Source organism: Budorcas taxicolor, chromosome 2 (genome assembly GCF_023091745.1).
Source record: "Budorcas taxicolor isolate Tak-1 chromosome 2, Takin1.1, whole genome shotgun sequence".
NCBI classification, from domain to species: Eukaryota; Metazoa; Chordata; class Mammalia; order Artiodactyla; family Bovidae; genus Budorcas; species Budorcas taxicolor.
Genome location: NC_068911.1, coordinates 15,790,039 through 15,927,522, shown reverse-complemented (window position 1 = coordinate 15,927,522; position 137,484 = coordinate 15,790,039). Strand labels below are relative to the sequence as shown.

Sequence of the window (137,484 nt, the reverse complement as noted above, 5' to 3'; positions counted from 1 at the left end):
GGTGATGCCCTGATGGAAGGGGCACTTTTGCTAAGAGGACATAGTTAGAGGGAGAAAACCTGCAGACCCGAGGGCACAGATTGGCGAGGGTTGGGGGGGAGTTGCTTCTAGAGAGAGTGTGACTTGGGGTCGCGGCTCTGCAGACCCCTGGGGTATACACATGGAGAGCTCGGACTCTGAGGCCGGCTGGGGATCTTAGCAATGAAGATCCCCAGCACACTCGCGGGAGGAGTGTCAAAGCTTCAGGGGGCGGGGCGTAAACGGGGGCTCCAGCTTCGGGAGGGCAGGACTGGGGAACACGCTTTGTAGACCCCAGGGTGTAGCCAGAAGGAAGACAGAGCCCCGCAGCTCCGGCGCGCAGCTGGGCGGCACAGCTGGCGATGCGCGGGTAGACTTATCTGGGGGAGGAGTGGCCCATCGGGTCCCGTCCCTGGCCCCGGGGCAGCGCTCACCATCTCCGGACCTTCTCGATGGTCGCCATCACCTTCTTGATGTCATCCTTGGCCCGGCTCCGGGTCTCGGCCCGCACGGTCCGGCCGGCCATGCTGGCGGGGCTGGGGCCCAGGCCGAGCCCGCGGCTGGGCCGCCTCCCGTCCGGCGGGCTCAGGCTCGGCGCCAGGCCGGGGCGCCGCTCTCTCGGCCCGTCGTCCCTCCGGGAGTTGGTCGCGCCCTCCCTCGCTCCCCCAACGCCTCCGCGAGTCCCCGCCCCGCTTCCTGCCGCCGCGCCCCGCCCCGGCCAGTCCCCGGAGCGGCCGGGCGGCGCGGGCGGCCAGAGCCCAGGCCTGGAAGTCGGCCGGCCCCGCCCCAACCGGGCCCGCCCCCTCGGGGCACCCGGACGCGCAGCGCCCCCTGCCCGCCGCCGAGAGGCAGGTTGGGGGCAGCTGGGCGACTGGACGCGCGCGGCGGGGCTGTGGCCTTGCGTTCAAGCCACGTGGGCGCCAGGGGGCGCGAGAGGGTCAATGTCCCGTGTGAGACCGCTGCGCGTGGGGACGTCCCTGGGACGCTGTGGATGTGGGTGTGTGTCTCTCTCGCCAGGCTATCAGGTTCTACACTGTTCTACTACCCCTTCATCCATTCATTCAACAGTCTGAGTGCCAATTACGTGCCTGACACTGCATATAACTGATTCTTCACCCACCAAAACGGCTAAAATGAAAACGACGAAACCTACCAAGTGAAGACGAGGAAGTAGAGCAACTAGATCCCTCATATTTCTGGAGGAGTGTAAATTGGTAGAGATACTACTTCGAAAAGCTGGCGGTTATTCAGCGAAACTATGATCCAACAGTTCCACTCCTAGGTCGTTAACAGCCGACAGAAATGCGTGGGTATGAGCACCAAGGGGCCTGTCCTGGAATGTTCATCTCTGTAATAGCCTCAGACTGGAAACAACCCATCGACAGGGGAGCGGAAAGTGAACTGTAGCCTGTTTACACCATGGAGGACCCAGCAAGAAGGCTGAGGTCCTGCTACCCCCAACAACGGAGACAAGTCTCATGAAAGGAGTAGGATACAGAAGTACACATTGTATGATTTCATTTACATGAAGTTCAGAACCGACAACATCAATTAATGGTGTGAGAAATCAGGAGGGCGGTCACCCACGGGACTGGGAGGGGCTAAGAGGAGGGTTCTGGGAACGGGTCAGGCTCTGTTTCTTAATCTGGTGCTGATTCCCAGGGCACGTTTACTCTTGGAAAATTCGTTGAGCTGTACGCTTATGATGGTGTGCACTTTTCCCTACTTGAATGAAAAGTTTGCTTAAAATGGAGTATGTCTTGGCTGATTTTGTTTGAAGCTGTGTTTATCAGCAGACATGCTAAATTTGTGTGGCTATGTGTGTGTATTTCAAAGGTGTGGCTACTGTGTCTGTGTGTTTTCCAGTGACTATGTTCAGAGGGATTAAGGTATAGGAAGGTGGTTATGTCAACATTTCTGGAGCCAAACTACTGGGGTAAAATTCTACCTCTGCTTGTCCAGTGACCTTGGACAAGTCACATCTCTATTTCCTCAACTACAACATGGGAATGAGTTAATACGTGTATAACTCTTAGAACAATGGCTTGCACACAGTAAATACCCAATAACAGTCTCTGTTAATAAGTACGATGGCCTCACCTGCTGTGCCCTCTGCCAGTTCATCCCTTTCTTCCTTTATTCTGGCAATTGTCTCTTCATGGCAATATATTCCCACACTCACAGGTCTCCTTCCCAATTTCTTCATTCACAAACCCTACATGCTGTTGTCTATGATCGCCCCATCAGACTGTGAGCTCCTTAGGGGCCCAGAGACCAAGAATGGATCATCATTTCTGGGTGACAGAGCCCAGGACAGAATGCGTTCTTGGGAACCACGTGTGGGGATAAGTAAATGCATAAAGACCCTAGAGCATTTTTCTGCATCAGGTTAGTGGGTTGACCTTTGGGTATGACTCCCTGTACCTGTCTTTTTAAGCTTGTTTCTGTTTGAGAACTCTTCAGGAGATGCGGGTGTGTCAGAAGTTCTCTTACTGGGTCTGGTCAGGTGCGATGAGTGGTCCCCTAGTAGGTGTGACTGTGAAAGCAAGGGCAGAAGGCATCTGAAACAGGCCAGGAGTGTATATACTGGCAGGTGTGGTCTAAGCCTGAGGGCCCCTACCTTGGCCTCTCAAGCACCCGCCTTTCCCCTCCCCCAGACAAGAGGAAGGGCCAGCACATTCCTGTCCTGCCAGCTGCGCCCTCTCCTACCCCCTCACTCCCCTCCCCCATCCAACAAGCTTTCTCCGAAAAGCAGCCCGGGCCGCAGATCGGAGCCTGAGCCTTCTCCTCCCATCGGACCTCAGGACTGCCTCCAAGGCCCGGGCACCCCAAGCCTGAGGTCCCGAGTCCACTCTTCAGACAACCTGCTGCCCTCCTCAGGTCCCCTTCGCGACTAGGCCGAGTAAGCAGAGAGGTGAGCTAAGGGCCAAGGAATCCGGCCTGGGACGGCGGGGGTGGGGTGGGGGGTGTGTGTGGAGGGGGTAGATTGTTGGGGTCTGAGCCCTGATTGGCTAGGCCCGGGCCACGCCCCTACCCTTTTCCCCCTTCTCCCCCCTTCGTAAGGGGGGCGTGGAGGCAACCAGGATCAGCCAGGGGCCAGCATGAGCCGGAGGGAGGGCAGTCTGGGTAAGGGGCTGAAGGGTCGGATGCCGAGCGCCCGCGGGGAGCAGGGGCAGAAGGGCTGGAAGCTGGGGTCCGGGTCACCGCCACCCCTAAGTCGGGGAAGGGAGCGGCCTGAGCGGGGGAGAACAGGGCAGCGGTGTCAGGTAACGAGCGGGTGAGTTGTGGGTGAGCTGTGGGAAGGGGCAAGGGCCAGAGTTTAGAGCAGGCTTGGGGCTGTGCCTTCAGAGACTTGGGCTCAGGAGATAAATCACCGGTTCGAGTACACGCTGGGGGAGGACTGGGGTCGTGGCTGGAGCAGGACGCCGGGATCCTGAGTATCGGAAAAGAATCAGAACTGGGAGCCAGAGGGGTAAAGTTAGGGGAGGAAGTCTTTAGGCAACAGGGGTAGGTGAATGACAACAAGAGGCGAAAGTTGAGGCTGTTAAGGATAGGGACCCGCGGGGCAAACTCTGGCTGGGGGCGGGGCGGAAGTTGCCGGGCCAGGACTACATCCCCCAGTATGCCCTGTGCATGCGCGCTAAGCATCTCGGGAAATGTAGTCTTCCTTCCGGAGCGCCAACCTCTAACTTGTGATGGTTAAGGCGGGTTACTGATTCACTGATGGGGCCCAGTGCCCCGCCCACGGTCTTGCACTGTAGGGCCGTCTGGGAAGGAATGGGACGTCAGTCTCCTAATCTGTAAAATGGGCTTAAAGGCTTGTTTCAATTTGAAGTTCTGTGCTTTGATGATGCTGAATTCCACCAACAATCACTGAGGTACAGAGACATGTGAGCCCTGTCCTCCAAGGGCTCCCAGGCTGAGGCAGATTCTCCTAGATAAAGGAGCCAGCAAAAGAACCACCTTGGAAGTATGAACTAATGGCCCTTAGTAGAAAGAAGAAGTTAATTTAAAGGAGTGTATCTGGAGGCTACACTAATGAAGCTGTATGTGAGTTTGGCTTTAATAGGATTTCAACAATGGTTTGGGGACAGGGAATGCATTTCAGGTGGAACAACCATTTGGCAAATGTCTGGTGCCCTATTCTCCCTCAGTTAGAATGGGACAGAGCCTGTCTGGCTTAAAAATTGGAGAATTCAGAGTGGAGCCTCTGGGTTCAGGAAGAGTGAGCCTGGAAGAAGTAGTCAAGAAGCAAGGGGTTGGGGTGCTCTCATTCCTCCCCTGCTTTTCCCACCAGAGGACCCCCAGGCTGACTCCTCAGCCTCACCCCTTCCCCACTTGGAGGCCAAGATCCAACAGACACACAGCCTTGCCCGCCTCCTCACCAAATATGCTGAGCAGCTTCTCCAGGAATATGTGAGTGGGATTGGGGGTGTGGGTACCAGGGGCCTGGGAAATGGGAAAGTATAGATTAAGGGGTCTTTGACCATTCATTTTCTCAACCTCTCTTCACAACTGCAGAAATTGGGGCTCCCAAGAGGGGTCAGTAACTGACCATTGGTCATCATCCAGCAAATTGGAGGAGGACTTTCTCTGTGCCTCAAATGCCCCTCCTTAGAGGGTCCCTCCTTGGTGCTTTAAGACAGAGGCAACCTGAGAGAGTGAAGGGGAGTTTGGCCTGGGAGTCAGAAAACCTAGGTTCTAGGCTCTGTGTGTTCTTGTCATATCACCTCTGTAAGCCTGGATCTCCCCAGGTGTCAAAGGAGGCAGTTGAATAAGAGGAACTATGAACTCCTATCTGTGTCATGCAGACGGGCCATTTCAATCTAGAGCAGAGGGATGCCATCCCAAGAGGGCACTTTTACAGAGGAGGGGGGTTTGCCAACACCTTTGATTGACCGGAGAACCTTGACCAAGGAAACAAGGTGGTTCCCCAGATTACTCTGGTATAGTGGAGGGAGCCTGTAGTTTTGAATCATACAGACTACAAGCCTGCCGATTGGTGACCTTGGGCAGTGATGATAACATTAGAAATAATAACAATAATTATGACAGCAATAGTAGGGTAATAAAACTAGGTTTGTAGTCCTACCAACCTTGGTTCAGCTTCCAGTTTCTGCCCCTTCCTAGATCTGGGACAGGTCAGCCTGAGTATCCTCATTTATGAAATTATCACCATTGTCAATACATCCACTATTGGGAAGATTAGGAATAGTGTGTTTAAAGCAGGAGACACAGTGCCTGAACCAGAAGCAACATGTTAGCAAAGGATAAATAGTATTGTTATAGCATCTTTACAAATTACAGATCACCTTTATCTTTTCATTTGTTCATTCTCGTGACAGTTACTCATGGAGTCCCTGGCTATGTGTTAAGCAGGTAGAGAGGTGGGGGAAGATGGGGAAGGGAGTCAAACGGCCTTGGCCCCTGCACTATCTTCTGTGATTCTCAAGAGGTCCCTGGTAGGAAGGAAGGACACAGAACTGTCCCTCGTCTTATAGAAGAGACCATTGAGGCTTAGAGAAGGAAAGGGTTTTGCACCCAACTGCACAGCTAGCGAGTGGTGGAGAACAGGATTTGAACCTGGGTCTGTAAGACAGCATTAATAAAAGAGATAACATTTTGTGTGTGTGCCCTTCCAATGAGTCAGGACCTGCCTTAAGCCTCTTAGCACGCATAAAACTACCTTAAGAAATGGATACGTTTATAATCTCTATGGAGTAGATGAGAAAACAGAGGCCCCTGTGTAAAGTCCACGGTGGTTTTTGTTCTTTTCTATTCTCTCAAACACAGCCGTCCTGTTGGCAGTGTGTCACTTGTGAGAATGGGGACACTGAGGCCCCAGGAGAGCGGTGGAGGGCTGAGTTCGCAGCCGAGGAGCCGCCCTGACTGCCTCGTCTCCGCAGGTGCAGCACCAGGGAGACCCCTTCGGGCTGCCCGGCTTCTCGCCCCCGCGGCTGCCGGTGGCCGATCTGAGCGACCCGGCCCCGGGCCACGCTGGCCTGCCAGTGCCCGAGCGACTGCGGCTGGACGCCGCGGCGCTGGCCGCGCTGCCGCCGCTGCTGGACGTCGTGCGCCGCCTCCAGGGCGAGCTGAACCCGCTCGCGCTGCGCCTGCTGGGGCGTTTGGAGGACGCGGCGCGCCAGGTCCGGGCTCTGGGCGCCGCGGTGGAGGCCGTGCTGGCCGCGCTGGGGGCCGAGAGTCGCGCGCCCCGGCCTGAACCCGCGGCCGCCACAGTCGCCGCAGCCACTGCCTCCGCAGGCGTCTTCCCGGCCAAAGTGCTGGGGTTCCGTGTGTGCGGCCTCTACCTCGAGTGGGTGAGCCGCACTGAGGCCGACCTGGGCCAGCTGGCGCCCGGGGGCCCGGCCTGAGCGCCCGGCGCGCGGCCCAACTCTCGGTGCCCTCCCGGCCGTCTCCGTCTGTCCCCATCTCTGTCAGCGTCTCTCTGACCTCCGACTGCTTCTGTCTCTGTTTTCTTTGGACGCTTCTCCATCTCTTTTTCTCTCTGGGTCCTTCTTGTCTCCCTCTACGACTTCCCGTATCTGTCATGTCCTTGCTCCCCCGAGTTTCTCCACCGCTTGCATCTGCCTCTCTGAGCATCTCTGTCTTCCCGTGTCCTGTTTCCTCTTGGCCCGCTGTCACCTGTGCATATCTCCACCTCATCTCAAGGAAGGGACACCTGTCACTCTGTTTGCCTCTGTCCTTCTCTCTGTCGTGTCCTGGCCAGGAACACGCCTGTTGGCCCTGTGGTGGAAGGGCTACTCCAGACAGATTTCAGCCACCTTCGCCCGGGGTCACTCCACCTGCTGCTCTCCCGTCCCCCATCCCACCCCTTGTGGCCCTGCCGCCTCTCCCTTTGATGCCCTCCACCCCTTCCCCTCCCTCTGCCCTAATCCACACCTTCCCTTCTCCTCAAGTCAGGTTTATGGAGACAAAAAAAAAAAAAAAAAATCTCACCCCTTTGAAGAGTTTTATTTACGAGAATAAATTAATTTTTTGTAAATAAAATGTTTAAAAATAAAAAGAATATTGAATTTACTAGTATATACAGTCATTGAAAATGGGGAGACACACTTAAGGAGAATAAGATCCTTGGGGTATGGCCTGGTGCCCCCAGCCATCCGCAAAAGCCACACTATAAATAGGAGCTTCAGGAGAGCCCAGGGCTGGGATGCCATCTGTCATCCGGAAGTGGATGTGTCCTGAGCAAGAAACAGATGTGACTCAGGTCCTTAGCTTTTCAAGAGTCAGACATCCATTGAATAGGAAGTGAAGCACCGTAAGATGGGAAGTTGGAGCAGTGGCCACAATCAGAGAGGTAGTCTAGAGCAGGAAGGGAACTCCAGAAAAAAGAGAGGCCTCCTTGCTCAGAAAGTCCATATCTGCATGCAGGAAGTGAGGTCGATAGAGACAAGAAGGCTGTCCCTGGACCTCCTCTAAATGACAGGAAGGGGACCAACTGTACTCCCCCTGTAGAGTGGGAAGTGAAAGTGAAAAGTGTTTGTCACTCAGATACGTCCCCCTCTTTGTGACCCCATGGACTGTAAGTAAAGCCTCTTCAAAGAGGTATTTCTTTCCACCCAGGAAGTGAGCCACCAGTACCACTGGAATGGGAATTCATGAGATGCTTGCTGTCCATGGAGTCCCACCCAGATCTGGAAGGGAGGCCACAGGATCTGGGCAGGAAGGCCCAGGCATAAGGACTAGAGGCCTGGTCCCCAGGAAATGTTCCCAGATACGTGGTACACAAGCCCTGCTAGACAACATGTGTCTCCTTTCTAGCCAAGAAGCAAGGCAGAAAAGAATCGCTGGTGAGAAAAAAAACAAAACAAAACAGGAAAGAATCAGCTGTGAAAGGGAAAGGGTTGCATCCTCTAAGAGGAAGTCCCACCTCCTCTATTGAGAGTATTTATCCTTGAGCTCACCCAAGAAAGTCACAGCTCGGTCTGTCCAAAAGCCATAGTCCCGGATTATTACATATCCTCGACACTTCTTCTGGAAGGCCGTGTCCCCTAAGGGGACAGTACCGAGGGGGGGGGTTGCTGGGGGGGTGGGCAGGCCCAGGGCAGTCATGATGCCAGCCAAGTTGCCCGCTAGGCCTTTGGCCTTGAGTCTTGCTTCCCAAAGCTGATCCTCCACGATGGAATTGCCAGGGCTCAGGTCACTCTGGTCAGTGATCGCAAGCAGGAGGTGCTGGCTGAAGGACCAGAAGGCCTCCTGGATGAGGCTCAGACGTACTACATCTTCCAGGCCATGCCAGATCGCAAAGGGCATGGCGGTTGGAGGCAGGGTTCTCAGCGAGAGTTCGGGCATTGAGAAGTCAGGATCACTAAAGGGACTGCCTTGGTGTTGGAGCTGCACAAGAGACAGAGACAGATGAGAGTGAGGGGATCCAAACGCTGCCCTAGGGTGCCCCTGAATTCACATCTGCCTTCCATGAGACTGGCCTCTTCCTAGGGGGAGTCGCCATTCCCTGCCTCGGGGAGTTGATGAAAGGTTCTAGCACAGAGCCCCAGTTCTCTTAGGCTTCAACTCAGCATCTTCCATATACAACTTGTGCGACTTTGAATCACAGCTTCAGTAATTCCCACATGGTGCTGTAATGGTGAAGATGATAAAATGTAATAGACATAAAGCACTTAGCACTTGGCATACGATTAGGGCATTAATATCATTCACTAATGACGTCTTTATATTAATATCATGAACACTATGATGATGATACTTATCACCATATTTGCAAGGTAAATATATTATTGACAATGTGGTTAAAGCCGTATTTCCTTTTTATTCACATTCTTGAGGGGTTAATATTTGTTCACTTTTAAATAATCATTCATATTCAATCAATATTGAATTGAACTCTAAGATTACTGAGTATTAACTCAATAAATAAAATAAAATCCATTAATTTAATTTATTAATCATTATTAATGTTATTATTTATTACTTATTTAATTTATTAATTTAATTTTTATTTAATTTATTTAAAATTAAATTTATTAAATTTCTCACCTCCACAAACCTAGACCCACAGAATTTTGGTGCACACTGATAAAGTCTGTACTTGATAGATCACCTAGTCCTACACCCCCATTTTACAAATGGGGAAACTCAGGGTCCTCAAAGCTACCCAGAGGATGGTGGCAGATATGAGACTAGAAATTAGAGGCAGGGACTTCCCTGGTGGTTCAGTGGTTAAGAATCTGCCTGCCAAAGCAGGGGATGTGGGTTCGATCCCTGCTCCAGAAAGATCCCCCATGCCGTGGGGCCACTAAGCCTGGGGACCGCAACTCCTGAGCCCTCACTCCTAGAGCACATGCTTCGTGACAGTAGAAGCCACCGCAGTGAGAAGCCCAAGACCACAAAGCAGAGGAGGCCCCGCTCCCGAAATTACAGAAAGCCTGTGACAGCCACGAGGACCCAGCACAGCCCCAGAGAAGGAAACTAGATTTTACAGAAGGAAACAAGAAACTAGGTTCGGTAACTTCACGTGGGCCGAGAATATAGTACAGTGGAAGAGTCACAAGCTCCAGGGCCTCCAGGGCCAGGTGGGTCCCGTCACCTGGAGAAGAAGCAGATGGGGTGGGGCTGCGGCACCGCGACTGGAGGCCAGCAGGACCCCTGTGCCTGTTTTGGACAGGTTTTCAGGTTCAACATTTGAACAAGCATCGCATGGCCTAAACAAAACATCTGTGGGTCAGACCCAGCCAGCAGGCTGCTGCTTTGAACTTCCAGACAGTTTTGGGACCTCAGGTAAATTATTCCCCCTCTAGACCTCAGATTTCTGGCCTTCCCCTCGTGGTCCAGTGGTTAAGACTCTGCCCTGCAATGCAGGGGGTGTGGGTTCAATCCCTGGTTGAAGAGCTAAGATGTCACCTGCCTCGCAACCAAGAAGCCCAAAGGATAAAACAGAAGCAGTATGGTAACAAACTCAGTAAGAACTTTAAAAACGGCCCACATCCAAAATCAAAAAGAGGGCTTCCCTGGTGGCTCTGTGGATAAGAATCCTCCTGCCAATGCAGGAGACACGGGTTCCTGATCCAGGAAGATGCCACGTCCTAGATCAACTAAGCCCGTGCGCCACAACTACTGAGCCTGTGCTCTAGAGCCAAGGAGTCGCAACTACTGAGCCCACATGCCCCAAGTACTGAAGCCTTGTAAGCCCGAGAGCCTGTGCTCAGCAAGGAGGGAAGCCGCTGCAATGAGAAGCCTGCACACCACAACTAGAGAGGAGCTGCCACTCGGGAAAACTAGAGAAGTGCTCAGTGCTGAGTCACTTGAGGTGTGTCCGACTCTCTGCGACCCATGGACCGTGGCCCGCCAGGCTCCTCTGTCCATGGGATTCTCCAGGCAAGAATACTGGAGTGGGTTGCCATTTCCTTCTCCAGTGATAAACTGTGAAGTGAGCCAAGTGAGCGAAGTGAGTGAAGTGAGTGAAGTCGCTCAGTCGTGTCCGACTCTTTGAGATCCCATGGACTGTAGCCTAACAGCCTCCTCGTCCCTGGGATTTTCTAGGCAAGAGTACTGCAATAGATTGCCATTTCCTTCCCCGAAACTAGAGAAGAGCCGAAACTAAATAGCAAAGATCCAGCACAGCCAAAAACAAATACCATAATAAAAATAGAAAAAAGTTTTGAAAAAATCTAAAAAAGCCACCTCAGTTCTCTCATCTGTAAAAATGGGTCATAATTTTGCCTCCTAGAGCTATCTGAGGAGCCAGTAAGATAATGAGGCTGAATCTCCCAGCATGGCATCGGCTCACGAAAGCAAGTGCAGAGGTGGTCATGCACAGACTCATGAGCCTGTAAAGCACTTCCCCTAGGTGCTTCCTTTGAATCTTCTGACAGTCCTGAGAGGTCAGCCAAGACACATCAGCATCCCATTTGGCAGATGAGGAAGCTAAGACAGGGAAAGAAGGAATGACCTGCCCAAGGTCACCCAGCCATGAGTGACCTCATTCCTGTGGGCGTGTCTCTGGCTGGCAGAGCCCCTGGAGCCCAGGAGCCATGGAGGAGCCTTCTTCCAGCCTTGTTCTGCCTCCCTTCCCCAGGGCTGGGCCAGGAGGGTGAGAGCCGCCTCCCCTCGCCCCCTGCTCACGGCCCGTCACTCACGTAAGTCTGCAGCAGGGTGGAAGTCTGCGTCTGCATGTGGAGCGCCAGGTTATAGGCTTGATTGACAGACTCAGCTGTGGACATGGGGGCTCCCAAAGGGAGAGGGGGCAGCAGCAGGGCCAGCAGGCAGAATAGGGCTGGCAGGAAGAAATCAGAGGTCAGCACCAAGTCCCTGACCTCCCCTGCCGATTCGCTCATTCATCATAACAGCCCCTCATATGCATTCAGCCCTTGTGGCTTACAACGGTCTTGTGTGTGCCACTCAGGGCAGAATACCCTGTTAGCAGATTCTTTCTAGCTCAGTGTATTCCCCTGGGACTTCTCTGATGGTCGAGTGGCTAAAGACTCTGAGCTCCCAAGCAGGAGGCCCCGAGTTCAATCCCTGGTCAGGGAACTAAACGCACACTACAACTGAGAATTTGCATGCCGCCACGACTAAGAACCAGCATAGCCAAAGAAGACAATTTTTTTTTTCTTTTAAAATGCAATTTTATATAAATAAATATTTAAAAGAAAGAAAATATTCGCCTGATCTCCAGACTCATGTATTCAATTTCCCACTTGATGTTTTCCCTTGGAGATTAATGAGCATCTCAAGTCAAAATATCCACTGCTGAGCTCTAGCTGCCCTGTTCCCCTCCTTCCCTGGTATTTCCATCTGAGAAAAGTGCATGTCCATTCTTCCAGGTACTCACATCAAAGTCACGGGGTCCTCTTGGACGCCTCATTCTCTCTCTCCCACTACGTTCACCCCACACTAAATCCTGTTGGCTCTGTCCTTAAAAGGTGGCCACGAGGTCTGTGAGTTTTTGTATTTGTTTGTGTTCACACCGTGAAGCTTGCAGGATCTCAGCTCCCCAACCAGGGATTGAACCTGGGCAGTGAAAGCCCGGAATCCTAACCACCAGACCACCAGGAACTCCCTGGGTCTGTGTTTCTGCATCCAGGCACTCGTGACAAGTGTACCTAGACTCTGTGAAAGCTCGCTGATCTGTATACTTAGGACTTGTGCACATCTCCCTGTACCTATCTGATATTTTCAATACAAAATTTTAAAATGTGGATTTCCCTGCTGGGTCAGCGATAAAGGATATACCTGCCAACGCCCGAGACACATGTTTGATCCCTGGTCTGGGAAGATCCCACACACCATGGAGCGACCTTTAAGCCCTTGCACAACTACTGAGCCTGTGCCCTAGACTCCGGGAGCCACAACTACTGAAGGCTGTGTGCCTAGAGCCTGCAACAGGAGAAACTACTGCAATGAGAAGTCCACGCACCTCAGCTCGAGAGTATCCGCCACTCACGGCAACTAGAGAAAGCTTGAGCACAGCAGCGAAGACCCAGCACAGCCATAAATAAGTAAAAGATGCATCTAGAAGCTATGTCTCTCCCCGCTGCTGTCTCTGCTTCCACCCTGGTCTCCCTCTGCCACCTGGAAGCTCTTCAAGTCCAGCTAGATCCCTCCTTTGTCCAAACCTTCCCATGGCTCCCACCTAACACAGTGACTATTAAAGTCCTCACTGTGGGCTACAAGGCCTGGCCCGTCTTTTCCACAGCATCCGCTACTCAGACTTTGCCGTTGCAGGGCCCTGCCAGGACCACCTTCCAATCCCACCCAGGGCTTCTCCTTCTGATTCTTCAGGGCTCAACTCAAAAAGGTCTCTGGGGATGTCCCTGGCGGTCCCAGGCCTAAGACTCTGAACTGCCAATGCAGGGCGCTCAGGTTCAATCCCTGGTCAGGGAACTAGATCCCACCTGCCCCAACTAAAACCTGGTGTAGCCAAATTTAAAAAGAAGACAAAAAAGTAAGGTCACGAGCAGTGATGGAGATGAGAAGCAGACCAGGATGGCTTCGTTAGCTTCCCTGTCTACATTCCTGAACTCCCAGAAGTTCAGAACTTAAGGGAAGGCCTGAGGGGAATCCCTGTTCATTCATTCATTCAACAAACTTGGATCACTGTATGCAAATTCTATCACGTCTGTGTGGGTGCTCAGTCCAGTGCGACTCTTTGTGACCCCATGGACTGTAGCCCACCAGGCTCCTCTGTCCATGGAATTTTCCAGGCAAGAATATTGGAGTGGGTTGCCATTTCCTCCACCAGGGGTTCTTCCCAACCCGGGGATCGAACCCATGTCTCATGTCTTCTACATTGACAGGCAGATTCTTTACTACTAGCACTACCTGGGAAATCACACTGGCATGATAATTTACTTATGATCACATGGACTGTCTGTCTGCAGAAATAAATCTCATTTTTTGTCTGTTTCTTTACTGCTGTGTCCCCAGTGCTTGGGTTTCCCTGACAGCTCAGTGGTAAAGAATCTGCCTCAGCCAATGTGGGTAATGTGGGTCTGATACCCGAATGGAGAAGTTCACCCGGAGACTGAAATGGCAGCCCACTCCAGTAGTCTTGCTGGGAAATACCAGGGACACAGGGCCCTGGAAGGCTACAGTCCATGGGGTCCCCAAAGAGTTGGACACGACTTAGCAACTAAACAGCAACAATGACCCCAGTTCTTAGTCTCCTGTGAGTGTGTGCTTAGTCACTTCAGTTGTGTCTAACTCTTGGCTACCCCGTGGACTGTAGCCCAGCAGGAGCCTCTGTTCATGAGATTCTCCAGGCAAGAAAACTGGAGTGGGTTGCCATGCCCTCCTCTAGGGGATCTTTCCAACTCACAGATCAAACCCAGGTCTCTTGTTTCCTGCATTGCAGGCAGGTTTCTTATCACTAGTGCCACCTGTGAAGCCCACCTAGGCTACTACCTAGCACCTAATAGGCACTCCAGAGGTATGTCTTGAATGAATGAATAATGAATGAAGTCTTCAGTGTGTAAGGCTTTGGAGGTTCCCAGCAGATGCAAGAGCAGCCAGGTACCTGAGTCAGATGGGCCAGAGGGCACAGGCAGTACTCCCTCCCTCCTGGTCTCAGGACCCTGGCTCCCTGTCTCCCTCACTCACCCATCAGATGATAATCCATGGTCTCTCCTGGATCCTTCCTCTCTGCAGTCTCTCAGTGGTTCTACAACACCTGTCTTCTTGCCCCTCAGGTGGCTATATACTTGGGTCTGAGCCCTCGGGCCACCCATGAGGGAGGGAAAGTCATACGTTGGGGGTTGTGGGGGGAGGTGCAGAAGCCCCTGAGGCAGGGGACAACTAAAGACGGGGGCATTGAGGTAACACCCTAGTCCCCTACAGCCCCCCAAATCTGACTTTAACTCGGGTTGCTGGGAGAAAGGGAGCCAGGCAGGGAGGGGATTATCCTGGGGACAAAGGGGCCGCCCTGCTCCCTGCCGTTCTGCACGTCCTAGGATCCAGTTTCCCTCAAGGAGGCGGCCCCCTGCTCCGCCCCATCGGGACCCAGGCATTGGGCCCTGGTTCTGGAGGAGTTTGGAAAAGGGACAGGGGGGTGGTGTGTAAGCAACATCACCCACACCCTTAGACCTGGAAGCATGTGATCCTGTGCAGGGCCCTGTGGGGCTCCTTGTCTCAAGGCCTTTGTGTCCTTCATTTCTTTTCTTTTTTTTTTTTTTTGAGGAGTTTATTTTAAATATAAATGAATTTATTTATTTTGTCTATGCTGGATCTTTGTGGCTGCGCGCACTTTTTCTCTAGTTGCAGCGAGTGGGGCTACTCTTCGTTGCAGGGCACAGGCTTCTCACTTTGGTGGCTTCTCTTGTTCCTCTAGAACACGGGCTCTAGGGTGAGGGCTCAGTAGTTGTGGCTCACAGACTTAGTTGCTCTGAGGCATGTGGGATCTTCCGGGATGAAGAAGTGAACCTGTGTCTCCCACATTGGCAGGTGGATTCTTTACCACTGAGCCACGAGGGAAGCACCCACCCACCATCCATTTCTTTGATATTGCACGTGGCAGCCTTCATTCAGCCTCCATGATCTTCCCTGAAATCCAATGGGCAGCTGTTCATTAACGAAGGGAGGGATTGCAAAACCAGGCAGAAATAAAATCAAGAGCAGCCTTGGGACAAGATGCCCATGCCTGAACATGAGATACATACATCTTTGAAGCATTTTGCAGGTACTGAAACCCCTTCTGGCGGGACAGGCTGTGGTATGCTGCCCTCAAACATGTAGACCCCAGACCCGTTGGACCTGAAGGTTGAATACATTAATTTCTACCTGACACCACCAAACATCAGGAAAATGTTCACGAGCCGATCCGATCCCATCTTCTTTTACTATAAAACTTCTCAGTATTTTCCTGAGGGGGGACATGGTTTTGAGAGCATAAGCTTGCTGTATCCCCCTTTGCCTGGCAAAGCAATAAAGCTCTCCTTTTCGACTTCAGCCCCATCTCTGTCCCTGAAGTTTGATCTGACACCAGTGTCCAGAGAAGCTGAGCTTTTGGCATCACCATGTACATGTCTTGGGTTTCCCTGGTGGCTCAGACGGTAAAGAATCTGCCTGTAATTAGGAGACTCAGGTTGGATCCCTGGGTGGGGAAGATCCCCTGGAGAAGAGAATGGCTACCCACTGCAGTATTCTTGCCTGGACATTCCAAGGACAGAGGAGCCTGATGGGTGACAGTCCCTGGGATCTCAGAGTCAGGCATGACCGAGTGACTAACACTATACTGTACTATATGCACAGGTGGGCACGTGGACCCACACCAGATACGTGTATTCACTTTCATACGTTTTTACACTCAAGGATGTATTGACTCTAGCCATGTGCTTGTCTCTGTTCCAGATAGAGTGGGGTAGGGCAGGGAAGAAGTCAGACACAAATCCCTGCCCTTGTGGAGCTGACACCCCAGTGGACATGCCCCCAACTGTGTTACACCACACACCCTGCCAGGAAGCGTCAAACACAGGAGTGCACATGCATCCGTGCTTATGAACACACAGTCATATCCAGAGCCCCCACCATAAGGCAGGAGCTACATCTGTTCATTCATTCACCCATGTAGACCCTGAGTCAGCAGCTGTCGATGGAGCCCCTCCTGTGAGTTGGCACTGGGGTGAATAATAAGGGCCACACAGTCCAGTGGTCCCCCACAACCAACATGTGAGCTCATACAAAAAAAATTTCCTAAAGCTACAAGGTGCTGAGAGGAAGCCAAAACAGGTTGATGTCATTAACTGTGATGGTAGAGGAGATTTAGATAAGGAGACTGAGGCCCAGAGAGGGGCAGGTACTTACCTGGAGTCACACAGCAAGGCCAGGACAGATTGTAGGCTCCTGCCCTCCCAGTTTGGGACTGACTCTAGGGTGTGCCCAATCTGAGCTGTGAGCTGAAGGAGGGAAGAGGTTGAGGGAAGAGATAAGTTCTGAGGTGGGAGATCCTAAATTGGGTCTCTAAGCCTGGGGCCTGTCAAGTCTGCCAGGGAGGGCCTGTGTTGGGCAGGCTGTGATGTCAGAGGATTAGACTAGGCCCATTGAGTGGGTGCACTGAGGCGTGGGCCAGGCCAGGTAGTGGAGGAGGAGGAGGAAGAAGAGGAGGGCAGGAGGGGAGGAGGGAGCCAGACACGCGATCTCGTGCTATTCACATGTGGGCAGGGTACCTTGGGCCGAGCCTCACCCCAGAGGGCAGGCTCACCCTGAGCCCACCCCACCATCTCCTCCTCCTCCTGGGAACTTCACTTGCTCTCTGGACCCTTCACAGGCCCTTCACAACAGAAGCAATCCACCCCTATCCCAGGCCCAGTTCCGTTTTTGCAAGGCATTTGTCTTGGCAGATGTCAGAAGGTCTGCCGCCTCATCCTGCCCCGCCTCCTAGCCCACACATCTCCATCTCTGTTTCAGTCTCACCGGAAACTGATGCCTGGGAAATCCTAGCAATTGAAGAGTCAGCAGTCCCTGAGTGGGGAAGATCCCCTGGAGCTGAGATTTTGGCAACAGTGTTCCCAAGAGATCAGTTCTGTCTGTCCACCAGGATGCTCAATCATGACCCTATGTCATCCAGCAGGTTCCATCATGAGGCCCATTCAAAACAAATAAACAGGAATTCAAGCCAGAGCCTCTGACTCCAATGTTAAGCCCTATTCAAGCAAATCTTCACTCCTACCTCTCCAGGCAAAGAGAAAAGCCAGTGCAAAGGCCCTGAGGTTGGGAATATCCTTGGCAGGTTTCAGGGACAAACCAAGCTGCTAGACAGAGCAAAGAGATGGGTTGTTGGTGACATATGACAGGATAGGAAAGATCAAGGGTCGCCTTGCCCCCTCCCACCACCCCCTTACCTTTCCTTGACTGCCCACTGCCCTCAGGACAAAACCCCAACTCTGTAGTCTGGCTTTTAAGGCCTCAGTCCCATAGTCACTGTGCAGCCTTGAACGTTATTTCTTGGTTTCCCTACCTTCTGCATCACCCATGTGTCCTTTGCATGCCTGCTCAGCACTACCCTCTCTTGTGACTCTCCCTGCAGAGAGAGTGAGCCTGCTCCTCCTTTACTTGACAATCCTTCTCATACTTTAACCTTCAACTTGGGTTTCACCTCTCAGGGAAGCTTTCTCTGTCTCCTCTGCCCCTCAGGGCTCCCAGAGCCCCCACCCTCCCCTCATCCACTTCCTTCTCACCATGCCCTGTCGTTCTCCATCTCTTGGTCTCTCTCTCCCCCTGACAGGAGGCAGGGTGTTCTCCATAGCCCCAGCAGCGGGCCACCCAAAGAGGAGACACCTGCATGAGCAATGGGTGAACGAAGGCAGGAACATACTGGTTCCAACTGGGGGGCTCTGGAGTGTGGTCTGCACCTGATCTCCAGGAATGCCTGTGTCAGTGCCTTGTCTTGACAGAGTGATGGGTCAACCGAGCAGTGAGAGCATGGGGGCCCAAGGCAGGGACCGTCAGAGGGAGCAGCACCGTCTACTCCATTCACTGCATCTCTGCAGCACTGCTGCGGCGGCGGGATGGGCTGAACCAGGCCCAGTAGCATCCTGCCTTCCTGGAAGGCACAGTCCTTTGGCTCAGCCATCTTCATCATCATCATCTCTAATACTTTTTTTTTCTTTTCCAGCTGTGCCACATGGCTTGTGGAATCTTCATTCTCTGACCAGGGATTGAACCCAGGTCCTTGGCAGTGAAAGCACGGAGTCCTCATTACTGGACCACCAGGGAAGTCCCATCACTAACATTGAGCACTGACTGATGGCCTGTTCTAAGCTCTTTCCATATAATAACATATCCTTTACAAAACCCCATGGAGTGGCTAGCACTGTTTCCCCATTTCACAAATGAGGAAAATTGAGGCACAGCAAGGTTACGTGATTAGTTCTGGGTCACACAGCTAGGATTAGAATTGGGCTCCAAAGTCAGAGCTCTTTACCATTATCAGTGTCTCTAGCCTCCGGGCCTGACGCTTTCCAACCTGTGAGACTTTCCACAGTCCTTGTCCCCTGAGTTCTCTTCAGGAAACTGACCGGGGACTACATTTCACAGATGAGGTGCAGAGGAAGGAAAGGAATCCCATTTTTTAGCCTCTATTATGTCACTAGTCACTTGATACAAAGATATTATCTCATTTAATCCTTGTAATGACCCTGGGAAGCAGGTCTTATAGCTATTATTCCCACTTTTACAGATGACATTCAATGACTTGTCACGATCACACAGAATAAATTGTAGAGGCCTTGGGCTCAGGACAGGCTCTGATGTCTGGGCTGGTCCCTGTCATCCCACAGTTCCTTTGGTGTCCCCTTCAGAGGACATGTGGTTGGACACCACAGTGAGAATGGGAGGCACAGAGTCAGCACCGCTCTGTGTCTAGGTTCTAGCCCAGTCCCAGTCTGGTGCCTGGCACCGCGTGGAATCCAGCTAACTGTCACCTCTGCTTCTGGAGCAGCCGTGGGCTTGATGAAGAGGGCCAGAGGAAGGGGAAGAGCACAGATGGGAAACTGGGGTGTTGACTTCCAAATGAGAAGTGGAAGTTTCCTGGTCGTCTAGTAGTTCGGAATCTGGGCTTTGGTTACTATGGCCCAGGTTCAATCCCTGCTTGGGGAACTGAGATCCCATAAGTCATGAGACTCAGACCAAAAAAAAAAAAAAGAAACAACCCACTTTGCATTATCCCCAGTGACCTCCTTGGAGAATCTGTGCTCACAGTCTCCCAACTTAGCTCCTGTGAGTCTACAGACTCTAATTCCTAGATTGAGGAGGGACCTTTCTACCAGGGGACACAGCCAGAATCCCATTAAATTTTGAGGTACATCTGCCACCTGGTCACTTGCATCCCCTCCTGCCAATAGACCAGCAGGCAACAAAAGGACATGCCATACTGTTGCAGGAAGGGGGACTCCTTCCAGGACACAAGAGTTGTCCAAGGAGACACACGAGCTGATAAAGTGATAGACTGTATTGGGAAGGGGCGCCCAGGCAGAGAGCAGAAGTTAAAGAGAACCCAGAAGAACGGAACTGCCATGTGGCTCCCAATCTTGGGTTTTATGGGGATGGGATGCGTTTCCAGATTTTCTTTGGCCAATCACTCTGATTCAGCATCCTTCCTGGTGGTGCTCGCATGGCGCAGCCAAGATGGATGCCAGTAAGGATTCTGGGAGGTGGCAGAATGCATGGCATCTCCTTCTGACCTTTCCTGAACTCTTCCAGTGGGTGAGGCTTGTTAGTTCCATCTTCTTTTCTAGGACTTCCCATTGTAAAATAACTCACTCAAAAGGTCACTATGGTGTCTGGCTAAGGTAGGCGATTTCAGTCAGTGTGCTTCCCCTAACAGTGTGGATGGACAAAGGGTAACAGACTATGGTCAGAACAGAAAGTAGGACCAGAGCTATGTAATGAGAGACAGAGGGAATATGCTTACCATTCAGGTGATCCCTTGGAATATCTCCAGCTACCCATGCTGAGGTGTATTTTTTTTTTCACAATTGTATTTATTTATTATTATTTGTTATTTGGGGCTGTGCTAGGTCTTCACTGCTGTGTGTGGGCTTTCTCTGGTTTCAGAGAGCGGGGGCTGTTTTCCTGTTGAGGCCTGTGGGCTTCTCACCGCAGTGGCTTCTCTTCTTGCAGAGCACAGGCTCTAGGTGTGCAGGCTTCAGTGGTGGCTGCACGTGGACTCCGTAGCTGTGGCTCTTGGACTAAGGTGCTCCGAGGCGTGTAGGATCTTCCTGGACCAGGAACCGAACTGGTGTCCCCTGCATTGCCAGGTAGATTCTTAACCACTAGACCACCAAGGAAGCCCCTATGCTGTTTTATTTGTAAGCGGGCACGTACCATTGTCACGGGCTCATAAAGCATGCTAACTAGGGACTCAGACCCTTCAAGAGGGAGGGCCAGGCTCAATCCCCCAGACAAAGTGTAGAGACCAGCAGAAACACTAGCTGAAGCCAGGAGCAGAAGGGAAGGGCTGGGCTAGAATGAGTGGATGTAGAGGAGAGAGCTGAGAGATATCAGTTGTGTGTCCAGAACTAATCCTCCTTTCCTAAGTTTATCCAGAAATTATGATCAAGCAGAATCCTGCGGAAGTTGTACTGGGATGAAGAGAACTTATTAGGGGAAGCAAGTAGATCTGAATAGTGCCAAAGCGGACTGTAGGACATTGTTGGTGCCCCACCCAGATGCTTTTGCCAACAGCACACCCATCCCCCGTGTCCCCCTCCTCTGGAGAACTGCCCAGCACCTCTCCTCCTGGAAGAATTTGGCGAGTGATGAAATTAACTTCGTGATACACTTTTGGCTCCAGAACTTTCTCTAGATCAAATGTGGTCAGTTGAGACCACATTCTTGCTCAGCTTTTTATCACCGACATATCTTGATAACCTTATTCTTCTGAGAACATTTTCCCAGTCGCTTGATCCAGAATTTCCATGATGGGCTATACCAAACTCAAAAGCTTCTGCACAGCAGAAGGACCAATTAACAAAATGAAAAGACAGCATATGGAAAGGAAGGAAAAGTTTGAAAACCATATATCAACGGGAATTAATATCTAAAAATTTGAAGAACTTAGTATAGACAAGAAAAAATAAAATAAAGAGGAGGGGACATCCCTGGTGGTGCAGTGGAAGAGAATCCACCTGCCAGTGCAGGGACTTGGGTTCATCTCTAGTCCAGGAAGATTCCACATGCCGAGGAGCAACTACGATCTCACAGCCATAAATAAATATTCACCATTTAAAAAATACAATAAGAATCTTCTCATACAGGTGAGAAAATGGTGTTTCGAAGAGGTGATGTTACACAATGCCCGAAAGCTAGAGATGATGCTGAAAGCTCAACTTCTTTGTACACCAGTGCGGAATAAAATCTCAGAGACAGAGTTTTGGGTAAAATAGGAATGGAGTGCTGTATTGCTTTGCCAGGCAAAGGGGGATACAGTGGGTTCATGCCCTCAAAAACATCTGTCCCCCATTTGGGGAAGATAGTGAAAAGTTTTATAGCAATTATTCAGAGAGGGCATGATCAACTTGTAACATTCTTTTTTTCTTTTATTTTTTATGATATTGTATTAGCCATACATAAATAGAGTGAGCACTCTTCTGATGGGTTGGTGGTGAGGTAAGTAGGGGTTCATGGTCTCAAATCAGGTCTAACTGGTCAGGTGTCTACATGCTTGTGGGCAGGATGCCATTGTTAACCATCAAATTCTCCCACCTGGAGGGGGTTTTGGTATCTGCAAAAGAGCTCAAAGATATTGTGTGCATCCCTTGATGGGGAATCAGGCTCTTACCCCGAGGCTACTCTTAATTTTCTTGGCTTCTCCCTGGTTTTGCATCCCTGCATTCCCTGATGAACAACTGCTTGAAGCTGCCCATTAGAACTTAGGGAAGGCCATGGAGCCTGAATGAACCTTGTTTCCTATCATTAAAGAATTGGAGGAGGGGACTTCCCTCATGGTCCAGTGGCTGGGACCCCCCAAGCAGGGGGCACCGGTTTGATCACTTGTCAGGGAATAGATCCCACATGCTTCAACCCAGTGCAGCCAAATTAATAAATATTTAAAAAAAAAAAAAAAAAAAAGGGAGGACACGAAGACCTTGTGTCCAGGAGCCCCACAGGGCCCTGCACCGAGGTAAGGCCACATCTCCACACTGAGTCTCATTCTAGATTTCAGTGGAAAAAGAATCCCCTGGGTTACTCTTACAAATATAGATTCCAGATTCCCACTCACACATTCCATAGGTCCTAAGGAGCCACGAGTGGTAATGAACCCGCCTCCCAGTGTAGCAGACTAAAGAGATGTGGATTTGATCCCTGGGTCGGGAAGATCCCCTGGAGGAAGGCACAGCAACCCAGCCCAGTATACTTGCCTGGAGAATCCCATGGACAGTCAAGGAGAATTGGCGCCCCCTAGCAACAGTAATCGGTAGTGGACCCCGAAGGACCCAGATGAGAGGCCGGGTCGGAGGGGTGCGGCTCCAGATGGGGTAGACTGCCTGGCACAGTTTTCTTCTCACAGGAGCTAACTCCTTCCGGCATGACGGACACCTGGGATCCCAAAACAGCTGGGCTGGAAGGGCCCTCGAGAAACGAACTACCAACACGTGCCCTGTGTCAGGCCCTGAAGGTGGGCTTTTTCCTGAACATTGTCATAACACTCTGCTTCGAGGTAGGTATCGTTATCCCCATTTTTCAGAGGAGAATAATCGAGGTTTGGTGACTTCCCAAGGAGGGGTGAGGATTCTGTATGACTCCAGGCCCTTTTCCCTGGAGCTCTCCAGACTTGGGAGCTACCGATTCTCTGAGGTTTGGGGGAACAAGAGTCAGGTGTGAGGTGCCGGAGCTTTCCAAGGGACAACAGCGTGACAGTACCTGGGCAAGAACCACGCCTCCTTTGTCGCCAGAACTGATTACTGTTGCTTTCCTTTAAGAGCCTTCCCCTGAAAGATGAAGTCGTCGCCACATGGGGAGGTGCGTATTACAGATTCCTGGATCTCTCCGATGTCTTTTCTCCCTCATCCGCATTGAGCGCCACTGGCGACAGAAATTCTTCCCCTCCACTAGCGAGTGAAGGCACGAGACTACATTTCCCGGCAGGTCGTCAGAAGCGGGTGGCGAGGAGAGAAGGAAAGACACTCTCCCTTTCCCTCTGCTCTCATTTTGGACTGTTGGTGGAGATGCACATTTCAGCAGCGCATGTTCTTTCTCTGTTGAGCTAAGGAAGGGACTACGTCCCCCAGCAGGCACTGGCGCAGAGGATGTGCTAGGCCGCCATCTTATTGTAGTCCTTTCTCCTGTTTCCACAAGCAGTAACCTTAGCGAATGAACTACAAATCCCGGGTCACTGTCTCCCCTTTCCTCCAGCGGCCATCTTTGCTGGTAGACCCCGCCCCTTTCCCCTTCCATTGTCTGGTCAAAGAAAAGAGAAGGGAGCCGGAAAGACTGCAACTCCCGTCAAGCTTTGCCCCAACAGGAGGGGAATTTCCATATTACTGGCGGGCGAGGTGCCAAGGTGGTATAGTGAGGCGACCACGAGAAGCTAGGTTGCCTGCCATTTTTATGGTAGTCTCCTTAGCCTCTTGACCCTGCCATTCTTAACGAACTCTACAAGGCTCAGTTCAGTTCAGTTCAGTTCAGTCGCTTAGTCGTGTCCGACTCTTTGCGACCCCATGAATCGCAGCACACCAGGCCTCCCTGTCCATCACCAACTCCAGGAGTTCACCCATACCCACATCCATCAAGTCCGAGATGCCATCCAGCCATCTCATCCTCTGTAGTCCCCTTCTCCTCCTGGTCCCAATCCCTCCCAGCATCAGAGTCTTTTCCAGTGTGTCAACTCTTCACATGAGGTGGCCAAAGTACTGGAGTTTCAGCTTTAGCATCATTCCTTCCAAAGAAATCCCAGGGCTGATCTCCTTCAGAATGGACTGGTTGGATCTCCTTGCAGTCCAAGGGACTCTCAACAGTCTTCCCCAACACCACAGTTCAAAAGCATCAATTCTTTGGCGCTCAGCTTTCTTCACAGTCCAACTCTCACATCCATACCTGACCACTGGAAAAACCATAGCCTTGACTAGACGGACCTTTGTTGGCAAAGTAATGTCTCTGCTTTTGAATATGCTATCTAGCTTGGTCATAACTTTTCTTTCAAGGAATAAACGTCTTTTAATTACATGGCTCAGTCACCATCTGCAGTGATTTTGGAGCCCAAAAAAATAAAGTCTGACACTGTTTCCACTGCTTCCCGTCTATTTCCCATGAAGTGATGGGACCGGATGCCATGATCTTCGTTTTCTGAATGTTGAGCTTTAAGCCGACTTTTTCACTCTCCACTTTCGCTTTCATCAAGAGGCCTGTTAGTTCCTCTTCACTTTCTGCCATGAGTGGTGTCATCTGCCTATCTGAGGTTATTGATATTTCTCCCGGCAATCTTGATTCCAGCTTGTGCTTCTTCCAGCCCAGCGTTTCTCATGATGTATTCTGCATAGAAGTTAAATAAGCAGGGTGACAATATACAGCCTTGACGTATTCCTTTTCCTATTTGGAACCAGTCTGTTGTTCCATGTCCAGTTCTAACTGTTGCTTTCTGACCTGCATATAGGTTTCTCTAGAAGGCTAGGAAACTACTATTCCCATCGCACCTCATAAGATGGACTGCTAGCCAGGTGTCCGCCCGTCTTCCGCCATCCTGTTTGTAGTCATCGTTCCCACGCCTCTACGCTCTGAAACCCGGAGCCTTGGGGCAACCGGACTATAAATCCCGGCATCCTCCACTCCCGGTTTGGCACGTCCTCCGCCATCTTGTTTGTAGTTCCCACTGACCCCAGCATCCCTTTGATTCCAAGGTAAACCCAGCGTCCGCAGGAGTTCTACTTCCGCCGTGCCCTGCGCTTGTTAGTCCTGAAAAGTGGAGGTGGTGGGCTAAGACGGGGGCATGGTGTCGGGTTCCTGTGGGAGAAGGCGGGACTAAAGAGAAGGAGGAGGAGAGGAGGCGGAGGGAGGGGCGGGGAGGGGAGGAGGAGGGTGGGGAGGGGAGAGGCAGTAGGGGAGGGGAGGGGGAAGAGAGGAGGGAGGAGGAAGGAGCTCAGGAGGGATGAGAGAGGCGGATAGGGCTCCGGGCCCAAGCAGCGCGCGGCCGGGGACCAGGGGAGCTGAGGCACGCCTTTTGCCCCCTCACCCGTTTCCTGTCCCCTTCCATCCTTTCCGTCCACCCTCCAGCTTGAGGAGGGGATTTATTCAAATTTTATTTAAATCTGTTATCTCCAGAAGGTCGCGCGCTGAGGGGAGGGGGAGAGGGCGGGGGCGCGCGCAGGGTCGGGGGCGAGGCCCAGCAGCTTCCTATATCCCCCTCTGCTCGCCCGGTGTAGTAGCGCAGGGGGCCGCAGACCAGGGGCGAGCGCAGGGGAGGGGGGCAGGTTACAGTGACCCCCCCCTTCCCCGGGACCCGGCTGTGGGCGGGGCTTGAACCCCGGAAACGGTGGGAGGGGTCCCAGGCCTGGCCCTGGACCCCTGGGCATTGGGCGTCGGGAAGGGGCCAGTTAAAGGGCCGGGGGCGCTGGGGAGAGGCGGGGCAGGGTGGGGGGGAGGGGAGCTGGGACTAGGACCCCCGGACTGAGTGGGGCCCGAGAGCTGTGCACTCTGCGCCCGAGGAGCCCCCGTTGGCCTGGGGGAACTGAGGGACTGAGTTCCCCAGAGCAGGACCTCCCCCTGGAAGGGCCGCGCCGCAGCCCGTGGGAGGGCCTCGCCCCCGGCGCCCCCCATCTCCAGTCGCCGCCGTCCCGGCCTCCGCCGGAGAGAGGGGCCGAGCACCTTCAGGGGGCCGTGGACCCCGTCGTTCTAAGCGTTTCCAGCCCCGCGCCGCCCGGCCCCGTCGCCGCCGATGGCCGCCGACGCGCCGGGAGCTGCCAAGAAGGGAGAGATGGCTCCCAGGACACGTGTGAGGTTCATGTGGCTCCTTCTCACCCACAGACCTGGGCAGTTCCCAGTCCAATTCATCCTCAGCCCGGCCTCTCGCTACCTTGCCCGCCCCCAGCCTCACCCTCGGTTTGCTCCAAATTTCTCATCTGCAGCCCTCTTTCCTGTTAGCCCTTAACCCTGGGCAACTGGCTTTCCTTCCCCTTGCGGATCCCCATCCCCGCCTGGAGTTGCAGCCCTCCAAGGCGCCTCACCTGGAGCGCTAGAGGGTTCCTTTCCCCCCGTGGATTGGTCTGGAAAGGGGAAAGCTGGGTAAGACTCTGGATATGAAGAGTTTCCAGGCCTGCTGAATCTGTGTGGTATCTTAGAGGATCTGGTTTGCCTAGGAAGAGGAGCCCAAGGGATTCCAGACTTTTAGGGATGGAAAGCAGCTTGGGAAGCTGAGAGCTGGGGTGGGGTGGTGGTGGGGAGCGGTGCACATGAACCCATCTTGAGTTCTATGGAGATGTCAGGCTGGTTTCTAGAATCCCAGGGAATCTGGGAGATTGCCCAGGTTGACCTGAGAGACCCATAAGGAAGCTGTGTTGGAGCAGAGGGAGCTCTGTGGGGAACAGAGTTGAAATTTGGGGCCACGGAGGGGTTCTGAAGCAGCGTCTGAAGGAAGGTCTGTGAGTGCTGGGAAGTTAGGCAGCCCACTGGATCTTTAGGGGTTAGATTGGCTGAGCAGGTTCCCATTGAATCTGAGGAGGGAATCTAGGCTTTTTAGGGGAAGAGGAGTTGGGTGTTAGTAGCTTCTGAGGGAAAAGAGAGGTCTGGAGTTGGCAATCAGGAATCTGTGGGGATCTGGGAGGTAAATTTGGAGTGTTTTATTTCAGCTTGGGGAGAGCTGGGGATGGAGCACATTTGGAGAACAGGGGAAGAGTTGGGACCTGTCTCAGTTGTTCCACAGACAAGGAGCCCTGGTTTTCCCGGGAGCTTTGCTGTGGGGATGTCGTGGAGAGGCCGTTTTCCCTCTCTGTTTCCCTTGGTCCTCCCTGGGTCAGGCGTGGGAGAATGGAAGAAGTGTTAGAGTAGGAGTGAGGTCAGGAAGCTAGTTCTCAGGGCTCCCGGAGGAGCCAGGTGAGCTGCTTCAGAAAGAGGGTGGCCTTGCCTAGAGGGACGGGGGTTCCCCTGACCCCCCGCGGGAAGGGCACCTCCTTGTTCCTTGTCTCCCTGGGTAGGAAGCCAAGCTCTGACTGCCTAGGAGTGGGGGTAAAGCTGCCAGGAGTCTCGCCGGCCAGGGTCCCCGTGGGCCCCCCTGAGCTTGCCACCCTCCACCCACAGCCCTCGGCGTCGCTGACGCCCCCAATGTCGTCGAGCAGCCGGGCGCCAGGGGGCCGGAGCGCGCCGATGCCGAACCTGCTGCTGCTGCCGGGCCTCTCTTTGAACTGAGTGCGGGGACTGCCACTTCTGCCGAGACATGAAGAAATTCGGGGGGGCCCAGGCACACGAAGCAGTCGTGTCTGCTTCAGCAGTGCACTGCTGTGAGTTCTGCCCCTGCTGCAGGGGTGCACCCTTTCCCAGCTGACCTCAGCACCTATCTGGGGGGCTGGGGGTGACTCCTTCTAGGGTCATGTAAAGTTGCCATAGATTCACTCGTTCGTTCACTGGCTGGTTCACATATCTGCCAGGCCCATTTCTGTCCTCAGCTTCAAGCTGGGGCCAATGTTAGGGTCCACAGAAGAATTCCTCCCACACCCTACTTCAGGCCTTTCCCAACTTTCAGAGGCAGAGACCCACAGAAAGCTCGGGCCCCCTTGGACACCCTCCCTAGAGCCAAGAATGGGTCCTTGCCTTCTTCGGCCTCCTTTTCACCTGTGAGAGTGGTCTTGGATTTGAAGCTAGTCTTACCCACTGTGTGGCCTTGAGCAAATCACTGTGACCCTCAAGGTACCTCCTCCATGAAATGTTTCCTTTGTTGAGTTGTAAAGGTCAAACAGCATGGATAAGAAGGTACCTGCTGCCAGGTGTAGCACACAGTAGGTATCCAAGAACCATGGGGTTGTGCTTGCCTTCCTCATCCTTAGTGCTCCCCAGGGCTCCCGAGAGTGGGCCTTTCCCAGTAGCCGAGGGCCCAGCTCGCAGTGCCCTCCCGGCCGTCTCCGTCTGTCCCCATCTCTGTCAGCGTCTCTCTGACCTCCGACTGCTTCTGTCTCTGTTTTCTTTGGACGCTTCTCCATCTCTTTTTCTCTCTGGGTCCTTCTTGTCTCCCTCTACGACTTCCCGTATCTGTCATGTCCTTGCTCCCCCGAGTTTCTCCACTGCTTGCGTCTGCCTCTCTGAGCATCTCTGTCTTCCCGTGTCCTGTTTCCTCTTGGCCCGCTGTCACCTGTGCATATCTCCACCTCATCTCAAGGAAGGGACACCTGTCACTCTGTTTGCCTCTGTCCTTCTCTCTGTCGTGTCCTGGCCAGGAACACGCCTGTTGGCCCTGTGGTGGAAGGGCTACTCCAGACAGATTTCAGCCACCTTCGCCCAGGGTCACTCCACCTGCTGCTCTCCCGTCCCCCATCCCACCCCTTGTGGCCCTGCCGCCTCTCCCTTTGATGCCCTCCACCCCTTCCCCTCCCTCTGCCCTAATCCACACCTTCCCTTCTCCTCAAGTCAGGTTTATGGAGACAAAAAAAAAAAAAAAAATCTCACCCCTTTGAAGAGTTTTATTTACGAGAATAAATCAATTTTTTGTAAATAAAATGTTTAACAAGAACATTGAATTTACCAGTATATACAGTCGTTGACAATAGGGAAACACATTTAAGGAGAATAAGATCCTTGGGGTATGGCCTGGTGCCCCCAGCCATCCGCAAAAGCCACACTATAAATAGGAGCTTTCAGGAGAGCCCAGGCCCGGGATGCCATCTGTCATCCCGAAGTGGATGTGACCTGAGCAAGAAACAGATGTGACTCAGGTCCTTAGCTTTTCAAGAGTCAGACATCCATTGAATAGGAAGTGAAGCACCGTAAGATGGGAAGTTGGAGCAGTGGCCACAATCAGAGAGGTAGTCTAGAGCAGGAAGTGAACTCCAGAAAAAAGGGAGGCCTCGTTGCTCAGAAAGTCCATATCTGCATGCAGGAAGTGAGGTCGACAGAGACAAGAAGGCTGTCCCTTGACCTCCTCTAAGTTGCAGGAAGGGGACCAACTGTACTCCCCCTGTAGACTGGGAAGTGAAAGTGAAAAGTGTTCCTCACTCAGTCGCATCCCACTCTTTGTGACCTCATGGACTGTAAGTGAAACCTCTTCAAAGAGGTATTTCTTTCCACCCAGGAAGTGAGCCACCAGTACCACTGGAATGGGAATTCATGAGATGCTGTCCATGGAGTCCCACCCAGATCTGGAAGGGAGGCCACAGGATCTGGGCAGGAAGGCCCAGGCATAAGGACTAGACGCCTGGTCCCAGGAAATGTTCCCAGATACATGGTACACAAGCCCTGCTAGACAACAAGGCAGAAAAGACTCCCTGGTGAGAGAAAACAAAACAAAACAGGAAAGAATCAGCTGTGAAAGGGAAAGGGTTGCAGCTCTAACAGGAAGTTCCACCTCCTCTATTGACAGTATTTGTCCTTGAGCTCACCCAAGAAAGTCACAGCTCGGTCTGTCCGAAAGCCGAAGTCCCGGATTATTACATACCCTCGACACCTCTTCTGGAAAGCTGTGTCCCCTAAGGGGACATTACTGAGGTGGGTGTTTGCTGGGGGTGTGGTCACGCCCAGGGCAGTCATGATGTCAGCCAAGTTGCCCGCTAGGCTTTCGGCCTTGAGTCGTGCTTCCCAAAGCTGATCCTCCACGATGAAATTGCCATGGTTGAGGTCATCCTGGTCAAGCATCGCAAGCCAGAAGTGCTGGCTGAAGGACCAGAAGGCCTCCTGGATGAGGCTCAGACGTACTTCATCTTCCAGGCCATGCCAGGTCTCGAAGAACATTTCGGTTTCAGGCAGGGTACTGAGCGAGAGTTCAGGGAGTGAGAAGTCGGGATCACTAAAGGGAGTGCCTTGGTGCTGGAGCTGCACGAGAGACAGAGACAGATGAGAGTGAGGGGACCCAAACGCTGCCCTAGGGTGCCCCTGAATTCACATCTGCCTTCCATGAGACTGGCCTCTTCCTAGGGGGAGTCGCCATTCCCTGCCTCGGGGAGTTGATGAAAGGTTCTAGCACAGAGCCCCAGTTCTCTTAGGCTTCAACTCAGCCTCCTCCACATACAGCTTGTGCGACTTTGAATCACAGCTTCAGTAATTCCCACATGGCGCTGTAATGGTGAAGATGATAAGATGCAATAGACATGAGGCACTTAGCACTTGGCATACGATTAGGGCGTTAATATCATTCACTAATGATATCTTTATATTAATATGAACACTATGATGATGTTACTTATTACCATATTTGCAAGGTAAATATATTATTGACAATGTGGTTAAAGCTGTATTTCCTTTGTATTCACATTCTTGAGGGGTTAATATTTGTTCACTTGTAAATAATTATTAATATTGAATTGAACTATAAGGTTATTGAGTTAATGCTTTCTCCATTAAATTTCTCACCTCCACAAACCTAGACCCACAGAATTTTGGTGCTCACTGATAAAGTCTGTACTTGATAGATCACCTAGTCCTACACCCCCATTTTACAAATGGGGAAACTCAGGGTCCTCAAAGCTACCCAGAGGATGGTGGCAGATATGAGACTAGAAATTAGAGGCAGGGACTTCCCTGGTGGTTCAGTGGTTAAGAATCTGCCTGCCAAAGCAGGGGATGTGGGTTCGATCCCTGCTCCAGAAAGATCCCCCATGCCGTGGAGCCACTAAGCCTGGGGACCGCAACTCCTGAGCCCTCACTCCTACAGCACGTGATTCGTGACAGTAGAAGCCACCGCAGTGAGAAGCCCAAGACCACAAAGCAGAGGAGGCCCCGCTCCCGAAATTACAGAAAGCCTGTGACAGCCACGAGGACCCAGCACAGCCCCAGAGAAGGAAACTAGATTTTACAGAAGGAAACAAGAAACTAGGTTCGGTAACTTCACGTAGGCCTAGAATATAGTACATTGGAAGAGTCACAAGCTCCAGGGCCAGGAGGGTCCCGTCACCCGGAGAAGAAGCAGATGGGGTGGGGCTGCGGCATAGCGACTGGAGGCCAACAGGACCCCTGTGCCTGTTTTGGACAGGTTTTCAGGTTCAACATTTGAACAAGCATCGCATGGCCTAAACAAAACATCTGTGGGTCAGACCTAGCTAGCAGGCTGCTGCTTTGAACTTCCAGACAGTTTTGGGACCTCAGGTAAATTATTCCCCATCTAGAGCTCAGATTCCTGGCCTTTCCCTCGTGGTCCAGTGGTTAAGGCTCTGCCCTGCAATGCCGGGGGTGTGGGTTCAATCCCCGGTTGAAGAGCTAAGATGTCACCTGCCTCGCAGCCATGAAACCCAAAGGATAAAACAGAAGCAGTATGGTAACAAACTCAGTAAGGACTTTAAAAATGGCCCACATCCAAAATCAAAAAGAGGGCTTCCCTGGTGGCTCTGTGGATAAGAATCCTGCCAATGCAGGAGACACGGGTTCCTGATCCAGGAAGATGCCACGTCCTAGATCAACTAAGCCCGTGCGCCGCAACTACTGAGCCTGTGCCCTAGAGCCAGGGAGTCGCAACTGCTGAGCCCACACGCCCCAAGTACTGAAGCCTTGCGAGCCCGAGAGCCTGCGCTCAGCAAGGAGGGAAGCTGCCACAGTGAGAACCTGCACACCACAACTAGAGAGGAGCTGCCACTCGGGAAAACTAGAGAAGTGCTCAGTGCTGAGTCACTTGAGGTGTGTCCGACTCTCTGCGACCCCATGGACCATGGCCCACCAGGCTCCTCTGTCCATGGGATTCTCCAGGCAAGAATACTGGACTGGGTTGCCATGTCCTTCTCTGAAACTAAAGAAACTAAATAACAAAGCTGAAACTAAATTTAGCTGAAACTAAATAGCAAAGATCCAGCACAGCCAAAAACAAATACCATAATAAAAATAGAAAAAAGTTTTGAAAAAATCTATAAAAGCCCCCTCAGTTCTCTCATTTGTAAAAATGGGTCATAATTTTGCCTCCTAGAGCTATCTGAGGAGCCAGTAAGATAATGAGGCTGAATCTCTCAGCATGGCATCGGCTCACGAAAGCAAGGGCAGAGGTGGTCATGGGCAGACTCATGAGCCTGTACAGCACTTTCCCTAGGTGCTTCCTTTGAATCTTCTGACAGTCCTGAGAGGTCAGCCAAGGCATGATCAGCATCCCGTTTGGCAGATGAGGAAGCTAAGACAGGGAGAGAAGGAATGACCTGCCCAAGGTCACCCAGCCATGAGTGACCTCATTCCTGTGGGCGTGTCTCTGGCTGGCAGAGCCCCTGGAGCCCAGGAGCCATGGAGGAGCCTTCTTCCAGCCTTGTTCTGCCTCCCTTCCCCAGGGCTGGGCCAGGAGGGTGACAGCCACCTCCCCTCGCCCCCTGCTCACGGCCCGTCACTCACGTAAGTCTGCAGCAGGGTGGAAGTCTGCGTCTGCATGTGGAGCGCCAGGTTATAGGCTTGATTGACAGACTCAGCTGTGGACATGGGGGCTCCCAAAGGGAGAGGGGGCAGCAGCAGGGCCAGCAGGCAGAATAGGGCTGGCAGGAAGAAATCAGAGGTCAGCACCAAGTCCCTGACCTCCCCTGGTGATTCACGCATTCATCATAACAGCCCCTCATATGCATTCAGCCCTTGTGGCTTACAACGGTCTTGTATGTGCCACTCAGGGCAGAATACCCTGTTAGCAGATTCTTTCTAGCTCAGTGTATTCCCCTGGGACTTCTCCGATGGTCTAGTGGCTAAAGACTCTGAGCTCCCAAGCAGGAGGCCCCGAGTTCAATCCCTGGTCAGGGAACTAACACACACCACAACTGAGAATTTGCATGCCGCCACGGCTAAGAACCAGCACAGCCAAAGAAGACAAATTTTTATTTTTTCTTTTAAAATGCAATTTTATATAAATAAGTATTAAAAAGAAAAAAATATTCCCCCGACCTCCAGACCCACATACTCAACTTCCCACTTGACGTTTTCCCTTGGATGTTAATAAGCATCTAGCTGCCCTGTTCCCCTTCTTCCCTAGTCTTCCCCATCTGAGAAAAGTACATGTCCATTCTTCCAGGTGCTCACGTCAACGTCACGGGGTCCTCTTGGACGCCTCATTGTCTCTTTCCCCCTACGTTCACCCCACACTAAATCCTGTTGGCTCTGTCCTTAAAAGGTGGCCACGAGGTCTGTGGGTTTTTGTATTTGTTTGTGTTCACACCGTGAAGCTTGCAGGATCTCAGCTCCCTGACCAGGGATTGAACCTGGGCAGTGAAAGCCCAGAATCCTAACCACCAGACCACGAGGAACTCCCTGGGTCTGTGTTTTTGCATCCAAGCACTTGTGGCAAGTGTACCTAGACTCTGTGAGAGCTCACTGAGCTGTATACTTAGGACTTGTGCACATCTCCCTGTACCTATCTGATATTTTCAATACAAAGTTTGAAAACATGTGGATCTCTCAGCTGGCTCAGCAGTAAAGAATCCACCTGCCAACGCAGGACAGACATGTTGGACCCCTGGTCTGGAAAGATCCCACACACCATGGAACAACCTTTAAGCCCTTGCACAATTAGCGAGCCTGTGCCCTAGAGTCAAGGAGCCACAGGTACTGAAGGCTGTGTGCCTAGAGCCTGCAACAGGAGAAACTACTGCAATGAGAAGTCCACGCACCTCAGCTCGAGAGTATCCGCCACTCACGGCAACTAGAGAAAGCTTGAGCACAGCAGCGAAGACCCAGCACAGCCATAAATAAGTAAAAGATGCATCTAGAAGCTATGTCTCTCCCCGCTGCTGTCTCTGCTTCCACCCTGGTCTCCCTCTGCCACCTGGAAGCTCTTCAAGTCCAGCTAGATCCCTCCTTTGTCCAAACCTTCCCATGGCTCCCACCTAACACAGTGACTATTAAAGTCCTCACTGTGGGCTACAAGGCCTGGCCCGTCTTTTCCACAGCATCCGCTACTCAGACTTTGCCGTTGCAGGGCCCTGCCAGGACCACCTTCCAAACCCACCCAGGGCTTCTCCTTCTGATTCTTCAGGGCTCAACTCAAAAAGGTCTCTGGGGACGTCCCTGGCGGTCCCAGGCCTAAGACTCTGCAACTGCCAATGCAGGGCGCTCAGGTTCAATCCCTGGTCAGGGAACTAGATCCCACCTGCCCCAACTAAAACCTGGTGTAGCCAAATTTAAAAAAAAAAAAAAAAGCAAAGACAACTTAAAGTCACCAGCAGTGATGGAGATGAGAGGCAGACCAGGATGGCTTCCTTAGCTTCTCTGTCTACATTCCTGAACTCCCAGAAGTTCAGAACTTAAGGGAAGGCCTGAGGGGAAGCCCTGTTCATTCATTCATTCATTCAACAAACTTGGATCACTGTATGCAAATTCTATCACGTCTGTGTGGGTGCTCAGTCCAGCGCGACTCTTTGTGACCCCATGGACTGTAGCCCACCAGGCTCCTCTGTCCATGGAATTTTCCAGGCAAGAATATTGGAGTGGGTTGCCATTTCCTCCTCCAGGGGTTCTTCCCGACCCAGGGATCGAACCCATGTCTCCTGTCTTCTACTTTGACAGGCAGATTCTTTACTACTAGCACTACCTGGAAGTCACACTGGCATAATTTACTTATGATCACATGGACTGTCTGTCTGCTGAAAGAAGTCTCATTTTTTGGTCTGTTTCTTTACTGCTGTGTCCCCAGTGCTCGCGTTTCCCTGACAGCTCAGTGGTAAAGAATCTGCCTCTGCCAATGCGGGAAATGTGGGTCTGACCCCTGAATGGGGAAGTTCACCCGGAGACGGAAATGGCAGCCCACTCCAGTAGTCTTGTCTGGGAAATACCACGGACAGAGGGCCCTCCAGGGCTACAGTCCATGGCGTCCCCAAAAGAGTTGGACACGACTTAGCAACTAAACAGCAACAATGACCCCAGTACTTAGGCTCCGGTGAGTGTGTGCTTAGTCACTTCAGTTGTGTCCAACTATTGGCTACCCCATGGACTGTAGGCCAGCAGGAGCCTCTGTTCATGAGATTCTCCAGGCAAGAATACTGGAGTGGGTTGCCATGCCCTCCTCCAGGGGATCTTTCCAACTCACAGATCAAACCCAGGTCTCTTGTTTTCTGCATTGCAGGCAGGTTTCTTATCACTAGTGCCACCTGCGAAGCCCCCTTAGACTACTGCTGCTGCTGCTGCTGCTGTTAAGCCGCGTCAGTCCTGTCCGACTCTGTGCGACTCCTTAGACGGCAACCCAACAGGCTCCTCTGTCCCTGGGATTCTCCTACCTAACACCTAATAGGCACTCCAGAAGTATGTCTTGAATGAATGAACGAAGTCTTCTGTGTGTAAGGCTTTGGAGGTTCCCAGCAGATGCAAGAGCAGCCAGGTACCTGAGTCAGATGGGCCAGAGGGCACAGGCAGTACTCCCTCCCTCCTGGTCTCAGGACCCTGGCGCCCTGTCTCCCTCACTCATCCAGCAGATGATAACCCATGGTCTCTCCTGGATCCTTCCTCTCTGCAGTCTCTCGGTGGTTCTGAGACACCTGTCCTTTTGCCCCTCAGGTGTCTTTATACTTGGGTCTGAGCCCTCGGGCCACCCATGAGGGAGGGAAAGTCATACGTTGGGGGTTGTGGGGGGAGATGCAGAAGCCCCTGAGGCAGGGGACAACTAGGGAAGGGGGCATTGAGGTGACACCCTAGTCCCCTACAGCCCCCCAAATCTGACTTTAACTCGGGTTGCTGGGAGAAAGGGAGCCAGGCAGGGAGGGGATTATCCTGGGGACAAAGAGGCCACCCTGCTCCCTGGCAATCTGCACGTCCTGGGATCCAGTTTCCCTCGAGGAGGCGGCCCCTGCTCTGCCCCATCGGGACCCAGGCATTGGGCCCTGGCTCAGGAGAAGTTTGGAAAAGGGACAGGGGCGTGGTGTGTAAGCAAAATCACCCACACCCTTACCCGGGAGCATGTGATCCTGTGCAGGGCCCTGTGGGGCTCCTTGTCTCAAGGCCTTTGTGTCCTTCATTTCTTTCTTTCTTTTTTTTTTTTTGAGGAGTTTATTTTAAATATAAATGTATTTATTTATTTTGTCTATGCTGGATCTTCGTGCTTGCATGCGCTTTTTCTCTAGTTGCAGCGAGTGGGGCTACTCTTCGTTGCAGGGCACAGGCTTCTCACTTTGGTGGCTTCTCTTGTTCCTCTAGAACACGGGCTCTAGGGTGAGGGCTCAGTAGTTGTGGCTCACAGACTTAGTTGCTCTGAGGCATGTGGGATCTTCCGGGATGAAGAAGTGAACCTGTGTCTCCCACATTGGCAGGTGGATTCTTTACCACTGAGCCACGAGGGAAGCACCCACCCACCATCCTTTTCTTTGATATTGCAGGTGGCAGCCTTCATTCAGCCTCCGTGATCTTCCTGAACTTGATATGGGCAGCTGTTCATTAGCTGTTAATTAAGGAAGGGAGGGATTTCAAAACCAGGGAGAAATAAAATCAAGAGCAGCCTTGGGGCAAGGTGCTCATGCCTGAACATGAGATACATACAACAATATCTTTGAAGCATTTGCAGGTACTGAAACCCCTTCTGGCGGGACAAGCCAGTGGTATGCTGCCCTCAAACATGTAGACCCCAGACCAGTTGGACCTGAAGGTTGAATACGTTAATTTCTACCTGACACCACCAAACATCAGGAAAATGTTCACGAGCTGATCGCATCTTTTACTAGAACACTTCTCAGTATGTTTCCGAGGGGGTACATGGTTTTGAGAGCATAAGCTTGCTGTATCCCCCTTTGCCTGGCAAAGCAATAAAGCTCTCCTTTTCGACTTCAGCCCCATCTTTGTCCCTGAGGTTTGATCCAACACCAGTGTCCAGAAAAGCTGAGCTTTTGGCATCACCATGTACCTGTCTTGGGCTTCCCTGGTGGCTCAGACGGTAAAGAATCTGCCTGTAATTAGGAGACTCAGGTTGGATCCCTGGGTGGGGAAGATCCCCTGGAGAAGAGAATGGCTACCCACTGCAGTATTCTTGCCTGGACATTCCAAGGACAGAGGAGCCTGATGGGTGACAGTCCCTGGGATCTCAGAGTCAGGCATGACCGAGTGACTAACACTATACTGTACTATATGCACAGGTGGGCACGTGGACCCACACCAGATACGTGTATTCACTTTCATACGTTTTTACACTCAAGGATGTATTGACTCTAGCCATGTGCTTGTCTCTGTTCCAGATAGAGTGGGGTAGGGCAGGGAAGAAGTCAGACACAAATCCCTGCCCTTGTGGAGCTGACACCCCAGTGGACATGCCCCCAACTGTGTTACACCACACACCCTGCCAGGAAGCGTCAAACACAGGAGTGCACATGCATCCGTGCTTATGAACACACAGTCATATCCAGAGCCCCCACCATAAGGCAGGAGCTACATCTGTTCATTCGTTCACCCATGTAGACCCTGAGTCAGCAGCTGTCGATGGAGCCCCTCCTGCGAGTTGGCACTGGGGTGAATAATAAGGGCCACACAGTCCAGTGGTCCCCCACAACCAACATGTGAGCTCATACAAAAAAAATTTCCTAAAGCTACAAGGTGCTGAGAGGAAGCCAAAACAGGTTGATGTCATTAACTGAGGGTAGAGGAGATTTAGATAAGGAGACTGAGGCCCAGAGAGGGGCAGCTACTTACCTGGAGTCACACAGCAAGGCCAGGACAGATCGTAGGCTCCTGGCACCCCCCCGCCACCTTGTTTGGGACTGACTCTAGGGTGTGCCCAATCTGAGCTGTGAGCTGAAGGAGGGAAGAGGTTGAGGGAAGAGATAAGTTCTGAGGTGGGAGATCCTCCTAAATTGGGTCTCTAAGCCTGGGGCCTGTCAAGTCTGCCAGGGAGGGCCTGTGTTGGGCAGGCTGTGATGTCAGAGGATTAGACTAGGCCCATTGAGTGGGTGCACTGAGGCGTGGGCCAGGCCAGGTAGTGGAGGAGGAGGAGGAGGAAGAAGAGGAGGGCAGGAGGGGAGGAGGGAGCCAGGCACGCGATCTTGTGCTATTCACATGTGGGCAGGGTACCTTGGGCCGAGCCTCACCCCAGAGGGCAGGCCCACCCTGAGCCCACCCCACCATCTCCTCCTCCTCCTGGGAACTTCACTTGCTCTCTGGACCCTTCAGGGGCCCCTCACAACGGAAGCAATCCACTCCTATCCCAGGCCCAGTTCCGTTTTTCCAACGCATTTGTCTTGGCAGATGTCAGAAGGTCTGCCGGTTCATCCTGCCCCACCTCCTAGCCCACACATCTCCATCTCTGTTTCAGTCTCACCGGAAACTGATGCCTGGGAAATCCTAGCAATTGAAGAGTCAGCAGTCCCTGAGTGGGGAAGATCCCCTGCAGGAGGGCATGGCAACCCGTCCCGGTATTCTTGCTAGGAGAACTCCATGGACGGTGGAGCCTGCTCGGCTAAAGTCCATGGGGTAGCAAAGAGTCTGACATGACTGAGCGACTAGCACTGACTTTTCTTTCCGACTTGGGTAAAAATCTTCCCTTTGTCCATCACTAGCTTAGGCAAGTTACCTAAACCTCTCTGAGCCTGAGTTTGTTTCCTCATCTGAAGACCAGAAAAATTGTCTTGGTGTCTTAGGGTCTCACTGACTTCACCCACCATGTGGCTCTGCTATGTGACCTCTGCTATGAGAACCCCTCTGGAGCCGCTAGGAGTTGCTGCAGTGGTTCTTAATGCCTCCAGTTCAGCTCAGTCACTCAGTTGTGTCTGACTCTTTGTGACCCTATGGACTGCAGCACACCAGGCTTCCCTGTCCATCACCACCTCCCAGAGCTTGCTCAAATTCATGTCCATTGAGTTGGTGATGCCATCCAACCATCTCATCCTCTATCGTCCCCTTCTCCTCCTGCCTTCAATCTTTCTCAGCATAAGGGTCGTTTCCACTGAGTCAGCTCTTCCCATAAATTGGCCAAAGTATTGGAGTTTCAGCTTCAGCATCAGTCCTTCCAATGAATATGCAGGACTGATATCCTTTAGGTTTGACTGGTTTGAGCTCCTTGCCTCCACCATAATGCCTCCAACCAATGGCAAAAGCCTCAGTGTCCCACTATCTGGCTTTGAGCCCAATCCCAACCAGCCACACTAATGCTAATGCCAAGCAGGGCCCTGTGGGACTCCAGGGTGCAGGGGCCTTTTTGTCCACCATTCCTTGTAGGCAGGCCTCTGACCTCCATGACCTTCTCTAAGTTCCAAAGGGCAGAGTAAGTAAGTGAAAGTCGCTCAGTCGTGTCCGACTCTTTTTGACCCCATGGAGTATACACAGTCCATGGAATTCTCCAGGCCAGAATACTGGAGTGGGTAACCTTTCCCTTCTCCAGGGAATCTTCACAACCCAGGGGTTGAAACCAGATATCCCACATAGCAGGAGGATTCTTTACCAGCTGAGCCACCAGGGAAGCCCACGAACACTAGATTGGATATCCTATCCTTTCTCCAGGGGATCTTCCCGACCTGGGATTGGAACAGGGTCTCCTGCATTGCAGGCGGATTCTTTACCAACTGAGCTATGAGGGAAGCCCGAAGGGCAGAACAGCTGTTAATCAAAGCAGAAGCAGCAGGTGAGGCAGAGGCTTATTAAGATGAGAGACAGACCTTCTAGGACCCTGCACACACCCTCATCTTGTCCCCATCCTGGGGAAACTGCAGGAGAACAGATACAAGACTGTTACTGCCTTGATCCTTATCACAGACTCCTGCCTGACTGTGTACCTTTTCCCTACTCACCAGGGAGGGGGTGGGACACAGTTCTTGGGCACTAGCCTACTGTGCCTGGCAGAGTTATAAAGCCGTGCTTTCTTTCTCCTCCATCACTCTGTCTCCATATTTCTGTTTGGCATGGGTGCACAGAAAGCCGAGATTTTGGCAACAGTGTTCCCAAGAGATCTGTTCTGTCTGTCCACCAGGATGCTCAGTCATGATCCTATCATCCAGCAGGTTCCATCATGAGGCCCATTCAGAACAAATAAACAAGAATTCAAGCCAGAGCCTCTGACTCCAATATTAGCCCTTTTTGAGCAAATCTTCACTCCTACCTCTCCAGGCAAAGAGAAAAGCCAATGCAAAGGCATCCTTCCTGGTGGTGCTCGCATGGCTCAGCCAAGATGGATGCCAGTAAGAAGGATTCTGGGAGGTGGTAGAATGCGTGGCATCTCCTTCTGACCTTTCCTGAACTCTTCCAGTTGGTGGTGGCTTGTTAGTTCCATCTTCCATTCTAGGACTTCTTATTGTAAAATAACTCACGCAGATGGTTACTATGGTGTCTGGCTAGGGTAGGCGATTTCGATCAGTGTGCTTCCCCTAACAATATGGATGGACAGAGGGTAACAGACTATGATCAGAACAGAAAGTAGGACCAGAGCTATGTAATGGGGTACAGGGGGAATATGCTTACCATTCAGGTGATCCCTTGGAATATCTCCAGCTACCCATGCTGAGTTGTATTTTTTTTCACAATTGTATTTATTTATTATTATTTGTTATTTGGGGCTGTGCTAGGTCTTCACTGCTGTGTGCGGGCTTTCTCTAGTTTCAGAGAGCGGGGGCTGTTTTCCTGTTGAGGCCTGTGGGCTTCTCACCGCGGTGGCTTCTCTTGTTGCAGAGCACAGGCTCTGGGTGTGCAGGCTTCAGTGGTGGCTGCACGTGGACTCCGTAGCTGTGGCTCTTGGACTCAGGTGTCCGAGACGTGTGGGATCTTCCTGGACCAGGGATCGAACTGATGTCCCCTGCATTGCCAGGTAGATTCTTAATGCTAGACCATGAGGGAAGCCACCATGCTATGTTTTCTTTGTAAGTGAGCAAGTACCATTGTCACGGGCTCATAAAGCATGCTAACTAGGGACTCAGACCCTTCAGGAGGGAGGGCCAGGCTCAATCCCCCAGACAAAGTGTAGAGACCAGCAGAAACACTAGCTGAAGCCAGGAGCAGAAGGGAAGGGCTGGGCTAGAATGAGTGGATGTAGAGGAGAGAGCTGAGAGATATCAGTTGTGTGTCCAGAACTAATCCTCCTTTCCTAAATTTACCCAGAAATTATGATCAAGCAGAATCCTGCGGAAGTTGTACTGGGATGAAGAGAACTTATTAGGGGAAGCAAGTAGATCTGAACAGTGCCAAAGGGGACTGTAGGACATTGTTGGTGCCCCGCCCAGATGCTTTTGCCAACGACACACCCATCCCCCATGTCTATCTTCTCTGGAGAACTGCCCAGCACCTCTCGTCCTGGAAGAATTTGGCCAGTGGTGAAATTAAGTTGTGATACACTTTTGGCTCCAGAACTTTCTCTAGATCAAATGTGGTCAGTTGAGACCACATTCTTGCTCAGCTTTTTATCAGCGACATACCTTGATAACCTTATTCTTCTGAGAACATTTCCCAGTCGCTTGATCCAGAATTTCCATGACGGACTACTACTACTACTACTACTACTACTACTAAGTCACTTCAGTCGTGTCCAACTCTGTGCGACCCCATAGACAGCAGCCCACCAGGCTCCCCCGTCCCTGGGATTCTGCAGGCAAGAACACTGGAGTGGGTTGCCATTTCCTTCTCCAATGGATGAAAGTAAAAAGTGAAAGTGAAGTCGCTCAGTCGTGTCCAACTGTTAGCGATCCCATGCACTGCAGCCTACCAGGCTCCTCCTTCCATGGGATTTTCCAGGCAAGAGTACTGGAGTGGGGTGCCATTGCCTTTTCCAATGATGGACTACACCAAACTCAAAAGCTTCTGCACAGCAGAAGGACCAATTACCAAAATGAAAAGACAGCCTATGGAAAGGAAGGAAAAGTTTGAAACCATATATCAACGGGGATTAATATCTAAAAAGTTAAAGAACTTAGTGTAGACAAGAAAAAATAAAATAAAGAGGAGGAGACATCCCTGGTGGTGCAGTGGATAAGAATCTGCCTGCAAGTGCCGGGGACTTGGGTTCATCTCTAGTCCAGGAAGATTCCACATGCCGAGGAGCAACTATGATCTCACAGCCATAAATAAATATTCACCATTTAAAAAATATGATAAGAATCATCTCATACAGGGGCGAAAATAGGGTTTCAAAGAGGTGATGTTACACAATGCCCCAAGGCTACAGATGATGCCGAAAGCTCAACTTCTTTGTACACTAGTGCCGAATAAAATCTCAGAGACAGAGTTTTGGGTAAAATAGGAATGGAGTGCTGTATTGCTTTGCCAGGCAAAGGGGGATACAGTGGGTTCATGCCCTCAAAAACATCTGTCCCCCATTTGGGGAAGATAGTGAAAAGTTTTATAGCAATTATTCAGAGAGGGCATGATCAACTCGTAACATTCTTCTTCTTTTTTTCTTTTATTTATTTATTTTTCTTTTATTTTTTATGCTATTGTATTAGCCATAGATAAATAGAGTGAACACTCTTCTGATGGGTTGGTGGTGAGGTAAGTAGGGGTTCATGGTCTCAAATCAGGTCTAACTGGTCAGGTGTCTACATGCTTGTGGGCAGGATGCCATTGTTAACCATCAAATTCTCCCACCTGGAGGGGGTTTTGGTATCTGCAAAAGAGCTCAAAGATATTGTGTGCATCCCTTGATGGGGAATCACGTTCTTACCCCAAGGCTACTCTTAATTTTCTTGGCTTCTCCCTGGTTTTGCATCTCTGCCCTTCCCTGATGAACAACTGCTTGAAGCTGCCCATTAGAACTCAGGGAAGGCCATGGAGCCTGAATGAACCTTGTTTCCTATCATTAAAGAATTGGAGGCGGGGACTTCCCTCATGGTCCAGTGGCTGGGACCACATGGTCCCAAGCAGAGGCCCCAGATTTGATCCTTTGTCAGGGAGTAGATCCCACATGCTTCAACCCAGTGCAGCCAAATTAATAAATATTAAAAAAAAAAAAAAAAGAGAGGGGAGGACACAAAGACCGTGTGTCCAGGAGCCCCACAGGGCCCTGCACCGAGGTAAGGCCACATTTCCACACTGAGTCTCATCCTAGATTTCAGTGGAAAAAAGAATCCCCTGGGTTACTCTTACAAATATAGATTCCTGATTCCCACTCACACATTCCATAGGTCCTAAGGAGCCACGAGTGGTAATGAACCCGCCTCCCGATGTAGCAGACTAAAGAGATGTGGATTTGATCCCTGGGTTGGGAAGATGCCCTGGAGGAAGGCACAGCAACCCAGCCCAGTATACTTGCCTGGAGAATCCCATGGACAGAGGAGTCCAGTAGGTTGCAGTCCATAGGGTCAAAAAGAGCTGGACACGATTGAAGCGACTTACAAACATGCCCCAACCACTAATGCCGAGGAAGCTGAAGTTTACTGTTCTATAAACACCCACAAGATTTTCTAGGCCTAAAACCAAGAGTAAAAAAAAACAAAAAGAGATGTGAAAATGACCTTTTCATCATGGGGTATTGGAATGCAAAATAGGAAGTCAAAGGATATCTGGAGTAACAGGCAAGTTTGGCCTTGGAGTACAAAATGAAGCAGGGGAAAAGCTAATAGACTTTTGTCATGAGAACACACTGGTCAGAGCAAACACACTCTTCCAACAACACAAGGGGCAACTCTACACGTGGACATCACCAGATGGTCAATACTGAAATCAGATCGAGTGTATTCTTCTCAGCCAAAAATGGAGAAGTTGTGTACAGTCAGTAAAAACAAGTCCTGGAGCTGACTGTGGCTCAGATCATTGGCTCCTTATTGCAAAATTCAGGCTTAAATTAACGAAACTAGGGGAAACCCCTAGGCCATTCAGCTGTGACCTAAATCAAATCCTTCATGATTATACGATGAAAGTGAAAGTCGCTCAACGGGTTCAACTCTTTGTGACCCCATAGACTATACAATCCATGGAATAATACTGGAATGGGCAGCTTTTTCCCTTCTCCAGGGATTTCTCAACCCAGGGATTCAACCCAGGTCTCCCGCATTATGGGCAGATACTTTACCAACTGAGCTATCAGGGATAATACAGTGGAGGTGATGAATAGATTCAAGGAATTAAGATCTGGTAGACAGATTGCCTGAAGAACTATGACAGAGGTTTGTAACATTGTACAAGAGGCAGTGACCAAAACCATCCCAAAGAAAAAGAAATGCAAGAAGGCACAATGCTTGTGTGAGGAGGCTTTACAAATAGCTGAGGAAAGAAGAGAGGTGAAAAGCATGGGAGAAGAGAAGGAAAGATATACCCAACTGAGTGCAGACTTCCAGAGAACAGTAAGAAGAGATAAGAAGGCATTCTCAAATGAACAATGTAAAGAAATCAGAGAACAATAGAATGGGAAAGACCACAGAGATCTCTTCAAGAAAACTGGAGCCATCAGGGGAACATTTCATGCAAAGATGGGCACCAGAAAGGACAGAAACTGTAAGGACCTAACAGAAGCAGAAGAGATTAAGACCAGGTGGCCAGAATACACAAGCGAACTACAAAAAGGGTCTTAATGAACTGGGTAACCACGATGGTGTGGTCACTAACCTAGAGCCAGACATCCTGGAGCCTGAAGTCAAGTGGGCCTTAGGAAGCATGCCTATGAACAAAGCTAGGGGAGGCGACTGAATTCTAGCTGGAGCTATTTAAAATCCTAAAAGATGATGCTGTTAATGTGCTGTACTCAATATGTCAGCAAATTTGGAAAACTCATCAGTGCTCCCAGGACTGGAAAGAGTCAGTTTTCATTCCCATCCCAAAGAAGGGCAATGCCAAGGAATTTTCAGATTATCACACAATTGCACTCATTTCATGTGCTAGCAAACTCATGCTCAAAATCCTTCAAGCTAGGCTTGGCGGTATGTGAACTGAGAACTTCCGATGTATAAGCTGGGTTTAGAAAAGGCAGAGGAACCAGAGATCAAATTGCCAACATTAGCTGGATCATAGAGAAAGCAAGGGAATTCCAGAAAAAAACATCTATTTTGGCTTCATTGATTACTGGAAAGCCTTTGACTGTGTGGATCACAGCAAACCATGGAAAATTCTTAGAGGTGGGAATACCAGACCAACTTACCTGTTTCCTGAGCAAACTGTATGAGGCTCAATTAGGAACAACCAAGTGGTTCAAAATTGGGAAAGGAACACAACAAGGCTAGATACTGTTACTCTGTTTATTTAACTTTAGCAGAGTACATCATGCAAAATGCAGGCTGGATGACCCACAAACTGGAATCAATATTGCCAGGAGAACTATCACAAACCTCAAATAAGCAGATAATAGCACCCTACTGGCAGAAAATGAAGAGGAACTAAAGAGACTCTTCAGAGAAGGCAAAGGCACCCAACTCCAGTACTCTTGCCTGGAAAATCCCATGGACAGAGGAGCCTGTAAGGCCGCAGTCCATGGGGTCGCTGAGGATTTGACACGACTGAAGTGACTTAGCAGCAGCAGCAGCAAAGAGCATCTACATGAGGGTGAGAGGAGAGCGAAAAAGCTGGCTTAAAACTCAACATTCAAAACACTAAGATCACGGCATGCGGTCCCATCACTTGATGGCAAGTAGAAAGGGGAAAAGTGGGAGCAGTGACAGATTTTATCTTCTTGGGGTCCAAAATCCCTGCGGATGTTGACTGCAGCCATGAAATTAAAAGATGCTTGTTCCTTGGAAGGAAAACTATGACAAAACTAGACAGCATATTAAAAAGCAAAGACATCGCTTTGCTGACGAAAGTCCCTACAGTCAAAGCTATGGTTTTTCCAGTAGTCCTGTATACATGTAAGAGCTGGACTGACCCTTGCTTCACCAAATCAAGTGGAATTCAGGTCATTCTAATGGAAGAGAGAGCTTTAGGCAGCTGAGATCTAAGCCCTGAGGGCTTCCTAATATCTGTGTATGACCAGTAAAGAGTTTAGGGGGCTGCCCTGGGCTTCCCAGATGGCGCTAGTGGTAAAGAATCCACTTGCCAGTGCAGGAAATATAAGAGATGTGGATTCCATCCTTGGGAGGGGAAGATCCCCTGGAGGAGGGCATGGCCCCCTACTCCAGTATTCTTGACTGGAAAATCCTATAGGCAGAGGACCCTGGTGGGCTAAAGTCCATAGGGTGGCAAAGGGTCTGACAGGACTGGAGTGACTTAGCACCCAGGCACTCTGGGCCTGGGGTGGGGTGAAGCTAAGTACATTCCAGCAAGGGAATGAAGGCAGGAGGCCTAGTAGCAGCACTGGAAGAATTACATGAGGATTCAGAGTTTTCCATGGAGCTCTAGAAGAAGAATATTTGGAAGAATTTGGAAGAATACAGTATTGTGCAGGAGATCACGGTCTTATAGAGCCTAGATTTTTGGAAGACTAAATCTCAAATGCTCATCTCTAAATGGACAAAGGCCTGAGGCTCCCAGCTCACTCTGGATTAGGTCAGAATTTTGCATCATAGCTGCCTAGCATGGGGCTTCCCTGGTGGCTCAGACAGTAAAGACTCGGCCTGCGATTTGGGAGACCTGGGTTCGATCCCTAGGTTGGGAAGATGCCCCAGAGGAGGAAACAGCAACCCACTCCAGTATTCTTGACTGGAGAATCCCCACCGGCTGAGGATCCTGGTGGCTACAGTCAGGGGGTCTCAAAGAGTTGGACAAGACTGAGCAACTAAGCACAGCACAGCACAGCTGCCTAGCATAGGGTTGGACACATAAGAGGTGCTTAATATCCATTTATTTAATGTAGCAGTGATGGTCCTCAATGAAAGTTACAGAAGATTTTTAAGATCATTTCTTGATAAGTGTGTGGGGTTTCTTTGCAAAGGTAGTCCAGTCATTTGTCTGGTTCAATATTCAAAAGCGTCAAAAATGGAACTTCCTTGGTGGTCAAGTGGTTAAGAACCTGTCTGCCGATGCAGGGGACATGGGTTCAATCCCTGCCCTGGGAAGATCCCACATGCTGAGGGGCAACTGAGCCTGTGTGCCACAACTGCTGAAGCCCATGAGCCCTAGAACCTGTGCTCCACAACAACTTTTGCAATGTTCAAAACCCCTGCTGCAGGAACACACTTAGAGCATCCATCCCAGCTCCCAGTGAGAAGGGGGCATGCGTGTGTGCTGAGTTGCTTTAGTCCATGCTAAGTTGTTTCAGTAGAGGCCGTCTCTGTGACCCTACGGACTGCAGGCCACCGGGCTCCTCTGTCCATGGGGTTCTCCAGGCAAAAATACTGGAGTGGATTGCCCTGCCCTTCTCCAGGGAATTTTCCCTGGAGAAAATGGAACCTGGGCGCCCTCCATCTCCTGCATTGGCAGGTGGGTTCTTTAACACTAGTGCCATCTGGAAAGCCCCATTAGAAGGGCACAGCTCTAAAAAGAAATGTGATTGTATCTATGTGATAAATTTGGAGAGGTCTGGGGAGAAGCTTATACTGGCAACACCCACTGACAGTAGAAACTCAGCTACTGTTGACATTAGACCCTCCAGGGACATTGGACAATGAGCTCTACTGAAGCGTTCTGTGACCATTTGAAGCCACACCCACGTTGGAACTTTTATTAACCAGACCCTGGCAACTTCTGTGGAGCCTTGTTTTCAGTGATTACTAATTGCAAGGGTGACTGTCAACCTCTTACAGAGGCATTTTCTGGTCACTTGCCCACCATATCTCAGTGTAAATTAATCTCCTCTCTGCTTTATTATTATTTTATTTATTTGTCTGCTTTGGATCTTAGTTGTGGGTCACAGTTGTGTGTCCGCAAGCTCTTTCATTGCAATGCATGGGCTTCTCTCTAGCTAAAGCACATGGGCTTGGGAATGAAGTGCAAACGTACTTGCCCTGTGGCATGTGGGATCTTAGTTCACCAATCAAACCACTTCACCTGCATTGGAAGGCCGATTCTTAACCAATGGACCACCAGGGAAGGCCCTCCTCTCTGCTTTCTGTGTAGTGTCCCATGTGACCAACAAAAGAGCTCCCTCATTGCATATCTTATAGTGGGCGCTTGCCCAGATAATCCTCTATGTGACCGCTGTCCCTTCCACTAGGAGCCACAGAAAGCTGTGTTTGTGATTACAGCTGTTTACAGGCATTGCCAGGGAGTGCTAGTGGTCAAGAATCTGACTACCAGTGCAGAGGATGTAAGAGGTGTGGATTTGATCCTGGGTCGGGGAGATCCCCTGGAGGAGGACCTGGCAACCCATTCTCCATTTTTGCCTGGAGAATCCCATGGACAGAGGAGCCTGGTGGGCTACCAGGCAGAGGGTTGCAAAGAGTCGGACATGACTGAAGTGACTTAGCATGCACTCAAAGGTATTCTAGTTCTTTTTCTTCCAGGCAGAAAGTGGAAAGAGTTCCTGTCTCTGCCCACTTTGAAATTAGGGAAGGCTATGGAGTTGTCAATACTATGTGAGTACAACTGTCCTGTGTCAATTCTAGGCAGAAGCTATAGAAGCCAGGCCATGATTCACCAAGTCCTTCTCCCTCTATCCATCGGTGATTGGATGGTGATTATGGACGCTCCTATCCAGATGGAGCCTCTTCCCTTGGCCTTAATCCCTGGGTACTAGATGGGCAGACCTCTCCCCACTGACCAACACTAGGCACACAGCATGAGCCCGAAACAGCCCTTAGTTGCTGTAAGCCACCCACACTTGGGTGTTCTTTGTTACTGCAGCATAACTTCACCTGCTCTGACTGATAAAGAAGCTATGAACTTCTACACAAATGCAGGAGAGATCGGGATCTTCCAGAAGAGTACCCACTGCTGAAAAGGAACCTCAAGATCAATGGGCTGCGCCCACTCCTGAATTCAGTGAGCTCAGTCCAAGGTTGTGGATAGTTCTGAGAACCGGCAGGAGCCCTCTATCCCTTTCCAGCAGCTCCCCACTGGAGAGTGAATGGTGCTCCTGTTTCTGAATGTGGTCTGCAGCCCCAGCCCCTCATATAGGAACCACTATCACCTTTCCGTTGGTTCTCAGACAAAATGTGTAAATAAGGTGGACAGAAGACAGAAATTTTTTGTGCAGATGAAAAGAGACATGTGGATGCTCTAAACCTAGAGTTCACTTATGGCTGAGAAGTTCTGACTGTTGTTTTTATATTTTATCGTCCATGTGGATGGATTATAGTATTTGCAACTCATATTTTAAGTAGGCCTGCTCAGTCGTTTCAGTCGTGTCCAACTCTGCAACGGTATGGACTGTAGCCTGCCACGCTCCTCAGTCCATTGGATTCTCTAGGCAGCAATACTGGAGTGGGTTGTCATGCCCTCCTTCAGCAGATCTTCCCCAACTAGGGGTTGAACTCGTGTCTCCTGCATTACAGGCAGAATCTTTACCGCTGAGCCACTGGGGAAAGCTGTTTTAAGTATATACAAATAATATCTGCTCATGGTAAAACTGTCAAACTGCAGAGCACGTTACAAAGTGAAAAGCAAAAGTTCTCCTCGATCTCTGTATGCAGTCACACTCAGCCGTCTCTCTATCCAGCCAGCGAGGGGTGCAGGTATACCATCCGGCCCTGAGGTGCTCTATAGAGTGTGAGAAATGGCTTTGACCTTCGGTAGGCTTATGTTCGGGTCTCAGTTAATGAAGTGGGGCCAGTAGTGCTTCTGCTAGGACTGAAGCAAGCTGGATGGAGACTGTGTGGATCTAGGAGTACTTGTCTTATCCCAAAGGGGCAGCCACAGTTCTGCACCAGCTGTTTCTTGTTCAAGGAAACAAAGATTGCAGACTCCGTGTTGCTGGATTCCAAGCGAAAGAAATGAGTGGTTGCTGTGCCAAACTTAACACACAGAGGACGGACATGATCAACTGGCAGATGCTATCGTTCTGAAGGTGGGCTCTGAGGCCTTGAGAATCCTAGCACTTTAAAAAAAATTATGATACTAATTATTTTTCTTTATAATTCTATAATGCTTTCTAAACTTTATCCATTTATTTATGTATTACTTGTTTTTGGCTGTGCTGGGTTTCTATTGCTGCGTGCAGGCTTTCTCCACTTTTGGCGCTGGGTACTCTTTGTGGGGTGTGCAGGCTTCTCGCTGGGGTAGCTGGTGTAGGCAGGGATCACGGGCTCTAGGTCCTGGGCTCGGTAGTGTGGCGCTCGGGCTTTGTTTCTCGGCATTATGTGGGATCTTCCCAGACCAGGGTTCAAACCCGGGTCTCTTACATTAGCAGGCGAATTCTTTACCGCTAGACAGACCCCCCGCCCCGGAGAAGCTCTGAATCCTAGCTTTATCACTCAGTCATTCCCAGGTTCCTTATCTATAAAATGAGATGGTAAACAGGATTCTTAGGAGGATCAAATGAGATGCTGAAAGCACATAAGAGACAGACTCTTCATAAAGCTTATATCTCGGGGAAGAGTCAAATGACTCATCTGGGAATGATACACATGAAGGCTTCTTTGGGACACAAACCTGAAAGATGAAATTAACTGGGTGCAGTGGTGAGAAGGGTGGAAGGGAAGAACCTAATCGGTAGAGGGACTGGCTCCATAAAAATCCCTGGGGAATCATGCAAGCCAAACTAAAGCAGTGAGGAGGAAGGGGAAACAATCTTCAGGGAGTCAAGGATTTCCTAAATACACTGTGAGCTAGAAGGAGCCTGAGGCCAGTCCCTGCAAATTTAGGACTTCACATCACAGCAGCCAGCCTGCGTTCAATTCCCTGCCAGAAAAACCACACTCCCCAAATCTTCCACAGGGCCCTCGAACCACAGGGGTGGAAAGTGAATAGGTTTGCAGGCAGAGGAGGAAGATTAAGAAGGCAGGTAAGAAGGTACAGTGGTAGGAAGCAGCCCCGTTTGCCTTGGCAGCTGAGGTGTCTAGAGCGGAGGGGGAGCGGGGCGCGCCGAGGGAATGGAGGTGCCTCCAAGTCTGTTTGGGCTATTGGCAGCGCCCACAACTTCAGGTTGAGGAATCCGGTCAGGTTGTTGAACCTCATCAAAGGAGAATGCGCGCCCCCTAGCAACAGTAATCGGTAGTGGACCCCGAAGGACCCAGATGAGGGGCGGGGGCGGAGGGGTGCGGCTCCAGATGGGGTAGACTGCCTGGCACAGTTTTCTTCTCACAGGAGCTAACTCCTTCCGGCATGACGGACACCTGGGATCCCAAAACAGCTGGGCTGGAAGGGCCCTCGAGAAACGAACTACCAACACGTGCCCTGTGTCAGGCCCTGAAGGTGGGCTTTTTCGTGAACATTGTCATAACACTGCTTCGAGGTAGGTATCGCTATCCCCATTTTTCCAGAGGAGCAAAATCGAGGTTTGGTGACTTCCCAAGGAGGGGTGGGGATTCTGTATGACTCCAGACCCTTTTCCCTGGAGCTCACCTGACTTGGAAGCTACCGATTCTCTGAGGTTTGGGGGAACAAGCGTCAGGTGTGAGGCGCCGGAGCTTTCCAAGGGACAACAGCGTGACAGTACTTTCGGCAAGAACCACGCCTCCCTTGTCGCCACAACATTGATTACTGTTGCTTTCCTTTAAGAGTCTTCCCCTGAAAGATGAAGTCGTCGCCACACGGGGAGGCGGATGTTACAGATTCCTAAATCCCTCAGAGATCTTTTCTCCCTCATCCGCATTGATCCCCACTGGTGACAGAAATTCTTCCCCTCCACTAGCGAGTGAAGGCAGGAGACTGCATTTCCTAGCAGGTCGTCAGAAGCGGGTGGCGAGGAGAGAAGGAAACAGACTCTCCGTTTCCGTCCGCTCTCAATTTGGACTGTCGGTGTAGATGCACATTTCAGCAGCGCATGTCCTTTCTCTGTTGAGCTAAGGAAGGGACTACGTCCCCCAGCAGGCACTGGCGCAGAGGATGTGCTAGGCTGCCATCTTTATTGTAGTCCTTTTCCCTGTTTCCACATGGAGTAGTCTTAGTGCATGAACTATAAGTCCCAGGTCACCGTCTCCCCTTTCCTCCAGCGGCCATCTTTGCTGGTAGACCTCGCCCCTTTCCCCTTCCATTGTCTGGTCGAAGATAATAAAAGGGAGCCAGGAAGACTGCAACTCCCGGCAAGCTTTGCCCCAACAGGAGGGGAATTTCGATATTACAGGCGGGCGAGGTGCCAAGGTGGTAGAGTGAGGCGACCGCGAGAGGCTAGGTTGCCTGCCATTTTCATGGTAGTCTCTTTATCGTCGTGGTCCTGCCAGTCTTAAGGAACTCTAGAAGGTTAGGAAACTACTATTCCCATCGCACCTCATAACGTGGACTACTAATCAGGTGTCCGCCCCTCTTCCGCCATCTTGCTTGTAGTCCTCGTTCCTTTTCACCTTTCCATTGTTCCTGAAGAGTAGAAATGGCAGCGGGAAGGCAGCAGATGGACTGCGACTCCCGTCAGGTACCACACACGCGGAGGGTTGTGGACAGGAGGGCGTGTGAGTGCCTGGTAAGGAGGTTGAGCCGGGGCAGAAGGCCATCTTGTTTGTAGTCATCGTTCCCACTCCTCTACGCTCTGCAACCCGGATCTTTGGCGCAACCGGACTACAACTCCCAGCATCCTCCACTCCCTGTTTGGCACGTCCTCCGCCATCTTGTTTGTAGTTCCCGCTGACCTCAGCATCCTATTGTTCCCTAGGTAGCACCAGCGTCCGCAGGACTACTTCCACCGTCGTGCCCTGCGCACGTTAGTCCTGTAAAGTAGCGGTGGTGGGGGAAGGAGGGGGCAGGGGGCGGGGTTCCTCTGGGAGAAGGAGGGAGTAAAGAGGAGAGAGGAGGAGGAGGGAAGGAGGAGGGAAGGGAGGGGAGGGGAGGGGAGGGGGAAGAGAGGAGGAAGGAGGAAGGAGCTCAGGAGGGATGAGAGAGGCGGCCAGGGCCCCGGGCCGAAGCAGCGCGGGGCCGGGGGACCAAGGGGGCTGAGGCACGCCTATTGCCCCCTCCCCCTTTTCCTGTCCCCTTCCATCCTTTCCTTCCACCCTCCGGCTTGAGCAAGGGGGTTTATTCAAATTTTATTTAAATCTCTATCTCCTAAGGGTCGCGCGCTGGGGGGAGGGGGAGAGGGCGGGGGCGCGCGCAGGCTGGGGGGGCGGGGCCCAGCAGCTTCCTACATCCCCCTCTGCTCGCCCGGTAGCAGTAGCGCAGGGGGCCGCAGACCAGGGGCAGGCCCAGGGGAGGGGGGCAGGTTACAGGGACCCCCCCCTCCCCGGGAACGGGCGGTGGGCGGGGCTTGCACCCCGGAAACGGTGGGGGTCCCAGGCCTGGCCCTGGACCCCTGGGCATTGGGCATCGGGAAGGGGCCAGTTAAAGGGCCGGGGGCGCTGGGGAGAGGCGGGGCGGTGTGGGGGGAGGGGAGCTGGGACTCGGACCCCCGGACTGAGTGGGGCCCGGGCAGAAGCTGTGCACTCTGCGCCCGAGGAGCCCCCGTTGGCCTGGGGGGACTGAGGGACTGAGCCCCCCAGAGCAGGACCTCCCCCTGGAAGGGCCGCGCCGCAGCCCGTGGGAGGGCCTCGCCCCCGGCGCCCCCCATCTCCACTCGCCGCTGTCCCGGCCTCCACCGGAGGGAGGGGCCGAGCGCCCTCGGGGGGCCGTGGACCCCGGCGTTCTGAGCGTTCCGCGCCCCGCGCCGCCCGGCCCCCCCGCCGCCGATGGCCGCCGACCCGCCGGGAGCTGCCGAGAAGGGAGAGATGGCTCCCGGGACACGTGTGAGGTGGGTTCATGCAGCTCCTCCTCACCCCCAGACCTGGGCAGCTCCCAGTCCCATTCATCCTCAGCCCGGCCTCTCTCTCTACCTTGCCCGCCCCCAGCCTCACCCTCGGTTTGCTCCAAACTCCTCATTTCCAGCCCTCCTTCCTGTTAGCCCTCAACCCTTCGGAACTGGCCTTCCTTCCTAGACCTTGCTTCCCCTTGCAGACCCCCATCCCCGCCTGCAGTTGCAGCCCTCCAAGGCCCCTCCCCTGGAGCGCTGGAGGGCTCCTTTCCCCCCATGGAGGGGTCTGGAAAGGGGAAAGCTGGGGTAAGACTCTGGATATGAAGAGAGCCTCCAGGCCTGCTGAATCTGTGTGGGATCTTGGAGGATCTGGTTTGCCTGGGAAGAGAAGCCCAAGGGATTCCAGACAATTAGTGATGGAAAGCAGCTTGGGAAGCTGGGAGGCGGGGGGCGGTGCACATGAGCCCATCTTGAGTCCTATGGAGATGTCAGGCTGGATTCTAGAATCCCAGGGAATCTGGGAAATTGCCCAGGTTGACCTGAGAGACCCATAAGGAAGCTGTGTTGGAGCAGAGGGAGCTCTGTGGGGAACAGAGTTGAAATTTGGGGCCGCGGAGGGGTTCTGAAGCAGCGTCTGAAGGAAGGTCTGTGAGCGCTGGGAAGTTGGGCAGCCCGGTGGATCTTTAGGGGTTAGATTGGCTGAGTAGGTTCCCATTGAATCTGAGGAAATCTAGGCTTTAGGGGAAGAGGAGTTGGGTGTTAGTAGCTTCTGAGAGAAAAGAGAGAGTTGGCAGTCAGGAATCTGTGGGGATCTGGGAGGTAAATTTGGAGTGTTTCAGCTTGGGGAGAGCCGGGGATGGAGCACATTTGGAGAACAGGGGAAGAGTTGGGACCTGTCTCAGTTGTTCCACAGACAAGGAGCCCTGGTTTTCCCGGGAGCTTCGCTGTGGGGATGTCGGTGGAAAGGCCCTTGTCCCTCTCGGTGTCCCTTGGTCCTCCCTGGGTCACGCGGGGGAGTATGGAAGAAGTGTTAGAGTAGGAGTGAGGTCAGGAAGCTAGTTCTGGAAGAGGGTGGCCTTGCCTAGAGGGAGGGGGGTTCCCCTGGCCCCTCACAAGAGGGGCACCTCCTTGTTCCTTGTCTCCCTGGGTAGGAAGCCAAGCTCTGTCTGCCTAGGAGTGGGGGAAAGCTGCCAGGAGTCTCTCCGGCAAGGGTCCCCGTGGGCCCCCCTGAGCTTGCCACCCTCCACCCACAGCCCTCGGCGTTGCTGACGCCCCCAATGTCGTCGAGCAGCCGGGGGCCGGGGGCCGGAGCGCGCCGACGCCGAACCCGCTGCCGCCGCTGCCGGGCCTGTGTGCGAACTGAGTGCGGGGACTGCCACTTCTGCCGAGACATGAAGAAATTCGGGGGGCCCGGGCGAATGAAGCAGTCGTGCCTGCTGCGGCAGTGCACTGCCGTGAGTTCTGCCCCTGCTGCAGGGGGGCACCCTTCCCCAGCTGACCTCAGCACCTATCTGGGGGGCTGGGGGTGACTCCTTCGAGGGTCATGTAAAGTTGCCATAGATTCGCTCGTTCGTTCACTGGCTGGTTCACATATCGGCCAGGCCCATTTCTGTCCTCAGCTTCAAGCTGGGGCCAATGTTAGGGTCCACAGAAAAATCCCTCCCACACCCTACTTCAGGCCTTTCCCAACTTTCAGAGGCAGAGACCCACAGAAAGCTCGGGCCCCCTTGGACACCCTCCTCAGAGCCAGGAATGGGTCTTTGCCTTCTTCAGCCTCCTTTTCACCTGTGAGAGTGGTCTTGGTTTTGAAGCTAGTCTTACCCACTGTGTGACCTTGAGCAAATCACTGTGACCCTCAAGGTACCTCCTCTGTGAAATGTTTCCTTTGTTGAGTTGTAAAGGTCAAACAGCATGGATAAGAAGGTACCTGCTGCCAGGCGCAGCACACAGTAGGTATCCAAGTACCATGGGGTTGTGCCCGCCTTCCTCATCCTTAGTGCTCCCAGGGCTCCCGAGAGTGGGCCTTTCCCAGTAGCCTTGGGACCAGCTGCATCCTGTGCTCCCCTTGTGACCCCACCTCCCTTTTTCCCTGCAGTCACCCTTTTCTGGTTCGTCTCTTTGCCCCACAGCCCCTCCCTGTTTTTCCTTTGTCCCCTGACCCTTGCCTCACTTTTCTTCCCTACCTGCTTCTTCCTGAGCCTGCCTCACAAGCTTCTTGATATGACTCAGTATTACCCCTGATTTTTTTCCTAAAGTCATATTGTCTGATAGCTGCTCTGTCTTCCCTAAGATCAGTCAGCTGCCCTTAGTGTTCCCAGGGGTCTTGCCAAAACCAGGTTCATTGTGGCCTCCAGGGCAACCTCCGTACAGCTAACTGAGCAAACTCAGACTCACTCCAATCTGTCGCCATGTTCCCTCCAGCTCTCTCTCAGTATTACTGTCACCTTGGCCTATAGTCTTATAGGGCCTATAGTCCCTCCTTTTCCAAAGCCAGCTATGTCAGGTCACCCAGGACCTGGATCCAGATGCAGCCATCAACAGTGTCAACTGTGTATCAACTACCTTTTCTGCATTGTCTCACTTTTATGACAGTCCTGCGAGGAAAAACTTCCTAGCCCCATTTGACAGATGGAGAAACTGAGACATAAGGGGGTTAAATCAGTTCAAGGTCATGCTGCCAAAAAGGAACAAATTCAGGATATGACCCAGCTTGCCCCCCTGGGTTCTAAACCTTATCTCACAGCTTACTAGGGTCCCCAGAAAGAATAGTCTTTCTCCTGTGGTTTGCTTTTGGGATCCCTGACACCCCCTTTCCCCCAACAGCCCGTGCTCCCACACACAGCTGTATGCCTCTTGTGTGGGGAGGCTGGGAAGGAGGACACAGTGGAGGGAGAGGAAGAGAAATTTGGTTTGAGCCTCATGGAGTGTACAATCTGCAACGAGATCGTCCACCCTGGCTGCCTGAAGGTGATGGTCCTGGTGACCCTGGAGGCCGGGGTGGGGCTCAGACTTGGGGAGTAAGGAGCTGGGGTAGGATGCCTCTTGAGTTTTTTGACACCTGACATCCACTCCCTGCCTTTGTCTACAGATGGGGAAGGCTGAGGGTGTCATCAATGCAGAGATCCCCAACTGCTGGGAGTGCCCTCGCTGCACCCAGGAAGGCCGGACCAGCAAGGTAGAGGCTGGGGCTTGGGAGGGTGCCAGGCTCTGGGTAGGCGGGAGATCGGGGGTTGGTGCAGAACCTCACCCCCAGCTTCCATCTCCCCAGGATTCAGGTGAGGGACCAGGCCGCCGCAGGGCTGACAACGGCGAGGAGGGTGCCAGCCTGGGGAGTGGATGGAAGCTGACGGAGGAGCCGCCGCTTCCACCACCTCCACCCAGGCGCAAAGGTCCCTTACCTGCTGGGCCCCCCTCAGAGGATGTGCCTGGGCCCCCCAAAAGAAAGGAGAGGGAGGCAGGGAATGAGCCCCCTACCCCAAGGAAAAAGGTGAGCCAGGGAGCATGCTCACTCGATTCAGTCTAAGGGATTTGGGGAGCTGTAGTCCTGTTGCTTTTGGGGGGAACCTGGGACATTCAGCTTCATGGGTTACCCCCAGGGGTTGTTGGGAGATGTAGTTTGGAATTTCAGGTGGGAGGATGGTGCATGTTCAGTGTGGAGGAGAGGTACAGGTGAGAAGCTACTGGCGCTGGACAAGGAAGCTTTGGGTGCTTTAAGGAGGAGGGAGAGAGCATGCTCAAATTAGCTGCTGCAGAGGAGGAAGGAGGGGCTGGAAAGGGCCTGAGGGGGAAGAAAGAGGAGATGAGAGCATGCTCAGTGAGCCAAGACACTGGTTACCCGATGAGCATGCTCAGAGTTCTCCCTGAGGTGGGGGCTTCTGGGATTTGTAGTCTTAAGAGGTGAGCATAGATCTTAGTTTTGTGGACAACCAGGGGTTAATGGCGTTTCTCCCTTGCCCCCTGTCTCCTTCTTGCCCTGGTAGGTGAAAGGAGGCCGAGAGAGGCACCTGAAGAAGGTGGGTGGAGACGCCTGCCTCCTCCGAGGATCGGACCCAGGCGGCCCCGGCCTTCTGCCCCCCAGGGTTCTGAATCCGAGCCAGGCTTTCTCGTCCTGCCACCCTGGGCTCCCTCCCGAGAACTGGGAGGTGTGCCGGGGACCTCCTCCCTCCCCTTCCCACTTTCCTTTGCCCCACCCTCTATCCTGGAGACAGAAATCTGTCCTGCCTACCTTATCCTACCCCAGCCCGCTTGGCCACGATGGGCAGGCAATTGGGCCCCTGGGAAGAGTAGAGGGGAAGAGTGGGTTGGGGCCAGGCCACAAGAGCCGTGGACTTGCCAAGAACCCTTGGGGTATCGTTTGACCCATTTGCCTCATCTTTCCAAACCTTTAAGGGGTAAGAACTGAGTTCAAATCCCTGTTCAACCATTGACTTGCTGATTGGTCTTGGCAACTTATCAGCTGCTCTGGGCTTCAGTTTCCTCATCCGTGAAATAGAAATGATACCACTTCCCTTATCCAGTCTATGCCACAAAGCTGTTTAATGACATTAAATGAGTTTTGTAAACTGCAAAGGGACTAGATTTGAGGGAAGTAAGGCCCAGAGAGGTTTGAAGACTTGTCCAAGGTCACATAGCAATGCTAGCATTCAGCTGTCACTTTGCACTGACACATCAAATGCCAGGGTCTGCTTGACTGTGCTCAAATTCTTCCTCTGCCATTTGTCAGTTTGTCACCTTGGGCAGGTTCCATAATCTCTCAGAGCCTACGTTTCCTCATATCTGGAAAGAGTGGCCCCAGTTGCCACTGCATCCCAGCGCTGTGAGGATGTCATGAGTCAGCGAGGGTGGGAGGCTCCGCCCGGGCCCAGATGATCATTGGTACTCCCGTCTCACTGCAGAGACGCTCGAAGTTGTTTGCTCCAGCTTTCTGTGTTGTAGATGATGAGAAAGGGGCTTGCCAAGGTCACAGAGAGAATTGATAGCCTGGTCAATATGCAAAACTAGATCTGTAACTGTTCTCCACACCTCACTACTTTTGGAAACTCATAAGCTATAGAGACACATAAGTCTTTGAATTCTTTGCATCAGCACCTTCCTGTGACAGATAAGGAAAGTGAGAAGTCCAGAGAGGAGCATGCCTTGACTGAGGCCCCACAGGGCAGGAACTCAGGACTGTCCCTCCAGCTATTCATACCCCCGTGACTCCTCAGGGGTCGGCGGGTGGAAAGGCAGGTGCCAGGCCCTAGAACAGCCTCCGTCTCTCCCTGCAGAAACCAAAGCCGCCTTTGACCTCTGCTGAGGGCCCGGCGGTGCCTTCCCCGTCACCCCAGCGGGAGAAGCTCGAGCGCTTCAAGCGGATGTGCCAGCTGCTGGAGCGGGTGCCCGACACGTCCTCGTCCTCCTCGGACTCCGACTCGGACTCCGACTCATCAGGCACATCGCTGAGTGAGGATGAGGCTCCTGGCGAGGCCCGGAATGGGCGACGGCCAGCCCGGGGCAGCTCGGGCGAGAAGGAGAACCGTGGGGGGCGGCGGGCTGTGCGCCCTGGCAGTGGGGGGCCCCTCCTCAGCTGGCCCCTGGGCCCCGCGCCCCCGCCCCGGCCCCCGCAGCTGGAGCGGCACGTGGTGCGGCCCCCGCCTCGAAGCCCCGAGCCCGACACGCTGCCTTTGGCTGCTGGATCCGACCACCCCCTGCCCCGCGCCGCCTGGCTTCGTGTCTTCCAGCACCTCGGGCCCCGAGAGCTATGCATTTGCATGCGAGTGTGCCGGACTTGGAGCCGCTGGTGAGTGGCCTGGACAGGCCTGGGTTCCATCGCCCCACTCGCTCCTCACTCGCTGGGTGACCTGCAACAGGTCCCTGAGCCTCTCTGGGCCTGGCGCTTGTGCTGATGGTGCTTCTGTAGGATGTACATGCTGTAGCCAGTGCTTCTGTATTGACTGCACAGGCTGCTTTTGATTTATTTGCTCACTGAACCCTCACAACACCTCTGTGAGGTGGGTATTGTTATCCTCATTTTCAGAAGTTGAGGTCAAGGTCATGAGGAGAGGAAACAGTAGAACCAGGAATTTGAACCTAGTCCTTCTGGCTCTAGAACCTTTCTCCTTAAAATTGTTACTTACGAGTGTTTAATATGTGCCAAGTATAGTGCTGACTGCTGTACCTGCATCCTCTCACTTGCTTTTCACCTCTCGCTGCTGCTGCTGCTAAGTCGCTTCAGTCGTGTCCGACTCTGCGACCCCATAGATGGCAGCCCACCAGGCTCCCCCATCCTTGGGATTCTCCAGGCAAGCACACTGAGGACAGTCTTATTATTGCTCCCACTAACACATAAGAAGGGGCCTCCCAGGTGCCTTAGCAGTAAAGAATCTGCCTGCCAGTGCAGGAGCCTCAGGAGACTCAAGTTTGATCCCTGGATGGGGAAGATCCCCTGGAAGAGGGCATGGCAACCCATTCCAGTATTCTTGCCTGGAGAATCCCATGGACGGAGGAGCCTGGTGGGCTGCAGTCCGTGGGGTCGCAGAGAGTGGGACACGACTGAAGCAACTTAGCACACATGCATGCACACCTAAGGAAGCCCTTTATGGGGCTTCCTCACTTCCCACTGCAGAGGCCATGAGTTCAATCCCTGGTGAGGGAACTAACATTCTGCAAGCCATGTGGCGCAACCAAAAAAGCAGAAAGCCCTTTGCTGAGCGGCCCCTGCTCCCCAAGTGGCAGCCATATTTGGGCCTCCTGATTATGCTTGGAACTTCTTTGTGGCCTGGAGCCACCACCAGCACCCTCCACTTACCCTCCTCCCATCTCCCCACTGCTTCCTGAGTCTTGTTTCTATAGGAATGTGGGTCAGCCTCTCCAACCCTTGGTCTTACTCTTCGGTCCTGTCCCTTTCAACCCCCACCCCCACCTCTCCACCAAACTCCTCCAACACTCCCCCCACACCCCAAAAGAGCACATAGAGGCTTTCTGCATGTTGACAAGCCTTCATTCGTTTTCACGTTCCCATGTAAGTATTTGGGGCAAATACCGTATCTGTTTTATCTTCATGTTCTCAGCACAGGACAAAAGGTAATGTGTTAGTCGCTCAGTCGTGTCCGACTGTTTGCCAACGCCATGGAGTATAGCCTGCCAGGCTCCTGTCCATAGAATTCTCCAGGCAAGAAAATTGGAGTGGGTTGCCATTTCTTTCTCCAGGGGATCTTCCCACTGAACTTTGTCTCGGATTGCAGGCAGATTCTTTCCCATCTGAGCTACCAGGGAAGCCCAAAGGGTAATGGATTGCAGGCAGATTCTTTCCCATCTGAGCTACCAGGGAAGCCCAAAGGGTAATGTAGGTGCTCAAAACACAGTTTATTAAGTGAGTAAATCCAGGTTTTTTCCCCAGACCCTTCCTGTGGCCCGGGCATCCTGTTGGGATGTGTACACATTAGTTGATACGTTCCTCATACCAACAGCCCTGTGAAGGGAGAGCGTGAGGGACACTCGAAGTCACAGTGCAGTCAGTGGCTGACCTTAAACCCCAGTCCTTTTCCTTAGGATTCTGGTGTACTTGTTCACACTTGCTGGTCTGTGGAGGCTACAGAGCTACAAGGAGGGGAAGGCAGGCTCTGGAGATAAATTACCCATAGTTGAATCTTTTTTTTTTTTTTTTTTTTAAATGCTTTTTTTTGGTTTGTTTGTTTGGCTTCGCCAGATTTTAGTTGTGAGCTCTTAGCTGGCGCATGTGGGATCTAGTTCTCTGACCAGGGTTTGAACCTGGACCCCCAGGAACAGTCCTCCCTAGTTGAATCTTTCACTGCTGAGCTGTATGCTGTCAGGCTAGTTCCTTCTCTGTGCATCAGTTTGTGCATCAGTTTCTTCATCTGTTAAAATGGGAACCAAGGCATTTACTTCATGAGTGTTTTTGTGAGCTGATACAATAAAGAATTGAGGACAGTACCTCGGAAATAGAAACTTCTTAGTGCCTTAACAGCAATCATTGTCACTGGTTCAGCTACAAATATCTGCTGAAAGCACAGACTTTTAAAATTCTGGGAACTCAGATCTGTGCCCTTGAGTTTTCAGTCAACCTGCAACATAATAGAAACAAGTAGTTACAGCAGTTGCTGGGATCACCTCCTCCGCCTCTAGTAGTCTTTGGGGAACCGTTTGCCAAGGCCTCTTGGTCAGGGCCAGCCCTGTGCTTGGTACATGGGACCCAGAACTGATGAAGACCCAATTTCTGTCTCAAGGGGAGACTCGTGACTGCAGGTGGACGAAGCAGAGAAGCTGACTGGATGGTGGTTTTCTGCTTGGGCTTAGGAGTCTAGTCCCCATGGGTTTCTCACCTGTGACTGCTGTACTTCTTGGATAAGTGGCCATGGGTGGATTGGTATACCTATCAGGGCCTCAGTTTTCTTATCTGTAGTCTGGGTTCATGTCAATACCTAGTAGGGATGAAATGAGGTGCTTCTTGGAAAATGCTTAGCACCATCACTAAAGGGTGCTAAATGCTCAACAAAGGGGTGGTTTTGGATGAGCAGAATGAGGGTAGGGCTGAACAAGGGCCTGAGAGGGCACAGTGGAACTAGTCTAGAGGCTCTGTCAACCTGGGCACAGAGGCAGGGCCTGTGGGGATGAAGAGGAGGGGCAGGAGTTGAGAACTTCTTAGGAAGCAGGATGACTTGGATTTGGTGACTAAAGGGATGTGGAGGCAAGTAGGGTGACATGCAGCTGGGTTTCTGGTCCATGAGCCTGGATGGGCAGCAAGATCATGGCACAAGCTTGGGAATACTTAGCAGGGGCAGGTTCCTGGGTCAAGCTAAGTGCTCACATTTGCCAGGTTTGGTCTGAAAGGCCTTTGGGCCCATCAGGCACTAACAGGAGAACACCTGGAGGCACAGGTCTGTTGCTTAAAAGAAAGATCCAAGTTGGGGAGTTTTTAACCTATAGATAGCAGCTTCAAGGAAGAGGCCAGAAATCAGTGTCCGCACTTGCGAGTTAGAGAAAGAACAGCCAGAGACTTGCAGGGGATTGGGAGCAGAGTGTGTCCCGAAGGAGAGATTGAGGAGGGAACAGGGGTGGGTGTTGGCGAGAGGTCACGGAAGATCAAGGACCAGAAGTGTCAGCTGGATTTTGCTCCAAAGAGGCCTGGCTGTCTTCTGCTGTGTTGTGGTGGAGGGGAGGGCACTGGAGCCAGGTTGCCTGGAATTGAGGTTGGACTTGATCTGTTTGTTCTCTGCCATGTCCCTAGTTTCTAGGATACCCGGCATACAGGAGGTACTGAAAAAACACTTGTTGAGTGAATGAAAGTGAGGAAATCGAGTTGGAGTGTGAAAAAGAGGCAGCGAAGGTGGAGCTGGATAGAAATTTGTAGGTGGGAGAGCGGGAAGTTGCAGGCTTTCCCGTCGGATGGCTTCCATCTTCTCTTGGAAATGGGAGGCACAGTGATCTGCCCAGGTCAGGGGAGGGAGGTGGGGTCATGGGGGGAGGCAAGGCCTGGGGGAGTTCCGGAGTCCCAGGGAAGAGGGTGGAGACTTCGCTGGAAATGAGCAAGGAAGGCACTATACTGCCTGGTCAAGGCAGCTGGACTTGGGACTAAACACTGATGAATGGATGGAAGGAGCTCAGTGCCAGCAAGGAGCCCAGAGAGCTGATAAGGAAGACGTGGCTTTGGGTTGGACCCTGGGAAGCTGTGAAGTCCTTACAGGTAGCAGTTTTGGCTGGTCTAGCTCTGTGGCCCCCGAGGGCCTCTGCAAGAGGGAGGTTTTGGACTCAACTTTGGAGGTGGGTTGAGTTGGTCAGGGGTGTCTGGAGTCAAGGGGAAAGGGAGTGGGGTAGGGCATTTGGCCATCAGGCTCAGCGTCCCGTGGGTGATGGATGCCTTGGCCTTGGACTTCTTCCAACCTCTTACCTAAGTGTCATTCTCTAGTCTAGGGAGAGGGCTTCCCAGGTGACTCAGTGGTAAAGAATGTTCCTACCAGTGCAGGAGATGTGGGTTCGATTCCCTAGATCAGGAATATCCCCAGGAGAAGGAAATGGCAGCCTGCTCCAATATTCTTCCCTGGAAAATTCGATGGACAGAAGAACCTGGTTCATAGGGTCGCAAAGAGTCAGACACGACTTAGTGACTGAACATGCAAACACTAGTCCAGGAAGAACCTGTCTATGGCCCCCTGTTACCCTCACAACAAACTTCCGTGGTCCTGTTGGACATTTGGACAAGAACAGTGACCGCGCTAGACACTTCCTCTGTATAGTCTCTCCCCCTTTTTTTTTAAACATCTTTCGTTTAATTGTTTTAAATCACTATTAAAATGAAACGAGTTAATTTACTCTCCCTTCATTTTTGCAGCAAACCTGTGAAATCAGTGCTGCTTTTACACCATTTTATGGTTTGGAAAATGGAGGCCCAGAGAGAGCAAGGGACTTGCCTAAGGTCACTCCAAGCACAGAGGCGGCAGAGCTGGGGCTTCGATCCCTACCGCTCACACTCCGCGCCTCGGAGCTCTGTGCCCATGTTCATCCACCCTGGCCTTCCAGCCTTCCTGGCCAAGGCACCCCTACCCTGGGCTGGCCCTCCTCCGTAGCCTCACCCCTGACTCTCCTCCATGTTGGAGCTCTCGATCCAGACCAGCTTGCTCTACCAGCTGGCTCTGCTACCATGTAATCGAAGTGGGACCTTGAAATCAGTCTCCTAACTTCCCTGGACCTCATTTTCCTGACCTCTAAAAAGGAGATGGTGATTATAGTATTCACCTCCTAGGGCTGTTGAGAGGTTAAATGTGTAATGCGTAGAACGTAGTAAACCCTTGGTGAACATGGGTTTTCATGGGTGAACATGAGGTATTCAGGTATTCGTGCTGGAGTCATCGTCTTCGTCATCCTCATTGTTACGGGGAGATGATGAATTGCCTTTTGTTTCTACTGCCTAAGATTCTCAGAGCTCTCCTGGTTTTTTGTTTTTTTTTTTTTTCTGTGTACTTGGCCAGGACACTGGTTCTTCCTTATCTGAACTCAGATCTCCTTCCTCCTCCCTCAATAGAATTAACCCCTGCTGTGCAGCACGCAGGATCTTAGTTCCCTGACCAGGTTTCAAACCTGTGCTCCCTGCCGTGGAAGCGCAGAGTCCTAACCACTGGACCGCCAGGGAAGCCCCAACTGTTGTCTTCCTTCAAGTCTCAGGTCTGGCATTGTCTCCCCAGGAACGTCCCCGACCCAGTTTCTCACCCGCTCTTATCATGTCCCTTGTCCCAGTTACTGTAAGACTCAGCTGCCTCCCCCGTTTCCTCACTGTTCAGCGTCTCGACACTTAGTATCAGTAGGGGGCCCTCGGTGACTATTGGCTGCCACTCTGAGATTTAAACCCAGTGTTCTGGTCATCCAAGGGCAAAGGGACAAATTAGCTGCAGCCAAGAAAAATCAGGAGAGACTTCCTGGAAGAGGAAGCACTGGAGCTGAGCCCTGAGGGATCCGGGTTGGTTGGCATTTCCATCAAAGACAAACGTGCCAAAATGGGTTGGCACCAGATAGCAGGTGTCTGTTGGTAAGCAGGTGGTTTGGCCTGGCTCTTGTGGAGTGCAGTATACAGATAGCTGGTGGCCTGTGTGTGCCCTCGAGGGGAAGGGTTCCCAACTAGCCACATAAAATCCAGGAGGGCTTCAAGTTGGTGGTGACAGTTGAGCTGGAACTCATGACTGGGTCAGAATGAGCAGAGAGAAATTTTGGATGGAATGGGATTTCACTGAGTGGAAGCAGAAAAGGGACAGAACCTAGGGGCAGAAGCTGGATTGAAGGTGGGTAGTTGTTTTTTTTTTTTCCTTTTCCTGTTTAGAATCAGAGAGATTTGCAAGTGTTTATTGTTTGAGTGGGTGGAACCAGGAGAGGGGGAGGCTAGAATGCCAGAAGAGGAAGGGAAATGGTAGGAAGTGGCAGGTGGGACAGAGGGTGGAGTTTTTTGGATCAAAGCCTTGGTGTATGTGTTTCCAGCTTTCCCTAAAATGTCACCCAAGGGTTCTGGAGTTTGCCTGAGACTTGCAAGTGGCACAAAAACTTGGCTTGATCTTTCTATTATTAATAGTTTTGAAAAGAAAGTTCCTCCATTGGGTGCTGTTATATCTTTCGGATGTGTGCACGCTCAGTTGTGTCCACTCTTTGGAACCCTATGGACTGTAGTCCACCAGACTTCTCTGTCCATGGAATTTTCCTGGCAAGAATCTTGGAGTGGGTTGCTGTTTCCTCCTCCAGGGCATCTTCCTGACCCAGGGATCAAACCTGCGTCTCATACATCTGCATTGGCCAGCGGATTCTTTAACACTTGACAACCTTTCTAATACTTATCTCCCTTTTAACAAAAATAGTCTTTAGATGGCAGCCAAAAGCCATAGCAACACCTAGCTAGAATTTAATAATCCTGGTCTGTTTTTATGGTGTTTATGTCTAAGTATAACATATGTATGTGAAACAATACTGGTTTTCAGTGCAAATGCTGGTTTTAAGAATTGATTTAAAGATGAATTTACGTTCTGCAGATAAGTGGATACTGAATGACTGGAGTTTGGGCATTTCTGCCCCAGCCCAGGGCTTCCTGAAGGGAAAGCCTCCAGAAGCGGGGCTGGGAGAGAGATAAGAGACAGCTTCCTGGTTCCCCTCCCCACCCCTGCTGCTTCTGAAACAGTTCATCTCGCCTAGTGGGAACTTTCTGACATGGCTTTGAACTACTGTACTGAAAGAAACTTTTCAAACCGCATCTCGAGAACTCTAGTGTAAGGTGTTGGCCAAAAAAAATTTGTTTGATTTTTCCATAACAGCTTATTGGGGGGGGGGGGCAACCTGAATGAACTTTTTGGCCAACCCAGTACTACAGTGTATTAGTAGATGACTTTGGCAGAGATGGGGAAGGGTTCCTTGGTAACATCTGTTTGGGAAGTGCTTCTCCAGTTTTCTGCATGCTGGTCTCATCAAGGCTGTCAGAGTTGCTGGAGGCCAACCCATTTCACTTTATGCAGGCCTCATTCATCTTTGTAGTTTCAACAAGTGGGACCTACTGGGCCTTCCATAAACACTGACCGAATCACTGGGAAGCCATGAATGGAGTGTGTGGTAGGGGTGCTCTGTGGGAGCTTTGGGTGGTTCACATTCAGCTTGGGACCATCCATTTGTGCAACAGATGTACAGCAGGTAAACTACGCACCTGGCCCGGTGCTGGGCCCTGGGGGTGCTGAGGGGAAGAAGCCAGGGCTGCCCTTGTGAAGTCTCCATTCTGGCTGGAGGCTCATAGTAATCACAGACTAGTAAGTCCAGCCCTGGGCAGCTGGTCTTCAGGATGAGCAGATGTGGATCACGGGCGGAAATTAGTAGAGGTTGAGAAGTACCCACAGCCACCATAACTGGTGAGAAGCCCAAGGCAGAGGATGGGGGCTGCTGCTGGATCTCTTTGGGTCTCCATCAAATACAGTGTGTAGAGTGTGTTTGTCTTTGGCACAATGCTTTGGAAGCTTTAGGCCCCCTGACTATAGATTTTTTTCTGTTTTTGGTTGGGCTGGATCTTCACTGCAGGGTGAGGCCTTGCAGTGAGCTCTAGATGGTCAGGCTCTAGAGCACACAGCCTCAGTAGTTGCAGCACTCAGCTTATCCGGGTACTCCGTGCAGGCTCTCTAGTGCAGTACATGGGCTTAGTTGCCCCACGGCATGTGGGATCTTAGTGCCCCAACCAAGGATCAAACCCATGTCCCCTGCATTGGAAGGCAGATTCTTAATCACTGGACCAGGAAAGTCCCTGTAAGGTCCACTAACTGTAATAACCCCATTTGATCTTATAACCATCTCGTGGGCAAGGCCCACCTGTTGACTATCACTTTCTGTGTTATAAACAAGACCTGAGGCCCAGAGAGAGGGATAGGCTTGCCAAAGATCTCACATCCAATTAGTGATGGAGTTGAACCCCACACCCAGTGTTCTTGGCCTGGGTCCTGGGGCTTCCTTCCCACCCCTGCTGTTTGGTATGGACCAGGAGAGAACTGGGGTGAACCAGGGTGGGGATTGTGGTTTCCCTGAGACTGAGCTGAGGATTGAGGTCTCTGTCTCCCCCTTGTGGCCAACAGGTGCTACGACAAGCGTCTGTGGCCTCGAATGGACCTGAGCCGGAGGAAGTCACTGACCCCGCCCATGCTTAGTGGTGTGGTTCGCCGCCAGCCTCGAGCCCTGGACCTCAGCTGGACAGGTGTCTCCAAGAAGCAGCTGATGTGGCTTCTGAACCGACTGCAAGGTAGTGCCGGGTGGTGAGGTGGGGTGGGGTGAGGGAAGGGAACAGACCTGGGACAGCCCTTCTAGCACCTGTTTCCGGGGACCTCCCCCTTCCCCCAGGCCTGCAGGAGCTGGTGCTCTCTGGCTGCTCCTGGCTCTCTGTCTCTGCCCTGGGCTCAGCCCCACTGCCGGCCCTGCGGCTGCTGGACCTCCGCTGGATCGAGGATGTTAAAGACTCCCAGCTCCGCGAGCTGCTGCTGCCTCCGCCAGACACCAAACCAGGTGTGGCCTTTCTTGGCTCCTTTGTAGGAGGGGTTGGACAGGCTGGGGGATGAGGCCTCCACGGTCTCTTCCAACTCCTGCTGGGTGTTAAAGGATTTGAAGAACAGATAGAGCTTGAGGTTGAGGAGACAGGCCCTGCTTGGCCCATGTTCATTCATTCACTTTCCTGCTGTGTGCTGGGCCCTGTGATCAGAGCTGAGGGGATGGGATAAGGAAGATGTAGCCCCTGACTTCCAGAGGGGAAGATAATTAGGGGATGAAATGCAGTGTGGGACAGGAGGATGACACAGAATTCTAGGAGAAGCCAGGAGATTGTGAGCGAAATCTCTGGGTATGGTGGGCCCTATCGGGGGAGACTTCTTCCAGGGGAGCAGAGGGACCGCTGTGGAAGAATGCAGGCCTGGGGTGGCTGGTCAGTTCCATTTGTCAAGAGGAGCCAGACAAAGGATCTTCTCTGAAATATCCTGGTTTTTAAATGATGGCACGTAATTCAGCTTCTTTTTAAAATTCATGTGTGGGCCCAGCAAAGATATGATTGAGCAGTAGAATTGGCCCCTAGATCCTCTTGCCCTGAAGTGAAATGATGAGGACTTTTCTGGGGGAGCAGAGCAGAAACGAGGGAGCCAGCTGACTTGCACGGTTGTGTGGAGGTGGTGGTTACATTTCCTGAGTCAGACCCCAGCCACCTCTTCACCCAGCTCAGTCCCTGGCCCCTGCCACCAGGTAAAGTCAGCTTCATGGCACATGGCCTCTGGGCCCGGCCCTGGGTAGGGCCCTGGAGACCTCAAACTGAGTGAGCCCCATTCCCCAGTCATGCAGAAATAGAAGGGCGTGACATGGTAACGGCTGTGGTCGGTGCAGGGGTGGGAAGGTGGGAAAGGAGGGCGATGAGAAAAGCCCTTCTTAAGGAGGTGCTATTTGAATTGAGTCCTGAAAGAGACAGGGTTTTCGCAGGGAGTGTGAAGGAATAAGCAGTTTTGTGAAGCCTGGGAACCATGTTGGCAAAGAGGGGATGCTGGGAACTGGGGCTGGTCTGGTAAGCACCAACCTGGTCACTTTAGGGGTCCTATTGAGGTGTGAGGTAGGAGTGCTGAGGCCTGGAGCTCTTCGTCTAGTTCTAGCCAGGAGCTGGGATACTCAGCATTTTCTCTGGTCCCCACCAGTGTGTTTTCCATGATGAAGCCAGGGGAACCACCCAGAAGATCAGGTCTGTCCATGTCACCCCATGCTCTCCACTCTTTGTTGTTGTTCCCTGGTGCTCTTTGGATGCAGATCAGTACTTTACCGTGGTCGATAAGGCCACTGACCTATGCTATCCTTACATTTCAGCCATCTCAGCCTCCCTGCCAAGTTTCCTTCAGCCCCAGGGCCTTTGCCCACTCCTCTTTGCCTAGAATGCTCTATCCTTCGCCTGATACCCAGTCGCTTTCTAGGCCTCAGCGTCAATGTCACTTCCTCCTAGAAGCCCTCCAAGGTCTCCTCCTCCATTGAGATGAGAGTCCCTCTTCCAGAGAGCAGTCCCCTTCTAGCATATTATTGTACAGTGGTGAAATGATTTGGTTAAAATCTGTCTCCTACAAGGTTCTGAAGCTCCATGAGGTCAAAGACTGTCAGCTCAGTGCAGCACCTTGCTTTGGCAGCTCTCTTTCATGGCTCCCTTCTTGCCAACCCATCCCCCTCACAGCAGTCTTGGAAGGGGAAGGAACTAGGATTTCTGGGTGAGGCCCAGAGGGCTTGAGTGACAGCTGCAAGTCACACAGGCCAGGCCAAATCTGAGCACCCACCCATGGCCCTCTCTTCCTGGAGCTGGACTGAGTGTTGGAAACAGTGCGTTCCGTGAGGTGAGAACGCGCCGGTTGCCTGGCAGACCAACTCCATCTTCTCCTGCTTGAATTGACTTCATTCTAAGCCACTTTATCAGGAGCTCGCAAAGGTGAGCCATCCAGGCCCCCCTAAGCCTAATATGCTCCTTGAGACTCTACCCACTTTTTTTTTCCCCTTGGCTACACTGGGTCTCTGTTGGCTTCACTCGGGCTTTCTCTAGTTGCACCAAGTGGGAGCTACTCTTTATTGCAATGCACAGGCTTCTCATTGTGGTGGCTTCTCTTGTTGCAGAGCAGGGGCTCTAGGGCACATGGGCTTCAGTGGTTTTGGTGCTTGGGCTCAGTAGTGGCTCACGGGCTCAGTTGCTCCTTGGCATGTGGGATCTTTCTGCACCGGGGATCGAATCCATGTCCCCTGTATTGGCAGGCGGATTCTTAACCGCTGGAACACCATGGAAGTCCTGTCCGCCCACCTCTATCCCCTTGGCTTCCTGTCCTCGTGTGGCATCCCTGGATTAACACTGCAAGTTTTCCTACTTCCTTGCTTTTGCCCCTGCTGTTCTCTGCCTGGCTACCCTTCCCTTCCCCATTCCTTCTCATTCAAATAAATCCCTGAAGGCCCACCTCAGTGAAATCCTCGAGCCCACTGGCCTTGCCCCAGCCACACGAGACCTCTCTTTCCTCTGCTTTCCTCTGTTGGCCTTTAGCTGTGGCCTGAGGTTGAGGGCTTCAGCAGGTATATCCCCTCTCCAGGCTCTCAGCTCCTCAGAGAGAAAAGGAGAGAATTCAGAGCTTGCCAAGTAGGTGCCCAGAGGTGGCCTGGCAGGTTACAGAAGTGGTGAGCTTGGTGCAGGATGTTAGGGAGTACACCTTGCCACCCAGCTTCAGCATCGTTGTTGGGTGAATGGGGTAGCCCAGTGATGCTAGATCTTACAATTTTTCAGGGAAAAGCTCCATATCAAAATTTCTTTATAAAAATGGCCTTTTATGTAGCATCCCTGGTGGCTCAGATGGTAAAGAATCTGCCCGCAATGTGGGAGACCCGAGTTTGATCTCTGAGTCAGGAGAAGGGAATGGCTACTTACTCCAGTATTCTTGCCTGGACAATTCCATGGACAGAGCAGCCTGGTAGGGGTCAGACAGGAGTGAGCGACTAACACACACCTCTTATGTAGCATCAGTCATTAAGAAAAATGTGAACACTTTGCAGATCCATGAAACACTCATGCAGGCTAGTTCCCTGACTTGGTATCGTATGATCTAGTTTATTTATTTCTGGGTGAGGCTGGGGCCTGGAAAGCCAATAGCATTGTGGTTAAGAGTTAGGACTTCTGAGTCACAAGGCCTGGTGTCTTGGCTCTGTTCATCCATAGTCATGTTATCTTGAGGATGTAAGGCTTGGGGATGTAAGCCTGAGTGTTCTCATCTGTAAACAGGAATGATGATCAGAAAACTTGTCTCCCAAGGCTTTGGTTCTTAAAGTGTGGTCTCGGGACCAGCAGCTCAGCGTTGCTGGAGAACTTGGTTTTTCCTTTGTCTGGATTTTTTTTAACCATGCCATGTGGCATGCAGGATCTTAGTTTCCCAACCAGAGATTGAATCTATGCCTCATGCAGTAGAAGCACAGAGTCTTAACCTGGACCTCCAGGGAAGTCCTAGGAGAACTTGTTAGGCTGCCTGGGGGTGGGGCCAGCAATTGGTTTCAACCAGCAGCCCAGGGAGATACAGAAGTCAGTCTCTGTCTGTCTCTCTCTCTCTCGGTTTTTCTTTTTCTCTCTCCTCTAATTGGAGGGCCACTGGGCTAGGGGCAGGCTGCCACTTAGCTGCTACCTGGCCTACAGTGCATGCTCAAGCATAGTTACAAAAATGGAAATCCAGGATCATGGTAGACACAATATAAAGGAAAGCTTTGGGGGCAGAGATGAAGGGTGGGAGCTCTTCTACCCCAGAGATGGAGGAAGGGGAGTTCTCTGAGCTCAGACGGGAAAGCCAGGGACCCTAGCCAGGCAGGGGCTAAATACAGGTGGCCTTGGGCAGGGTCCCCTGTGGAGTTTGGCTCAAGTGTTTCTGAAGAGGGAGAGGAATTTGGAGCTGAGACAGGGGTGAGACCTTGTAGGAACTCAAATGTTCTCCCAAGTAGATTAGACTTCTCTGAGGTGCCCTTGGAGAGTTTTGAGAGAAGAGGGATGTGGTCTCATATATTTGAGAACTGCTCTTTTTTACAATTAATTTTTATCTGAGTATAGTTGCTCTACAGTGTGGTAGTGTGGTGTTAGTTTCTGCTGTATGGCAAAGTAAATCAGCTATATGTATACAAATACACATCCCCTCTTTTGGGGATTTCCTTCCCATTTAGGCTGCAAGAAAGCACTAAGTAGGGAAGCTTCCATGAGCTGTACAGTAGGTTCCCGTTGTTTACATATTTGATACATAGTGTCAGCAGTGTATCTGTGTCAAGCCCCAGCTCCGGGTGTCACCCCGCCCCCCTTTCTTCCTTGTGAGAATTGCTCTTTTGATAAGTGAGGAGGTGGGACAGGAGGCCGTCCTGTTGGGGATGTCATTTGTTGGATGAGTGACTATATATTGACAAGCATCTATATCCCAGGTCCTGTGCATAGATCAAGACACAAAAATTCCTGCCTTGCTGGAAGTGGCATTCTGGTGCAAGGGTCCCCAACCCCCAGTGTCACTCCCCATGGCTCCCCGTCGCTCTCATTACCACCTGAAGCGTCCCCCCCTCCCTCAGCCCTGTCCATGGAAAAATTGTCTTCCATGAAACCAGTCCCTGGTGCGAAAAAAGGTTGAGGACTGCTGTTCTAGTGGGAGAGAGAAAAATACGTCAGTGAGAAAAAGAGGAGAAAGTGCAGGGAAGGCTTTGGAGCACGTGGAATGTTATAGTTCCGAATGGCATAATCGTGGAAGGCCTCCCCGAGGAGGCAGTGTGAGCAGTGGACAGATGAAATGATGGCAGCTTGTGTGGGTTTGGGGGAGAAGAGCAAGCCACGAGCCACTCAGAAAATGCAAATCAAGGTTCCTTTAGAGTGGGAGCAGGTCGGGGGTGGTGAGGGAGGAGGGTGCAGATGTAGCCGGTGCGGGGATGGGAACGGCCCACAGTGGTGACCTCTTCTCTGCCTACCACAGGGCAAACGGAGAGCCGAGGACGGCTGCAGGGGGTAGCAGAGCTGCGCCTGGCCGGCCTAGAGCTGACGGACGCCTCCTTGCGGCTCCTGCTGCGCCACGCACCCCAGCTGAGCGCCCTGGACCTGAGCCACTGCGCCCACGTTGGGGATCCCAGTGTCCACCTTCTCACGGCCCCCACCTCCCCGCTCCGAGAGACCCTGGTACACCTCAATCTCGCCGGTAAGCGCCGTCCCTTATCTCTCCATCCTTCCAGCCTCCTGGGCCCTGTGATCCGGGTGGACCCCTTGCTCACCTTCTGGTCTCAGCTGCCGTCGCCCCACCCTCAGGTTGTCACCGCCTCACGGACCACTGCCTCCCGCTGTTCCGCCGCTGCCCGCGCCTCCGCCGACTCGACCTGCGCTCCTGCCGCCAGCTCTCCCCAGAAGCTTGTGCCCGGCTGGCAGCCGCCGGGCCCCCTGGCCCCTTCCGCTGTCCAGAAGAGAAGCTGCTTCTCAAGGACAGCTAGTTGGGTGCCCCCCACCCTCCCCCAGGACTCATCAGGAGCCTGGACCTCAGGCCTTCATTTCACCCCTGCCAGGAGGCCAGGTCACCCACCTCATGACTTGGTATTCCTGAGTTTTACGACTTGGGGTTCCTGCCCAGGGACTCGAGCCAGCCTCCCCCACTCTCTACCCCCTGCACTGATATCTCTGGGGGTCTCTTCTTCCCATCCCCTCCCCCTTCCACCTGCTTCATCGTCCATCCCCTGGGGGAAGCGGGTCAGAGGTACTGGGGGCCGCTGAGCCAAAGGGCTGGTGGGAGGGGGGTTGAGGTGCAGTTTGAGGGGGGGCGAATGGGGAGAGTATCTGCACACAGGATGCTGGGAGCAGGGGGCTGGGGGAGGTGGAGGATGGGCTGGGGGGTGGGGGGCGGGCAGAGAGCAGACCATCAGGTGTTCAGGGAACAAAGACCAGATACTTGGAGTTGGGGGGGGTAGGGTGGGGGGGCCAAAAAGGGAAACCAGAGGAGCAATTGGGGATCCAGGTGTCAGAGATGAGGGGATTTGGGGAACCAGGGGAAAGCAACAGGGCTGAGTGAGGGGCGGGGGGCAAGAGCAGGTGCAGGGGGGCAGTAGTAGCCTCTCGGGCCACCCCTCTCCTTCCTCCTCCCCGGATTTCAGTTCCTTCTCCCCAGCCCTGACTCCTTGAACGTCACTGACAATGGCAGCTATCTTGAGGAGTGGGGCCCGCGGGCCTACCCGCTGTTCAGCGCGCCCTGGGGAGTGGTGAGGGGTACCCCCGCCCCCTACCTGCCTCCCCGCACTATACTTGAACATTCATCTGTACTGAAGTGTTACTTGAACCGGGGGAACCTCGGACCTGGGGGAGCCAGAGCTTAAGGGGACGGGACCAGCTTGGACTGAGACTGGACTGGTGGACCACCCAGTTCGGACTGGACCACCCCAGGCTCTCTTGCTTTACTGTATTGAGCAGCTCCACCCCTCCTGACCCTGAGGTGGGGGTGGGGGGTGGTGGGCCAGCCCAGTGATGGGGAAGATGGGACTCCTCCAGCTTGGCTCTTCCCACTCTTTCATCGTCATGGAACCTTGTATCCCATTTGCCCAGGGAACTGCCACTCCTGGTTGCCATGGAATTAGCAGCCAATGGACACCTCCCAAAGCCAGTGCTAAGGCTGGAAATGGCCCCTCTTAGTTGCCATGGGAACTTAGTAGACTCTTGGCCCTCCCCTGCCCCTTCCTCTGCGGGGGCGGGACTTTGGGAGCCAGGGGCCGGGACTTTGGGAGCCAGGGGCCGGGGCAGGGGCCAGGTCCCGCCCCTCAGCCTGGGTCTCCCTGGGGAGCCAGACTGGACCATATTGGGGAGGGGGGAATATCCACATACCTCAGGTAACAGGGAGGTGCACGGGTGGGGGGGGAGGGACTGGGTGGACCAAAGGCCGGAGGGGAGGGGGTCCTGGGGATTCGCAGAAGGCTTGAGGATGGGGCCGCTTGGGGGAGGGGGAGGAGGCAGCCCAGCGAGGGATAAGCGGGGGACCCAGCCGGGCTGGGCCCCTGGGCCCCGGATCTGTACAATATGGTTTGCTATAAAACTCAAAATCTTCCAGCCGGGGCCGCCGAGTTCGCGTGTGGTTGTCTGCGGCGTTAGGGATGCCGGGGGTGGGAGTTAGGGGGGGATGACCCGAGTATTCTTTGAGGGTCTGGGAGGATGGGGCTCTTTGGATGGGTCTGGGGCACCTAAGGTCTAAGTGGGCCTCCAGAAATTGAGGCTGCAGGGCCTCCTGCAGTCTTTAGGGTGAGATGGGGTCACTTCCCCCGAGTTCACTGTTCAGGTGAGGGTTAGGGGTCTGGACTGTGCAGGTGTACCTGGAGTGGTCCAGGATCCGGAACTCCCAGTCATGGGCTCGGCGTTCATCACAGTGGGTCTGAGGCACCCAGAGGACATCCCAGGTGGACTGGGGTCTCGGGGTCCCTTGGGATCTCTGTCCACGGTCCCCCGGCTCCACCCCATCATGTGGCCGCCTCAGCTCCGCCTCCGCCCCAGTTCCTGTTTCGGCCTCGGCTTCAGCCCCTAGGGCTCCCCGCAGTCGCCTGCTCTTCCTGCTCCGCCCGGGCCACGTCTTCCTGGGAGCTCGCCGCCCGCATCCCCGCTCGTCCCGTCGGGGCATGGGGCCTTCCCCAGACCTGGGCCCGCCCTGCTGGGGCCTCAGAAGCGACTCGGCTCCGCCTTGACGGACCAGCCCGCTTGGTGCCGCGGCCCCAGGATGAAGGGCGGCGAGGGGGACCCGGGCGAACAGGCCCCGCTGAACCCGGAGGCCGAGAGCCCCGCGGGCTCGGCCACATACCGGGAGTTCGTGCATCGCGGCTACCTGGACCTCATGGGGGCCAGTCAGCATTCGCTGCGGGCGCTCAGCTGGCGCCGCCTCTACCTCAGCCGGGCCAAGCTCAAAGCCTCCAGCCGCACGTCTGCCCTGCTCTCGGGCTTCGCCATGGTGAGGGGAGGGAAGGGACGCACAGGGTGGGGGTGAAGCCCATGGGGGGGAACGGGTCGCAGGCAAGGTGAACAGGTACCTAAGGGAGACAGGGTGGTGGAGTGGGAAAGACCGGTCTTTCAAAAGGAAAAGTGGGGGGAGCAAACAAGGTCCCAAGGGACTACGAAAGTGTGTCTCTCTCTCTCTCTCTCTTAATGGGTGTGGGGGTGGCTCTATAAACTGGGCCCGAGGAGGATAAGCAAATCCTAAACGCGTCACTGGGGACACACATCACAGGGCACACATATGCAAGGACAGAGCGCAGAGCTCCAGAAGGGGCAGGACACGCAGAAGTGGTTTCTGGGTCCCCACCACAGGCTCAACAGCAAATCCGAGCTGCTTGGGGCTGAAGGATCACTTCAAGGATGCAGGGGTGAGAATAAACTGGATGGAGTGGTCACCCAACAGGAGGGAGGCCAGGCCCTAGCGGACATGAAGAGTGCTTAGTGGTGGCCTGGGAAAGCTCTCAGAAGATACCTGTGAGGGAGTCTCGGGAGAAAGCTGCCTAGGAAGCACGATTCTGGAGATGATAAACTCCAAGTGTGGGCAGATACTAATCAGCTAACGGTCCAGCAGAGGCCTCACAGGAAGCAGGCTGAGGGAGGTCCCAGGGTGAGAAGACATCAGCAGACACAGGTCCTGGCTCCTTCCTGCCTGTGGCCAGCTGTGTGACCCTGGACAGGCCTCCGGGCGCCCCCCCATCGCTGGCCAGTGGGAAATTGTGAGATCATGGAAGGGCTCGCCCTCTGAGGCTGGCCAGGGAGCCACCCCAAGCAAGATGAGCTGATTCTTGTCATCAAATCCTGGATCCAGGCACGTCAGAGCAAGACTCGCATCAGAATGGCTGAGACTCCCTGTTGATGGAAACCGAGGCCCAGAGCGGGGCGGTGGCCCAGCAGCTGAAGGGTACAGGAGGAACTGAGACCCAGGGTCACTGGACTGCTCGTCCAGGATATTCCACCATCATGACAGGAAAAAGGAGAAAATGGGCTAGAGAGGGGTCCTCATGGAAATGGGGATATCAAGATGGGGATAAAAAGGGGCCATAGCCCTGGGTGGTTTGAGTTAGTCCCTGCCCCTCTCTGTGTCACAGCCTCTGTATTTGGATGACTGGCAGGAACATTTCTATCCCTGAGGGTCATCCTTAGATCTATGGTTTTCTATGTGAGAGTCCTGGATCCACAGGGCAGCTCACCCTGCCCGATGTGGGGTCATCTTGGAACAGGGAATGCTCCCCTTCACCTGTACAGACTGCAGAGAAAGGAGAGCAGCCCTGGGGACCCAGCTGAGGGAGTTGCCCCACCCCCAACCCTCCATGGTCCAGCGTGTTCCCAAGGAGACAATCCCGCCTGCTGCTGAACTTGCAGGTTGCTGAGGTGACAGCTTAAGGGCCAGGACCTTCTCTGCAGGATCAAGAGGCCAGATGAGTAGGTTCTGGGGGCCAGACTGGCCCCAGTCCTGTCAGGGATGAGCAAGTTTGAATCAGGCTCCAGGAGAAACCAAGACCAGGCCTGGCCCAGATTGCTGTCTGTAGAAAACTGCTAACATCCGCTATGGCCCAATTTCCCAAAATACTCAGCCTTGCCTTCCTACTGCTACCCTCCCGGCTCTGTACTTTCCTCCTTACCCCAGCCCAGAGCAATCTAATGGATCCTGCGAGAACCAGGCATGGGGAAAGAACCTGATCCTGGAATTCAGGTGACCTGGGTTAGAATAACATTATATAAATTGTATTGAACCGTCACCAAGTACCAGGTACTATGCTTAAGGCTTTAATGTGTATCATCTTCCTGTCATCCTACAAAGTATGAGAAAACAGGATCAGAAATATTAAGACACCTGCCTACGGTTCCACAGCAAGTAAGTGGCAGGATTTGAATTTAGTCAGTTTAGCTCTAGAATCCAAATTTATACAACCCTAGAACAAGATCATCAACTCAAATATGTGCAAAGACCACACAGGTGATATGGATGTCAAGTTGGCTGGGCGGGGACTGTGGCTTTCAAGAGACCGTCATCTTCTGTGCAGAGGGAGCAGCCATGACTCGACTCTGACTGATAGTTGCCATGCAGGAATATGGGCCTGGTGTAATCAGATCTTCCAAATTTCCAGGAGGATCTAGAAATAGGGATATTTACATGAAATCTCTTGAGTTTTAGAAGTTGGCAACAATTCTTAAAAAAAATAAAATGCACTGTCTGAGCCAAGCAAAACATGTTTGCAAGCTGGCTTGGGTTGTGGTGTGCCAGTTTGCAAACTCTGGCCTTGGACTTCAGTGTTAACTCTACTAATAACAGCAAACATCTACTTGAGCATACTGTGTACCTCACACTATTCTTTTCACTTGATATGTCTCTAAATGTATCATTAAATTTTCACAACAACCCTATAAGGCAGGTAGGTGCTGTTATCCGTCCCTATTTTCCAGATGCGGAAAGAGAGGCACAGAGAGAACTAAGCCACTTTATTTGCTCAAGATTACACAGTTTGTACAACTGAAAATGAACCCAGGCAGCCCCGCTCCAGAATCTGTGCTTTTTTTAACCCCTCTTTTTTTTTAAGTGAAAATGATGTGCATCTTTTAAAAAATTATCTTAAACTGATTTATTTGGCTGCATTGGGTCTTAGTTACAGCACATTGGACATATTGCTGCCCACAGACTCTCCACTTGCAGCTCGTGGGCTTAGTTGCTCGGAGGCATGTAGGAGCTTAGTTCTCCCTCCAGGGATTGAACCCATGTCCCCTGCATTGCAAGGCAGATTCTTAACCACTGGACCATCAGGAAAGTCCTGGGCCCCTGTGTTATAAAAGATAAGATGGTCAGAAACATGCCATCTAACCCTCTAATTTTCCCCCAGGAGGGGAAACCAAGGCCTAGAAGAGGACAGAGCCTTGCCAAGGTTGTCCATTTATTCACTTAAAGCATGGGGGCCTTCTTTCTACCAAGCACTGTTCTAGGTCTTAGGGATACATCAGTGATGTACAGGCAAAGAAACCCTCTACTGTTGAGGTCATGGACACTCAACCCATCCCCTCTTGTCCCCGCAGGTGGCCATGGTTGAGGTGCAGCTGGAGAGCAACCACGAATACCCGCCGGGCCTGCTGGTGGCCTTCAGTGCCTGCACCACCGTGCTGGTGGCTGTGCACCTCTTTGCACTCATGGTCTCCACCTGTCTGCTGCCTCACATTGAAGCCGTTAGCAACATCCACAACCTCAACTCTGTCCACCAGTCTCCACACCAGCGACTCCACCGCTACGTGGAGCTGGCCTGGGGCTTCTCCACTGCCTTGGGCACCTTCCTTTTTCTGGCTGAAGTTGTCCTGGTTGGCTGGGTCAAGTTTGTGCCCATCGGGGCCCCCTTGGGCACATCAGGCTCAATGGGACCTGCCTCCCAGCTGCCTGAGACTCTGCCGCCAGTGGCCACCTCCCTTAGTCCAGCTTCCAAGCCATCCTCCGCTTCTGTAGCCCCGTCACAGGCTGAGGCCCCTGAGGCCTGCCCCCCACGGCAAGCATGTGGCAGTGGTGCGGCGCATGGACCAGGCTGGCAAGCCGCCATGGCCTCCACGGCAATCATGGTACCTGTAGGGCTAGTGTTTGTGGCCTTCGCCCTGCATTTCTACCGCTCCTTGGTGGCTCACAAGACCGACCGCCACAAGCAAGAGCTAGAGGAGCTGAGTCGCCTGCAGGGGGAGCTTCAGGCTGTGTGAGGCTGGTGTTAGCCCAAGGCTGAGAGCACTGCCTGCCCCAGGGGTCAGTCAGAGACCCCGGATCTACCAATCCCATTCTGCGGCCCTGCGTGGAGCCACTTCCTGTGGCCACTCTCAGGTAGAAAACAGATTCCTGCCCTCAGGGTCCTTTGGGCTGGACCTTGGGGCAGCTCCCACGTTCCCAGGGATTCTCCCTGTTTAGTCTGCCCCATGGGTTTTGGAAGCTCTACTCTACACCCAGGGGGCTGGGAGGAGAATGAGAGTTAAGTGGAAGGTCCTCGGTCCAAGCTCCTGCAGCAGGTAGAGGGGAGGCGGGGAGACTCTGGTCAGACCTTAGGTGCTCTTAGCCACTTGCCCCCATACAGAATGAGAACGTCAGAAGGATACACACCCATCCAGTTGCCCCAGAAGGCAGCCAATCCTTATTTTACTTTTGTAGAACCTGTTTTATGGTTGGCTTTTTTTTTTTTTTGAAGCTTTCCCCCATCCTCAGATTTTGATTTCCACGCTCTCGCTTTGGCATTTGGGTAGAGAGGGATTTAGGTGTTTCTCCCCCAAGCATAGGTCCAGCCTTTCCAAGGGAGAGCTTCCCTATTTGGAGGAGGTTCAAATGCCTGCCCCACTGCCCTAGACACACATTCATGCTTCTATAACTGATTCCTACTCTCCTGGTCCAGGGCTGGGGGTGCCGCGTGGCCAGCCTGACTCCCTAGCAAGGATTGGGGTGATAAGGGAGAAGGTCCATTCCATAGCCCTTAGAATACAGAACTATTCTGACACTGAATTTTTGATGCACCTAGTTTTGTATAATAAATTGTGTTTTACACATGTCGCTGTGGCTGTGAATGGAGCAAAGAGGAGGCCTCCTCGGGAACAGGGACTTGTTCTTAAGAGCCAAGTGGAGGCAAGTATCCCTGAGGGCAGGATAGGGGTGGAGCAGAGAAGGTTCCAGGCTTGACTCCCTTCTAGTGCTGACAGGGCCCAGTAGTTTCTGAATGCGGAGACTGAGTTAGGCTAAAGGGTTTTGCAATCTTGTTACTGAGTCCAGGGTCTCTGTCTCTTCCATTGAGCATGGGAGTGAAAAAGCTGTTTTAAAAGTTCACATTCAAAAAACTAAGAGCATGGCATCCAGCCCCATCATTTCATGGCAAACAGAAGGAGGAAAAGTGGAAACAGTGATAGATTTTTATTTCTTTGGGCTCCAAAATCACTGCAGACAGTGACTGCAGCCACGAAATTAAAAGAAACTTGCTCTTTAGAAGGAAAGCTATGACAAACCTAGACAGCATATTAAAAAGTAGAGTCATCATTTTTTCAACAGAGGTCCGTATAGTCAAAGCTATGGTTTTTCCTGTTGCCATGTATGGATGCAAGAGTTGAAGGCTAAGTGCTGAAGAACTGAAGCCTTCGAATTGTGGTGCTGAAGATTCCTGAGAATCCCTTGGACTGCAAGTAGATCAAATCAGTCAAGCCTAAGGAAATCAACCCTGAATATTTATTTATTGGAAGGACTGATGCTGAAGCTGAAGCTCCAGTTCTTGGCCACCTGATGTGAAGGGCAGTAGAAAAGACCCTGATGCTGGGAAAGATTGAAGGCAAGAGAAGGGGCAGCAGAGTATGAGATGGTTAGATAGCATCACCAACTCAATGGATATGAATTTGAGCAAACTCCAGGAGATAGTGAAGGAGAGGGAAGCATGGCATGCTGGAGTCCATGGGGTTGCACAGTTGGACAAGACTTAGCAACTGAACAACATTAAGTTTCTTTTAGTGTAAGTTTCTTTCTTGAGTAACTACTACATACTAGGGGCTTCTCATAGGTCATCTTATTTAGCTTATTTAACTGATTTAACAATCACCTCAAGAGACAAGTCTTTATGACTACTATTTCAGAGATAAGGAAGCCTCAACCTAAGAAGGTTGAGGATCTTTCCGAAAGCCACACACCCAGTCAGGGAAAACTTGAACCACCTTTACTATCACAAGGGGAACCTTTCGCTTGAGAAAAGGAGTATCTTTCAACTAGGACCAGAAAAAGAATCTGATTTCATTACCCCTGTTTCCATTGTAAATTTATTTCTTCAGCCTCATTTTCCTTAAATTTGTTAAGGGTCCTAAGCCTCTCCCAGAAGGGTTCTTTTGGTGTTGATATTATGGACAAATCGCTTTTCCTGTTCCTTAAAAGTGTGAATTTACATGAACCAGGCCTCAGGGGCCTTTCCTGCAATGTTTTAATGCCTACAATAGTTCTGCATAACAGTAATTAACATCTATTTTCAGAGGAAGAATCTAAAGCTTTTTGAAGTTAGTGACTTGCCCAAGGTCATACATCAAAAAGTCTGGAACTTAGGGCATCCCCTCAGCTCTGACAGTGCCTGCGAGTGCCATTACCCTGAGACCAAGATACCTGCGTCTAAGCCTAAGAAAAAGGGTGCTGAGTATCAGGGCGACCTCAGCCCAAGTCTCAGGTTTAAGCCTGGGCTGGTGCTGCCCTCGAGCGGCGGGACTGCGTAAGGGAGGCGGGGCAGAGGGTAGCACAAAACGGCACAAAACGGTTACTGAAAACGGCGGGCACTGGGACCATGATAATCTGGGAAATCGACCAGCCCACCCTAGTTCACGTACGACCTAATTTATCGTTTTTTACAGGACCGGGTCAAGATCCTTTAGGACCCACCCTTATCGCATAACTTTGATACAGATTAAGATTTAATCACTAATGGCGGGTCAGTACAGGCAAAGTGGGGCACGCTCTGCCGGCCTCAGTGTCCCCCATCTGTCAAATGGGCATCTTAAAAAACTGCCCAAAGAGGATAATGGGAGGAAAACGTTCCTTGCATTACGTGAGGCGCCAAACAGCCTGAGTCACCGTTGTTGGTGGTATTTTTCCATCTCCTGGGCGCCCCTCCCAGCCCGCTAGGGTTTCCGAGGGTCCTACAGGAAGCGCCCCGAAGACGCCGGGCTCCGCACGCTGACCACGCCCTCTGTGCGCGGCGCCTTGGCTCCACCCACTAAATAATTCGCAGATTCGCTAGGCCGGCTCCTCCTCCGAATTTCTCGGGCCCCTCCATACTCGGCTGAAAATTCTCATCGGACTCCGTAACCATTTCCCCCAGGTCGGAACTGAGCAGTCCTCTGAGTTGTGCTAGTAAGAAAGATCCAGGAAAAGTGGCCGACTCTGCCAACAGGGCTTGGCTAACCAGGCATTATTTTCTTGACTCCACCAAGCCTGGTGAAGGGAGGCAACAGCTGAGGCCAAGACTCGTGGCGAATCTGCAGCCTTTCAGACCTTTGATCGCTTAAGGAAGGGGCAGGAAAGAGGAGAAAAGGAGCCCGCATCTCGTCTACCGATTCGCCCCGCCCGCCTGACGAATCTGCGCCTGTTCAACGCGCCACTCAAATCTCCCCAGCTCTGGCTGGCCGCCTCCCCTTCGCTCCGCCCCCTTTTCCTCTGGGATTAGTCGCTGCTTTCAACGCCGCCGATTCGTCAAGGGTCCCAGGCCAGAGCAGCTGGATAGTCGCGGTGAAGTCCATTCTCCGGGGGATGCGGCCAAACTCCAGGCTCAATGGGCCGCAACTCTTGAGCTTCATAGGCCGCCGGCCGAGGCGAAGCCGCTATCCTCGGCCCCGTGGGTCTCCCGGAGTCGCCCGTGGCGAAAGTGCGAATATAGAAGCTGTGCCCGCTGGGCCTCGCGCAGGTGGCGGTGGTGTTTGGTGCGCGCGCCGGGGAGGTGGTGGTGGGGGGGCGCCGCCGCCGCCACCGCTGCGGGGCCGGGTCTCGCGCTGTCGCCGCCGCCACCGCCGCCGCCTCGCGCCGCTGAGGTGCCGCGCGGGGTGGGGGGAGGGGGAGCCGCTCGCCGCGAGCGGGTGAGTGGGGCCGCGCCGCGCGTGCGCGGAGATGGGGGGGCAGAACGCGCCGGGGCGGGAGGAGAGGGCAGCGGCGCGCGTTTCCCCCACCCCCCGCCCGGATTCAGGGCCGAAGCCGGGTCTCGGGCTCGGTCTCGCGGTGTTTCCAACGCCCCGAAGAGGTGCCACTTCTTGGCCAGAGGATCGGGGCGCGGGGACGGGAGCGGTGTGTGGGAGCGGGAGCCGGGCTTGGCCTGGGCCGCTGGCCGGTGAGGAGGCGGGAGGGGGCGGGGCCTGCCAGGGGGCGGGGGAGGGGTCTTGCGCCGAGGCCAAGTGGGGCGCGCGCTAGGGAGAACGGGAAGGTAAGGGGGCGCGAGATGGGCCTGGGGGCCAGAGGGGAGAGTTGGGAGGTGGAGAGAGGATGGGGTGTTATGGTGAAAGAAGGTACTTGGGAGAAAATCTGGGGGAGCCTCGGGTCATGGTGAATGAGGTATGGAAACTGAGGTGATGAGAGTTACCTGGAGTCGGGGCTAGTCAGTGAGGGGCAGCAAGGGAGTTGGGCCTAAGTCGTGAACCCCTTTGCTTATCCCTCTTTCCTCGCAGTGTAAATGAGCAAAGATGGATCAGGAAGGTGGGGGAGATGGGCAGAAGGCCCCGAGCTTCCAGTGGCGGAACTACAAGCTCATCGTGGATCCTGCCTTGGACCCTGCCCTACGCAGGCCTTCTCAAAAAGTGTACAGATACGATGGAATCCACTTTAGTGTCAACGTGAGTGTCCCAGGCCTTCCCCAGATCTAGGGAACTCAAACCCCATCTCCTCTGTTACCTCTGCTCATAACCTAGAACCTGCCTTCTTTAAAGTGGGCAACCAGAACCCAGCTCTTCTGCTCGTGGATCTCCAGAGGGGCTCTAGAGATCAACACTGTGGTTTCACCTTGAGCTGTCTCTCTGTTCCTGATTATTTTCCTAGGACTCAAAGTATATACCAGTGGAGGACCTCCAAGACCCCCGTTGCCACGTCAGGTCCAAAAACAGAGACTTTTCCCTCCCAGTCCCTAAGTTTAAGGTACGTTTCTGCTAGTCTCCTGGTGTGGTGGCCCTTGGAGGGTGTGGAGGCTCCATCCTGGTAGTCTAGTCTTAATGTAGCATAGGGAAAGGGGGTTTTCCTAGTGAAAGAGTCTAAAACAGATCTAATAATCTCTGAGGCTGAGACCGAGTTGTTGTGCACAGGAGGTGTGTTTATTTTCTAGAAAGGTATATGTTAGGTGTTTCAAAAAGGGTGTTAACTTTTTGAAGGGTGAAGACAGGTCCATCTGCTACACCTATCACTGTGTACTTCTAGACTGTGCATAGCAAAATAGTACCCTGTGTGCTACCCCAATTTCTCAGTTAAGGGGAGTGACAGTGCCAGGGACTCCATCCCTGGAGTCCTCTGTTCCTCTCTCTTACTCTGTGATTTTTCCTCAGAGGATTCCCATGTCTCTGTCCAGGCAGGATACTCATCAGTCCTTGGAAGACTGGGTCTAGAAAACTGGTGGTTCTTAATCTCCTGTGTGAACTCTATTCTTCCTTTTTAATAAGTCACTTGTGGGGTTCCCGCTTCCCTCTTTCACATTGTATACTTTTCCTGGACAATGTCTTTCCCATCCACAACTTTGACTATTACTGAAGTGTTGATGGCGTCCAGATCTCTTGAAACTCCAGACTTATTTGCCTGGTGGAGGGACAGCTCCATCTGGAGGCCCCACAGAAATCTCAAGCTCAGGAGATGTAAAACAATTATCTTCACCCCCTTTGTCCTGCTTTTCTTTCCATTTTCCTTTTGCTGATGAATGGCAACACCACATACTCAGCTACACAAGCTAGAAACCTGGGTGTCATCCTATGATTCTTCTGTCCTTAATCTGTCACCAAGTTGTGCTGACTCTTTTTCTAAACACATCTCTCTTTTTTTTTTTACATTAATTTTTCTGTTTCTGTTGCCATTCTTTTAATACAGAGTCTTATGTTCATTTTCCCTGGTTTCCCTGTCTCTGTTCTCTTCTCCATTTATTGCTGTCATTTATCTCTTTGGTTTTACTGTCATCTTATTTTATTTTTGTTGGCAAGTTCACATTTTGTGTGCATTGGCATGTGTGATTACTAGTCTGGCCAGCCTCATCTCCTGCCTCGATAGTGCATACCTGTGCTCTCTCGTACTGTGTGCTTTGCGGTTTCTAGGCAACGCCAAGTCATTTTATAGTCGTGTGCCCTACAGGTCCTGTCATTATGATGAACTCCTGTTTATCCGAAAAGTCCAGTATGAATGAAACCACCTTTATGAATTTTTTCCTGCCTCCTCTCTGAGTGAAGGTTTCGTTCTCTGGGCTCCCAAACACCCTGTCTGCACCTTTGTTGACACTTGTTGTGTCGTGTTCTGATTGTGCGTGTCTATTTGCCCTGTCTGCTTTTCTGCATAGAACTCTCTCTTTTCTCCATCTTTGTATTCCTAGTGCCCTGTCCTTGGGAATCACTTAGTGAAAGCTGAGCTAGTGAATTATTTTCATATAACTGGTTCCTTCTATGAATGTTTAGTTCTCACTTTGTACATTTCTTTTTCTGGTTCTTGCCATCATTCTGTGCAGAGAATTCAGGGAAGTGAGGGGTCAGGACAGATGTATCCTTTGTTGGGACCCCCTTCCCCATCTCCTTGTCTCTTGATTTCCCCATTGTCTCCCTCTCAGCCTCATGGATCTTGCTAAAGTTTCCCAATGGGGCAAGGCATGGTGATCAGTAGTGAGACTCTAGACTTAACTCCTGTCCCCTCCACAGCTGGATGAGTTCTATATCGGACAGATCCCACTGAAAGAAGTCACATTTGCAAGGCTGAATGACAACGTGCGGGAGACCTTCCTGAAGGACATGTGCCGAAAGTATGGTGAGGTGGAAGAGGTGGAGATCCTTCTCCACCCCCGTACTCGCAAGCACCTGGGCCTGGCCCGTGTGCTCTTCACCAGCACTCGGGGAGCCAAGGAAACAGTCAAAAACCTCCACCTTACCTCCGTCATGGGCAACATCATCCATGCCCAGCTTGACATCAAAGGTGAGGGCTCCCTCGCCTGCTGCCCAGGATTGGGCTCAGATGGAGATGGTACGCGCAAAATCTTCTTGGGGCCCGGCAAGTAGTCAGGTCCATGATTTCTCCTCTGAAACTCTTGGGCCACGTGTTTCTCACGTCAGAATTTTTTAGAGAGATTATGGTACAGATACGGGCTTTTGCGTGTTGTCTCTGGCAGGGCTGGGGCAGCACCCTCTGGTTTAGTGTATGTCTGTATTTTGTGAGAAACGATCTGAAGAGTCACACTGCTGCTGCTGCTGCTAAGTCGCTTCAGTCGTGTCCGACTCTGTGTGACCCCATGGAGTGGGTTGCCATTTCCTTCTCCAATGCATGAAAGTGAAAAGTGAAAGTAAAGTCACTGAGTCGTGTCCGACTCTTAGCGACCCCATAGACTGCATGCAGCCCACCAGGCTCCTCTGTCCATGGGATTTTCCAGGCAAGAGTACTGGAGTGGGGTGCCATTAAAAACGATGGTAAATAGCCTCAGGTCAGGTTTTGGCACCAAGTTCTAAAAAACACTGGCTTTTGAAATTTTAGATGGAGAATTAGGGACATATATAGGTGAGTGATGGGCTTCCTTGGTACCTTAGATGGTAAAGAATCTGCTTGCAGTGTGGGAGATGGGGTTTTGATCCCTGGATTGGGAAGGTCCCCTGAAGAAGGGAATGGCAGCCCACTCCAGCATTCTGCCTGGGGAATTCCATGGGCAAAGGAGCCTGGTGGACTATAATCCATAGGGTCTCAAAGAGTCAGACACACCTGAGGGACAAAGTAGCAGCAGCTGAGGTGAATGAAGCAGTCTGGACTTCTGTGCTAAGTAGCAGTAGGGAGGGGTGGGGACTGTGGCAACTGTCTAGTGGCATCTGAAGGTGCTAGCTATTAGCTGACACTAGCCAATTTGTACATGAGGATGAAGACTAGCAGATTTTTTTAAGCCCCAAAGCTAGTTTTTTTGTGTGAAATCTCGTGGGTTTTGTTTTTGTTTAAGATACTTATTTATTTGCCTGTACCCGGGTCTTAGTTGCAGCATGCAAGATCTTTAGTTGTGGCATGCAAACTCTTAGTTGCAGCGTGTAGGATCTAATTCCCTGACCAGGGATCAAACCTGGGCCCCCTGCCTTGCGACTGCATAGTCTTAGCCACTGGACCACTGGAGAAGTCCCAAACCAGTGGGTTTCTCCCTCACCCTTCCCAATACTTTAAGTGATTGTATAGGGCAAATAAATCACAATGGTGGGCTGAGTTCAACATTCAGGCTGCCATCGTACTGTAGTTAACAGGATGAGGAGGATGGTGGGGTTCAGCTTGAGATGACTGGGTTTGAATTCAGGTTTCATCACTCTGCAGGTCAGTTTTCTTTAAGCCTGTACAATAGAGTTATGGATGCTTTTCTCTGCTGGTGATTGTTGAACGTAGTAACAGACGTTAGAAGTATTTCTGTAAACTATTAAGGGTCACTTGATATGTTGTTTGTAGTAGTCACCGAGTAGAGACTACATAGCAGAACTTAAAGCCCCTAGGCTCCAGGAAATCTTAGCAAATTAAGGCCTGAGAAAAAAGTGGGAATACAAAATCTGAAAGGAGTTATTTCCTCCATCTGACTCTGTCGGTTCCCATTCTCTTCCCTCTAGGTCAACAACGAATGAAATACTATGAACTGATCGTCAACGGCTCCTACACCCCTCAGACGGTGCCCACTGGGGGCAAGGCCCTGAGTGAGAAGTTCCAAGGTTCTGGTGCAGCCACGGAGACGGTGAGAAGCTCGTAGTTGGCGATGCCCTCACCCCATGGGTGTGGTACTTAGACGCCAGGGGCAGCCTTTGGGCAGTTCCAGACTTCACTGTTAAAGTATAGGAAGAGCCAGAAAAAGGACGCCTCACTGCTTTCCAAAAGCAGGGGATCGGGGTTCTTGGTTTGGTGAAGGTCATGTTGTCAAATGGTGCTTGACCTCTTCTCGTTTCCCCCCTGCCGCACTCTCTCCCCCCAGACCGACTCCCGCCGCCGCTCCTCGTCAGACACAGCTGCCTTCCCGGCGGGCTCAGCTGTGGTGGGCACTCCCGGCAATGGCACCCCCTGCTCCCAAGACACAAGCTTCTCCAGCAGCCGACAGGACACCCCGTCTTCCTTCGGCCAGTTCACCCCTCAGTCCTCCCAAGGAACCCCCTACACGTCTCGGGGCAGCACCCCCTACTCTCAGGACTCTGCCTACTCCAGCAGGTGCAGCGGAAAGCCCCTCTGAGACCCCCAGAGGCGGGGAGCTGCCTGGGAAGAAGAAACCCAAAGTCTCAAAGAGGGAGTTGGGAATAATTGGTCTTATCGGTTCCTTGCGGATTCAGCCAACACACCCCTGTCCTCAGGGAATTTACTCTGTGGCTAGGAACCTAACAGCCATTAGATCTCCCTCTGGGGGCAGTGTAGAAGGGCTTTGGGTGCTGATGCCCGGGGCAGTGGGGTTTGGTCATACAAAGCTGCACTCCGCTAACCGCTGCACGTTTCCTCCAGCACCACTTCAACCTCCTTCAAGCCCCGGCGGTCAGAGAACAGCTACCAAGATTCCTTCTCCCGCCGCCATTTCTCCGCCTCTTCGGCCCCCACGACCACCTCTGCCGCCATCTGCGCCACCACTGCAGCCACCGCTGCCGCCGCCGCCTCTTCCTCCTCGTTGTCTTCATCCTCTTCGTCGTCATCTTCTTCCTCCTCCTCTCACTTTCGAGGTTCCGACTCAAACTACCCAACGTATTACGAAAGCTGGAATCGCTACCAACGCCATGCTTCCTACCCGCCCCGCCGGGCAACTCGGGATGAGCCTCCCGGGGCCTCTTTTGCCGAAAATACTGCTGAGCGCTTCACGCCATCCTACACCTCCTACTTGCCCCCCGAGCCCAACCGGCCTGCTGACCAGGACTACCGGCCTCCTGCATCTGAAGCTCCGCCCCCAGAGCCTCCAGAACCTGGTGGAGGAGGGGGCGGCGGGGGGCCCAGCCCTGAGAGAGAAGAAGCTCGAACCTCCCCTCGCCCAGCCTCACCGGCCCGTTCCGGTTCCCCAGCCCCAGAGACCACCAACGAGAGTGTGCCCTTCGCTCAGCACAGCAGCCTGGATTCCCGCATTGAGATGTTGTTGAAGGAGCAGCGTTCCAAGTTTTCCTTCCTGGCCTCTGACACCGAAGAAGAGGAAGAGAACAGCAGCATGGGCCCAGGGGCTCGGGACACAGGGAGCGAGGCCCCTTCTGGGTCTGGTCACGGGCCCTGCACACCCCCTCCAGCCCCGGCGAGTTTTGAGGATGTGGCACCTACAGGGAGTGGGGAAACAGGCGCTACCCGGGAGTCGCCCAAGGCCAACGGACAGAACCAGGTGAGTTTGGGGTCTGCCCACGGAAGTGCCTGGGATCTGGGAGAGCAGGCTTGGGCCTAGGGGAAGAAGGAAGAGAACTGGGCAAGAGAACAGAGATTTGGGGAAAAGTCCATGGAACCGGCGATAGCCTCCTGTGACCATCCTTTGTGCCCCACAGGCTTCTCCATGCTCTTCTGGAGAGGACATGGAAATCTCCGATGACGACAGGGGCGGCTCACCCCCTCCGGCCCCGACACCCCCCCAGCAACCTCCGCCCCCTCCACCGCCACCTCCCCCGCCCCCTCCTTACCTGGCTTCCCTTCCCCTTGGTTATCCTCCCCACCAGCCTGCCTACCTCCTCCCGCCGCGACCCGACGGGCCGCCTCCTCCCGAGTACCCTCCTCCTCCTCCGCCACCCCCCCACATCTATGACTTTGTGAACTCCTTAGAGCTCATGGATCGACTTGGGGCTCAGTGGGGAGGAATGCCCATGTCCTTCCAGATGCAGACCCAGATGTTAACTCGGCTCCACCAGCTGCGGCAAGGCAAAGGATTGACCGCGACCTCAGCTGGTCCCCCCGGTGGGGCCTTTGGGGAGGCCTTTCTCCCATTCCCGCCCCACCAAGAGGCAGCCTATGGCCTACCATACGCTCTGTATGCTCAAGGGCAAGAAGGTCGAGGGGCATACTCCCGGGAGGCCTACCACCTGCCTTTGCCCATGGCAGCGGAGCCCCTGCCCTCCTCAGTCTCAGGAGAAGAGGCCCGGCTGCCCCCCCGGGAGGAAGCAGAGCTGGCTGAGGGCAAGGCCCTACCATCGGCAGGCACCGTGGGCCGTGTACTGGCCACTCTGGTCCAGGAGATGAAGAGCATCATGCAGCGAGACCTCAACCGCAAGATGGTGGAGAACGTGGCCTTTGGAGCCTTTGACCAGTGGTGGGAGAGCAAGGAAGAGAAGGCCAAGGTGAGGGCCAGTGCCTGGGACTGGAGAGACCAGGGCTCCATTGGTGGAAATAGACCTCTGGCTTCTTCAGGCTTACACAGCTCAGGAAAGAGAGGTGGTCAGGGTGAGTGGAGAGACGAGGCGCTCAATGGTCCATACAGCTGAGCACAGAGGGGTTGGAGGGTACCCAGAACAGTAGAAAAGGGAGGCGTCTGAAGAGTCAGAAGAGCTTTGTCCTGGTTCCACTGCTGCCTTGCGGCAGACGAAGCCCGTAAATCTCTCTGGGCTTCGCTCTGCAGTGTCTCCATTTGTAGAGTGGGAGTAATAGCAGCGGCTTTGTGAGGTTGATAGACGGAATGAGCGGACTTTTGAGAAGATGCCTGTACAGGGGCTGGTGGAGGGAGGTGTGGCGTAGATGTGTGTCAAATGGAGAAGTGAGTGGATGCCTTTCTGTATTCCTGGGGCCTGGGAGTAGTTCTCAGGCAGGAGGCAGGAGGGAGCACCTGGGTTCTGGGGCTCAGTCCCCCTACTGCCTGCAGCCATTCCAGAATGCAGCTAAACAGCAAGCCAAGGAGGAGGATAAAGAGAAGACAAAGCTCAAAGAGCCAGGCCTGCTGTCCCTCGTAGACTGGGCCAAGAGTGGCGGTACCACTGGCATCGAAGCCTTCGCCTTTGGATCAGGACTGCGAGGGGCCCTGCGGCTGCCTTCTTTCAAGGTACCCAGAATTGTGATCTTGCCTGATTGGGTGGGGATAGAGTTGAAAGTGGGGTTCCCTTCCTTAGAATAAGGGTGGTTGGGAACCGTGAGTGTTTGGGTTTTCTCTTTTCATTTTGTAGGTAAAGCGAAAAGAGCCTTCGGAAATTTCAGAGGCCAGTGAGGAAAAGAGGCCCCGGCCTTCTACTCCAGCTGAGGAAGATGAAGATGGTGAGTAGGTCAGGTGGAGGAGAAAGGGGAAAACAGTCTGCTTAGATTCTGATGGCCTTCCCTGGGGGCTCAGATGGTAAAGAATCTGCCTACACTGTGGGAGACCTGGGTTTGATCCCTGGATCGGGAAGATTCCCTGAAGAAGGGAATGGCTACCCAGTCCAGCATTCTTGCCTGAAGAATTCTATGGACAGAGGAGCCTGGCAGGCTGTAGATTCTAATAGGAAAGCAAGAAGAAGGGGTGAAGGAGTGAAGGTGTCTTGAGGGCAAAAATCCAAGTGAAGATTTGAAACAAAGTTATAATAAAGTAGCTCTTTGAGATATGAAGTTAGACAGGTTATCCACCCAAAGTTACCATCTAATGCTTAAGCATGCTTGCACCCTTCTTACCAGTCTGTCTAAGTCTGAGCTATATAACTTGAAGGCTTCCGTGGCTGGGAATCTTCCTTACTGAATCTGATCTGCTTTCCTGGAAACTTGTTGACTTTAGTACAACTTTCTTGGGCCAGGTATTAAAAGAAGTCACCTCCCTCTTTCACCCAGCCCAGAAAAGGATGAAAGATAAAATGGGTCCAGTGTGTTTAAAACTGTGTAAAGTGTGAAGGAACTCTGCAGTTTGTGTGTTTCTCTGCTGAGCCTCAGCTTCTTGTCTATGAAACAAGGTCTGTGTTATGGGTCTGTGAGAAAGGCCAGTGGTGGTGTGTGAAGAGCTCCTTTGACCAGATGGGGCTGTTACTGCTGGTGGTAAATTGCGCCACCTACCCCTCTTCTGGACCTAGATGCTGAGCGAGAGAAGGAGGTTGGAGAGCCAGGCCGTCCGGGGACCAAGCCCCCGAAACGAGATGAAGAGCGAAGCAAGACCCAGGGCAAGCACCGCAAGTCCTTTGCTCTGGACAGCGAGGGGGAGGAGGCATCCCAGGAGTCCTCCTCAGAGAAGGTGAGGAGCCTGCGTTCTGAGTTCCTGCCGCCATAGCCAGCTTCTCTCTGCACTGGAGCCCCGGTGGCCACGCTTCCTAGAGGACCAGTTGTTCTTCTCCTGTTAATTCCCAACTGTCCCTTTCCCTAAGGATGAGGAGGATGAAGAGGAAGATGAAGAAGATGAAGAGCGTGAGGAAGCCATGGATGCTGCCAAGAAGGAGACAGAAGCATCAGACGGTAAGCACCCAGGGTGTGCAGGTGAATTCTGGAGAGGGAGAGATTCAACCACCCGTCCAGCCCTTTCCTTGCCCGTGTAACCTGCCCGCTGGATTGACTGGCCCTCTTTGCCTTCCCCCACAACAACTGCCTTTTAGCCTCATTCTTTGAAACCCTTGGCCCACTGCAAACAACACCCAGAATACTCCCTCCTGCTTTCCTCTGAAACAGGCCCTCTCATGAAGACAACCCAGCACAGCCTATTTCTCTTCCCAAGATAAGAGGGCTGCCTTTTCCTGCTGGCCCTGCTGCTGCCACACCGTGCCTTTCCCCCTTTGGGCACTGCTCTTCCCTTAAAGCCGGGCCATCAAGCTCCGTCAGCTTCTTCCCCTGCCTGCAGCTGCTGTCATTGAAGCCAGCTCTGTGCCTCAGTTGAACACGTGTCTGTTCTTCCGCATTGATTGAGGCCTGGGTACATGGTTCAGTCTCTCTCTTCATTCCTTTCTTCAGAAATAGATGCTGAGCCCCTGTTGTGAGCCAGGCACCGTTCTAGGTATTAGGACATAGCAGTGACCAAGGCAGAGGTGGTTCCTGCTTTTCTGAAGCTGGCGATCAGCCAGATGGGAGGCGGGCACTTGACAAACAAGTGGACAAATAGCAGCACTTCCAGTGGAGAGACTTGCTTTGAAGAAAATGAACCAGATTAATGGGGTCGGGAGGAACAGGCTCAGGGAATGGGGAAAAGATGGGCTCTTTTATAGCTGATGGTAAAGAAATGCCTCCAAGTGGTGCCATTTCAGAGGCCAGAATTGTAAGAACGATGGTCTGAGAGCCTCCCTCTCAGGAGAGCAGAGGGCAAAGTCATCTGCTAAGAGTGAGGGGCGCAGACCCCTTCACATCCACGTGGTCACCAGTTCCTGTCAGTCTTACCACCTCAGTGTCTCTTCCAAGGGCACCATCTTCTCTTACCTATGACGTCCCCACTCAGCCCCCGGGTCTGCTGGGCGAACTCCTCCCTGTTCTTCTTGACATCAGCATTTCCTTCACAAGGATGCCTTCCCTGATTTTGATCCACCAGGCAGAATCTGGGCCTTCCCATTGCCTGCACCGTGCCACCCCCCACCCCAACCCTTCATACTGGAATTTATCACACTGTAGGCAAATTGTGTGCCCCTCCATCTCCTTGTGGGTAGGAGTCCCCAGCACCTAGCACGGAGCCTCACGTATCCCTAGTAGTGACTCAGTGAATGAACCCACAGCTTGACTAAATGAGGGGTCTTCTCACCTCGCCTGACTCCCCCTTCTGGATTTCCAGGCGAGGACGGGGAAAGCGATTCGTCCTCCAAATGTTCTCTGTATGCTGACTCAGATGGCGAGAATGATAGCACGTCGGACTCTGAGAGCAGCAGTTCCTCCAGCTCCTCGTCGTCTTCATCCTCTTCGTCTTCATCTTCGTCCTCCTCCTCCTCATCTGAGTCCTCCTCGGAAGAAGAAGAGGAAGAGGAGCAGCCAGCAACCATACCTTCAGCATCGTCGCCCCCCAGAGATGTCCCCACGCCCCTGTCAGCACCTGCAGAGGAGCCCGAGCCAGAAAGGGTTGAAGACTCCCCAGTCACACCTCTCCCCGAACAGGAGAAGTCTCCTGTGGGGCCTGCAGGTAGGTGGTGGGGAGCTGCTGTCAAAGTCGTTGTGTATGTGTGTGTCTGTGTTCATGGGAACGGTGGGGTTGACATTTATTAATTGTATGCACATGTGTGACTCGTTGGAAAACATGCAGAGTTGGCCAGGAGTCACCGTCTCCTGTCACTCCTCCCTTGGAAACATTTATGGCCTGACACGCTTAGATCACACTGCCAGAAACAGTTTTCTGAGACGGCCCAGGTGTCTGGCTACTAAAAACAGAATGGTCTCTTCTCAAATAAGTTAAGGAGAGAATTCCCAATTTAGTAAATTTCTCCTTCTCATTTTTTCTTAAGCCTCTTCCTTAATGTGTAGTATATACCTGGGTTTAAATGGGCAGATTGGATAGATGATAACTATTAACAATGTGAACTGAGAAGTTAGTTCTATCTTTGCCTTTCTTTGTGAATTTGTACATTCAGTTGTCATTTTATACCACACATGTAATGGATCTTGCTGAGTGAACTGTTGCTTCAGGCAGTAGATACTTATTTATTGAATGGGGGTGAGGGATAGGATAGGGTGCACAATAGGCCCTGTTTTCACCCTCATGAAACTTACCATCTGTAGGAAGAGACAGTTCAGTCTCTCCTTAAAAAAATACTTAAGAAATTCTGTGGCTACAAACTGTAAGAGCCATGAAAGAAAAGTCTAGGTACTTTGAGAACCTGGCACATCTGTGAGGAGGTCTTCCCTGCTGAAGCACCACTGGGCTAGAATCAAGCCAAGGCAGGCAGGAGAGCGTGTTCAAAGGCCCCGAGGCAGAGGAAATGGTGTGCTCGAAGATAAAAAGGAAAGCTAACCTGGGGAGTGAGAGTAAGGGGGAGCTAGGGTGGCCTAAACTGAAGAGATGAGCAAGGGCTGAATCATGGAAAATGAATAAGCCTCGCTAGGGATTTGGGCTTGATGTTGAGGGCAGTGGAATGCCATCAGAAGACTGACGTGATTATATCCATGTTTTGAAAAGATGCAGTGCAGAGAAAACTTGGAGAGGGGCCAGAGTGTATGCAGGGAGATTAAGAGGCTGTTGCAGTAAGGCAAGCAGTGGTGGTAATTCGGCTTGCTCTCATGATGGAATTAACTCGGTTTTCAAGTTCCACTTTAGAGATGTGTGTGGCCTTCCAGAAATCTCGTTCGAACCTTGTTGGGAATTTGTGGTCTGAGACAGTCAGTGAGCACAGGAAGAACTTTCAGCATTGATGCACTCTGTTCTGGTCCATATCCCGTGAGAGGAGGAATCAAGGCACTGATTAACCCTAAGACACCTTTCAGCCTCTTGAAGTCCTTGGGTGGCAGAAGAGCCGATGGAGTTGCAGGTCAGGGGGTATTTATCGCAGTACTCTTTGGGAGGGTAGGAAGAAAAAGCGGGATGTGATCAGATCTGCATGTCAGGAGGATCATTTTGGCAGAAGTGGGAGGATTTCTAAGAGGTGAAGAAGGAAGTGGGACCGCTCCTGAGAAGGTTTGAAGGGATGCGGGTGAGTGAAGGGCCTGAACCAGAGCAGGGTGGTTACAGTGAGGACAGGGTGCGGGGAGCGGAAGTGGGGAGGAGGGTTTGAGAGAAACTTAGGAGCCAGAATCTCTCGGTTAAAGTACTTACCAGGAAAGGAAACTCAAGGAAGGCCAGAGCTAGGGAGAAGTCTGATGCATTTAATTGGGGTTAAGTTTCCTGTGCCTCTGGGACCTCCAGGTAGGAACATTCAATGGGCAGTTGAATCAATAGATCTGAAGCTCTACACCTGAAACTGTCACAACCTTGTTAATCAACTATACTCCAGTATAAAATAAAATGTTAAAAAAGAATAGATCTAAAGCTCTAGAAAACAGTAGGTGGGAAATGCGATAGGTATTTGTAAGTATGGGTGTGAATACAAGCGTATACCTTGGAAGGGTGTATGGAATGAGAGAAAGGAGCCAGAGCCTAACTGTTCTATAAGAGATAGTGGGCAGAGTGGAGCCAGGGGAGGCTGAAAAGGAATGACCAGAGAGGTGGGAAGGAAACCCGAAAGCCCAGGGTATCGAAAGGGGAGCGTGGCCTGTATTTTTGTAAGGCCTCAAAAGGAAAAGCGAGTGTTGGATTTGTCGGTTAGGAGGTCACCAACTTATGAAATTGATAAGCTTACCTTACCTTATCAATTTCAGTAGTGTGGCTCAAGTTAGAGGGTGTTAAGGAGTAAGGGCAAGTGACAGATAACCATTCTTTTGGTAAGGGTAAGGTATGCTTGTGGAAGAAGAGAGTTGAGGGGGATGGTACCTAATGTTAGTGAACGTTTCTTGAGTAGGTCCCATGTGCCAGGCTCTAGGCCTAGTGCATTGCAAATATCACTTTCTCATTTACTCCTCATAGCATCCCTGCTCCTCCCATTTTATAGGTGAGATGGTCAAGGTTTCCCAGCCGGGATTGGAGAGATGGCAAAAAAACTGCAGGGTTGATGGAAGGTTAGTTTTTCAAAGTAGGTGAGACTTGAGTGTGTTCATACACTGAAGGGAAGAGAGAGCAAGTGGAGGGACCAAGAGAGAGAGGAATACGTGCTGGAGCGGCACACCTGGGGAGGTGGAGGATGGACTCTGTAGGTCAGATGCAGATCTCTCTGTAAATAGGGAGACAGGACGTTGTGGGGTCTTTGCCTGAAGGCCACCTTTCTTCTCTTCAGTAGTAAGGCAGGACATTTCTTTTTACTGTGTGTGTGTGTGTGTGTGTGTGTAATTTATTTATTTGGCTCTGCTGGGTCTTAATTGCAGCACTGGGGATCTTTAGTTGCGGCATGTGGGATCTAGTTCCCTGACCAGGGATCGAATCCAGACCCCTTGCCTGGGCAGCACAGAGTCTTAGCCACTGGACCACCAGGGAAGTCCCAGGCAGGACATTTCTGAGAGTGAGGGGGCACAAGTGGAGCCTGGAACGTTGGGGTGAAGGAGGAGAGATGGGTTGGGTTGATTCCAGGTTAGGTAGAGGTAGTGGAAGGCTTCAGAAAGGAGCGTGAAAGGAGAGGACAAAGCAAGGGCCCCCCTGTTCTGAAATGACCAAGAGTGAAGTTACTTTAGGGGGAAGGTGATGGGCTGGAGGATGATAGAGGATGGGAAATTGAATAGGTATCATGGGGTGAACTGAAAGGACCTAGAGAACTATGGTCAGAGGGTAGGGGTCCGAGTCACAGTCTGAGGTGGAGGGGGGTGATGAGATCACGTGTGTGACTCGTGGAGGATAACTGAGGATGAGTGACTGTGAGAATCTGGCGAGTAGGTAGGCTGTCAGAGCCCTCTAGGTAGGTAGATGGCAGAGGAGAGAGAGGAGAGGAAGATGAAGGCCTGTAGAGAATGGTAGGAGAATCTGAACTACCAAGGACACGACTGGATAGAGGCCTGTGTGGTCTGATGGCCAGAGCCTGGAGAGGACTGGTCTGGTGGATCCCAAGGACAGGGGCCTGGACACCTTTAAATCTCGACTTTCTTGTCTTTCTCTGCTGCACATGGTCGTCCTCTGCTTCTCCATTCCAGCAGAATATGTCTGCCCCACAGACAGACCCCCTCCTATCTTGAATCCTTATCCCGGGGGAAGTTTCTAGTTGGGATGGCTTGGGTCACACAGCCATCAGTTAGTGACAGCCTGAGGGCAGGAAGTGGGGTAGGTCATACAGTATAAACAGTAGCTTCTGGGAGTTGTATCGAGTGGGCAGGTACCCCAGAAGTTGTCTCCCAGAATTATGAAAGGCATAGCCAGCTTTCCTTCAGGACGGGGAGCAGGAGGAAAGTCTTTGGAAGAAGCTGTGTTGGGGGAGGGATTGGGTTTTCTCCAAAACCAGGGTGCCAGGGGGCACAGTAGGCTAGGGTGGGAGGTTGGGGCAGAGGAGAAGGGTGCCCTGGAGCGCAGGAAAGGATTAGACAGGAGAGGACTTGTAGGAGCTGGGGGACTGGAGAGCAGCACCCAGGGCCTCACTAGCTTCAGAGCGTGGGTTGCTCCTGGCTGACAGCCCGGGGGTGTCTGGAGCCTCGAGAGACAGGAGGCTGGGGGCATGTTGGGTGAGGCAGTGGAGGCATGTTGATCACTGCCTGCTCAGGCCAGACCTGGTGCCAGCTGCCCTTGAGCTCTGTGGATGGTAGAGCCAGATGTGCAACCACGGAGTTGCAGGCCAGGAGGTGCAGAGCTGCATGGAGCAGGAGATAAGATCCCAAACTCAGACCCCAGGCTGCCCTGGGCCACAGGCCTTGTGCTGCCACTTGCTAGCTGTGTGTATCTGTAAGATGGGGTTAATAATAGTACTCACATCATTGGGTTGTTGGGAGAATGAAGTGAGTATTTACTATAGTGAAAGGCTTGGATTAGTGCTTGGCACAAAATTCCAGCTGTTAATCTGGTGCAGCAAATTTGAAGCTGGCAATTGAGAGCCACCAGCCTTCTGGTTCTGAGAAGAAGACACTAGCAATACCTGAGGAAACTGGGTAAGTCTTCACAACGGTAGTGGCCTTGAGCTGGGTTCAAAAGCTGTGTGCAGGCTTTCTGGATGGGCAAAAGGAGTGAGGTATTCTGAACAAAGGAAACCATGTGAGCAAAGGGCCAGGGGCCTGAAAGACCGTGACTCTTTGAGTGGCTACAGCCTAGGATGAAAGGGCGAGGCCATGGACTGGCCTCACAGGGATGGGTCAGGTCTTCAGGACGGCTCCTGGGAGAGGGCTGTGTCTGAACAGCAGCAGCTCAGGGGGTCCCCACCAAGGGAGGATGTGTTTCCTGTCCCATTAGCCAGGAGAGATGGGATCACCTGCTCGTTCACTCACCCCTCATCCTGAGGACCTTAGTTCACTCTCAGCCTCTTTTCTTTTTTTTAATGTATTTATTTTTTAAGTATACTTGACTTACAATATTATATTAGTCTCAGGTGTACAGCATAGTGATTTGGTATTTTCACAGATTATTAAAAGTTATTACAAGAGAATGGCTATAATTCCCTGTTGATATAACTTTGTTTTTCTATTTTATATGTATGTAATTGACACATAACATTGTATTACTATTTTATCTTAGACAAAGAAGTTGCAGGGTGGAGAAGGTTAATACCTGTTTATTTTAAAAACCTGCACAAATAATACATGAACTCTCACGTTAAAAAAATCAGAGAATACAGAAAAAAGCAAAAGCCCCACCCCATTTGGCACAACTCTACCACCCCCACCTGCCCCAGTCTTTGTCCCAGTGTCCTCCAGTGGGAACTTCCACCAGTCCTGAAGGTGCCCTTCCTGGCTTTGCAATGGCATACACATTTGTAAATGTACATTTAGAAAAGGTTTCTAAAGCCAAAACAGTGTAATTTCATTGACGTGAAGGAAAAGCCCAAATAAAGTACCACCTCAGCTTCTTGAGGGGGGACTTCCTGACCCCTTTCTCATTGGGTAAGACTCCAGTACAATTTTATAAAGCCTTTTAATACAAGATTCAGTTTCTTACATTGTATATATTTTAACCTCACAGAACAAAGAATATTGTTTGTAGTCAAAATAATGGATACTTTAATTCTGGGGAGATCTGGGCAGTTGCATCCTGGTTACAAAATGCAGCTGGCAAAAAAAGTTGTCTGATGTCTGTCTGATTGTTGGATGAGGTTCTGTCACTGCCAGTCGTGGTTAAAGAAAAGAGAAAGACTGGAGTCCAAGTGGTGAGTTTCCTCAGAGTGCCACCCCTGCCCTCAGAGCGCCACCCCTGCCCCTCAGAGCCTGCGCTGCCGTGTGTTTCACGTGATTGTTTCCTTGGACTAGAAGTTCCAGAAGGGCTTCAAAGGTGTTTTCCTCATACTTGACATGGTTAAAAGTGAAGTCGCTAGTCATGTCTTACCAGGTTCCTCCGTCCATGGGATTTTCCAGACAAGAATACTGGAGTGGGTTGTCATTTCCTTCTCCAGGGGATCCTCCTGACCCAGGGATTGAACCCGGGTGTCCCACATTGCAGGCAGATACTTTACCATCTGAGCCACCAGGGAAGCCCTCCCATAGTTCATTTCAGTTCAGTAGCTCAGTCGTGTCCGACTCTTTGTGACCCCATGGACTGCAGCACGCCAGGCCTCCCTGTCCATCACCAACTCCTGGAGTTTACTCAAACTCATGTCCATTGAGTTGGTAATGCCATCCAACTATCTCATCCTCTTTTGTCCCCTTCTCCTCCCACCTTCAATCTTTCCCAGCATCAGGGTCTTTTCCAGTGAGTTGGTTTTTCACATCAGGTGGCCAAAGTATTGGAGTTTCAGCTTCAGCATCAGTCCTTCCAATGAATATTCAGGACTGATTTTCTTTAGGATGGACTGGTTGCATCTCCTTGCAGTCCAAGAGACTCTCAAGAGTCTTCTCCACCACCACAGTTCAAAAGCATCAATTCTTCAGCACTCAGCTTTCTTTATAGTCCAACTCTCACATCCATACGTGACCAGTGGAAAAACCATAGCTTTGACAAGACGGACTTTTGTTGGCAAAGTAATGTCTCTGCTTTTCAATATGCTATCTAGGTTGGTCATGACTTTTCTTTCAAGGAGCAAGCGTCTTTAAATGCAGTCACCACTGCAGTCACCATCTGCAGTGATTTTGGAGCCCAAAAAAATAAAGTCTGTAACTGTTTCCATTGCTTCCCCACCTATTTGCCATGAAGTGATGGGACCAGATGCCATGATCTTAGTTTTCTGAATGTTTTAAGCCAACTTTTCCACTCTCCTCTTTTACTTTCATCAAGAGGCTCTTCAGTTCTTCACTTTCTGCTATGAAGGTGGTGTCATCTGCATATCTGAGGTGACTGATATTTCTCCCAGCTGTCTTGATTCCAGCTTGTGCTTCCTCCAGCCCAGGATTTCTCATGATGTACTCTGCATATAAGATAAATAAGCAGGGTGACAATATACAGCCTTGACGTACTCCTTTCCCGATTTGGAACCAGTCTGTTGTTCCATGTCCAGTTCTAACTGTTGCTTCGTGACCTGCATACAGATTTCTCAGGAGGCAAGTCAGGTGGTCTGGTATTCCCATCTCTAAGAGTTTTCCACAGTTTGTTGTGATCCACACAGTCAAAGGCTTTCCCATAGTTAGTGCTCAGGAAGTGTTTGCAGAAGGTATGAATGAGCAGATGCAAAATGCCACCCCATCAGGGGAACCCCTCCTAACGAGGACACGGCACGGGGGAGAGGCCAGTGTGTCAGGTGGAAGGTGAGGAGCAAGGGCGGCTGGGGTGTGGACTCCCAGGGGAGGCTGGCTGGTTGCCTGCCTCCAGCGAATTTCCATCATCATATCCATCTGATCGCCGAGAAGCTGACGCTCGCCCTTCTTTGTGCTTCTCTCTCCAGGTTCCACCGAGGAGCCGCCTCCCAGTGCGCCCCAGCCTCCTCCAGAGCCACTAGCTGGACCCCCGGCCCCCACCCCCCGCCCCGACGAGCGCCCTTCCTCTCCCATCCCTCTCCTGCCCCCACCCAAGAAACGCCGGAAAACCGTCTCCTTCTCTGCTGTGGAGGAGGCACCGGCCCCAGAGCCTCCCCCCGCCGCCCTGCCACAGGTCAAGTCTGCCACCCCTGCCTCCCGCAAAGCCCCGCGGGCTGTGGAGCGGACCATTCGCAACTTGCCCCTCGACCACGCCTCTCTGGTCAAGAGTTGGCCTGAGGAGGTGTCCCGAGGAGGCCGGAACCGGGCCGGAGGCCGGGGCCGCTCCGCCGAGGAAGAGGAGGCCGAACCCGCCACAGAAGTGGACCTGGCTGTGCTGGCTGACCTGGCCCTGACCCCAGCACGGCGTGGCCTGCTCGCCCTGCCCGCCGCCGACGACTCGGAGGCCGCAGAGACGCTCGACGAGGCGGAGCGCCCGGGCCCCCTGCTCAGCCACATCCTCCTGGAGCACAACTACGCCCTGGCCGTCAGGCCGCCGCCGCCGCCCCCGCAGCCACCCTCCACGCCTGCCCCTCGTCCCTTGGAACCCATTCCGGCCCCGGCGGCCCTCTTCAGCTCCCCGGCAGACGAGGTCCTCGAGGCCCCGGAGGTGGTGGTGGCCGAGGTGGAGGAGCCAAAGCAGCCGCCACAGCAGCAGGAGGATGGGGAGGAGGAGGAAGAGGAAGAGGAGTCGGAGTCATCGGAGAGCAGCAGCAGTAGCAGCAGCGATGGCGAGGGCGCCACCCGGCGGCGCAGCCTCCGCTCCCACACGCGGCGCCGGCGGCCGCCCCCGCCCCCGCCGCCGCCGCCGCCCCCCACTTTCGATCCCCGCAGCGAGTTTGAGCAGATGACCATCCTCTATGACATTTGGAACTCGGGCCTGGACTTGGAGGACATGAGCTACCTGCGGCTGACGTATGAGCGGCTTCTGCAGCAGACTAGTGGGGCCGACTGGCTGAACGACACCCACTGGGTCCAGCACACCAATATCCTGAGCCCCAGAGGTCTGGCCTCAGGACAGGGAGACAGGCCTAGGGGTGGAGGTGGGGCCCCTCCCTGGGGTCGCTGGCCAGGCACTGCCCTCCTGCGATCATTCCTGGGTCTGTGTTTACCTCAGTCCCTGTCCTGTTCTCTGCCACGTTCAGCTTGGGTATTTCTTCTCTGGCTGCCAAGTCACCATTTCTCTCTGCTTCATGCCTGTTTTCTGCCTTTTGATGTTTTGGTGGCAGAAAAGGTGGAGTCTAAGACATTTCTGTCTGTCCTTCTGTCTTAACAGTGAGTAAGCTCAGGACCTCCAGCTAAGGCCAGTCAGTCACCCTTTCCATGGGCTGGGGCTGGGGCTGGGGCTGGGACTGGGACTGGGACTGGGACTGGGCTGGGGGTGGGGGGCGGGGACAGAGGGGAGCAGAGCCCCAGGGATCTGACTGGGGAGCACCCCGTTCTCTTCCTTGACACCCTGCACTCACCAACCTGAGCACTCCGAAACGCAAGCGGCGGCCCCAAGATGGGCCCCGGGAACACCAGACAGGCTCAGCCCGCAGCGAAGGCTACTACCCCATCAGCAAGAAGGAGAAGGACCGGTACCTGGATGTGTGCCCTGTCTCGGCCCGGCAGCTGGAAGGAGTGGATACTCAGGTGAGTCTCTGCCCGGGTACCTGCCCAGTGGCAGCATTTTCTTTCCATGAGTTTTCATGTCACTTACCTCCTCCCTGGCCTGCTCCTTGCAGGGGACTAACCGTGTGCTTTCGGAGCGCCGGTCGGAGCAGCGGCGGCTGCTGAGTGCCATCGGCACTTCTGCTATCATGGACAGCGATCTGCTGAAGTTAAACCAGCTCAAGGTGAGGGAGGAGTGGGAGTTGAGGCGGGCAGGGGCACTGTGGGAAGGTGGCATCACGGACACTCCTAGGGGTGGTCTGGGCACAAGTGGCCAGAACACTTCTGCCCCGGAGGTCTGAGGAGTGACCAGCGGCTGGGTTGAAGGGGATTCCCAGTGGCACAATCTGCCTTCTGCCCTCTAGTTCCGGAAGAAGAAGCTCCGATTCGGCCGGAGCCGGATCCACGAGTGGGGACTGTTTGCCATGGAACCCATCGCCGCTGATGAGATGGTCATCGAATACGTGGGTCAGAACATTCGCCAGGTGAGGCTTCAGCCCCTGACCTGACACGAGAACCACGCAGCCTTTGGGTGAAAGCGCATGCTCTCACCTGGCTCCCAGACTTAGCCAGTGACACCTGCCTGTTTTGTTCCCCTTCCTTCAACAACTATTCACGGGTACTAGTAAACTAGCTTCCCTGGTGGCTCAGCAGTAAAGAATCCGCCTGCAGTGCAGGAGACGTAGGTTCCATCCCTGAACTGGGAAGATCCCCTGGAGAAGGAAATGGCACCCCACTCCAGTATTCTTGCCTGGGAAATCTCATGGACAGAGGAGCCTGGCAGGCTGGGGTCACAAGAGTCAGACATGACTGAGCAATTAAACAACAGCAGCTAGTAAACTAGATGTTAGTGATCCAGCAACAAATAAGATGAATATTATGTCTCCCTTAAAGACCTCACAGTTCAGTGAGCAAGACAGGTACTGAACAGGTAACTCCAGTGAAGAATGATGTTCGGTTGGTATGAAAGGAGGTGTTCAGGGGGGCAAGGGCAGCAGGAGTGACGTTTACATCAGAAGCTGAATGATGCTGAGGCATCCCAGGCCCCAGTTAGAGGGCAGGACGCTCCCCCATGTAGGAGGCATAGGCAAAGGCCTGGAGGCAGGATGGTCTTAGGAGCACAAGGAGGTCACTTGGAAAACTCGGGCCAGTGGCAGCAAAGTGAGGCCAAGGGGCCAGTGGAGGCCAGACGCCACAGAGCTTGGGAGCCATGTTAATGAGATTGGACCGATGGTGAGAAAAGTTGCCGTGAAGCAGTAAGCAGGAGAGGATTTGGAGGTTAATAACCTCCATCTGACTGCCATGTGGAGAACCGGGTGGGGCTGTTGCAGAGATCCAGGCCGAAGGTAGGGGTGGCCTGAACGGGCAGTGGGTTTCAAGTAGCTGGCAGAACCAGTCAACCAGTTGGTTCTGAAGATGGAGGGCAAGGGCTGAGGCAAGACGGTTTCTCCGGGCACTGCCTTTAGCAGCTGGGAGTAGGAAAGGCTGCCAGCAAAGAGGCGGAGCGGGTGTGTGGTCAGAGGCCTCTGGTCAGGACAGTGCCCGGGGGATGTCTCATGGGTGACGCCCAGCAGTTCCACTGAGGTGGATTTTGGCTGGAGAGAGGAGTTTGGGAGGAGTCCCCCCACTTAACTGGCTCTCGAAGGCCTGGAAGAGAGTGAGTTTGCCCAAGGGGAGAGTGCAGAGGGTTTATCCGGCTGTTTACTGGGAAACGAGTTACTCCTCCTCACATGAAAATGTGGGCCCTGATGGCAGACAGCGGGAGCCGTAGGTCCCGATGTGGAAAGAGGGTCCTGGGAGAAGAGTAGGGTTCAGTCCGTGAAATAACCACTGACATCTCAGGAACCGTCCCAGCCCCTGAGAGTCTGGGGACTCCCCCATGGGTCAGGCAGACTCCCCTGGGAGGAGCCAGTGGCTGCTTCTCCTGCCCTGTGGCCAGTGCAGACTTCCTTGGGTTCCTTCCTCTGGGTGCCTCTGTCATAACAGCAGCCAAGGGTATTGGGAGGTGTTCATCAGAGGAAGTCCTGGAAGCAAAGTCAGAAGTCAGCTCTTTGAGGTAGCGGGTGCTGGAGGGAGATCTATGGATTCAGGACAGGCTGGCGTGGCTCCTGGACTGGCAGCTGGGGGACTGTCCAGACCCCTGATCACAGGGGCCAGTGGAGTCCAGCCTGGCCTGGCAGGAAGCTGAGGGGCAGCCCCCTGACCATCATCCTCTGTCTCGTTAGATGGTGGCTGACATGCGGGAGAAGCGCTATGTGCAAGAGGGCATTGGCAGCAGCTACCTGTTCCGGGTAGACCATGACACCATCATCGACGCCACCAAGTGCGGCAACCTGGCGAGGTTCATCAACCACTGCTGCACGGTGCGAGGACGGGGCCGGGCAGGGGCGGCGGGAGGGGGTGGGGCGGGAGCTGGGGCGGGGGGACGGCTGCCACTGATGCGCCCCTCGGCCTGCAGCCCAACTGCTATGCCAAGGTGATCACCATCGAGTCCCAGAAGAAGATCGTGATCTACTCGAAGCAGCCGATTGGTGTGGATGAGGAGATCACCTACGACTACAAGTTCCCGCTGGAGGACAACAAGATCCCGTGTCTGTGCGGCACGGAGAGCTGCCGCGGCTCCCTCAACTGAGGTGGGGCAGGACTGGTGCCCTCCCCCCTATTTATTCCCCCTCGCCGCCCTGAGCTCCCAGCGCTCCCAGCCTTAGTGGGCTCAGTGGGGCCCACCTGCCCCCTCTTGGAATGCGGGCTTGGGGGCCCTGAGCTCAGCGAGGGGGCCTGAGTCCCGTGAGGCACCTTCTGCGGGCCCTCTCTTACCCCTGCCCTCTTTCCCACCCCCCCAATTTTTTTTCTTTGCGGAGAAGAAGCTGTAAATGTTTTGTAGCTGCCAGCAGCTGTTTCCTGTGGAAACCTGGGGTGCCGGCCTGTACAGATCCTGTTCTTGGGGGGCCTCCCAGCCCCCATGCTTTGTGTTAATGGGGACTCCCCCTCTGTGCCCTGCGTGCACCCCTCCCCAGTTTAGGGGTCTCTGGGGGCAGTGGCCATGTTCTCCCCCTGGAGGGGGCCCTGCGCCCCCAGTCCTGGGGACTCTGTGCCTGGAACCCTGCCTCATCTGTTCCTGCCAGACCCGTGGGTCACCCTCCCATCTGGTGTCTGGAAGCTCTGGCTTTGCCAGGCCAGGATGGTGGGGGGCAGGCCCTTCCTGTTGGGCTGGACTGTACATATGTTAATAGCGCAAACCCGACGCCACATTTTTATAATTGTGATTAAACTTTATTGTACAAAAGTGCTTGGTCAGTATCTTTGGGAAAGAGTAGGGTGGGATGGGGATTGAGGACAGAGGGTGGGACAAGCGAAGATGGTGGGGGAACAGGTGGCCTGCAGTTTGGGGTGGGTAGAGGGGCTTTGGGGCCAGAGGCCAGACCTACAGACTCAGCCCCCATCACTTCGGGCCACCTGATAGGCTGGACCAACCATCCAGAAATCCCCGCCAAGGCCAGCCAGAGCCAGGCCAAGGTCAGGCCTCCCTTCCCTTCCCAGAACCACAGCTGCTGCTGGGCTCCAGGTCTCCTGGGAGGGCCACCAAGAGGGAAACACTGATGTCATGTGCCGGGAGTGAGGTCACCCTGCCTCCCCTGTTCTGCAGCCGCCAAAACCCCTACTCAGCACCCACCCAGCAGGTTCTGTTTCCCCATCCCCATTCCACAAGCTCTCTGCTGGAACCAGAAGCCTGTGCAGCCGAGTGGCCACCAGAGGGTGCCCTGTGGCAAGGCTGGGGGGCGGAGAGGTGGAGGCTGGGCTGGTCTCTGTTCCTGGAATGGGCCAGGAGGGAGGAGGAGCAAGCGGAAGGGACCGTGTGGCGCTGGCCCAGGAGACACAGAAGACCGCCTCGGTACCTAGTTGGGCGCCCTAGGACTCTGGCTGCAGGTAGGTCCCTTCCCCCAGCTCCGCCCTTCCCGCCTTCCTCTACCCCCTGCCCCAGCTCCCTGCCAACCACCCTTCGTTTTGGCCCCCGAACTTCTCCCTCTCCCTCAAACCCTGACCCCTTCTTTCGTGCCAAGCCCACCCCCTTATCTCGGAAACTGCAGCTGGCAGGGTCAGAGGGCAGGTAGCCTGGCCACTTGCACCCACAGCCACAGCCTCCAGAAAACGCTCCAGCCTCTGGCTCACTGCTCCGGGCAACTGAGTCAGAGGCCCCTTCTAGGAGGAAAGGGGCAGCCCTTGCTGGGGCAATCGGCAGCAGGCCACCCAAGTGAGGCCGGGTGTCTTTCCCCAGCCAGGTATGGCCGACTCTGCCCAAACCCAGGAGCTGGTGTACCTGGTCACAGGTGGCTGTGGCTTCCTGGGGGAACATGTGGTCCGAATGCTGCTGCAGCGGGAACCCCGGCTCCGTGAGCTGCGCATCTTTGACCTACACCTGGGTCCTTGGCTGGAGGAGCTGAAGACAGGTGACGGGGGAGGGGTGGAGGAGGGGCAGCAGAGGGTAGGGAGGGTGTGGACTCCCTTCTGAGTGGCGGAAAAGATGATGCCTGTTATGTCTCTCCGGCGGGAGCGGATAGGATGAATGAGTCATTAGGAAAATGTGGCTCCTGAGGGTGTGGGCCAAGCCCAGCAGCTGGCTGATGGTCTCAGCTCTGACATTGCCTCTGCCTGCCCCTACCCGCTCCCAGGGCCCGTGCAGGTGACTGCCATCCAGGGGGATGTGACCCAGGCCCACGAGGTGGCAGCGGCCGTGGCCGGAGCCCACGTGGTCATCCACACAGCTGGGCTGGTGGATGTGTTTGGGAAAACCAGTCCTGAGACCATCCACGAGGTCAACGTCCAGGGTGAGCTGCTCCCTACCTGTTCTGACCATGTCCTTAGTACTCCCTGGCCCATGGCCTGATCTTGGCTGTTTGTTCCCTGCTCCCTTTTTGACCCTGACCTCTGTGATCAGCCTGTGACGATCTGTCCCTTCTGCCCCTGTGGTGGCAGGCCGGTCCTCTGACCTCTGTGGTTTTCCCCAGGCCTGGGGAAGGCGGGCATGTGTCCTCGTCCAGTGTTGGGATGGGGAGGGGAAGAGGCGGATGGGGAGGAAGCTTCAGTTTGGACACACAGCCCCCTACCTCCCTCAGGCACACAGAATGTGATCGAGGCTTGTGTGCAGACTGGAACACGCTTCCTGATCTACACAAGCAGCATGGAAGTTGTGGGGCCCAACATCAAAGGCCAGCCCTTCTACAGGTGAGCTGAGGTCCCCCTAGTCCTTCCAGGGCCCCACCTCCCCTCAGCATTAAGAATCTTCCCTCTCCCCCTACTAGGGGCAATGAGAACACCCCCTACGAAGCTGTACACCGACATCCCTATCCTTGCAGCAAGGCCCTAGCTGAGCGGCTCGTCCTGGAAGCCAATGGAAGGGAGGTGAGACTCGAAAAGATGAGACATGGGAGATGGGGCTGCCTGGCAGAGGCAGAACCAGAGCCTGTGGGCTTTTTTCTTTCCTTCTGGCCACACTGCATGGCATGTGGGATCTTATTTCCTTAACCAGGGAATTGAACCCTCACCCCCTGCAGTGGAAGGGTGGAGTCTTAACCACTAGACCTCCAGGGAAACCCCTGGGTTTTTTTGTTTGGTTTGGTTTTTGTTTTTGTTTTTCTCACCATGGGCTCCTTTGCATCCTGCCCTGGTTTCCTTCCCTCTCAAACTCGAAGGGACCAGGGCGGAAAACAGCACCAGATCCTTGGTCTGAGCAGGGCGTGCCTTTTTTGCCCCCAGGTCCTAGGGGGGTTGCCCCTAGTGACATGCGCCCTGCGTCCCACTGGCATCTACGGCGAAGGGCACCAGATCATGAGGGACTTCTACCACCAGGGCCTGCGCCTGGGGGGCCGGCTCTTCCGAGCCATTCCAGCCTCTGTGGAGCATGGCCGAGTCTACGTGGGTGAGGCCCGGGCTGGGTGGTGGGGGAGGCTGAAAAAAAACAGGGCAGGACTTGCGTGGTTCTCAGAAGTGGGGGGTGTTATATACTCTAGCTAAAAAAGGACGGTTTATACATGGGCCAGAACAGACTCTGATATGTGGGCATCGTCTTCAGGGGCCATAGAGGAAACAGTATCCTTGTGAGTGGGGAAGGCTGACATAAACACCAAGTCATAGGCTGAAAGTGTTGCAGTTTTGGGGGTAGCATCTCCTCAGGAGAGAAGAAGGGGGAGCATCTCCCCAGGACCAAGAGATGAAGGAACGGTATCCATACAGGCTGGCCTGGGGAAGCACCTGGCTAGGCAGCCTTCAGCAGGGCTATAGTGACGTGGGTGGTATCGATGCGGACCCGAGAGGGTGGCTTGTTCATGCAGTGGCCCAGGAGACAGCAGCATCTATGTGGCTATCAGGGCACTCAAGGACATATCCCCCCCATTCTCTCCTCGGCACCTCCACCCCCACCCCCGCAGGTAACGTGGCCTGGATGCACGTGCTGGTGGCCCGGGAGCTTGAACACCGAGCTGCCCTCATGGGCGGCCAGGTGTACTTCTGCTATGACAACTCACCCTACAAGAGCTATGAGGACTTCAACATGGAGTTCCTGGGTCCCTGCGGACTGCGGCTTGTGGGCACCCGCCCACTGATGCCTTACTGGCTGCTGGTGCTCCTGGCCGCCCTCAACACCCTGCTGCAGTGGCTGCTGCGACCGCTGATGCTCTATGCACCCCTGCTCAACCCCTACACACTGGCCGTGGCCAACACCACTTTCACTGTCAGCACCGACAAGGCTCGGCGCCATTTCGGCTACGAGCCCCTCTTCTCCTGGGAGGAGAGCCGGACCCGCACCATCCGCTGGGTGCAGACCGTGGAGGGCTCAGCCTAGCGACGGTGCAGCTGGGCCCGGAGCCTGGCATGGCACCGCATCGTTGGGCCCCAGAGCCCTCAGACCCTGGTGGGGAGGGCAGGCTGAGCCAGAGGAGGGGGCTGATGTGACTGGCGGTCCCAGAGCCCTCCACCTTGGAATCCAGGAGCCTTGAGCTTGTGTCTTAATGTCCCTAAGTTCTAGGGCAGGGTTTGGGGGCAGGCGTGTCTGTGTCTTCACTCTCAACTCAGGCCTCATGGCTGCTTAGTAAGGATCTCACCGCCCTGACGTTCTCAACGACGCCATCCCATTTCTGGCTTTCCGAGCAGAAAGTGGGCGGAAGGCCCGCAGGCCCTCGTTGCTGGCCCTTGGGTGTCCTTCGTGGTCCTCAGGCCTGGTTTCAGAATGAAGACGCTCTCTTAACTCTTCCCACCACCTTGGTCCCTGCTTGGGGGTCACAGTCCCATGATTTTAAACATTTGTTACCTTTAGACATTTATCTTTCAATACTCATCAATAAAGGCTGAGGAAGTCTGTGTATTTTTCCCTTCTTGCCCCCTACTCTGCCTGAGGTTGCCCCAGTAATGCATACCTGTCCAAGCCCTGGATTAAAACTCTGAGCCTGTGCCCATCCGCCCGGCCAGCACGCCCCCCCACCTCCCACCATGTCTCTCCCGCTCCCACGGCGCCCGTCCCTCGTGGGGACAGAAGGAAGTGAGCACACAGCATCCCGCTGTTGGATTAGTTGCTATTTCTCCCGTCCCACGGGGCCCAACCCGGCCCGGGGTGGGGGTGGGGGGCTCTGGGGACAGGACATGCAGGGCGGGGGTGGGGGGCAGAATTTTCCTGTATTTTATCCATTTGCAACTTGGTCACCAATAGAGAGAAATGGGACTCTGAGGGCTAACAGGAGAGGATGGCCTGGCTCTGGGCCCCCAGCCAGGCCCCAGGAGTCCTGTCCCCTCCGGGGAGGAGAGGGAAAGAGCTCTAGAAACCAACGGAGAAACAGAAGGGGCAGGGGCTCATGTCAGCAAACACGGCTACATCACGTGACACGCCAGCGACACAAACACACGCCAACGCACACGGTTGCACAGCAGGCAAGGTGGGGGGGCGGGTGGGGGAGGAGGGAGCCGGGGGCCACCCATCTTGTCCTCTGCGGGGCAGGCTGGGGGTGGGGCAGGGTGAATGCATAGAACACATCATGTACACACGCTCAAGGCGTGGCAAGAGCGTGCATCAACCCACAGGCACATGGGATGGACACGCAGTGTGCTTCGTGAAAGGCAGGGCTAGGGAGAAGGGGGGAGGGGAAGCAGCGAGCCCTGGCCAGGCCCGGGACCACCCACGGGGCACACAGGGGCTTGATGGTGGTAGGGGCTTGGCGGGCAGGTGGGCAGCACACACTCGTCTGAGAACATGCAAGACACACCAGCCCCCAGACGACAGTTCCAGGACACGCACGGACACAGCAGCCAATAGGCAAACATCCTGTGGTGGGTGGGACTTGGAGAAGCAGACCCTCAGGGATCCTTTGGTCCATCTGAGGCCCAGAGATGGGCAGTTACAGACCTAATGCCACGCAAGGAGGCAACAGCATCTCTCCAGCCATGGCTCCAGCCTTCTCCTCGTGGCCCCAAGGCCGTGGGAATTCCGGAAACACCTGGGCTGAGAGGGTATCCTGGCTGGGCGGCCGGAAGGAAAAAGGGTTGGGTCGGGGGTGCTGGGGCCTGCTCTGACATCCCCGAAGAAGCCTGAGTGTGAGCAAGGGGGCTACAGTCAGATCCGGGGGCAAACTTCCTGTCCTGACGAAGGGCACTGTGGGAATGGACAGGCAGGCGCCCCTCCTGGGGACAGCCCACCTTAGGGGTCCCGTGCATCTATGGGCCATACACACAGGCAGGGCCCAGCCAGGTAGGGAGGAGATTGGCTATCTGAGCTGGGGCTGGGGCGGGGTGGGGTATTACGTTCCAGAAGGTCACAACTGCATTGTCTCTCTCACGCACACACACTTCACATGAAGAGGGCCTCCAGGAAACCATGTGTACACACACCAAAGTCCTCCGCCCTGTGCACACGTATGTTCCTGGGCCAATGGAGTGGAAGGCTTCGAACACTGTTTTCTGCCCATGTACCCCTCCCCCACCTGCCACCCAATGCACAAATCCAGCCATGCATGTGTTGTCTACGCAGCAAGGGAGGAGCTGGCCCCTTCCTCACCATCACAAACCCGGGCCCGTGTCCCACTCTGACTCACCCTGTGGGCCAACTGCTATTGGTGACACTGCGGCAGTACTCATGTCCAGGGAATGGGTCCCATGACTCAGCCCACTCCAGTACGTCTGAAATAAGCAGTTCCCTAAACCCCAAAGGCCAGCGCATCAGACGGGGTGGTAGGGACCATCACCGGCCTCTTTTCGGTTCTGAGGTAATTTTCAGGAACGTTCTCATTCTGAGAGCCTGGGGCAGCCCCTGCCATTCCCCTGGTCAGTAGCGTTTCCCACCAACAGCCTTTCCAGGAGACATTCGTGTGCCCCGGTGCCAACCTCTACAGGCTTCATGCTGGTGTCAGCATGCACTGGGCTCCTGTGTGCATATGTGTGTGCCTGGGTGTGGCCTCATCCCCGTGGCAGGTAGGAGACACTGAGGTGTCCCAGCTTCTACACGCCCAGGCCTACGTGACAGAGAAAGATAAGCATGTGGGCTTGTGTGCACAGGGGCTTGGACCACGCAGGGCAGGAAGCGGCCATTGCACAACGTTGATGGAGCCACGTGTGGCCACACCCAACAGCAGCCAGCAGCTCTGGGGAGAGAGGGAGCGAGCAAATAACTTGGATCAACAAACTTGGACGGGGCACAGGTCCTTGCAGGTGAACGGATGTGGGTATCATACACAGGGGGGCAGAAACACACTATGTAGAAATCCTCTACACACACACACACACACACACACACACACACACACACACACACACTTGCAGACGTACTCGAGATAGCGTAGAAATATAGATTTCTGTGCCCATCCAAAACAGGTGTCCCATGCAAAATGTAGACGGTTCTATCTCAAGAGAACACCTACCGACACCTTAGACACAGCCTAGATATGCACACGCGCACACACACACACACACACACACACACACACTTCACATGACTTGCCAGGGGAAATGCACACAGATATACAGGCTAAGCTAGATTATTTACACGTGTATGCGTCCACTTGCTTGCCTCGGCTGAACCCCATACGCACACATGTGCTCCCTAGGACACAGGCCAGCCCCAGGGGTGACTAAGCCAGGAGGGTTGGCTCCATACCATGCTGGGGTGTCTGCCATGACCTGTGTGTACTTGGACCAACCTGGATCCTCAGGGAATGAGTGTGAACCTCTGCACAAATACAACCTGCCCCATTTGTAGCAGACTCAGGGGAAGGGGGCATGTCAAGGGAGGCGGTGCTGTTACATTGGATTGAAACACTCAAACACAAAATTCCACGGACACAAACTGTGTATCCATGGATCTGTGACCACACACACACACACACACACACACACAAAACCCTGTTTACAGAAGACAGAAGAGTGTGGCTCAGTGGGCTGCTGTGTCACACCCGGCCATAGTCCACACAACCCAGAGGAAGGGGGAAAGCTCGGACAACATACAGACTTGAGGTTGGAGGGGCAAGAAGGGTGATCGGGTGCTTGTACACACAGTTACACACGTACACACACGCACACACGCTGGGGTGTCCACACGTCTTGAGCATGTGCCGGCGGCATGCATGTTGGTGTGCATGTGTAATCACGCCTGCTGCTATCTACGTGCGGGGGCGAGGGTGGTCCATGGTCGGGGGAGGTCCAGGGACTCCAGGGTCTGACGGGCGGTAAAGGTTAGGGGGGCTGCCTGTGTTGAGGGTGAGCCTGGAGCAGGGGATGGAGTGAAGGGGCGGTGGGGGTATTGCTCCCGATGTGGTGGGGGAAAGATCTGGGAGGGATAGGGTGGGGGGGCCTACAAGCCCAGCGTCCCCCCAATGGATGACGCCAAGACCACCCCCAGCACCACACAGCAAATGATTATCATGATTTTCTTCTGCAGGCAGGAAGGCCAGGGGGAGGGAGGAGACAGGGAGACCGAGAGATAAAGAGACAGACAAACCGACAGATGGACGGGGAGGACGGTGTGAGGGAAAAGAAGAGGGGAGAGAAAACAGAAAAAAAAGGAAGAGGTCAGAACCCGAGATAAGGCCTCTGGCGGGATTTCATCACTCACCTCAGCCCCGGTCTGAGCCCAGCCCTGCCCGCTCGGCTTCAGCCCACCTGCTCCACAGGCCCACCCGCCCCCGCTCACCCTCCGGGCCTTGCTCTGATATTTCACAGCTTTCTTGGTGTCAGACACGGCTCGCTCCACGTAGTCCACGGAATGTTCCACATTGTACTCAATGCGGTCAATCATTTCGCCCTGTGGAGGAGACATGCATGGGACGGGGTGGGAACTGGGGCTGGAAGAGGGGACGCCGGGGGACCCGGGCGAGGCTCCCCGAGGCAGTACCTGGCTCTCCACCAGCATGGCCATGTCCACAAACATGTCATGCAGCTCACGGATGCTGGTTTCCAGTTTGATGATCTCGTTGTGCCTCGTCTCGATTTCGTTCAGCGCCTGCTTTGTCATCTGAGAGTCCATTTTGATCTAGGGTGATGGGGGCGGGAAGGGTGAGTTTTGGGGGGTGGGGGGGAGCTGCAATCCCTTCACTCCCAGAAAAGCATCTGGGTTCAAATCTGGCTGTTGCTTACTAGCTGTAACTGTGGATAAACTGCTTAACTTCATGGAGTTTCAGTTTCCTCACCTAGAAAACTGATACTAACTGTCTGCCTCACATGGCCGTGTGAAGATTGAGTGACTATGTGTATATTGATTAGAATAGTACCCGGCACACAGAAACCACTAAAGGGACGTGTTAAATTACAAAAAGTAAAACTTGGGGACTTCCCTAGTGGCCCAGTGGCTAAGATTCTGTGCTCCCAATGCAGGGGTCCCAGGTTCGATCCCTGGTCAGGGAACTAGATCCCACAGGCCATAATTGAAAGATCCTGTGTGCCACAACTAAAGACCCAGGGCAACCAAATAAATGAATATATTTTCAAAAAGCCTTTAGCACACACAGGAAGGGAGATGGGGGTCCTAGACCCCACTAGGATTGGGGGCCACCACCTGGTCAATGGTGGACACGGTAACACAATCAGGTATACTGCCTCCCTACAAAAGCCAGATCACTCATTTTCCAAACCACTCACTGTTTAGAAAGCCACTCTTCTGCTCTAAAACCCTCCAGGGCTTCCCACTACCCAGAGTCTACACACCTTTTACTTTAGCAATCAAGATCCCATCTTCCTTTCTGTCCTTATCTCCCCAAATCATAAGAGCCCACATCTCCAATGGCTCTTTGGCAACTGGTCCACTCTCCCTGTCTTTATTCAGTCTGTCCTCTTTGTCTGGAATGTCGTTTGCCCATCTTCCAGTGTCCAAATGTTCCTTGTCTCTTAAGGTACACAGCTCAATGCCACTTTCCCCAGGAAGCCTTCCCTGACCTTAGAAGTGAATACTATTTTAGGGCCCATTTGCATCCTGTTCAGCCTTCAGGCAAGGTACTGACAACCCTGCACCACAATGATGGTGGGTCAATTGGCAGGGATCAGCTCTATATCCTGAGAACCACTCATCAGCTTTCCCTCTACTCTCAGGCAGACTGACAGACATCCTGGGCAGAACTGTCTGGGAGGGCTCCAGGCTAACTGGCCCATGAGCGATTTTCTCAAAGCTAATTTAACAAAGTCAATTCTCTAAATAACAATTTGCTGGAAACTGCTAGACAATCAGTAAACAGACTTTAATCCTGGTCTAGAAACCTAAACCAGAGTCATTCTGCCACCCACCAGAAGCAGAAAGAGAGCCAGAACCTGTCAGCCAGGGCAAAAGTGGAGAAAGAGAAAGAAGAACTACAGTGATAGAGGTGCAGCCGGGGAAAGTCCGTCTATTTCACGGCAAGGGCAACACTTCAGCAAAACTAAAACTAGTTTTTTGTTGTTTTTTTTTTTAAATCTTCAAAACGTAGGCAAATTAGTCACTTGGTGAAATGACCTGTGTCACTAGGGAGAAGTGTATCCTAGTACTGAAGAGTCATGACTGGACGGCATCCTTGCTCTGCCTCTAGTTGTGTGACCTCGGCAGGTCATTTAAGCTCTTTGATTAAATTTGGGTCAGATTTCCTCATGTGTGAAATGCAGCTGCCTCAGAGGCTTGTGGTGAGGAGTAAAGCAGTTTAGTAGGTACAGTGCCTACAACAGTGCCCACTCCCGTCTGCCATTTTTATGAGGGTGCCTTTCTGCTCAGCCCCCATGGAATTCCCCAGTTCCAGATTCAGACTTCCCCACGCTTGGGATCTCAGGGTGGACTTAGGACCTTGAGTTCAGCCTAAGCCTGGGGAGGAATGATGAATACTCTGCAAGTACAGGCCCCACCCCTACGCGGGGCTCACATCGTCCGTGAAGATGGCCAACTTCCCACTCTCCAGCATGTCTTCCAGTTCTTCGTTGGTTGTGGTCCTTCCGGCTGTGGGGAGAAAGGGCTCTCTGCTCAGTGACTGGGCCAGCCTGGGGGGCCTAAGGTGAGGGGACGCCGGAGCCCACCCTCCCACCTGGCCTACGGCCCACCGAGGGGAAGGGCCTGCCTGGAAGGAGTACGCGACGGCGGGAGTGGGAGGGCTGGGGGTAGGGGGTGTCACACGCACTGATCTCCAGCTGCCGCTGGATCCGGTCCTTGCAGCGGTCCCGGTACTTGGACTGGGTCGCGTTGTATTCAGTCATTACTTCCACGAACTTCCGGGAGAGTGTGGAGTGCTGGGGTGGGGGGTACAGACACATTAGGAGGCAGGGAGCAGAGACCGTGGAGGGATGGAGTGGGCAGAAGGGATTGAGTAGGCCTATGGCCCTTTCTTCAGCTCGGGCCACGATCCCAACCCCTCATAATAGCGCAGTTCCTTAGCCCCAATACCTCCATCCTACGCCCAAACCGACCAAAGCGGCCAGGCGAGAGCACGGAGTCGTAGCGCGTCCCGCCCTCCGCCGTAGCCCCGCCCCGCCCCGCCCAGTCTCCTCCTTGGAGTCGCCCCATACCTGTGCCTGCTCTGGGCCGCCCAACCCCAGCAGGCAGGGCTCCGGCCTGGACTCCTCCCCTGCCAGGTCCCTTCTGCTTTGGTCCAGGCCCTGACCCTGACCGTGCCTGGCCGCTGCCTCCTACCTGGGTCTTGCGGATGCGCAGGTCCGCAGAGGAACGATTCAGTCCCTCCTCCTGTTCAATGCTTTGCTCGATCGCTGTGGGAAAGAAGACGCAGTGACGGGCGGGCGGGAGACCCCGGGCGTGTGGGGCAGAGGCTAGGGACATATGAAGGGGTCGACATCCTGAGGCAGGCCGCAGGCCTGTGAACAGATGTCACACCCAGGCAAGGGCAGGCAGTTAAGACTGCAGGGTGGCGAGGCAGGAGGCCGGCGGATAAAAGGACCAAGGTTTGAGGGGGCCTGGAAGGCAAGTAGGAGGGGAGATTGAGCTTCAGTTGGTCACCAGACAGAGGGGGGCTATTTGTTCTGATGGAGAGACTGGGTCTTTGAAAGTTTGTAACTCCTGCCCAGTCGCCCAGTCAACATCCTCTGTGTGAATGGGAGTGGAGGGTACTCTCTACTTTTTGCAACCTCAGCAAAAGGTCAGGAACCCATAGTGGGACTTTTCCGGTGGACTGCAAGGAGTTTCAGGCGGGTCAGGTTCTACTGGCCACCCTTTCCTTGGAAAATTCCAGGGTAAGCAGATGGATGTTCCAACAGAGAAAACAGCTCTCCTCCTTCCCAGGTAGCACTAGTGGTAAAGAACCCACCTATAGATGTAGGAGACATAAGAGATGTGGGTTCGATCCCTGGGTCAGGAAGATCCCCTGGATGAGGGCGTGGCAACCCACTCCAGGATTCTTGCCTGGAGAATTCCATGGACAGAGGAGCCTGGGGGGCTACAGTCCATAGGGTCACAAAGAGTCGGAGATGATGGAAGAGACGGACATGACTGAGCCCGCGCACACACACTGCCTTAGAAAATGATCCCTGTGCCAGGAATCCCCACTGCTAAAGGATGTTCTGGAAAAGCACACAGATTAACTGGGATTGCTGCTTCTAGATCATATACTCCCCACACTTATTCAGATTTCCTATAAAGGAGCTTGTGAGTAAAATCAGCTGGGCTCCGGAAATGCAGCCTTAATGAAACACAGGCCCTCTCAAACAGGGAAAAGCCTCCAGGCCATTCCTAAGAACACTGCTTCACTGTTCCTGGCAGCGGTGGAGGTATGAGGATGGATGGCACCCCAACGCTCCCCTGCCAGCCATGGCGGGCCAGTGAATGAGTGACATCCCTGTTCCAGCTGCTACAGGAAAAGTCCAGAAACACACACCCAAGGATGTTGGAATCGCTGGCCTTAGACTGGGACCCTATTGTCACATCCCGGAGGAAGGGATCCTTTAATAAGGTCTCAATGACTTCTTCCAGCAATCTTGGGAGTTCAGTGATAGCAGTCCAGATTTCAGACTAGAAACTGAGATTGAGAGGGAGAAAACAATCCTTTCGAGGTCACAGACAAAGCCAGAGGTCATGGCACCACAGAGCTGGAGAAAGATGGAGAAGACTCTCTTTTTCTGGAGCTCTGAAAGGTCGGCTTCTCTAAGGCATTGCCACTTTTCCTAGCTTCTTTCTTGGCTGTTTCTGAATTCCTAAACCATACAGCCCTCCTCATGGTCTCATGCATGCTAGGTCGCTTCAGTCATGTTCAACTCTTTGCGACCCTATGGATCATAGCCTGCCAGGCTCCTCTGTCCATGAGATTTTCCAGGCAAGAATACTGGAGTGGGCTGCCACACCCTTCTCCAGGGGATCTTCCCAACCCAGGGATTGAACCCGTGTCATGGTCTTATACAGTGTGTTAATGTCAGAGTTCCATAGGCTCAACGAAATCGCTGAGCACAGGGATTTTTAAACTGTGTTCCATGGATCCCTGCTTCTGAGAAGGAACCTCAGAGGTGGCTGTTCCCAGGAGTGATGGGAAGCCAGGTGCATAGGGCTCTGGGACTCCCACCCCCAGGTCAGCCAGAACAGTCTGACATTTATGTGTTGTATATAATGGAATTTGGGGTGAGATTTCACTTAGGAAAAAAAGATTTTGCTACCCCCCCCAAAAAAGAAAGAAAAATGAACAAACTCCACCCCCCCCCCCCAGCTTTGAAATTGCTTCAGTAGTTCTCACTGTACTGATGAGGAAGCTGAGGGTAGGGTACCTGTCCAGAATGAGTTAATGATGGAAGTGGGCTCCCTCTGTCTGGATTTGCAATCAGTGAGCTCCCACTTTGGATCATTCTGCTTTCCAGCACACTCTCCTAAGTGCAAAGGGCTTACAGATCAGCACTAGAGGCTCACATATGACCTCCTGTTGAATCCGGGAAAGCATGGAGTCCCTGTCCTCACCTCCCTGGACCAAGGTCATTGTGCTCAGGGCCAGACATCTGACATGACTCCTTTCCCCCCAGAGCCCAGCAACGTGCCTCAGACAGGAGAGTGCTTGGCAAGTGTTTTCTGATGCTGAATTACCAGGAACACGCAAATTAACATCATGGTAACGCTGCTGAATTCCCCTGGCACCAACAGACAAGGAGGTTCCCAACCCACAATGCTTTGGGGGAAGGTGGTTATTACCAGCACCCAAGTCCTTAAATTAGAGTGGATACATGAGCATTTGGCAAGTCCCTCCTGCAAGCTTGCCAGCCCCCTGGTGTCAGCCACACAGTCCAATCTGTCCTAAGCTAAGGATACCAATTCAGAAGCATTTGCTGAGCCCACCTACTGGGTGCTGAGCATTATGTCCGGCACCTGTTCGGGAGAAATGAGGCCTCTGTGAAACGAAAGCCACCTGGAAGACTGTATTTTCTCAGCAGACCTTGTTGTTGATGGAACCAGCAGAGCTCAGATGCGATTTGGACAGAAACCCTCCTCTCTCTCATTTCCCTGTCCTGTCTGTATCTTTCTCTGTGGAATCTGGAGCAAATCAGAAAATCTGGGATTTTATGCCTTTTCACTGTTTAGGAATTTGACTCCTAGAAGTTTGTAGATATTTGTCATGGTTTAGTCCAAGGGAAGGCAGACTTGTTTCCCTCCTTGGTCAGGGGATGGCATTTCTCACCTTTCAACTTGGATCGAACCTTGTTGGCCGTCTTCTTGATGTCTGTAGTGAGGTCCTCCAGCTCCTGTTTGGTCTCTGAGGGGGAGGCGAGGGGAAGAGAGGGATGGGTGAGACATCTGGGTGGGACCCCAGCCTCCTTCTGCCCCCAGCTCTCAACTACCCAGCAGTAGCACTTACTCTCATCCGGGTTGGGGGCGGCCAGGATGGCACTGTGCTGTTTTTTCACTTGTTCCACATCCTCTGACAGCTTCTCAATGCAGCCCCGGATCTCTTCCACCTGGGGCAGCAAATTGGCTATACCCAGCCAAGTCGTCGGGCCAGACAAAGGGATTCGGGGGGGGTGCTCAGTCAGGGTTCAGGGAAGTGGGCCAGACCCAGAGGGGTTGGTAAAAGGCCAAGGGGATGGAGGAGTAGAGAGAGGGATGGGGGTGTGGGGGGCCAGGAAGAAGGCAGGTGTGGGCTGGGGGTCAGGTTCTGTTACCTGTTCAAAGAACTCATCCATGAAGTGGTCTCGGTCCACGTGGACCACTTCTTCCTCATCATCGCTGTCTTTCGCCTGGGAGGCAAAGAAAGGCAGGGTCTGTGAGCAGTCCTGATGCTCCGAGCTCTAGGCTCAGGGTGTGGGTCCTGGGAAGGGTCACATGAAGGGCGCCCAGAAGTCATAACAAATACTGAGTGTCTTGTGGCACAGGGTCCCGGAGGCCGGGTGGCTGATAGCCCAAAGGACACCTTGGAGGGAATTAGCCAAAGGCACCCTTATGGGGTAGAAGTGGTCCTGAGAGCGCTGTCACCCTGGAGGCGGGTGGCGCTCTGGACAGATGCTTTATCCAACCAGTGTGGGAGCATTTCCATATTGTAAAAACCGGCCAAATGTCAGCCTGGCAGTAACTGGCTCTGGGCTGCGAGAAGGGGTCTGACGTGGAGTCCCGGGAGCCTGACCCCCGCCACCATGCCCCCAGCCACTCCCGCCAGGCTTCACTGTGTTCGCTTCTCTTCCCCTCCAGCCTCCAACATGACCAGCCATGTCCCCTAGGCAAGGTCACTTCATGCCAGTGGCGGGCATCAAGTTAAGCAAGCACAGTCAGGCCTGGGGAGGGCTGGATGCGAGACACAGAGAGCACCCCGACCTTCCTCCTCCCACCCACTCTGACCCCTCCCCGACTTTCCTCCGTGCAGTCACTTGCTTTCATCCAGCCTCTTCCAACTTCACACCCACCTACTCTCCCTTGCTTGGATTTCCCAGTTGCAACCTGCAGCTGCTCAGCCCTCCACCCCCAGGGCTCAGAGACACAAAGGGATTCGCCCTCCCACACCGCCACCGCGGCCACCAGACAGGCCAGTGACACAGACAGAAGGGCTGACACAAAGGCACACAGAAACAGGCCCCCTGACACCCACACAGAACTGCGCTGATGTGCTGACGCTCACCCGCACACAGGCCCACAGCAGAGCTGCCTTCTGAACATGTGGACACACAGACGTGCAGAGCTCACCACCCCCACGCCCCCTGGGACATTGGGGAGGGCCCCCTGGGGCTGTGCTCCCAGCCTCTCTGAGCCTCAGGTTCGCATGTTCACTCAGATCTAGGAAGGAGGAAAGGGGGGCAGGGAGGGCTCCCCAGTGCTCCACACTCCCTACTCAAGACCCTGCTCGGGACAGAAGTCTGAGGGCCAAAGCTGAGCGCATTACACTTAATTACATCTGGAGCCCTAATCGGCCTCCACAGAAATTTAAACAGAATTCATCCTGATTTCCAGAAAAAAAAAAAAAAAAGAGCCAAGACTCAGACAGAATCTCATGACCAGAGCCTGAATGAAATCAAGACAGGAGCCAAAAGTGTCTAGCAGGGGATGTTGCCAGATGAGATCGAAAGAGGAGAGCTCGCCCAGAACCTCGACAGGGTCCCAGCAGACCGCAGACAGGACCCGAAAGAAACCAGACAGCTCAGACCCAACCAGACTCACGCAGACAGATCGCAGACAGCTGAGATCGAACCTAGACAGAGCCAGATGGGAGCTAGATGCGATCTAGACAGCCGGTTAACTTGGAATCAGAGAGCCCTGAGAGCACAAGGAAGAGACCAATGGAGACGTCCAGCTAAACCCTCTCGAAGGCACCCCAGCTTTCCACCAAAGCCTGGCTCAGATGGTCCCCAGGGATCCTCCCCACGCCATGTCAGAGAATGGGCTCAGCACTTCCATTTCATCTCCAAATATCCCCCCGGGAAAGGGGGGCTCCTCTTCTTGGCTCACAGCTGCCCCCAGAAGGAGGGGTGGTACCCGGTGGGGCTTGGGGACCCTGAGGGGACTTCTGGCTCTTCAAGCCTCCAGCTGACCCGGAACCACACCCGCAGACCTTGGCCCCAAGAGGCTCTGGGCTGCTTGGCTCATCTCTGAGGACTCACTGGCCTCCCATGAGGTGCTAGCCTCAAAAAGCCGCTGCCCCACGAAGGCATGTTCCTTCTCTGCCTTCAAGCACTTGGCCCGCAGCCTGGCTGCCCAAGAGTCATGAGGCCTCTCGCTGGCCCAGGTGTCTGGAAACTTTCCTGTTCTTTCTCCCCTCCCATGCTGACTTTCTGTGTGTCTTAGTTCCCCACCAGGGAAGCCCAACACTGACTTCCTCAAGTCTCATCTCTTTCCCTCTCTCCTGTGGTCCCTAGGGCCAGGTCCCGGCTGCCTGTTTACTTGCCCTTGAGAGAGGAGGAAAGGTACAAGCCCCAAGGATGACTTAGTTGGTGCACTAATTACAGGCAACTGAGAGCTAAACTCCTCTCCAGTTTCCAGACACTTCATCTATAATCTCGTCTGATCCTTACCACCACAGCCCTCGAAAAAGCTGTCCCCATTTCACAGATGAGGGAACAGGCGGGCAGAGGGGGAAGAGGAAACGGACTTGCTCAAGGGCACCCAGGCTGAAGGGCTGGGAAACCAGAGGCGTAATCTAAGACATGCCTCCTCCCAGACCCTCTTCTGTGGCTCAAGGCCACACTGCCTCCTACCAGCCACTCCACCACCAGAGGGTTCCCTTCTCAGGTGCCCTCCTGACAAGGCCCAATCTGGGCAAAGCTCTGCACCCTGAAAACCTAGCAAAATATTAGCATCTGAGAGTGCCTTTGGCCTTGGTCTTGCATTCTTGTTACCTCATTTAATCTTCACTGAAATTCTTCAGTTGACCATTGGTCAGAGAAAGCTCATGAAAGTGTTGGTCGCTAAGTCGTGCCCAACTGTTCGCAACCCCATGGACTGTAGCCTGTCAGACTCCTTTGTCCATGGGATTCTCCAGGCAAGAATACTGGAATGGGGAGCCATTCCCTTCTCCAGGGATTCTTCCCGACCCAGGGATGGAACCCAAGTCTCCTGCATTTCAGGCATACTCTTTACCATCTGAGCCACCAGGGAAGCCCAGTTATGGCAAATGTTTACACAGCATTTGATGATGTGCTAAATGCTGTTCTAAGCACACTGCCTTTATTTATCCATTTCATTCTCACAATAGCCCCCTTTTATAGGTGGGGAAACTGAGTCACAGAAAGGCGAACACGCTTGCCGAGGTCAGCAGCTGGAGGGCTACACGCCTTCTTCCCTCTGAGCTTCAGTCTCTGCATTTGCTGAACGGCAATAAAGTCAAGAAAGTAAAAGTGTTAGTCGCTCGGTTGTGTCCGACTCTTTGTGATCCCATGGACTGTAGCCCATCAGGCTCCTCTATCCATGGGGATTCTCCAGGCAAGAATACTGGAGTGGGTTGCCATTCCCTTCTCCAGGGGATCTTCCCGCCCCAGGGATCGAACTCAGGTCTCCTGCACTCCAGGCCGATTCTTTACCATCTGAGCCACCGGGGAAGCCCGAGTCCTCCCTAAATGGTGGGCTGGAGGAGGCAATGAGACCACCAGGCAAGAAGAAAATGCCAGATGCTGCCAGAAATAATTACTGCTCAGGGAGGATTGGCTAGTACCCACTGCCTTTCCCCTGTTACAGATGAGGAAACAGGCTCAGAGAGGTTGCCTGACCCTGCCTAAGACTTCACAGCAAATAAGGTCAGAGGTGAACTGAAGTGAATTTAGCCCCTGAACTGTCTGGTGCTTAATCTCAGGCTCTTTCCCTCCTGTCCCTCTGTTTCTTCCTGGCCCCTAAAGACTTGTCTCTGCTGTGTCCTCAGCACTGCTGAACTCCCGTGGCTGGGACAGAAAACCAGGAAGAGGTGCCAGGCTGCAGGAAGAGCCCAGACAGGAAGCCAGATGTTTTAGCCTCCATTCAACTTGCTGGGTGGCTCTAGGCAATTTGCGGCCCCTCCCTGGGCCCTGGCTTATCTGTGAAATGGGTGGGCCCTCTTCACTCTGCGATGTGCATACTTTTCATCAAGAGCACAGCCTACATTTCTGGAAGAAGCTAACCAGCCTAAAAAGAAAACAGGCTGCAGACAAATAAGAATACCTTGGAAAAGATGATCATACATGCCCTTATCCACCTTAGGGACAGCTGAAGCCTCAGTTTCCTCATGTTTGAAATGAAGATAAGAATTGTACACATCAAACACATAGGTGTCAATAACGAGGCATTGGGCTCAGTTACAAGTGCTTGGCCTGAATGAATTTAATCCTTACAGCCACTCCATGAAGTAGATACTCTTTTTATTCCCATTTGACCAAAGAGGCAGAGACAGATTAAGTAATTTGCCTAAGATCATACAGCTGATGGGGAGCCCACAGGGTGGGGCCTGGATTGGAGCCCTGGCGGTCTGCTCTTTACTGCCTGCCAACTCCTCAAGCGCTCAGGAGGATGAAATGGGAGAGTGTGGAAGTCCTGGGCACATTCTGGAACTGTCCTGGGCACAGGGGACATCAGATCCAAGCCTCTGGGTTCAGTCCTTCCTGATCAGAGACACCCGGGGCCCTCATGGGTGTGTCACTGGCGTGGCGACAACACATGCGTGGACAGAGGGAGTGGGGCAGTGTGAGCCAGCGAGTCCAGCACGGAGACAGACAAGAGGGTGACTAAACCAGAGGTGGAAAGAGACTGGAACTGGGTGGTAGAAAAGTCATAGAGTGGGGACTTCCCTGGCAGTCCAGTGGTTAAGACTCCGAGCTTCTACTACAGGGGCCACGGGTTCAATTCCCGGTTAGGGAACTAAGATTCCTGCATGCCGCATGATGCAGCCAAAAAAATTAAAAAAGAAGTCATAGACTGGGTATGTGTTTGGGTAAACACGTATGCATGCCCCCCCACACACAACACACACATGCTCACACCTGCTTCTCAGGGGCACACGCATCCTTTGATCTAGAGGCACCAGCCTCTCTCCACTGCACCCCCTGCTTCGGTCCATCTGTCTCCCTGACCCGGGCCTCTGCTCGATCCCAGCATCTAGTGCAGCCTCCCGAATCCTACCTCTCTCCTCTGCCTTCCCCACCAACTCCTTCTTCACGCTCCCTCTGCCCCACAGGGTCGTCATTTATCTAACAAACGTGGCTGATCAGTGTCCACTTCTCTCCTGGGTGCTGCGGAGAACAAGCCAGGAAGGGGGCCTGCCCCCAGGGAGCTGACATTCCAGGGGAGGGAGATAGACCGTGCAAAAGGAGCAAGACAATTTCAGACCGGGCTCCTTTTACATAGCAGGAAGGAGATAAAGCGGGAGGTGTGATAGAAATGGCCGTGGGCGAGGTTTGACATCCGAGCTAAGGCCCAGGGAGTTCACTGCACCACAACCTGGGGGACGCTGAATTCAAGGCAGAGGGAACAGTGTTCAGGCAGAAGGAACAGCATTCACACAGAAGGACCAGCAGGTGCAAAGGCCCTCAAGCCAGGGGAGCTTGTGTGTCTGAATGGCAGAAACAAGCCCTGTGCTGCTGGGGGCTATCAACCCATCACCCAGGGTTCTCCTGGTCCCTGATGGAGAATGTGGGGCCACTGTTTCCTTCTGCTGCATCAGGTCTGCACTTCTAAAGCATCTACTGTGCCTATCCCACCCCTGAGGGCCCTCAAATTCCTCACTGCAGGCTCCCCTCCCCCATTCCCCAGTCTCCCCAACCACCCCCACCCCCGCCTTCCCACTCCAGAACTGCCTCCGCAGGCTCTGCCCACAACGCATCGCCTTGTGGCTTCGCTCTGTAACCTTTCTCTCCACCTCACTTGCTCTCTTCTTCTCCTTTTCAGCCCATCCCTGGACCCACTCCTTGGACCCTGAGACACCCATCCAGTCAACTGACTCCCTCCTGCAGCCTCCACTCCAGCCCAGCAACTCCCAGTTGCCAACCAAAGGTGCCTGGTGATGTGGAAACAGAAAACCCTAGTTCAACCCTGGCTCTACCATCAACAGCTGTATGACCTTGGGCAAGTCAGGTTACTGCTCTGGCCCTCGATGTACTTCAAAATAAATTAGGGGCCACATCTTGCCCATCCCAGGGGGCTGACGGGAGACTCAAGAGAAATAAACGAGTCAGCTGTAGAATAACATACACCCATGGAGCAATGCTAAGCCCAGGCCTTCTTCTAGGAGCCTCTGGCATAATCTCAATCCTCAGGATAGCCTTCCAAAGCAGGTCCCATTGCTACTCCCAATTCATTCATGAAGGAAGTGAGGACCAGAGAGGTTAAGCAACTTACCCAAGGTCACACAGGAGTAGCAAAGCTAGGATTTGAACCCAGACAGTCTGACTCCCAAACCTGTGCCCTTGAGTGCTATGTGATAAACCCCTTGGGACCTCTTAAAGTGCTATTGGGAAAAGACAATCAGGACCCTCCAGGCTGACCTCCCCTCTTATCACTGACTTTCTGATCCCTTTCATTCTCAATTCTGGTGGGGAGACCCCCACACTCCTTGTATCTGGAAGCTTTTTCCCACCCCAAACATGCCCTCCTGAATCTCCAGTTTCCTGGAGCCATGACTAACCAGAGCCATCAGCATTCAGTCAGCACCCTTCACCCTTCCACCCCCGTCCCACCTCCACCACCGGCTGCCCCCAGCAGCCCCAGCAAACTGGATGCCTCCCCTTGGGGCAGGGGGTCCCTGACCCACTCAGATGAAGACTCTCATCACTGCCTTCAGTGTATCCTGCTTTGCCTCTTCCCTCCCCCTCTCTAATCACACCACGATTCCACTATCACCTCACCCCTTGCTTTCCATCTCGCTGGGTTTTGGAGACATGGCACAGTCTTGGCAACAGCAGAGCTGGGTTCAAATCCAGACTCCCTCACTTGCTAGTGGTGTGACCTTGGGCAAGTTTTAACCACTCTAGGCCTCAGTCTTTTTCACCATAAAATGAAGCAGTCTCTCAGTCTGCCTACCTTACCAGGTGAGGGTCTAATGAGATTATGGATGGCAACCTATTTTGAATGAAAATGGGGAGAGAAGGGGAATTAAAAGCATCAGTGCTGGAGCCAGCCTGCCTTTAAATAGCTGTGTGACTTTGGTCAAGTTATTTAACCTCTCTGAGCCTCAGTTTCCTCATCTGTAAAATGGCATAATGCTAGCACCAATTTCTAGGGTTGCTACAAGGATCAAAATGAGTTAATATGTATACAACACTTAGAACGGTGTCTGGCACATGAATGTTGGTTATTTTTATCACTCCCATTTTCCTGATGCCTGAGTGTATAACTCAAAGTTTAATTGAAAAAAAAAAAAAAACAAACAACCTTCAGAATTCCTTCTTTCAACCACCAGTTTCTCCTTCCATCCCACCTGTCAACCCATTTCTCCTAGAGGCAACAGTCACTTGCCTCCAAGCTCCTTCTTTTTGTTTTCCTATAACCTGGTTCCCCATCTCCAAACCCAGGGGGCCCTCCAAAGACAGCTTTTTACCCCCAGTGTTGAGACTTCTCTTTCAAAGGCTAAAAAGGCAGAGACACATGTCAACTTGGCACACGGGAAACCCAGATTCCTGTCTGATCTTCCCATCCACTTGCTTGGTGACCTTGGGCAAATTCCTACCCATCACAAACCTCGATCTCCTCATCTGTCAAATGGGATAATAACCCAAGGGGAACAGCCAATAGCTCCTAGTCAAGTGCATCAGGCTACATCAGTTGGGTCTAGTACTTTATTAGCATAACCCCCGGGGCCCTGAGCACACCGCAGGCTGTCAGCTCTGCCTCCTTGGGCCCCAGGTCATTTCTCCAACGCCCCTAGCCTCCTCCCAGTCCCAGAAACCACTCTTATCAAGCCCCCACTCCCATCAAGCCCCCACTCCCCAGCCTCATCCAAATGGCAGCTTTCACTGCAGACACCTTGCCACCCTCCTCCCCTGTCACCCAAATCCAACTCACTGCCTGGCCGGACTCCTGGAGCCGGGCCTCTTCGGGCCTGCAGACCGGGGGCCCACTCCAGCTCACCCCTGACCGTTCAGGATGCCCCAGTTCCCCCCAGTGGGGCACAGTCCGTGGCACACAACCCAGTTCCAGGGCCCTGTACAAGGAACCTCCTTCCGGTCTCTCCTGCAGCCCCTTCTCCCACCTCTGGGATCACTCTCTGTCCGGCCCTGGCCTCTGGCCATCTCCTGAGGCCACCCCTTCCCTCCTCATCTCTGAGAGGTGCCCCCTCCCCACGGAGAGCAACACAAACACACATTTCATTCACTGCTCAGTTAGCATCTCAGTCCCAACCTGTGTCCTTCCCCCCGGCCGCCCCCAAATCTGGGTCCCGCTAGGCTCAGCCTGGCCCAGGAACTGCCCACATCCTCTCATTCAGCAAATCAGCCCAGCAGATGACAGCACCCTCCAGTTCTCTCCCCATACTCACTCTCTCCCATCCTCAGATGAGACCCCAGGGCCCGCTTGGGGACGTGGGGAGTCCAGGGTCCCTGAGACCTCTCCTGCCCCCAGCGTGTCTTAATGGCCTCAACCCCTTCTAGCCACTGGCCCTAAAATGCAGGTTCATTGGAGACAGCAGGTGCCTCCACATCTTGGGGCGCCCCTGCCACCAACCTCCCGCCTCATCATTTGCCCCCACGTCCCAGCACCTCCCCCACTCCACCCCCACGCGTCCCCCAATATTGGGGTCCCGCCCCCCCATTCTCCCCACCCCCAGGCTCACACTCCGCAGCTCCTGAGTCCGATCCTTCATCCTGCGACGGCTCCTCCTCCTCCTCCTCCTCCTTCTCGTTCTCCTGTCTCTGCTTCTGCTCCCTGCCTCCTGCCTCGGTTCGGGAGGCCGGAGTCTGGGGGCGCCGGGGGGGCACCGGGGCCACTGGCTGGGGCCCGCGGGCGGGGGCGGAGTCGGGGTCGGCGGGCTGAGGGCCGGGCAGGGGCAGGGGCCTGGGCCGGGCTCGGCTCTGCCGGGGCTGCGGTGGCGATGCGGCTGCGGCACAGGCTCGGATGGAGGGATGCGGGAGAGCTGGAGCGCGGGGGAGGGGGGCGGAGGGAGGTAAGGAGGAAGGGAGGGAGGGGGGAACCAGGAGAGGGCGGGGAGCAGGGGGCATGCGCAGCGCCGGGGGCTGGGGGCGCCTGGGGGTTGTAGTCCGGGGAGGGGGACCCAGGAGGGAGGGAGACGGGAGAGGCCTAGAGGGGGGTGGGGAAGGGCAGAGCCACAGAAGCAGGGAGAGATGCGGAGAGGCAGGAGATGCGGCTGGAGGCGCAGAGATGCTGGTGTGGGGTGGGGGTGGCGGTTGGAATGGCAGAAAGAAGGGGTCAGGGAATGAATCAAGGGAACAGCCTGGGAAGCGGTGCTGTGGATCCCTTTACACCAAGAGATGCAGATAGAATTTATATTTTATGCTTGGGAGTATCCTTGTGAGTCTGGGCAGGACCACCTCTGTGTGTGTGTCCCTGCGGGGAGCTTTCTGGACACTAGAAATAGCGAAAGTGACCCTCTAGGTGGCTTTTGTGATGCAAGGAATCAGTCAAGCCTAGCTGAGAAGGACATGGGGCTTGTTTTTCCTTTTCTGCACGACCTTCCCCACTCTAAGTGTGAGAGTCCCCGGGCAACGTGGGTCTCAGAGCTCTGCTTGTCTACCTCCAGGGACAGGGAGCTCACCACCTCAAGAGACCTGGCCTATCTTTAGGTGGCTCCATCAAAACAAAATTGGTCCTTGTTGGGAGGGGATTTCTGGTAACCTCAAGGGTCCAAGAACCCAGTCCTGTTCATTCATGACCACCTTTCCTCTCTCCATCTTCACGGCTTAACATCACGTCAACTTCTCTACCCCTGCAATGGGGCCTTGGCCACCAAAAGGCCTCAAACCTACTTTTTCAAAAGTCCCTAGTGACCTCCTCTATGTGAGATCCATCAGTTGCTCGCCAGGCCTTATCCTCCATGATCTTTCAGTGATGCATGACCCCAAGGACCCCTCTCTTCTTGACACCCTGCCCTCCGTGGCTCCCACCTGCCTCTTGCCTTCCACGCCTTCCCCTCCAAACTCTGGAGGTTGTTTCCCAGCATCCATCCAGACCCCCAGCTTCTTCCACCTCCCCTCCGCAGCAGGATTTCCTGGGCCTCCTCCCAGGGTCTCTTCTTTCTTTACCCACCCCCCCCACCTCCCCAGGTTCAGCCATGCCGACATGACTACAATATCCACTCTATACCTGCATGCCAGGTCCTCAGGGCAACACCTACTATGTGCCTGAGCACTGAGTGAGCACCAAGAACAGACACCAAAACTGCAGTCTCAGATGTGGGGATCCATAACTATTTTGAGTGAGGCCAGGGCTTTGGCACTGACCACCAAGACTGTGGTGGCCTCCCCTTCTACCAATGAGCCCCTTCCTGTGCTCGCCATCAAAGAGGGCATCTCTGTCCACTCAGCCCCTCAAAGCAGATAGAAAGCTCTTCTTGGCTCCCTCCCCATCCAAAGAATGCTACCATGTTCCAAGCATCTGCCAAGTCCCTGGTGCTCCACTGAGGAGCCCCCATAATTCTCCCAAACTCATAACAGCTACTGCCATTATCCCAAGCATCCACATCAGGAAGCAGGCTTGAAATGCTTAAATAACAGCAAAGGGCAGGGCTGGTGCTCTTGCCTGCAACTTTTTTATTTTAAATTTTTATTTTCTGCCTACATGCCGCATGCAAAATCTCAGCTCCCCAGCCAGGGATTGGACTCCCACCCCCTGCTTTGGAAGTGCAGAGTTTAAACCGCTGGACCATCAAGGAAGTCCTTGCCTGAACCTTATGATGACAAAGCCCATTCCTGTAAAACCACAAGATTCCAGCCCCTCTCTCCACGGTCAAATCTAGAGCTGTCTCCTGGGTTCCATCCATCCCCACCACCCTTGTCAGTCTAGGCAATCACTGGTTTTTATCCAGACCATCAGAGCAGCCCCCTCTTGGGGACTTGCCTGGTGGTCCAGTAGTTAGGACTCAGCACTTTCACTGCCAGGGACCAGGGTTCAATCCCTCTTTGGGGAACTAAGATTCCGTAAATTGTGCAAAGTGAACATGAAAGTTGTTCAATCGTGCCTGACTCTGCAATCCCATGGACTATGCAGTCCATGGAATTCTCCAGGCCAGAATACTGGAGAGGGTAGCCTTTCCCTTCTCCAGGGGATCTTCCCAACCCAGGGATCAAACCGAGGTCTCCCACATTGCAGGTGAATTCTTTACCAGCTGAGCTACCAGGGAAGTGTAAACCCATGCAGCGTGACCAAAAAAAAGAACACCCTTCTTTCTGCTCCTCTCACCTGCAACCCTTTCCCTTCACATCCTCAGATGCTACTGCTGCTGCTGCTGCTAAGCCGCTTCAGTCGTGTCCAACTCTGTGTGACCCCATAGACGGCAGCCCACCAGGCTCCCCCGTCCCTGGGATTCTCCAGGCAAGAACACTGGAGTGGGTTGCCATTTCCTTCTCCAATGCATGAAAGTGAAAAGTGAAAGTGAACTCGCTCAGTCATGTCCGATTCTTAGCAGCCCCATGGACTGCAGCCTACCAGGCTCCTCCATCTATGGGATTTTCCAGGCAAGAGTACTGGAGTGGAGTGCCATTGCCTTCTCTGCCTCAGATGCTAGTGCTTCCCTAATAAATGAGATAATATCAATCCCCAGCATCAACAAAGTCAACGTCCCCCGCCCCCACAGCTTCCCGGATTACACTCAGTAGCTGCTCTCTCATTTGGTCCCCATCCCCACAATCTCATCTCTCTTACTACTTGTTTCCCTGCTGCATGGACCCCAGGCCTTAATGACACCAAGGACCCCAAACACCTTGGAGTCTTTGGCTGTGTGGCTTCCCCTGCCAGGTATGCTGTTTTCTCCCTTCATTGACAGTCAGACTTCTCATCCTCCAAGGCCTAGTTCCAGCCTCTCCCAGCCATCCAGGCAAACAGCCTCAAGAGGTGTGGGCCGAGTCTGCTTCCACCTTAGGCTAGCCTGGGCCTGACTCATTTCTGCTTCTCCCCAGCAATCAACACGAGGTGAGGCACAAGATACATGTTCACTAAAAATCTGAATGGAGAGAAGAATGAATAGCATATTTCCTCATACCGTTATTCCAGCATAAAGGCAACGGAAACAAGTTCCATGAGCAAGGATTTTAAAAAATTGAAATATAATTGATATACAGTATAACTTATAGGTGTACGCTATCAGTTCAGATTAGTCGCTCAGTCGTGTCCGACTCTTTGCGACCCCAAAAATCACAGCACGCCAGGCCTCCCTGTCCACCACCAACTCCCGGAGTTCACCCAGACCCACGTCCATCGATTCCGTGATGCCATCCAGCCATCTCATCCTCTGTCGTCCCCTTCTCCTCCTGCTCCCAATCCCTCCCAGCATCAGAGTCTTTTCCAATGAGTCAACTCTTGGCATGAGGTGCCCCAAGTACTGGAGTTTCAGCTTCAGCATCATTCCCTCCAAAGAAATCCCAGGGCTGATCTCCTTCAGAATGGACTGGTTGGATCTCCTTGCAGTCCAAGGGACTCTCAAGAGTCTTCTCCAACACCACAGTTCAAAAGCATCAGTTCTTCGGTGCTCAGCCTTCTTCACAGTCCAACTCTCACATCCATACATGACTACTGGAAAAACCATAGCCTTGACTAGACAGACCTTTGTTGGCAAAGTAATGTCTCTGCTTTTGAATATGCTATCTAGGTTGGTCATAACTTTTCTTCCAAGGAGTAAGCGTCTTTTAATTTCATGGCTGCAGTCACCATCTGCAGTGATTTTGGAGCCCCAAAAAATGAAGTCTGACACTGTTTCCACTGTTTCCCCATCTATTTCCCATGAAGTGATGGGGGGACCAGACGCCATGATCTTCGTTTTCTGAATGTTGAGCTTTAAGCCAACTTTTTCACTCTCCTCTTTCACTTTCATCAAGAGGCTTTTTAGTTCCTCTTCACTTTCTGCCATAAGGGTGGTGTCATCTGCATTTCTGAGGTTACTGATATTTCTCCCGGCAATCTTGATTCCAGCTTGTGCTTCTTCCAGCCCAGCGTTTCTCATGATGTACTCTGCATGTAAGTTAAATAAGCAGGGTGACAATATACAGCCTTGCCATACTCCTTTTCCTATTTGGAACCAGTCTGTTGTTCCATGTCCAGTTCTAACTGTTGCTTCCTGACTATAGTGTTTCACAATTTTTAAAGGTTATATTCCTTATGGAGAAGGCAATGGCACCCCACTCCAGTACTCTTGCCTGGAAAATCCCATGGACAGAGGAGCCTGGTAGGCTGCAGTCCATGGGGTTGCCAAGAGTCGGACACGACTGAGCGACTTCACTTTCACTTTTCACTTTCATACATTGGAGAAGGAAATGGCAGCCCACTCCGGTGTTCTTGCTTGGAGAATCCCAGGGACTGAGGAGCCTGGTGGGCTGCCGTCTATGGAGTTGCACAGAGTCAGACACGACTGAAGTGACTTAGCAGTAGCAGTAGCAGTAGTCATTATAAAACATTGTCTATATTCCCTATGGTATATAATATATGCTCATAGCTTAGTCATTTTATGCATAAGCATTTGTATCTTTCAATCCTCTTCCCCTATATTGCTTCTCTCCTACCCTATCCCCACTGTTAACCACTAGTTTGTTCTCTGCTTTTTTGTTATATTCACTAGTTTCTGGTATTTTCTGGGTTCTACATATAAGTGATATCATACAGTATTTATCTTTGAGTTATTTTACTTAGCCTAATACCCTCCAAATCCATCCATATTGTTGCAGATGACAATTTTTTTTATGACTGAGTAGTATTCCATTGTGTGTGTGTGTGTGCATGTGTGTGTGCATACACCACACCTTATTTGTTCATTTGTTGAAGCGCACTAAGGTTGCTTCTGTATAAGTATAATATAACTAAAAATGCTGCTATTAACATTGGGGTGCATATATGTTTTTGATTTAGGTTTGTTTTTTTTAAGCTATATACCAGGGAGTAGAATTGTTGGGTCATAAGGTAGTTCTATTTTTAGTTTTTTGAGAAACCTCCATAATGTTTTCCTTAGTGGCTCTAACAATTTACAATTTATCAATGGTGTATGAGGATTTCCTTTTCTCCACATCCTCACCAACAGCTGTCATTTGTGTTTTTTTTTTTTTGATGATAGCCGTTCTGAGTGGTGTGAGATGGTTTCTCATGGTGGTTTTGATTTGCATTTCCCTGATGATTAGCAGCATTGAGCACCTTTTCATGTATCTGTTGGCCATTTGTGTATCCTTGTTGGAATAATACCTATTTAGGTCTTCAAGACAGGGATTTTCGCTTGTTTTGTCCATTGCTGGTTCTCTAATGACACTATGGCACCTGGCACACAGTAGGTGCTCAATAAATATTCATTAAATGAAAAAAAAAAAACCCCACAGGGACTTTCTTGGCAGTCCAGTGGTTAAGGCTCTGCACTTACAATGCAGCGGGTGTAAAATGCAGGTTTGATTCCTGGTCAGAGAACTAAGGTCTCACATGCTGTGTGGTGCAGTCAATATTTTTAAGAAGAAACTAAACATTGATTAAACGAGTGAATACATGAAAGATGCACAACTCAAACCTGGCTGTGGCTCTTAGGATGGACACAGGCACACACAGTATGATGGCAATGATAGTCTCCGTCATAGGTCAGTGATTGTGACCTCAACATATCCATGATCACTTAAAGTCTACTCAATTCCCCTGCGAGGTGGGTTGCCTGGAACACACACCAGCCTCTCTGCCTAAGTGGCCTTTCTACAGCATCAGTGTCACCAGGTCAGCTGCAGTGGGCGCTCCGCAGAAAGAGAGAGGCAGTGGAACTTCCCTCAGCAAAGCCGAGGGGTCCCAAGGAGAGGTGAGCTTGCTGTCCCCCAACCCAGCCCCTCAGCGAGCGAGACAACCAGCAGCCACCGGGATTCCCTCTGAGCAGTTCCGCTTTATTGCCACAAACTCTTGGTTTATATAGGCAAGCAGGGGGGTTTTGTGAGGGCCTTTCCATAGTTGCACCAATCACGTTAAAGGTCAAATCATCATGTGCCATAGTTGTACCAATCACGTTCAAGGTCAAATCATAATATGCCATAGTTGCACCAATCTCGTTAAAGGTCAAATCGTCATGTGCCTTCATTATAACAGGAGTCTATGGTGATCACGCGCTGTCCACGTGCACAGAAATCAAGAGAGCCAATCAAAAACTTTAACCACGCCCCTATCTCTTCCGCCAGGTGCCATCTTAGTTTCCGACGGCAAAGCTAACCCTTCCTTTCTAAGGTTTCCCTTTTAGGGCCCCACAGTCAGGCCCTGCTCTGAAAACCTACCCTGTTCTCTGTTGCTGATGAGATAAAATCCAGACTTCCGCACCTTACTTTCCACTTTAGCATCCCCCATGTACCTGATTCCAGTCCCAAGGTAGTCCCCATGTCTCCCCACCTCTATGCCTTTCTTCATGTTATTCCTGACTCTTGGAATACCCTTCCCTTTCCCATCCCCAGTTCTAATTCCTACTCTTCCTTCCAAGTTTAGCTGCAGGAGTCTTTCTTGAACTCCTGAAGCTGGAGAGCAGCTTGTTACATATAGAGATGACCAGGTCTCTTCCTCGGAAATTCTAAGTCAGTAGATCTGGGTTTTTAGCACGGACCTCTGGCAATTCTTATTTTCAGTCAAGTTTGGGAACTGTGGTAAATCAGATAAGCAAGGTTAAGGCTAGGTTATGCTACACAACAAACATCTCCCAAATCTGAATGATATAATACAACAAAGGTTTATTTTTGCCATGGGCCTGAGTTACTTCCCAGAGCACCTGTCCTTCAAGGGAGACTCAGAGACTTAGCCTAGTGGGCTCAGGTACCTCATATTGAAGGACTCTATCTGATTAATCTCTGCCTCTCCATGGTACCTGATGTAGGACATAACGCACCTGCTTGCTCAGAAACAGAGGAAGAAATACCCATTTGACCTATTCATACATTAACCAGTATTTATTGAAACCCTGCTGTTTGTGCCAAGAGCTTCTCTGATAGCTCAGTTGGTAAAGAATCTGCCTGCAATGCAGGAGACCCCAGTTCAATTCCTGGATTGGGAAGATCTGCTGGAGAAGGGATAGGCTACCCACTCCAGTATTCTTGGGCTTCCCTGTGGCACAGCTGGTAAAGAATCCACCTGCAATGTGGGAGACCTGGGTTCAATCCCTGAGTTGGGGGGATCCCCTGGAGAAGGGAACAGCTACCCACTCCAGTATTCTGGCCTGGAGAATTTCATGGACTATATAGTTCATGGGGTCGAAAAGAGTTGGACATGACCAAGTGACTTTCATTTTCACT

At 52.9% G+C, this 137,484-nt stretch overlaps 8 protein-coding genes across 9 annotated transcripts in view; 5 read left to right on the top strand and 3 right to left on the bottom strand.

Annotated features, from left to right (window-relative positions):
• Positions 1-604, bottom strand: part of BCL7C (BAF chromatin remodeling complex subunit BCL7C) — a 4,612-nt gene extending 4,008 nt beyond the window's left edge. Inside the window, exon 1 of the mRNA XM_052658633.1 lies at positions 453-604. Coding sequence (XP_052514593.1) covers positions 453-544 — 92 coding nt within the window. The 5' untranslated portion in view covers positions 545-604. The remainder of the gene's footprint in view (positions 1-452) is intronic.
• Positions 605-3,082: 2,478 nt separating this feature from the next.
• Positions 3,083-6,965, top strand: CTF1 (cardiotrophin 1). Its single transcript, XM_052635565.1, has 3 exons — positions 3,083-3,144; positions 4,316-4,434; positions 5,925-6,965. The coding sequence occupies exons 1-3, from the start codon at positions 3,120-3,122 to the stop codon at positions 6,387-6,389; spliced, it is 609 nt and encodes a 202-aa protein (XP_052491525.1). The 5' UTR covers positions 3,083-3,119; the 3' UTR covers positions 6,390-6,965.
• A 949-nt stretch (positions 6,966-7,914) lies between these two features.
• On the bottom strand, positions 7,915-18,073 carry LOC128043829 (cardiotrophin-2-like). The gene is made up of 3 exons (XM_052636238.1): positions 17,950-18,073; positions 11,133-11,269; positions 7,915-8,373 (listed from the first exon to the last, which is right to left on the bottom strand). The coding sequence occupies exons 1-3, from the start codon at positions 18,071-18,073 to the stop codon at positions 7,915-7,917; spliced, it is 720 nt and encodes a 239-aa protein (XP_052492198.1).
• Positions 18,074-52,222: 34,149 nt separating this feature from the next.
• On the top strand, positions 52,223-73,744 carry FBXL19 (F-box and leucine rich repeat protein 19). Of its 2 annotated transcripts, none has more exons than XM_052664223.1 (11): positions 52,223-52,264; positions 54,823-55,023; positions 56,393-56,536; positions 56,658-56,744; positions 56,838-57,056; positions 57,550-57,582; positions 58,837-59,348; positions 67,645-67,808; positions 67,907-68,068; positions 73,033-73,251; positions 73,359-73,744. In XM_052664223.1, exons 1-11 carry the CDS (start codon positions 52,223-52,225, stop codon positions 73,535-73,537), a joined length of 1,962 nt encoding a protein of 653 aa, XP_052520183.1. In that variant the 3' UTR covers positions 73,538-73,744. The 2 variants fall into 2 exon arrangements, with proteins under 2 accessions (XP_052520183.1, XP_052520176.1); XM_052664216.1 differs by having other exon boundaries at positions 57,550-57,711.
• Positions 73,745-75,652: 1,908 nt separating this feature from the next.
• ORAI3 (ORAI calcium release-activated calcium modulator 3) lies at positions 75,653-80,561 on the top strand. The gene is made up of 2 exons (XM_052635476.1): positions 75,653-76,020; positions 79,110-80,561. The coding sequence occupies exons 1-2, from the start codon at positions 75,793-75,795 to the stop codon at positions 79,767-79,769; spliced, it is 888 nt and encodes a 295-aa protein (XP_052491436.1). The 5' UTR covers positions 75,653-75,792; the 3' UTR covers positions 79,770-80,561.
• A 3,009-nt stretch (positions 80,562-83,570) lies between these two features.
• On the top strand, positions 83,571-107,000 carry SETD1A (SET domain containing 1A, histone lysine methyltransferase). The gene is made up of 19 exons (XM_052661561.1): positions 83,571-83,636; positions 84,219-84,383; positions 84,586-84,681; positions 86,427-86,697; positions 88,344-88,465; positions 88,700-88,929; positions 89,215-90,064; positions 90,222-91,004; positions 91,523-91,699; positions 91,821-91,908; positions 92,688-92,845; positions 92,976-93,063; positions 94,358-94,699; positions 102,036-103,091; positions 103,568-103,740; positions 103,833-103,943; positions 104,124-104,243; positions 105,984-106,121; positions 106,217-107,000. The coding sequence occupies exons 2-19, from the start codon at positions 84,234-84,236 to the stop codon at positions 106,388-106,390; spliced, it is 5,127 nt and encodes a 1,708-aa protein (XP_052517521.1). The 5' UTR covers positions 83,571-83,636; positions 84,219-84,233; the 3' UTR covers positions 106,391-107,000.
• A 612-nt stretch (positions 107,001-107,612) lies between these two features.
• HSD3B7 (hydroxy-delta-5-steroid dehydrogenase, 3 beta- and steroid delta-isomerase 7) lies at positions 107,613-111,077 on the top strand. Its single transcript, XM_052635478.1, has 7 exons — positions 107,613-107,685; positions 108,035-108,206; positions 108,429-108,584; positions 108,873-108,981; positions 109,059-109,158; positions 109,513-109,675; positions 110,184-111,077. Exons 2-7 carry the CDS (start codon positions 108,041-108,043, stop codon positions 110,594-110,596), a joined length of 1,107 nt encoding a protein of 368 aa, XP_052491438.1. The 5' UTR covers positions 107,613-107,685; positions 108,035-108,040; the 3' UTR covers positions 110,597-111,077.
• Positions 111,078-114,583: 3,506 nt separating this feature from the next.
• Positions 114,584-129,896, bottom strand: STX1B (syntaxin 1B). The gene is made up of 10 exons (XM_052663849.1): positions 129,867-129,896; positions 121,321-121,395; positions 121,017-121,116; positions 120,840-120,914; positions 117,869-117,942; positions 117,360-117,468; positions 117,108-117,181; positions 115,124-115,261; positions 114,923-115,033; positions 114,584-114,664 (listed from the first exon to the last, which is right to left on the bottom strand). The coding sequence occupies exons 1-10, from the start codon at positions 129,894-129,896 to the stop codon at positions 114,584-114,586; spliced, it is 867 nt and encodes a 288-aa protein (XP_052519809.1).
• Positions 129,897-137,484: the final 7,588 nt, after the last annotated feature.

What these genes read in the sequence shown, in the direction of transcription:
- HSD3B7 (XM_052635478.1), top strand. Translation starts at nt 108,041, where the DNA reads ATGGCCGACTCTGCCCAAACCCAGGAGCTGGTGTACCTGGTCACAGGT. An exon ending in GCTGGAGGAGCTGAAGACAG is followed by an intron (nt 108,207 to 108,428) that starts GTGACGGGGGAG and finishes ACCCGCTCCCAG; the next exon opens with GGCCCGTGCAGGTGACTGCC. An exon ending in AAAGGCCAGCCCTTCTACAG is followed by an intron (nt 108,982 to 109,058) that starts GTGAGCTGAGGT and finishes TCCCCCTACTAG; the next exon opens with GGGCAATGAGAACACCCCCT.
- FBXL19 (XM_052664216.1), top strand. Translation starts at nt 52,223, where the DNA reads ATGGCAGCGGGAAGGCAGCAGATGGACTGCGACTCCCGTCAG. An exon ending in TGGACTGCGACTCCCGTCAG is followed by an intron (nt 52,265 to 54,822) that starts GTACCACACACG and finishes CTCCACCCACAG; the next exon opens with CCCTCGGCGTTGCTGACGCC. An exon ending in TCCGCCAGACACCAAACCAG is followed by an intron (nt 68,069 to 73,032) that starts GTGTGGCCTTTC and finishes TGCCTACCACAG; the next exon opens with GGCAAACGGAGAGCCGAGGA.
- STX1B (XM_052663849.1), bottom strand. Translation starts at nt 129,896, where the DNA reads ATGAAGGATCGGACTCAGGAGCTGCGGAGT. An exon ending in TGGATGAGTTCTTTGAACAG is followed by an intron (nt 121,117 to 121,320) that starts GTAACAGAACCT and finishes TTGCTGCCCCAG; the next exon opens with GTGGAAGAGATCCGGGGCTG. An exon ending in CGCCCCCAACCCGGATGAGA is followed by an intron (nt 120,915 to 121,016) that starts GTAAGTGCTACT and finishes CCTCCCCCTCAG; the next exon opens with AGACCAAACAGGAGCTGGAG.
- SETD1A (XM_052661561.1), top strand. Translation starts at nt 84,234, where the DNA reads ATGGATCAGGAAGGTGGGGGAGATGGGCAGAAGGCCCCGAGCTTCCAG. An exon ending in GTCTCCTGTGGGGCCTGCAG is followed by an intron (nt 94,700 to 102,035) that starts GTAGGTGGTGGG and finishes TTCTCTCTCCAG; the next exon opens with GTTCCACCGAGGAGCCGCCT. An exon ending in TCATCAACCACTGCTGCACG is followed by an intron (nt 106,122 to 106,216) that starts GTGCGAGGACGG and finishes CTCGGCCTGCAG; the next exon opens with CCCAACTGCTATGCCAAGGT.
- LOC128043829 (XM_052636238.1), bottom strand. Translation starts at nt 18,073, where the DNA reads ATGATGATGAAGATGGCTGAGCCAAAGGACTGTGCCTTCCAGGAAGGC. An exon ending in TGCAGTGAATGGAGTAGACG is followed by an intron (nt 11,270 to 17,949) that starts GTGCTGCTCCCT and finishes TCTTCCTGCCAG; the next exon opens with CCCTATTCTGCCTGCTGGCC. An exon ending in CCACCCTGCTGCAGACTTAC is followed by an intron (nt 8,374 to 11,132) that starts GTGAGTGACGGG and finishes TCTCTTGTGCAG; the next exon opens with CTCCAACACCAAGGCAGTCC.
- ORAI3 (XM_052635476.1), top strand. Translation starts at nt 75,793, where the DNA reads ATGAAGGGCGGCGAGGGGGACCCGGGCGAACAGGCCCCGCTGAACCCG. An exon ending in TGCTCTCGGGCTTCGCCATG is followed by an intron (nt 76,021 to 79,109) that starts GTGAGGGGAGGG and finishes TTGTCCCCGCAG; the next exon opens with GTGGCCATGGTTGAGGTGCA.
- CTF1 (XM_052635565.1), top strand. Translation starts at nt 3,120, where the DNA reads ATGAGCCGGAGGGAGGGCAGTCTGG. An exon ending in CCGGAGGGAGGGCAGTCTGG is followed by an intron (nt 3,145 to 4,315) that starts GTAAGGGGCTGA and finishes TTTTCCCACCAG; the next exon opens with AGGACCCCCAGGCTGACTCC. An exon ending in AGCAGCTTCTCCAGGAATAT is followed by an intron (nt 4,435 to 5,924) that starts GTGAGTGGGATT and finishes TCGTCTCCGCAG; the next exon opens with GTGCAGCACCAGGGAGACCC.